The 141,186-nt window shown below is 36.1% G+C and overlaps 19 protein-coding genes and 2 long non-coding RNA genes across 27 annotated transcripts; 15 read left to right on the plus strand and 6 right to left on the minus strand.

The window, feature by feature from the left end:
- Positions 1-5,914: 5,914 nt before the first annotated feature.
- On the minus strand, positions 5,915-17,492 carry LOC117781655 (potassium voltage-gated channel protein Shaw). Of its 6 annotated transcripts, none has more exons than XM_034618450.1 (9): positions 17,100-17,492; positions 14,498-14,841; positions 14,057-14,267; positions 13,875-13,992; positions 13,612-13,806; positions 13,315-13,533; positions 12,092-12,701; positions 10,814-10,942; positions 5,915-7,852 (listed from the first exon to the last, which is right to left on the minus strand). In XM_034618450.1, the coding sequence occupies exons 3-9, from the start codon at positions 14,263-14,265 to the stop codon at positions 7,458-7,460; spliced, it is 1,875 nt and encodes a 624-aa protein (XP_034474341.1). In that variant the 5' UTR covers positions 14,266-14,267; positions 14,498-14,841; positions 17,100-17,492; the 3' UTR covers positions 5,915-7,457. The 6 variants fall into 6 exon arrangements, with proteins under 6 accessions (XP_034474341.1, XP_034474340.1, XP_034474337.1 ...); XM_034618449.1 differs by having other exon boundaries at positions 14,057-14,290; XM_034618446.1 differs by adding an exon at positions 15,260-15,378 and having other exon boundaries at positions 14,057-14,841.
- Positions 17,493-18,251: 759 nt separating this feature from the next.
- Positions 18,252-22,202, minus strand: LOC117781639 (glycerophosphocholine phosphodiesterase GPCPD1). Its single transcript, XM_034618424.1, has 4 exons — positions 20,520-22,202; positions 19,186-19,893; positions 18,989-19,135; positions 18,252-18,833 (listed from the first exon to the last, which is right to left on the minus strand). The coding sequence occupies exons 1-4, from the start codon at positions 21,669-21,671 to the stop codon at positions 18,714-18,716; spliced, it is 2,127 nt and encodes a 708-aa protein (XP_034474315.1). The 5' UTR covers positions 21,672-22,202; the 3' UTR covers positions 18,252-18,713.
- A 284-nt stretch (positions 22,203-22,486) lies between these two features.
- On the plus strand, positions 22,487-28,363 carry LOC117781525 (chromosome transmission fidelity protein 18 homolog). Its single transcript, XM_034618294.1, has 12 exons — positions 22,487-23,414; positions 23,468-24,041; positions 24,100-24,328; positions 24,390-24,506; positions 24,565-24,667; positions 24,841-24,983; positions 25,658-25,892; positions 26,283-26,458; positions 26,946-27,079; positions 27,137-27,378; positions 27,868-27,931; positions 27,994-28,363. Exons 1-12 carry the CDS (start codon positions 22,554-22,556, stop codon positions 28,092-28,094), a joined length of 2,979 nt encoding a protein of 992 aa, XP_034474185.1. The 5' UTR covers positions 22,487-22,553; the 3' UTR covers positions 28,095-28,363.
- A 95-nt stretch (positions 28,364-28,458) lies between these two features.
- On the minus strand, positions 28,459-28,881 carry LOC117781527. Its single transcript, XR_004617176.1, has 2 exons — positions 28,789-28,881; positions 28,459-28,707 (listed from the first exon to the last, which is right to left on the minus strand). It is a non-coding gene; the product is annotated as an uncharacterized LOC117781527 (long non-coding RNA).
- Positions 28,773-29,360, plus strand: LOC117781526 (kunitz-type serine protease inhibitor bitisilin-2). Its single transcript, XM_034618295.1, has 2 exons — positions 28,773-28,933; positions 28,994-29,360. The coding sequence occupies exons 1-2, from the start codon at positions 28,837-28,839 to the stop codon at positions 29,203-29,205; spliced, it is 309 nt and encodes a 102-aa protein (XP_034474186.1). The 5' UTR covers positions 28,773-28,836; the 3' UTR covers positions 29,206-29,360.
- Positions 29,361-30,490: 1,130 nt separating this feature from the next.
- Positions 30,491-31,497, plus strand: LOC117781680. The gene is made up of 2 exons (XM_034618482.1): positions 30,491-31,134; positions 31,205-31,497. The coding sequence occupies exons 1-2, from the start codon at positions 31,047-31,049 to the stop codon at positions 31,420-31,422; spliced, it is 306 nt and encodes a 101-aa protein (XP_034474373.1). The 5' UTR covers positions 30,491-31,046; the 3' UTR covers positions 31,423-31,497.
- Positions 31,463-32,034, minus strand: LOC117781681 (kappaPI-actitoxin-Avd3c-like). Its single transcript, XM_034618483.1, has 2 exons — positions 31,759-32,034; positions 31,463-31,700 (listed from the first exon to the last, which is right to left on the minus strand). The coding sequence occupies exons 1-2, from the start codon at positions 31,823-31,825 to the stop codon at positions 31,528-31,530; spliced, it is 240 nt and encodes a 79-aa protein (XP_034474374.1). The 5' UTR covers positions 31,826-32,034; the 3' UTR covers positions 31,463-31,527.
- Positions 32,035-34,997: 2,963 nt separating this feature from the next.
- LOC117781377 (spleen trypsin inhibitor I) lies at positions 34,998-35,900 on the plus strand. Its single transcript, XM_034618127.1, has 2 exons — positions 34,998-35,260; positions 35,322-35,900. Exons 1-2 carry the CDS (start codon positions 35,062-35,064, stop codon positions 35,495-35,497), a joined length of 375 nt encoding a protein of 124 aa, XP_034474018.1. The 5' UTR covers positions 34,998-35,061; the 3' UTR covers positions 35,498-35,900.
- An 845-nt stretch (positions 35,901-36,745) lies between these two features.
- Positions 36,746-37,462, plus strand: LOC117781376 (protease inhibitor 4). Its single transcript, XM_034618126.1, has one exon. It carries the CDS (start codon positions 36,774-36,776, stop codon positions 37,227-37,229), a length of 456 nt encoding a protein of 151 aa, XP_034474017.1. The 5' UTR covers positions 36,746-36,773; the 3' UTR covers positions 37,230-37,462.
- A 487-nt stretch (positions 37,463-37,949) lies between these two features.
- On the plus strand, positions 37,950-38,407 carry LOC117779954 (male accessory gland serine protease inhibitor-like). Its single transcript, XM_034616311.1, has 2 exons — positions 37,950-38,096; positions 38,161-38,407. Exons 1-2 carry the CDS (start codon positions 38,030-38,032, stop codon positions 38,340-38,342), a joined length of 249 nt encoding a protein of 82 aa, XP_034472202.1. The 5' UTR covers positions 37,950-38,029; the 3' UTR covers positions 38,343-38,407.
- A 2,218-nt stretch (positions 38,408-40,625) lies between these two features.
- On the plus strand, positions 40,626-41,061 carry LOC117780636 (male accessory gland serine protease inhibitor-like). Its single transcript, XM_034617245.1, has 2 exons — positions 40,626-40,742; positions 40,800-41,061. Exons 1-2 carry the CDS (start codon positions 40,670-40,672, stop codon positions 40,994-40,996), a joined length of 270 nt encoding a protein of 89 aa, XP_034473136.1. The 5' UTR covers positions 40,626-40,669; the 3' UTR covers positions 40,997-41,061.
- Positions 41,062-41,681: 620 nt separating this feature from the next.
- On the plus strand, positions 41,682-42,048 carry LOC117780809 (male accessory gland serine protease inhibitor-like). Its single transcript, XM_034617472.1, has 2 exons — positions 41,682-41,777; positions 41,842-42,048. The coding sequence occupies exons 1-2, from the start codon at positions 41,705-41,707 to the stop codon at positions 42,024-42,026; spliced, it is 258 nt and encodes an 85-aa protein (XP_034473363.1). The 5' UTR covers positions 41,682-41,704; the 3' UTR covers positions 42,027-42,048.
- A 274-nt stretch (positions 42,049-42,322) lies between these two features.
- On the plus strand, positions 42,323-42,743 carry LOC117781100 (male accessory gland serine protease inhibitor-like). Its single transcript, XM_034617815.1, has 2 exons — positions 42,323-42,422; positions 42,487-42,743. The coding sequence occupies exons 1-2, from the start codon at positions 42,350-42,352 to the stop codon at positions 42,666-42,668; spliced, it is 255 nt and encodes an 84-aa protein (XP_034473706.1). The 5' UTR covers positions 42,323-42,349; the 3' UTR covers positions 42,669-42,743.
- Positions 42,744-44,707: 1,964 nt separating this feature from the next.
- LOC117781098 (male accessory gland serine protease inhibitor) lies at positions 44,708-45,662 on the plus strand. Of its 2 annotated transcripts, none has more exons than XM_034617813.1 (2): positions 44,708-44,834; positions 45,395-45,662. In XM_034617813.1, exons 1-2 carry the CDS (start codon positions 44,762-44,764, stop codon positions 45,580-45,582), a joined length of 261 nt encoding a protein of 86 aa, XP_034473704.1. In that variant the 5' UTR covers positions 44,708-44,761; the 3' UTR covers positions 45,583-45,662. The 2 variants fall into 2 exon arrangements, with proteins under 2 accessions (XP_034473704.1, XP_034473705.1); XM_034617814.1 differs by lacking the exon at positions 44,708-44,834 and adding an exon at positions 44,902-44,921.
- Positions 45,663-45,837: 175 nt separating this feature from the next.
- On the plus strand, positions 45,838-46,279 carry LOC117781101 (male accessory gland serine protease inhibitor-like). The gene is made up of 2 exons (XM_034617816.1): positions 45,838-45,988; positions 46,052-46,279. The coding sequence occupies exons 1-2, from the start codon at positions 45,919-45,921 to the stop codon at positions 46,219-46,221; spliced, it is 240 nt and encodes a 79-aa protein (XP_034473707.1). The 5' UTR covers positions 45,838-45,918; the 3' UTR covers positions 46,222-46,279.
- A 786-nt stretch (positions 46,280-47,065) lies between these two features.
- Positions 47,066-71,826, minus strand: LOC117781096 (homeobox protein aristaless). The gene is made up of 7 exons (XM_034617811.1): positions 71,730-71,826; positions 64,804-64,895; positions 64,627-64,728; positions 57,207-57,308; positions 56,021-56,544; positions 48,232-48,389; positions 47,066-48,013 (listed from the first exon to the last, which is right to left on the minus strand). The coding sequence occupies exons 1-7, from the start codon at positions 71,824-71,826 to the stop codon at positions 47,319-47,321; spliced, it is 1,770 nt and encodes a 589-aa protein (XP_034473702.1). The 3' UTR covers positions 47,066-47,318.
- A 3,936-nt stretch (positions 71,827-75,762) lies between these two features.
- Positions 75,763-76,253, plus strand: LOC117781097 (trypsin inhibitor-like). Its single transcript, XM_034617812.1, has 2 exons — positions 75,763-75,855; positions 75,910-76,253. Exons 1-2 carry the CDS (start codon positions 75,792-75,794, stop codon positions 76,137-76,139), a joined length of 294 nt encoding a protein of 97 aa, XP_034473703.1. The 5' UTR covers positions 75,763-75,791; the 3' UTR covers positions 76,140-76,253.
- A 17,673-nt stretch (positions 76,254-93,926) lies between these two features.
- LOC117781102 lies at positions 93,927-95,591 on the plus strand. Its single transcript, XR_004617148.1, has 2 exons — positions 93,927-94,115; positions 95,245-95,591. It is a non-coding gene; the product is annotated as an uncharacterized LOC117781102 (long non-coding RNA).
- Positions 95,592-95,639: 48 nt separating this feature from the next.
- On the plus strand, positions 95,640-131,380 carry LOC117781095 (cGMP-dependent protein kinase, isozyme 2 forms cD4/T1/T3A/T3B). The gene is given in 10 exon segments (XM_034617810.1): positions 95,640-95,708; positions 108,725-110,384; positions 116,503-116,669; positions 126,543-126,762; positions 128,406-128,642; positions 128,709-128,855; positions 129,002-129,621; positions 130,057-130,113; positions 130,116-130,245; positions 130,308-131,380. Coding segments are annotated over 9 exon segments (3,342 nt in total). The 5' UTR covers positions 95,640-95,708; positions 108,725-108,786; the 3' UTR covers positions 130,474-131,380.
- A 1,150-nt stretch (positions 131,381-132,530) lies between these two features.
- Positions 132,531-133,099, plus strand: LOC117781121 (protease inhibitor). The gene is made up of 2 exons (XM_034617844.1): positions 132,531-132,733; positions 132,804-133,099. Exons 1-2 carry the CDS (start codon positions 132,628-132,630, stop codon positions 132,977-132,979), a joined length of 282 nt encoding a protein of 93 aa, XP_034473735.1. The 5' UTR covers positions 132,531-132,627; the 3' UTR covers positions 132,980-133,099.
- Positions 133,024-135,150, minus strand: LOC117781120 (UDP-glucuronosyltransferase 2B31). Its single transcript, XM_034617843.1, has 3 exons — positions 134,016-135,150; positions 133,734-133,950; positions 133,024-133,399 (listed from the first exon to the last, which is right to left on the minus strand). Exons 1-3 carry the CDS (start codon positions 135,121-135,123, stop codon positions 133,105-133,107), a joined length of 1,620 nt encoding a protein of 539 aa, XP_034473734.1. The 5' UTR covers positions 135,124-135,150; the 3' UTR covers positions 133,024-133,104.
- Positions 135,151-141,186: the final 6,036 nt, after the last annotated feature.

The following is a 141,186-nucleotide window of genomic DNA, read 5'->3' on the forward strand; positions in this document are numbered from 1 at the left end:
AAAAACTAAAGTGCACATTGAACTTTAATTAAAGTTTAATATGTGCTAAACCTCAATAACACAGTCACAATTTGACTATTTTGGCAGTTCAACCAACTGAAACTAAACCAATTTTCTCTCATTTACATTTATATGATTTTTGTATTCCCATCTTGGTAACCTCACAACGGTATATTTTCAAATGAATGCCACATCCAATTTGAGCAGGGTCCAATCAATAATTTCTTTCTCCCTTCCCGAATCAAAGCATCGTAAGGAGTTTTCCATTTGCTTCTCTTTTCAAATTAAAGTCCACAACTTGTTGACAACAAACAACTAAACCGACGCCTCGATGCTAAGTTATTTTTCTACGAGTCTTGCGACACACACAACAGAATTCTTCACTTCATTCAAATATTCCATATATTTAAATGTATTCCTCCCTAACCACACCTCCTCGTAAAAAATTTGTTCGAAGGGGAGTTTAATTTCAGCCCTCTCAATATAAAAAATGAACTTGTCACTGAAATTGCCTGGAAATTTGAGCAATCAAATTGACAGAAGTAAACCAATTTGAATGGGTATGCTAGACTGTGATATACCCTGTACTCTTCAGAAAATTATGAATTTAAGATTCAATCTACTTCCTTACCTTACAGCAACCGATAATATCAGATACCCTTTATTCTTTGGAAAATGTATATTAGTTAACTCATAGCTTAAACTTTGGAGTCATATTATATTTACTTATTTTAAGGCAGTCTTTTCTAAACTCTTACATAACTATCTGTTATCCGTTTACACCGCACATTGCTCAACTTGTTATGCAGGGTATTTAAATTTGTCATTTGGTGTTTTCGTCTACGTGTAAACATGTGAGTTGTTAGCTGAGGGTTGGCCAATAAAGGTTAAGAATATAACGAATACGATAGAGAAGGGTCCGAGGGGTGGCCAAAAGGCGGCCAAAGAGCGGGTGAAAAGAGTAGCAATTGACAACTCGTTTGATTTTTTGAAAAATTCCCTCAAATTCTCATCCAGTTTTTGCGCTGTTTACACAGCTGTCGAATGTCAACAATGGAAAACAGTGAAAGACACAAACAAAATCAAGCAGTGCTATGCAAAATTTACAACTCGCACACACACACCCTCCCCCTTCCCCATCAGAAGCCACCACACCACAACACGAAGACAAACAAAACGAAATCAACAATTGAAACGTTAATCAACAGTGAGTGAATATTTCTTTTAACTTTGTTTTTAATTTGTTGATCTGTCAATGTGTCGCAATGAATGTAAATTTCATAAATGAAGTACTGAAATTACAGTTTACTCACACAAATAAATGCCATCAATAATAAAATGCAATTACAATTGCGAATGAAACATGGGCAAAAGGTGAACACGTTAGAGACAAACGAACACACAACAAAAAAAAAGGTCACACAAAATTTCATAGTTCAGCAGAGCACATTGAATTACATTTGCAATTGCCGTTAAATTTGCAAATGCAATTTGCAGTTAAAGATACAGACACATATACACTTACGGATACTGATACACTTCAAGATACAATTGCAGTTTCGAGTTGAAATAGAAGATGAATTTAGAGTTGTAGTTACACTAATTGTAGATAAATTCAAGTTTACTGCACTGCGTGTTCTACAAGAGAATTATACCTTGTATTCCGGGCTTATGCTGATTTTGTTTCACTTTAATATAGTTCACATACAAAATATTTAAATTTGTCAACTAACATTAGATTTATTTTTAATGCTAAACTGAGTCTTTTCTATAATAACTTCCTGAGTCTATAATAACTTCCAAGCCTAAATATTCTGGGGATACTTTTAATTTTATTTTCGAATTAGAATCTCAAGGCCTTTTTATCGATTTGTGCTTTAAAATGTCATAGCCATATACTAGGGTATTTTCAGCTGAAAGCACTCACTTCATAAGAATCTAATAAATTATTCAACAAATGTATTAAAAATATTAACTTTCTGATAATTTACGGACTCGTGATGATTCACAAATCTATAATATATAACAAAGATTCCCGTAAACTATGTTATATTATAAATTTCGTACCGCATTCATTTAATGTATAAATCAAACATATTTTCTTCGTCTTTTTGTATTTTTTCGACTACTCGTGGATTAAGATTATCTATGATTGTTTAATGAAGATATAATATTTGCAATTATAAAGTGCATCAAAATCGATTTTCTTCTCAACTACTTTAACTCGATTAATTGGGAAATTCAATACTTTCCCCTTGATCCATTTTCAAAAACTTTAAGCTGTCCTTACTTTGACAAATATTATCCGATTTCCTTGCGGAATGTAAGTTTTATTATTATTTGGCATGTTTTTTAATTCTGTAAAAAAAAAGGAAAATTGAATTTGCTTTCAATTAAACAATGTCAATTTATTTTTACATACGGCCCCTTGACACTTAAATAAAAAGGGGAAAACTCCCCTTTTTGACGTTTCAAATTTTTTAATATGTCGGACAAACAAAATATTGAAAATCTACGGTTAAATTCTTTTAAAAAAATCTTTGTTTAGCATAAATTGCTTCATATAAATTTAACTCCATCATAAGTTAACCAGAAATTTAAGTCTCAATGTTCGTTGAGTGCAATTAAAGGTCACATTAAGTATGACTGCATAATTAATACATTATTCGTCTGGTGAATTCGGAATTTGCTTAACATTGAGCGTAGAAGCCACAAAGTGTCAGTTGACTTAAAGACGACTGCTCTTTGCATACGATGAGAATTAAATCAAATTTGATAAGAATCCAATTTCAGTTAACTGCATGGCAAATCATATTTTATGCTAACTCAGAGAACAGTCTGTTACAGGCTGTCAATCACAGTCCATCTACAACTTTTCGAGATACTTGCAGCTCTCGGTGGCACATTTATAATGCAGCAGATGTTGTGCCACAAATTGATCCCGATGGGGAGACCATTTAGTTGCCACTTGAGCAAACACTGCAGCAGCCACATTTATTTATTTATTAATTTTATTATACTGATTGCGGCAATTAAAATTTCAGCTGCAACATGCGGCTTGCCACAATATTTGTCATGAAATTTTATTAATTTATGTGCTAATACTAAAGATTCCAAAGTTAAAGAGTTGAAAAGCTTCAACGCACATTTAATCTAGTTGAGATGTGCCCCTCGCTCCCTCCAGCCGCCACTTGCCACTTGCTACTTGCTACTTGCTGCTTGCCACTTGCAGTGTCTAGCAGAGTCATTCAGTGGCGCTTATGTTTAATGCATGCCACAGTCAGCGTGGCAGTTTTAAACGTAACCGGGCAACAACTGCGGACTGGTCTTAATCGCAGAGCCAGTCAAGCAAATGTTGAGACCAACGGGGACCTAGAGACGACTTCAAATGTGACTGCGAGTGGGGGAGGAAGGGGTAGCGCCCCTGTGGTTGGGAAAACTGTCGTCCTCGCACTTGGCTTTAATATTCAAATGGCAACCAACCCAAAGCAATTGTTACAAACGCAAAGCGGCAAAAAATGACAAAAAATAATAAGAATCGAAGCGAAACAAAAAAAAAAAAGAAAAGCGCGACGAGCAACAGACGAGATGGAAATGAAGATGGAATTGTAGTTGTTGTTGTAGTTAGAGATGGTAATGGAGACGGTACGTTGACAGCTGGAGCACGACAAACGCGACATACACATACAAACACACACACACACACACACTCGATAGACTCGACTCGACTCGCACAGTTAAAGACGTTGTCCCGGGCTGTTGTCCCAGAGCGACGACGGTGGAGACTACAACGTCGCACAGCCGAAATTACACTGAAAACGTTTGTGAATCTGAACTCCAGACGAGGCAGCAAAGCCGAGCAGAGCCGGGCAGCCGCCGGCAGACAGACGCACAGACAGACAGACATGCAGGCAGGCAGACCGACAACGGGATCATATTAAACGAGCACCTTCAATAGAGTATACCGTATATCTCTTTGGTAACCGAACGAAAAGTCACGAGCAGCGTCAGCAGCTTGTGGCTGAAGGGGCAAGGGGTAAGGCAGCCGCTTTAGGGGAAACGCAATTGTCCATGCAAAATAGCCAAATAGCCAGAGAAATGTATTTTAGGCTAACAGAGCGCCAGAGAGCGCAAGCTTCATTCACAAACTGAAGGAGAGAGAGAGAGAGAGCGGGTGCAGCAAAGAGATACAGAGAGAGCGAGCTTTTTCCAGGCAACTCTCACTGCGCATAGACGGCAAAAAGAAAAACCACATACAACTGCCAACGGAAAAACTGGAAAACTGTTAATGTAAAATGCCTTTCAACTCTCACGCAATGTCGGCAAGTCTTTGCCATGTTATGCTTTCTTTCTAACCATATATCTATCTATCTCTTTTACCTGCTCCCACAACATTCCAGCAAACTGAGAGCAGCCACAACAACAACAACTGTAATGTTTATGACGCTCAAAACTTTGCTGGCTTAGCTACAAACTGTAGTACAACTCACAGATACATAGATACAGGCGTACTCATAGATACATATTGAAATATAGTGCTTGACTCTGGGCTTATGATTTTTGACTTGTAATTGAAATTTCATGCATTATTAGTTTTGCGCTTTGCACTAAAAAAACACAAGCTATTCGTCTAGAATTCCTACACCCTTCCCCGCTTCCACTATCACCCACTTCCCTCTAAGCTTCTCCACTTGTCGTAGAGCAGCCAACTGTTGATTTTGTATTTGAAATGCCTGTGGGAAAAGTGGTTGGCTTAGATACTCACACACTCAAACATTTCCTTTATCAGTTGTGGTTGAGTTTCGGGTTGTGTTGGTTTTTGGATTGAGTTGGGGTCTCTGTTTGTGTGTCATGGGCGATGTAGCTGCTTAATGAAGCGCTTTACTGGTCAATAGCCGCAGGCACCTGGCCAAAAAAGCTCTCCATTTAACGGCTAAGGCCAAGACCGCTGGGGCAAACCATTTTGGCCTTAAGATTCCAACCGTTAACGCTACAAGTAATGTAATAGCTTTCACAATTTAACAATGAAATTCAAGCACTTGAAAGTGTACTTAGTTTCTTTACCGAAATATAAAACCAATTTTTGTAATCAAGAAAACTTGACATAAATAAGACAACTTTAAGAACAATTGAAAAATGCAATAATAAGTGATTCTCAAATTAAAATGTTGTTACTATATTTAAGAAGTTTTGTAAAGGTTTCAAGGTAACTGAAAAACATGTTAATCTACAATTTTGAAAAATTTTCAAGAATTGAGAACATTTTTAAATTTAATACCAAATTATTCGATCCCTCTCAAAAATGTCAAATATATTTAGAAAATTATCCCTTATCATTTTATAAAAGAGATAATACTTTAAGTTCAATTCAATTATTTTGTTATGAAATTGCAGTTGAAAATAAAATATCGATTTTTTGGTGTTCAATAGGTTTGTTTATTGCATTTCAGTTTTGAGTTTCGTATAATTATGTAATTAAGATTATTCTTGTTCATTTATTAATTATTGAGAGAACAGTTTTTCTTTTCGTTTTCTTTTATAGTTTAAATAGTATACAATTTTCTTAGCTATACAATTAAAAATCAGTTATTAATATTTGAAAAAAAAATAACAATATTAAATAAAAAAATCAAACATAAACAAAAACAATGTTCCACACTTTCGAATATATTTTTAAAATGTATTTTTATAGTATGTATGTAATGTTTGTAATGTAATGTAATGTTGTTTGTATGAACTCGGATGTATGTTTTGTATGCTTGTATACTATTATTAATAATTTTTATTATAATGCATTTTCATTGTAAAAACTTAACAAATGTTTTGCAAACTTTATCATTTATCCGTTTGTTTATGTATATGAACTAATTTTGTTGTATTTATTGCAAAGCGATAGAATTTATTTTTATCCTCCTTGTTAATCTTAGAAATAATCGTAAATTGTAATTTATTTATAGTTACAATATATGCATTAGTTAATTATGCAATGTATGAGAGATATTTAAAATGTACAAGAGGCTTCACCTACTATGATATATGTATCGTTAATATGTATGTGTATACTCTGACCCCCTTCCCTAGTCAACCCCCTTCCCCCATTAAGAAGTTAACAACTGCGTATGCTTACTATAACAGAGAGAAAAAGAAAAATATAAACTTTGCCTGACTTTTAACTGGTTTTATGCTTTAGCTAAAAGGAAAATCTTTGCCAGAGATTTTACATGCAAATTTTACTTGCTGTCTGCTGCTTTATTCCTCAAACCCCCAACTTCCCCTCGTCCTGAAGTTGTCGATTTCAGGTTGAAAATAATTAAAGTAAATTTGAGTTCCCTTTGCTTTAGGTATATGCAATTTATAAGTTATCAACTTGCAGCATATGATTGAAGTAAAAGAGGAGGAAGGAAAAGGCATCAGACAGCCTGACTGTTGGCAAATTCATTTATTTATGTTAAGCTGCAGAAAGTTTACACAATGTTTTTCAGTTCATGGCATCAAGTAAGCTCCATGGCTCCTACCTATTAGCTGAAAATTTAACACGTGCCCTTAACAAGCGATTTGGCAGCGTTTGCTTGAATGAATTTTAAGCAGTTGCCAACTTTTTATTAAGTATACGTATCTCGACTGTCTGTAGGAGAACTCTTCTCTCCTGAGCGTGGGTTTTTGGCTAATTAGCTTAAAAGTAAAAAATCAACAAAAAAAAAGGGAATAGTTTGCACAGCACGCACCTAAGTCGAGTTACTTAAGTTGGTTTTTTGAAATGGGAGCATTGAATGCTGCTTCTAAAATGGAAAATGAAAAATGAATTGAAAATTATTTTAGAAAATAAATATATAATATAATGTTAAAGATGTAAAGTTAATGCAATAAAATTTTCCTCACAGGTAGAGAAATACTTCAGGATCACTGACTTAAAATTGTTGATATTATTCGATGTATTATATACATTTTTCTGACTATTTTTGTAAAATGGATCATTAAATTTTAAAACAACTATAAAACTTTTGTTGTATATCTTTAAAATGCAAAACCAGTGAGTGCCGATGCATTATTAAATTTAATAATACTAAATATAGCCCTAGGTAATATGTATGTCATGATATGGCCAAATAATGAGGCGTCTAAATGTATTAGATATTGCGTGTTGTATCCTCTTGCCACTACAAAAACAATTTAATTTGTTCTCTATATTATACCAATTTTTTTTAAATTATTAAGAAGGTAGATTTTTTGGGAATTTATGTGACAAGAGACAACTATTATTAATAAAACCAAAAATAAAACAAAAACATATAAATTCAGAGAAAAAAAGTATTTTTCTTGTAGTGGAAAGAGGGTATTTATAGCTTCATTTAGTTATGAGTACTCGTACTCCTATTCATACGTATGCGAAGATTATGATAGGCTTTTAAATATTGCTTTTATGGGGTTCTTTTTTTTTTTTTGAAGAAAGAATCGTTTTAAAGAAAAGCCTTCTTGGTGGCCTCCAGAGTGGTGCTGGTGGTGGTTGTGGTGCCGGTGCCGGTGCAATCCTTGCCCAGACTGGCGGTGGTTGACACCGCTATACTGGACACCGCTATACTGGGCACCGCTGACAGTGTTCCCGATGTTGCCGCTGCTGTTGCCGTTGCTGTTGCTATTGCTGTGGCAGCTGCCGCTAATGTTACCGGTATTGTGGGCGCCAATGGGGACGTGGTGTTGATGGTGTTGGTAATGTTGCTGGCTGCTAACTGTGTTGGGAAACGTGGCTGAAATGTGGGCTTACCCATGGCCAGTGCCGGATTCAGATCCAACATGGTGCGTGGACTCATCGCAACGATGCTGGCACCCAATGGACCTGTGAAGAGTTGAGCAACTGTTTGGTTTTAGCGCAGTTTGTAGAGGACACAGGGAATGTAGAACAGTAGATAGAGAGAGAGAGATAGAGAGAAGGAGAAAAAGAGAGAGAGAGACAGCGGAAAGAGAATGAAAAAGAGAAAGAGTGGAAAGAGAATAAAAGTATATTATTAATTTATATTCAATTAAATCAATAAACAAAACCAATTTCAATAAGCTTATTTGAAAATTCATAGAGTAGACGCAACGCTATAAGTGTTGGTTAATACTGGGTGCACTTGATACTACTCATTACAGGCTTGTGGGGGAAGACAACAAACAACAAAAACACACACACACACACACACACTAACACGCAGAGACAGTTTGACAGGCATTGTGGGCACATGGATAGTTTATAAGTATGTATACAGAGAAACTTAATGTAATTAACAACTAACTAGGTTTAATGACACTCCAGTGTTGGTAAAGTGGTTCGGAGCCACTGACGGGCAATCATGCAGCATGCAGCATTGAAAACAATAAGCTACTTTTTGATACTTTTGGAGAGGGTTGCTTTTCAAGTTTTGCAAAACTTTTCGAATCAACGCTGGATAGTTTTAGGTGTGAAGGTTACAGTTTTTGGTTACGGTTACGGTTACGGTTTTTGGTTACGATTCGGAATTTGAAGGTTACTACAAACTAGTTTTAGTTTTTATTTGAAAATTTTGTTGTTAGGGAGTTGGTTGCCAGCGCACCTACTCTACATAGAAATGCTTAGGTATCGTTTTAGGATTAGAGTAGAGTACAAGTATAGTTAGAGTTAGATAAATAGAGAAAAATGGTTAACCAACACACCCGCCCAGCTTAATCCGTTACATTTTATTGCATGGCCTGTGAGAGCATGAGAGATGAGCGTTTAACGATAACGATAGCGATTACGATTGCGTTTTAAGTTTTACATTTTTCATTTCCTTCTTTCATTTTTTTTTGTATTCATTTTGATTTATGTTTTGATTTTGAGCTGTTTTTTGTTTCTTGAGTTTCTGTTTTGTCTTTTTGGTGCTTGCATTTGAACTGTGTTTTCTGTTTCGGTACTTTTGTTTTGAATTACAAATTACAAAATATGAACTGGTTCTATTTTTTAGTCGAAACTGAAGGCCATATCTGAAATACAAAAGTTCAAGATAATACATAGGTTCGTCAAAATATGTTTGTTTTTTTTATGTTGTTGTTACGAACTATATAAATTTAAATACATAATCAAGTACATATAACTAATTTTATAAATATTTGGAACGCTTAGAATTTTAATAAAAACATATATAAAATTATATAATATACACACGCACAGACATCACACTCACACACAAAAGATACACATCAAAAGTCAGAGAAGAGAAAATAGAGATAGGGATATATAGTATGTATATTTGTAGAGTACATGTAGATATATGTATGTATATATAGATACTTTGGAACGAACGAACGAACGAGCCAAAACTGATGAACAACACGTAAGTTTACGATGCGCAATATCAATATTATATAGAAGAAAACACGTAGAAAATTACATATATGTATAGTATATAGTATTGTAGTTATACGATCATATATAGTATATATGCGATAGATAGTTGTAGCAGGTGTTGGTAGTAGTAGAGTAGCAGACGCCGCCGAGTTTGGCACGTATATTGTATCATATTATGGACTCCAAGTGGGTCAACGTACCACGATCTCAGTCCAGACAGTTCCATCAACAAAATTCTTTCAATTTATTTGTCAGAATACTGATAAAATGTAATTTTTTTATTAAATGATAATGCTTCCAGTTCCAGTTCCATTAAAAGGCTCAGTTTGCTCATTGCAATTTTTATTTAAATAGGGTTCTTCTTGGGAAAGGGGTTATTTCTGATCTCTCATTCATTGGTTCTGGTCAAAACTTTTTTTTTGTTTTTGTTTTTTGGTGTTCTTTTTTTCGGCTTAGAGCAGCCTGCTCTTTTTGCCATCTCGGGGTTTGCCAATCATTGTTGTATATTCATCTAAGTATTTACATAAGATTTGTGGATTTTGGTTGGGTTTTTATCAAAAATTATAAATTTATTTTGAAGACAAGTATATGTAAAAATAAGTTCGAAATACGCTTAAAATTATTATCACAATATGAATAAATATATAGGATACATTTAAAAAAAAAGAGTCCCCATAGAGTCATAGCTTAGGGGCAATGACTTTAATATACAATTATGTATTTGGATTCTCTTCCAAAAAATAACTAAAAGCGTTTGATTAAAAAAAAAAAACTATTGATGGATAAATAAGTGTTGACCGGAGATCAGTAAGCTCCAGGAGCTTTAATTCAGCAGCTTTGAAGGCTCTGAGAGTATCTCCAACCCACAAATGTATGGTGAGAAAGCTCTGAAATTGAGCTGCGTTAAACGAAAGCTAAGCTTGAACATGAATCGATAATGAGCTTTTAAATGATTTGTGAATAGATCAATGCATTCATTGTAGTTACATAGAATACATATATACATTTCTGGCGTAGGATTGCATCACTCAATGAGCACACCCAAAATTAATCATAATTTATAAATAATATCTTAATTCAATATAATTAGTAAACTGTTTGAGAGAGCTTTTGAGCTTTTGTGTGCGCAAGCTGTTGCAAAAATTTTGAAGCATTGGTTTCGAATAGATTACCCTAGTAGGCCGGGGAATAGGACTGACAGCACAACATCTGCTAGATGATTGAGTTTAAGAACAGAACCCAACGAAGAAATCTTCATCGAGTACTAAGTGCAGTTGTGCAAGCTTTGAGCTTTCGTGAATGCGTTAAAAACTGATGACATATCAGTTTACTTCAAACTTTTTGTTTACTACATTGAAGCGTACGTTAGGTGTACCAGGTGTTTCCCTGTGGAGGGGGAGTGTTGAAGCGCGGCTCAATTGTAACTTTTGTGCTGATGGATGTGAATCGACGACGCAACCAAACACTCACCTGACTTGGGACTGACCAGATCCTTAGTTTTATTGTTCATGCGGCGTGGTCCGGTGCCGCCAGATCCCATTGGACCCGAGTGTGGACCAGAGCCTGGAGTGCCGCAGCCACTGACACCTCCCGGAGCACCTACAAAATGAGATAACATCATTCAATTTGATTCAGGTGAGAGGTCACAACAGGTAACCACACAAAATATTTAATAACAATAGAAAAGATTTTTATCCCATAACTTTATATGGGAACAATATCATAAGAAGAAAAAAAAAATTGCAGAAACTGAAAAACATTTTTAAATTAATGTATTTTGACAGCGAAACAATCTTCTACAAATATTTAAGGTAATCGTAAGTTGAGTTAAAAATATTCTTATAATTATATAATTGTTTTATTAATAAGAGAAACAACTATAACAAAAAAAGAATTAAAAAAAATTAGTAAACAATTTTTAAGTTTTATCTATACATTTAATAAATAATAGAAAGAATGAAGGATGGGCCTCCGCTAACAGACAATTACCAGTATATAAAGTACGTAAATCTATTTTTAAAAATGGGAAGCTCGAAATTGATTTTAGGTTCTTAAATTTAGAACCATGGTTTCTTGTGCAAACCTTCTTAGAATACAAATTGACCCACTCATTCATATGTACATATGAATAGAAATATACATAAATATGGGATCTTCTCCCGACAGCGTGGACTACCGTCAACGGTGATTAGGATGACCAGTGACATTTTCCCTGATAAGCGTCTGTATGTGCCCCTATATAAGAAAAACCTTCAGTGGTTCGGGCTCAGTTGCAATCGACACTTCTATTCTGACAATGAAATACTTTGAATTGCTAATTTTGGTTCTCATTGGGCTCGGCTCTGCTTTGCCCCAATCGAACAGTAAGTCAGGGATCATTTACCTCATTTGCAAATAAAAAATATAGATTTATTTTGAATTTAGGTTCAGAAGAATATGATATCGCTATAGATCATCATCATATAATATATGAATAGACAAATCCGACTTCGCTTTTCGTGTGCATCCTTGAACGACTTGTACTCGATACGCTGAAGATTCAATACCATTGCAGACTACTAAAGATTTGTAAGAAATATGTTAATCTTTAAAAAGGTTGTTAATTAAAAAATCTTTAACAAAAGAAAGGGAAAAACTTGTTCTTGTTTGTTTTTATGATAGTTATATGAAATATTTTGCGATTTCAATATCAACACAAATCATAATAGTGTATACAAATAGTTATAGAGATATGAATGTTCGACTTACGTTCACCTGGCAGTCGCGCTTGTCGGGGCTGTTCGACGGGAAGCACTCGTCTACGCTTCTTTGGCAGTTTTGCCCGAGCCTGCGTATGTGAATAGTACATGGCAAAGTTGCTGACGATAACGGGCACTGGCAGTGCAATGGTTAGCACACCGGCAAGGGCACATAGTGCACCCACAAACATGCCAATGTAGGTCTTGGGCGCCATATCGCCATACCCAACAGTGGTCATGGTGACCAGAGCCCACCACAGGCCCAGCGGTATGCTATTGAAGTCATTGTGCGGATTGGGCTGTATACGCTCGGCGTAATAAACGAGACTGGCAAAGATCACAATGCCCAGCACCAGGAAGAATACCAACAGCGTCAATTCCTTAGCCGACGCCCGGAACGTCTGTATCAGGATCTTCAATCCGGACGAATGTCGCGTCAATTTGAACAGACGCATAATGCGGATGATCGAGAAGAACTCGAGGATGTCAGCGTTCTCCAGATGCGATGCGAATCGCTGAAGCACTAGATCGATATAAAAGCTAAGCGTTGCTATATAATCTATGATGTTAACAGATGACTTTAAGAATTCACACTTGTTCGGTGATGAGATAAAGCGGACCTGTAATGCAACATTTAAATTAGTTCATCAGATTGTTAGTTGTTTTAATAAGTATCGTTTGCTTCCTTTCTTTTAAATATCTATGCATTATTTTTACTTTACACATAAAATACATTTCACCATTCTTATGATGTTATTACCCAATTTTGTTAACATATTTATTATTATCCATATATCTCTCAGTGAAACTTTTTGACTCAAACTATTCTTATATAAATTTTATTAATAATTTGAATTTTATTATATTGAAATTTTATTTCTGATTGAAATTTACAATTTATTTAAAATTCTTATTGATGCTTTCCGTTTAACGTATTTATTCCTTCTTTACCCGCCTGTCCTTATTCAATTGTTTCTAACATTTGTATAATTCTACGAAATTTCTTTTATTGATTATTAATTATTATTTCAACTTGTCTTTCATAATAGCTTCGTTTTTATCCCCAAATTTTATATTTTACTATCAACTATCTAACTATCCTTTCAATTCTATCTAATTATCGCCAGTATAAGAAACAATTCATTTTTCTTTTCTCAGCTCCTTTAAACAAGTTTTAAAATTTATCTTCATGTATCTGCCAGTATCTTTAATCTCTTCCCAGTTGAGACTCACCAGTATCTCAAATGTAAACCAGGCATTGCAAACACATTCAATGTAGAAAAAGGCAATGTGCGCATTCGTCATTGACTTGTCCAGAAACCAAGCGGCGCTTCCATTGGCCGTTTTCACGGTCACATTGTGCACGATGGGCACTCGCATGTCCGGATGGGTTTTCAGGCAGAAGGACAATATCGAGATGCATATGAAGAATACCGAAACAACGCCAATTGTCTGTAAAAACGAATGGGGAGTTTTAAGATATTTGCAATAATTTAATTTAATTTGATTTACAATGGATATAGAACTTACTTTGGCGGCATTGGAACTGTAAGGCTCATCGAATAGCGACCAAATGCGTGGTTTCATTTCCTGCCACCATGATACAGTGCCTTTATAATAATCCTCCTCAAAGCCAAATTTACGCGCCAATTCCTCTTCGGACGGTTTTTCCGTATCCAGATCCAAACGATCGAGTACGGCGAGGGTTTCCTGTGTGTCACGATGCTAAGGTAGGAATAAATAGAAAATATAGGTATTCTATAGTAAATAGATTATGAGAAAAGAACACTCACCTGTGTATAGGTCATCCAGCAGCAGGGCTCCACCTGGTTGGAGTCAAGACCCCAAAATTCCAACTCCTCCTCGAACAGCGGACCGCACACATCTGTGGGATAATGCAGTTTGCCGGTTCTGCAGGAGATAAACACGAATTAAAAATAAACTATAAAGATGTCTGAAAATGTGTGTATATCACCTGTAATAGTTGAGCACTTGTGCGAATACACCTGGATGCCGATCGAAGAAGTATTCATTGAGTATGGGATCATAGTTGGCCAGTGCTTCGGTGAGTCGCGAGAGACGTGTCGCCGGAATCTTCTTCAATGTGGCCTTGTATGTCTCATGCCTAATCCCACCCACATTGAGGACGACTCGGTTTTCCGAGTCCATGTTGATCAGATTCATGGCTGCATGCGTATAGTGTTGCATTCTTTTAGGTATATAAGTCATGATCACAGTAGAGAAGATGAGTATTACAATGAATATCTAAACTGATCAGAGTAGATCAGTAACTAGTGTGTTGTTCTTGTTCTTATTGTTTTTTTTTTGTTGTTGCTGTTGTTGTGGTGCACAATGTTTGTTGTATCTTTGATTGTGACGTGTGAGTGTTTCAAATGGATTTGTGTCAGCCGCAAACCTGAATGTTTATCGTATTCCTTGCCCAAGATTAATTCTGTAGTTGTCGCGTGTCCCGCTCAAAGGGTCACACACACACACACACACACACACCCACGTACACAATCGCAATCCGTCTCCAGTTGTAGGGCAACTGGTCACGCCCACTGATGTCACCCACTCTCTCACTTTGACCACCACTTCCACTTCCTCTTCGTCTGCGAACTCGACTTCCACTCACTTGGACGTGCGTAGCGCGTATGCACTTGATATTTATCTAGATGTTAGCACGACGAAAGCATTTTGGGTGCTTTCGTGTGGCATTGAGGTACTCACTAGGTTGGGGTTTGGTTGAACCACATTGCGCTGAAAGTAAAATGGAAATTTAAGGATGAAAAATTGTGAGTGTATTCATGAGTGTATTCATAAATACAATAAATGTATTCATAAAAACAATGAGTATATTCAAGCATTTAATTTGTATAATTTGGAAATTGAAAAATAAGTTATGTGTATTTATGCTACTAATTTGTCCAATCATTCATCAGATATATTCGAAACATAATTAAGTGCATCCGTAACCTTCTGCTCGAACCATTAGAAAGTTGAATAATAGCACGCATACTCCGACAATATTATATCTTTAATCAATATTTCTTGTTTTTTGTATACAATTCAATAGCAGATTCATATTTTATATCAGTTCAAATGAATCTCACACTTTCACATATCCTCAATTTATTGGGGAAAACAAATGGTTTATTGAACGATTTGTTATGAATACAAATATCTCATGTCCAAAATTCCATATGATTCACTTCAATGTGAATTCAATAGAAATCTAAAACTTTGATAGATGCTTCCTATTTCCCGATGATTCGATAACGATTCCAGGTGATTTTCCTGTGGTATACATACAATAGAATAAAAGAAAACTACCTAAGAACCACAACGAATACAAATAGAAATGTGAGTACTCGTAAACACACACCCATACACTTTAGCAGCAATAATATTTGGTTCAATTGAAATGACCCATTAGCAGCTCGTGAAAAGCATCCCACGAATTTTTGTTTTGCTTTGCCTATCTAAATGACTAAATATAATCGCAGCTAAATACGAGTAGTAGGTAGTGGGTACATTGGGTATATACTATAAATAGGGGAATGAATATCATCGATAGCGTCATTAATTTGCCTTGGGGCCTCAACTGAAGCGGCCGCGAATAAAATCGCTGATTCGTGATTTGCACAAAAGCCAAATATTTGTTCTTAAACAATATTTAGTTTTAACGCTGCATTGTTTACACGCCACGCACACAAGCTCAGGCACGCATTCGCCTTCCATTCGCACAAATACACTCATACTCATACTCACATTCATACTAACACTCTGACACTCACTCACACCCACCACATGCGGCGAATGAATAACAAGCAACAGCCGTTTCATCGAAACAACTGTCTGTCCGTCTGTCTGTCTGTCTGTCTGTCTGTCTGTCTGTCCGTCTGTCTGCCTGTCTGTCCGCCTGTCTGTGCTCTCTTTTGTCTGTCGATTGCCGGCTGTCGAATCGTCTATCTTGACTGTCGATTTTCAATGTTTATTTGCAGCCGGACAGACCAACAGAATAATGAAAAACATGAGCTTTATAAACAAAACAAACAAACGAAACACACGCCGAGGGCAGCCCTCAAAATTTATGATATGCTGGAGAGAGTATCAAGTAAAGATGGCGGAGATGAAGAGTGTCAAGTGTCGAGTTGTGATTTAATATTTGCAATTAATGCAGCCACTCAATTTCACACTCAACTATTATCATTAAAGATTCATGCGCAGTGCTTGTCAAACTGTGCTCCACTGTCTCATCTTATTTGATTATTTATAAACTAACTCGGACTGTGCGTAGAAGACTAGCTAGCTTGTTAATGTGACTGTATATGTATGAGCTATGTTTCCATAATTTATGCACTTTTAATGAGCATAGAAAACTTCACATCACGCACACATACAGTTTACACACACATATTTTAAATGAGTTTTCTGTTTTTCTGGCGTTCTGTTTGCTTTTTATACCAAATTTCCTTCCTTAACACACGCCCACAACATCCTGCGGAACACACACACACTCGCACGCACAGGGGTGAGGCGGATGCAGGCAGTAGGTCAGGAGTGTTGTACGAGTAAAGTAGCCTGTAGTAAGTGCGGCATGTCTCTAAACATTGTTACTTGTTTTTTTTTTCGTCTTTCTCTGCTTCTTCTTTAATTTTTCTCACTTTTTTTTGCTCCGTTTTCTCTCTGTTTTTTGTTGTGGTATGAAGTCGTTGCTGCCTTCTGTTCCCTTGGAGTACACACACACATAGTAGGGGTGCATGTGTATGTGTGTGTGTGTGTGTGTGTGTGTGTGTGGGAACAGGCGCACGCATCGATTTTTCCGTTTGGTGTAACACAAAAACTTCCTGATTGTTTTGTTTCCCCTTGACTTTAAAATGAACGACTTTGTATGCCGTCTTAACATAGATCGAACATTACGCATTCTTCACTTGCTGTAGTTACTCTACGCACACACCCACACTCTCTTACGCACACACAAATACACACTCATCGTGGGGTCATTTCATTCTCACCTATTTGCTGGATTTTTGGATTTTGTGCGCGCTGCCAACAAACATAATCGCATTGATTTGTATTGTAACCAAAACCGAAGAGGATTGCAAACCGATGGAGTAATAAACAAATGACAATAACTTAAAAAGGGATAAACGAAATGAAAAGCCTAGAACTACACTACACTTTTGTGCCGTTAACGTGCCCCGTCTCGACGTTGCTTCACGTTTTCGCTCAGCTCTCAAGTCTATATTGCTTATCTGGTTTTTCTTTTTGGGCTCAGCGCGTTCCGAACGGTCCGATGCGATTCAACAAACTGAAGAAACTCACACACAAATCTGATGGAATTTTTCTTTACCATTTCCTCTCGTTTTCTCACATTGTTTGTTCTCTTCGTGTGCCTCAGTGCCGCATGCGCCTTGTGTCTTTGCCACATTTCTCTTTTCCGCTGTCATTCCGTTTTTGGCATTCGACCTTTGGCGCCCGAATGCAACACTGCGTATACGTGTTCTTTATTTTAAATTTTACTTCAAAAATATTTTTGTTATAGAAGCTTATAATAGATTTTAAAATTAAATTTGTTTTCTTTAATCATAGTTTTATTGCTTTTGAAAATTAAACCAGATTTGATTGACTGAATTGCACTTTGAGAGTCATTGCTGTGAATGGCGCTGCGTATACGTATAAGTGTTTAATTTGATTTTAAAATTTAACATTATTTTTAAAATAACAATAATGTTAAAAGTTAAAATTAAAAGTCTTCTTCGTTTGAAAAACATTATAATTTTGCAATCCTTAATAGGAATAACTCTGCGTATACTTGTTCTCTTTTTTCAATTGAATTTCATAATTCAAAATCATCATAGAATTTTTATTTCGTTTTTATTGTAATAATAAATTAGATTTGTTCTACTAAAGTTTTTAGCTTTAGAATCGTCGCTGCAAATGAAGGTGCGTATTCGTCTTTCTATTTCAAATGAGGACCCAAAACTTAAGTGTATTTTTAAAATATAACGTAAATATATTTCTGTTGAATATTGACCGATTACCATACTGTTTAGATTCGTTTAACTAGCCTTACAGTTTGCAATTGTGGTTGCAAAACGTGTCTTAAGTTTATCTCCAACTTCCACCTGCTCAACAACAAAAACATTTTTTACTCAGGTAGGCCATTTTGGTCATTATTTAAGCACATTTATTTTGCAATAAATTAGATAAAAATTTTGTTTTCATATATCATTATAGAGTAAATAAACTCCATTTATGAACTTCCTTTCTTATTTTAAAAATTTGCAACAATTCGATTGCGGAGGAGTTTTGACCAAGCGAGTAAAGTTTTACTAGCATAGTTTGACAAGCACTGTGGAAAAGTATCATTCGTAGAACAAATTAAAATTGATTTTTAAGCGTTTGTAATAATAACAGAAAACGGGAATTGAAGTACAGAGAGCCAAAAAGAAAACAAAGAGATTGGATGGATACAATAAAAATCTATTCGAATTATGGAAATGAAATTGGCTAGGTGAGAAAATGAAGTAATAGGAGAATAAGAACAGTCTAGACAGTGTGAATATCTTTAAGGCCTGTCTCGAATTTGTGATTTATGCAGAGATAAAACTAAAGCTCATCAAAGTTTAGGCCTGTTGCTCTTCATTGCCGGAGTCAGTGGTGTGCCAGACGTGTCCCGTTTCAAGAGCTTGCAACTTGAGCATCTCCTTTTGACTGTCCTTGGCCTGCAGCAGGAATACACTTTGCTGCAACGGGGGAATAAGAAAAAACCGGAATAAGCAGGAGAACATAATTTTGAATATACAGTATGTCAAGTAATTATCGTTAAAAAAGAAAAAAGTTCACATAGTTGTATTGTTTTTTCTTTAATACTTGACCTACTGTAATTGCAGCTACTCACTTTGACCTCTTTGCTGGTAAGGACATCCATTTTGTCATAGATGATGGCATGCAGACCCAAATCCTTAAGCAGCTTAATGGTGTCTTTGGAGTTGTTGTCATCGCCCCAGCAGAAAAGGACGAGGCCACGTTCCTTAGCCAGATTCACCTAGAACGTCCGTTTAGGTGAAAGTCCACAACGCTAGTTGTTCAGTTTACCTGGCTGGGATCACGCAGTAAATCCTCCGTATGGGCGACAATTCCCAGCAGTTGCATGGCCACCGCATGCCACACGGCCGTCTCCATTGCATTGCCTCGCGGATCCATGTACTTCTGATACTTGGAGCTGCTGCCGATGGTTAAGAACATGACCGGGTATCGATTCTGTTTATAGCGCAGCATGGTGCAGATATCGGGATCAAAGCAGCTGAAAACAACACGTCGACTGCCTGCTTTTCTAAGCACCACATCGAGAATACAATCAATATAGAGATTACGATCGACAACATGCTCAAACTCCTCCTCCATGCTGCCATCCTGCAGACGCTGTGACCACTTGATCTCAATATTGAAACCAATATGCACATCCAGGGCGTCTAGGACATCCGCCAGTTGGGGGAACGGTTGATGTTCCAACAGATCGTCATTGTGAAAGGAGCGCGTCTCTCTCGACAGCCCCTCGGCCGTGTGATACACTTTCAATTTCTTCAGCTGCTCCAGCGTCAATTCACGCACAGGCAGTGCCAGAAAATCATGCTCCTGCATGCTGCACTTGCTCTTTAGAGAGACGTAGATCATGAAATCATGATATACGACAGGCACAAGATCCTTGCTGAGCTGGACATCAAACTCAACCATGTCGGCGCCATGATCTGCGGCATACTTAAGCGAGGTAATTGTGTTCTCCCGTATAACAGCATCCTTGGCCTTAAAAAATATATATAAAAGATGAACGAGTAAGTAGAATTATTCAATTCGAATGCAAGCAAATTAGATACATATGATTATATAAAGTAAAGTAAATGCTTAATTAAAAAGTTCTATTTAATGCTACATATAAGTCAACCTATGACTTCACTGCCAATCTGAAGGAGAAGAACTGATCTACATGTCACCTGGTCACCTTGTCATCTTCCTCACCTCCTCAATCATCAAAAATCAATTGAATAATCTGTTCAAATATACCTCTCATTCATCATACACGTATTTAGCATCATATTGATTCAAACGAACTATCTATAATATTTTTTTTTAATATTTGGAAGAATTGATAAAAGTTTTATCGACATTAATAACTTTCTTAACAACATAAACTTTCTCTTCACTACATAGTTTATGTACTTTAATCTGCGTTATTCTAAAAAGTTGTGATTGCTAAAATTTTTACATTATAATTTGGTCGAGACAATTGCATGACAAACTTTATATAGTTCTTGTCGATGTCAGAACAATTACTTGACATACTGTACATTTGTTGCCTAGACAATGTAGAAAAATGCAGAAAAAGCACATAATCTTTGGCAGTAAAAAGAAGGTATTTTAGAGAAACGAACCTTAAAGCTGGTGCCGGATCCGCGATGTCCGACGTCGAGTCCCGTCCACTTGTTGTTCCAATACCGGGCATAGCTCACACGCATATCCATGTGGGCACTGTGGGAGGACGGTTTCACAATTAGGTAACCCAGTCGCATCATGCCCAGCGGTCGATGACCCTTGGCACAGGTAATTGCCAGCTCCAGATTGCCCTCGGAGCGCTTGAAAAGATTGGGCAACACATAGTGATACCCCAAATGCAATGGAGGACCATCCTCCCTGGCCACCTTGGAGCTATAACTGTATAGGTCCACCAGATACGCTGTATTGTCCAGATCCGCGACCGTCAGATGAAAGATAACCAAATCGGTGGAGCTGCAGGCCGTGCCAAACTGTTCCTGGGCACGCACCTCACACTCATTGGCGCTCAAGGTGACCACCTCGCTGAAGGCGAAGGCAGATCCCTCTCCGCCATTCTCCCGCGTGTCGTGCGTGTCATTCGACAGCGAATCCTCGAGCGGGGAAAGGGGTGTAATCTCAGCGGCGCCATTGCTGGGTATGGTTAGATTCATGGGCGTCACCTTGACGTGCACCAGGCGACGCTTCATGCGCTGCTTCCAGGTGAAGGGCGCATAGAAGAACTTCAACTGGACAAGAGTCTCTTTGGTCAGCCAACCACGATCCACTTTCTCCCTGCCATTGACATAGCCAAATGTGTCCTCGCACTGCCCGGCGGGTTCATCCAATTCGGCGATACGACGTGGCTGCAGTTGCACCTCCCAACGTCGCACCAAGAGCTGCTCCGATGCAGCATCCACACCACACACCATATAACGATACTCGGTGGCACATTGTCGTGGTATATACACCTGCGCCATCCACACATCACCAGAACCAGAGTCAGAACCATCTTGTATATTCTGTGTCTCCTGCCTGCTCATGACAGCCGCCCCACTGTGTTGCCAGTTTCCCAGGGCCTCGCAGCTGCCAACAATCGCCAGCTGCTCGTTGGCTGCCAAATCCTCGTTCATTAGCACACGAAATGTCCACAGACGATTGGCGGTAATGTCGCCATAGATTCGCTGACCAGCGGCCGTTGCGGGGCAGACAGAGGGAGCGGGTGCGGCCATGGCGTCCTCCTCACAAACGTGTGCAGTTAGCCAGCGTTCCATTTTCAATTATTTACTTAATACTTTGCAATAAACTTTTACTTTGTTGTTGTTGTTGTTGCAAGGACAGGGCAAAGTTCTCACTGCTCTTGTTGCTGTTGTTTCTGTTGTTATTTACGTTTGTCAATGTTGTGTGCACATTTTAAAATGTAATTTGAGAAGCGACACACACAAAGAAATTGCAAACTAAGGAAACAACAATGATGGCGAAGACGAAGGCTCAGCTGATTATCCGGTATCAAGCACAACTTGTCGCCGTTTCTTTTATTTATTCTAGTTGTTGTTGTTCTTCTTCTGGCTGCTGTTTGTTATCTGCTATCAACGAGCAGCTGTTATACTATTTGTATTATGAGCGCATGACGCTATATCCGCTGGTGTTTGCAATGCTCCACTTTTATTTTATTAATTATATTAAACACTAAATATATTAACTTTAAAACGAATTAGCGTTGTTAGCGCTTTAATTATTACTGTGAGTTTGCATTGCAAAAATTACATATATAGGCGCACATGGTGAAATAAAAGGAGGATTCGCTCACAAAAGCGCTGAATTGCTTACATTTATAATATAAAAATTTCTAATCATATAAACAAACATGAAAAAGTAAATGCAATCATAAGCAATTAGTAAGAGAGTAAAACATATAAGTTATTGATTAATACACAAACTAAAAATTGTTTTTTGTGACGTCACATCAGCTTTCATTTCGTGTTACCTCGTTTATTTCACTACTCGTAAACTGCCAATTTGAGCAGCGTTGCCACTCTATGACTATTTGTGCACAGCAAGCAGCTTTTGAACGTATGTAAGGTTTTTGGCGGGATTATTTCGCACTTGTTTATTGTTTTGTTATTCCTCGCTGCATTGGCGTACTCGATCTGGAAATGGATCAATATCCCGATGAAAATGAAGAGTTCGAGCTGCAGTATCAAGATGAGCTGGAACTGCTGGAGGATATGCCGCACCAGTACGATGCGTGCGACGATGGACCGAGTACATCCCGTCAAGCGGCAGCTGCACTTGAGAAACAACAACAAATGCAGGGAACTGGAGCAATCAAGGATGTCTCACGTTTATCGAACTCAACGCTGAGCTCCCCACAGCTGTCGCAGATTACATTTGGAGCAAGTCAAATTGAACCAGGCGGAGGAGCAGCCGTGAATCGTCGACTCTTTGGCACGCCCAAGGGCTCGACTGTGGGACGCGGTTGCTCGACGCCGCTGCAGCGGATGCCGCCGATACAGGAAGTGGCCAGTGACATTGGTGGCAATGCAGCCCCGCTGTTAACTGCTGCCGCCGAGCAGCTGCAGGAATTGGGATTGCGTGGCACCAACAAACGTCGCCTGGAACGGGATCTCTTTGGTGACATCGATGACCTGTACCACGAAAGCTATGAGGATCCCATGCTGAAGAAGGCGCGCACCGAGGAGCAGCGCGACAACGAAGCCATTGAACGCATCCTGGAGCTGAGAAGAAAGCTGCGGGAATCGAGTAAAACAGTGCGTCATGATGAAGTGTCCCGGCTGAAGGCATTGCATGACTTCAAGATGAAGAATCTTTCATATGAGTTACCCTCGTGGCCATTTCTGGCCCTGCAACGCAGCGATCTCGAGCGTCTCTATGTGCGCTATCATTCCGAGGACTATGAGCGACGGCAGCTGGAGCAGCTCAGTGCACGGGGTAATCAGATAGGCAGCCTGTTGGGCGAGGCCAAGCAACAGGTGTGGCAGGAAGCCCATGAGCTGGTGAGTCATCAGTCATCTATTGCTATCAGCTCTTTGATTACATCCTTTTCCAGGTGCTGCGTCGCTTGGCACCTGCCACACAGCCGGTGACTCCCCCGCCTGCCACTCCCAGCCCGGAGATGGGACGCCTTTGGGTGGACAAGTACAAGCCTCGTAAATACATTGATTTGCTGTCCGATGAGATGACCAATCGCAGTCTACTCTACTGGCTCAAGATGTGGGACAAGGTGGTCTTTGGCAAGGAATTTCACAGCAAGCAGGAGCAGCAGGCAGTGGTCACAGGAGCTGCTGGTTCCTCCAGCGGACAGCAGCTCAACAGCTTCAACAAGCGAACCGGGAAATTCGAATCCAATGGAGGCTGGCGTCAGCGTAAGGCGCGTCAGGCCTTGAACACCAATGTTGATGAGCTGGGCAGACCCATGCAAAAGGTGGCTCTGCTTTGTGGTCCACCCGGGCTGGGCAAAACCACTTTGGCGCATACAATTGCCCGTCATGCGGGGTACAATGTGCGTGAGATTAATGCCTCGGATGATCGCAGTCCAGAGGCCTTTAAGCTGGCACTCGAGAATGGCACACAAATGTCATCGGTGCTGAATCAGGACAAGCGTCCCAATTGCATTGTGCTGGGTAAGTTGACTCTACAGTCAAAGCTTTTCCTCCGTTACCGTTTCCTTATCTGTTTCAGATGAAATTGATGGCGCTCCACGTCAATCCATTGAGTATCTGGTCAAGTTTGTCAGCGATGGCATCTATAGTCGGGTTAAGGCCAAGGGCGCCAAGGCGGAGCACAATGTGTTGCGTCGTCCCATCATATGCATCTGCAATGACATTTATGATCCCGCTCTGCGTCCACTGCGTCCAATTTCCTTTGTGGTCAACTTTCCGCCCATTGATGCAGCGCGTCTGGCCGAGAGGTGAGCTGCTAGCATTGGCAACAACTAATCTTTCAATAATCCCACCACATTATCCCTTTAGGCTGCTGCAAATATCGCACAAGGAACACTTGAAGACAGACTTTGGTTCGCTTATTGCCTTAGCCGAGAAATCAGGCAACGATGTCCGCAGTTGCATCTCATCCATGCAGTTCTTCAAGTGAGTTCTTCTTAGTTTTTCTGCTAATTCTTCTTTTTAAACTCTTGTATTTCAAAAGCGTTCAGAAACAAAGCTTAACCCTGCAGGATGTTCTGAACAATAATCTTGGTCAAAAGGATCGGCATCAGGGCCTGTTTGATGTCTGGGGAGCTGTTTTTAGAGTGAGTATATATGTTCAATGTGCATACAGATATAAAGATAGATTTAGAAGTGAAGTAAGTAAGGAGAGAGATATATATGTATATATTTAGCCAATAATATATTAAATGTCCTGGAAGCAGATACAATTGTAGTCAATCCTTACATTAATCTACACCCTTCTTTCTTCCTTTAGATCCAACGTCCCAAGAAGCAGCTGCAGCAAGGCAACACCGGCAATGGCGAGGAGACCGTTCAGGTGACCATGACAAACATGTCGGTGGGAACGCGAGTTCGCAATGTGCTCGGTGTGGTGCACTCCAGTGGTGACTACGAGCGGTAAGTAGCACTATAATCTTATCTTTAAGGGAAACAAACCAAAACAAATATCGGTTCCGCTAAGTCCTGAATCAACTATTTCGGTGAAAGGTTCTATTTCGGTTTTGACCTTTTGAATGCGAAATGAATTTATGGGCTAAACCATGATCAAAATGACATTCCGCTGAAAAATCGGTTCAGTTTTGACAAAGTTATGAAAGTTCGAAGTTGTTCAAGCCTTTGTTTTAAGAACTTTACAAGTAATCCTTTTTTTTTCTCAAAATAAAGCAAAATTATATATAGGACATTAGAATGGGTCAATTAGTATGGAGTAAAAAAATGCACAATGCACACTGAAACTTGTCAAAAGTGCTTATGTTTAAAATTCAATTAAAGAAATACTAGTTAATTCGGCCTCTATCTGTTTTTTTTTTTTTTTTCTATGTAAGTTTTACCTACCAGACAGTTTCGCCATACAAAACATATGAAAACCTTCCTCGAAAAAAGTGGATTGATTTTAGACCTATGGTTTCTTGGGCAATTCTTCTTAGAATTCATCGTAGATTACAAATTTCATAACTGCTTTGTCGCGAAAAAATTGACCCACTCTAATATACATACAGAAAATAAATACTGGTTAACTATTATTCCCTGATATTTAATCGTGTATTTTATTTATTTATTTCCCTTTTTAGGCTTGCTCAGGGAGTGTACGAGAACTACTTGCAGCAAAAAATGCCGGATCCGAATTTTACGGGCATCTGTGAGGCGTTGCAATGGTTCTGCTTCTCGGATATGTTGCAACATCAGATCTCAAGGCAGCAGAACTATAGTGTTTATCCATATTTGCAGTATGGCTTTGTGGTATGGCATTTGCTGTTTGCCACATTGGCCTGGCCGAAAATTGCATTTCCCACGCGTGGCTTTGAGGTAAGCAAAGGACACAGATGACGACATGGATGAGGATGAGGATAAGGATGATGATGGCTTCGGGTCGCATCATTTCTTTTCATTTAGCATGTAAGCTGTGGATTTCTTTGAGGCAAGCTCATGTATTATGCAGTCCTCATTAGCTGAGGCAAACAGACCTGGCGAGGGCCACAGAAAAGTGCATAATCAACACAATCAAGCCATGTAATTTCTTGTGCATTATGTGCCTCAAATGCAATCACAAGATTAATGAGAGTTCTCCATAGATTTCACACTGTTTACACTAACCCCCGGTTCATAAACCACCCCCACTATCTCCCTCTCTCTCTCTTTCTCTCGCTTGTAAACCCTTTCTCGTCACTTCTCTTTCTGTTTCTGTTTCTCTTGCAGTTCAATCAGAAGTGCACCAACCAGCGCAACATCTTCCTGTCGCTGCGCAAAGGTGTCACCACATCGGCACAGGGCGTCGGTCAGGGCAACATTCTGCTGCTGGACACGGTGCCGCTGCTAAAACGCATTTTATCGCCACAGTTGCGTTCAGTTGCCGTGCAACTGTTATCACAAAAGTGAGTGCATTGTAAATAAATTGAAGGAGCATCATGGGTTTAAATGGTCTACGTGTAAACATTGAAGACCGCTTTCACGAAAAGCTATAGAAACTAAAGACTATCTAGCCTGTTAAATTTACTTGATATTTTGAGATGTTAAGCAGCACTAACTAATTTATCTATATTCTGTTCTCCATTTTTGATCTCAGCCTGTTCTTGACCAGGTCAGACAAGCCAAAAAACTGCAAACTATATATCCCGAACAGCCCAGTGAATTTATGATGATATATTATTGCAGTACTAAATAATTTAAAAATTATCTGCCAATTCTAAATAAATTTTCTAGAATTCATGAGTCAATTTCTTTCTCATCCAGCGAAAAATATTATTTAGCATTCTTTAAAATCTCACACACTTTATCAGACACAATTCCTGGACAGTTCCAAATATTTACCTAGCAAAACAACTTATATTAATTTCTACATAATTATTTATACTTATCCAGGGAACAATATGATCTGCGACACACGATACAAGTGATGGTCGATTTGGGTGTAACTTTTGTGCAACTCAAATCGGCAGAAGGACATTATGTTTTCCAAACGGAACCCGATTTGGACACGCTCTGTGCATTTCCAGGTACAGTTCATAATTTAAGAAATTAGCTAAATTAAATAATCATTCCATGCTCTTTAGGATTTGCTGGTCTCACGCTGCCTTATTTCAGTCGCCAGCTAATCGCACGTGAGGTGGATTTGGAGCGGATTCGACGAGCGGCGCCCAAAGGCAGCGAAGTGGACGCAACAAAGAAAGCAGCAACAACATCTGGAGACGCCACAAAGAAGAAGGCAGCGTCACCGCGACTGCCGAATCATTTGCAAACATTGAAGCCAAAGAAAATTACGGATTTCAATGGACGCAGTGCACCCAAGCAGCAGGTGCGTCCGTTGAGCATTCTCAATATTTCTATCAATTTGCATGCCTTGCATTTACTTAGCAGCAATTTTGTTGCAAATTTTTCTGCTGTGGCAGCGGCTTATTGAAATTTCGCTTTGCCACAATTTGGGCATACGCTTGAAGTTAGCTTGCCACATTTTACATGCCACCAACCACAAGGAACGAACTTCTGCTTCTCTGTGCAAATCCTGTAAGAGCTAATAACCCATAAGGGGATTCATTGGGGTCGTAATGTGGGATCAAGCCAAACGAACATTTATTGCCACTCTCAAACGAATGCGACAACAAAAAACGACAGGAATGTCCTTTACTCAGAGGGTTGTTACGCAGGTCCTGACACTTTATATAAAGCTTTATTATTATTATTCATTATTTGTTTATTTCTTTTCATTGTAGAACTTTTTTTTCTAAGAACTTAATTTATATATTATTCAGTTAATTCATCTGATTTCATTGTCCTTTTCAAACAGCTCACAAAGGACTTTTTTGGTCGCGTCACTCACAAAACAACAGCCACATCTTCCAAGGAAGAGGGTAAGTGGTTTGTTTGAATTCTTTTAAATTTGGTTATAATATATATCCGTATTTTTCCTCAGCTAAAACTGATGCAATTGTCAAGAGTCCTATATGGTATCGCTATAAGGAAGGATACAACAACGCCGTACGCAAGGATGTTCATCTAAATGAGCTGCTTTAAAAATTAATTAATAAGCCAGTTATTGTTATAATTTAAACTAAGTTTATATTTATTATTTTATATAAAACATGCCAGTATCGGGCTTTGTTCGTATTTTCCTAAGATTATTTATTTTTTAGAATAGCAGCGAAGCATACCATTAGGAATTAATATTGCTTCATAACGATGTGAATTTAAGGTAATATGAGTTTAGTTTAAAATTAACAGTTTTTTTTAGAAAAAAATATCTTAAAATGTAATGGGTAATCACAATTTACAACAGATTTCAATACTAAGAATTCGAAATCCAGTAAACATTTTTTTTGTAACTTTCCAACCGTGGAAATGGATTAGTTAGATAGTTAGAATACAAACTAAAACGTGATCGATTTATGCAAATATATTTTTACTTTCAATTTTTATTGGGCTGAAAATCTGTTTATATATTCTACAATTAAACACTTGGTATTCCATTACATTTGCCTTCTTCCATTCCCTTGGATATTCTGAGATCAATTCCATTCATTGTATGTACTGAATCACATCTTATGGATTTCTGTCCCTCAAGCCCGCAATCATCTAGCTTAAAGCTGACACATGGGTCTGCTTATCGCATCCGTTAGGCTATCGCCAGCTGTGGGTGTTGTTGTTGTTGATGTGATTGTTGCCGTCTTTGAGATTGATATTGATGGTTGCTCGGAACTCGCTCACTTACTCAGTTGCCGTGGTGTGTGGCGTGGTGTTGTGTCTCTGAGTCTGTCAAATGTCAACGTTGAAGATATTTTTGGGTTCAATGTTGCTGTTGCTCGGCTGGTTGGGTGGCAGCAGCATTGAGGCACGCTATGTGCCACAAATGCCACGTGAGTTGCAGCAATTTAGTCCCAGTCTAACTTGCCTCATATAATTGCATTTCATTTCAGATATTTGCAATTTGCCACCGCCACATGCCGATGGCATTTGCACCATTGAGATCGAGGGCTTCTTTTATGATCCTGCCACATTGGACTGCCAGATGTACACTATTGGGGCTTGCCACGTGACTCCTGGCCAGAGTTTTGGCAGCCAGCAGGACTGTATTGACACGTGCATCCACGGCCATCGCCGTCATCCGGATTACTATAGAAATAAATGAACCTGAATCCGATTTCAATTCGATGATCGAATAAACAAACATAAATGAAAACAGTTTACAGTTCTGCGTCTACTATAAATTAAACTGCGTCTAATCTAATTCAATTTGTTGATTTTGTCAATAAAAATCTTTGGCCTGACTGATCTGTTACGTAACTCACTATTTCCACTTGAGATTAAGATGAAGATTGGGATTGAGATGAGACTTTTTAAATGATGGAGATGGGGAAATGTGTTTTATTTTGTCTGTGTGTGGCATGTTCCAAGTCGGAGCTTAATTAATTTGATTACTTAGTTGAACATTGAGCAACCCTTGCGTCAGCTTATTACTACCCTTACCCATTGCGAGTAGCATGATTTGCTCGATCAACTTGGGCGGATGGGTATATGAAAAGTTTGCAAGCGATGGAGGTTGGAGTAAAATGGGCAATATTAAAAGAATGGAATGGTATTTGACTTATTTCAAAAACCAACCGAAATTCTCCCAAAACTCCATACAGTTTTGGAAGATTTTCGGCTAGTTTCGTTTTCTGTGGTACCCCTAATAGCTTGAATTTTATATTTAAAATCTTTTGTATTGTATAGTTACGCAACCCAAAATTAAAATTTGGGCATTTTGAAAGGAGTTATTTTAATTAAATTTTATTATAAATACAGATTTGTTGAGTATTCTTACGATGAGTGAGAAGACATACAAAGATAATTTTGTAACAATGTAAAAAAATGAATTGAAATTACACAAACTTAAAACCGAACAAATTATATATATTTTGTTTTCAATAAAACTGACAGATAAGACTTTATTATAATAACAGTTGAGTCAAAGTAATTAAATATTATGAAAAACATTTTATCACAGAACTTTATAAATGTGGAATACACCAGTTAGAATTTTTAATAATATTCATCTTATTTTTAAAACAGGCAAAAATATTGAAATTCATTTATTCAATCTATAGTTATGAAAGTTAAGGACAGGGTATTTAGTGGTAGTTATGTGAAGGATTCTGCGTTGACAACACTGACGGTGACGGCCTTGTTAAACAGGCGTACGCCAGTTTAAGCCGGAATCTGAGGGAACGTTTACCCAGAGGAGATCGTTTAATGCACTTACATTACATATTATCATGTCGTGAGGCATGTGTGTGAATGTATGTGTGTGTGTGTGTTATCAGTGAACAGCAACGTCAGCGTCAGCGTTGACAGCGGCTATTGTCAGAGCTTAGCCTGATTACGATTGGGTGTTTGGCTTTTGTTCGAGGTTTCGAGTCGAGTTTGCGACAGCTCAAAAGCAGAGCAACAACTTAGCCAGTGACCAAAGTTTTAATTTCAATTAAAATTGGGTTTTATAGTATATTTACGATTTACGAAGTAGAACAGAATTGGGTTCGGAATCAGTCTATAATAATTGTCAATTAATCTACAAGTGTGCCAAAAGGTTCGTCTCGTCTAGTCTCTTGTGGATTTTTTGGGCTGGTCTACGTACTTTGCTGAACTTTTGTCGAGTATAAAGAACTCATAAATTCAAACTGAAGAATACGTTGAGAAGACATATCAACAAATCGGTATATATATTATTGTTTATATAGAGACAGCATCAATCCGCTTCATTTACTATATAAGTGCATATATGTATATGGCAAAAAGCTGCGCATTTTTACACAACTTCGTCGCAGCAATTGTCGACCGTGATTCTATGGAAATACAGACGATATCTGTGACAGCCACAGTACAAAGCTGAACATAGTCCCGAGCAGTCTATATAAGACAAAGGATCTATCACTCGATCAATCAAACCATCAATCAATCCTCCTTTAACCAGATAGTTTTTGTTTAGTCCAAATGAGTCGAGGAATTCAAATCTTAATTATGTGCTTGTTCACGATGATGGCTTTGTGTCCGGATAGGACTTTGATTGCGGCAAGGACACGTAAGTTTTCAGATATATTATTATATCTTAATAAATATATGTGTATATATATATATATTTTTTTTTTCAGGTGATCTATGCCAGGTGCAGCCCAGCACGAGCAGCCTGTGTGTGCCGACCACAGTTGGGATCTACTTCGATGCGGAGACACAGCATTGTCATTTCAAGGGCTGCAGCACAAAGCGGCTCTTCGGTTCCCTCGAGGATTGCGAGAAGATTTGCAATAATAAGCGACATATCAGCAGACGCAACAATGTGCCCAACAAGGCCAATCAAACAACGAATTGAATATAAATCGAATTAAATTAATTTAGTTTTCTAGTATTTAGTCTGTTATTAATCGATTATAGTTAATATTTATCATTTGTCGGCTTATCGTTATCGCTTATCGGCTTAAATATCACGACAGCTGTACTCGCAGTCGGCCTTGCTATCAAAACGATTCTCGTTGCCACCGCAACCGCCATAGATGAAAGCCTCGCAACGACGCTGGAGGGGATTATAGGCATAGCTTTCGACCTGGCCAAAACACCTGCCACTGATCATTGGTTGCAGGCACATTTTCACTGCAACAAAGCAGCACATTTTTATTAACAGCTTGGTTGCATTCCCTCTTCAACTTACCACGTTTGGAGGCACCATTTCCTTTCCCGACCACTAGAAATAGGAGGAGCAGCCATTGCCAAGGCATTTTTATTTTACTTTTATTTTGACGAACTGCCGCGTTCTTTGGCCAACAACTCACTGAACAAACTGTCAATTGTTATTTGTTATTTTCCAAATGTTTCTCTTGTCGCTCTTGCCCGGTTTTAGCATTGACCAAGTTAACTACAAAGTGCTCACAACTATCGGCCATATCGACTGTTGTCTCACCTCACATTCGCACTGTACTTTATGTTGTTGTTTTAAACTTTTAGAATTTAGATCATCAATTAATTTTATATATTTACTTAAGTGAAGATTAGATTTGTTAATGCTGATTCTGCTTAGCTAGGCTCAAAGGTCAAATAATGGGATGGCATTGGAATTGCGCATTAAAATAGTTTTTCTTTTAGAAAGACTTGACAATTATTTAATGATTAAAAGCTACATTTATAAAGAAGATAAATATTTCATTTATATTTTTTATGGGATGTATTTGATGAATATTTTTCAAATTTATATTTCGATTGCAATATTTTTCTCGATCTTCATTCTTTGACATTGAGTTCACGAGCTCATCAGTTGTATAGTTTGTTTTTTGCATTAATCAAACGAAAAATTCAATTTTGTTGACTGAATATTAGTCATATTTAAAAATTCCATAGAAAGATATAGACATTAGAGTGGGTTAAATTGTTTGGAGTAAAAAAAATTCACCAATTATTAGTTTTAAAGATAATCACTTTTGTCAAATTTTGAAAAAGATTCTATAAATAATTTAATCTTGCATTAATTTTAAAATAATTCTTTTATCTAAATTCATCATAAATCGCACTCTATGTATTTGGGCTTTTCATTTTATTTTTATTTTTTGTAGATATATAAAATAGGTGTAGCTTCTCTTTAATAATGGAAAGCTCGATATTGATTTAAGACCCATAGTTTCTCGGTCAAACCTTCTTAGAATTCGTTTTAGATTACGAATTTGACAACCGCTCTGTAGCGAAAAAAAATCACCCACTGTATTAGACAGGTTACTGATATGCCTTACATTTCTGTTGATGGCCTACACTCAAACTTAGCATTAGTTTGATTAGCATAATATTGATATTTGTTAGAAAGGTATTCATCGAAAATATACATTTCATTTCCTTGAATGTGTGAATTATCAATATGCTTCAATTTCCCGCCGATACCCTACACTCAAGTTGAGAATTATTACAAAACCATTTGTTTAATATTGATATTTAAAATCGAACCATTCGCAGAAAATATACTTTTTTTAATTTGAATTTGTGTTGCATCAATATGCCTTAATTTCCCACTGATACCCTATACGCAAAGTGCTTATAACAAACGGCGCGCCGTCGGCATCGACATCGACATCGGTTTCCCAGGAATGACGTAAAAACTTTGCAGTGGCAACAAAAACATGTTCCGCATATCAATGACAACAACAACAGCAGCAGCAAAATCAACAGCAACGAATACAACAACAAAGGCAACAACACTAGCTTGAGAGGCAACAAATTAAAGTTGATGTTGTTCGGGTATTTCCAATACCAGTGCAAAAAAAAGATCTAAAACGTTGTTATTGTTGTTGTTGTTGGAGCTAAATTGAGCGGGCTTTCGATTTCATCTGAAGTTGTTAACATAGCATGCATATGACACAGAGATACAGATACATTTGCAGTTGTAGATACAAAGATAGATCTTGGAACTTTTGTCCGAGCTATGCATATTAAAAGCGCTAAGGGAATTTTTGAGTTAACTCAATTAATTGAATGAACCAATAAGTGTTGAGTGTATTCACTACAGTTTTAGGTGTGCAATCGTTGGGTATTCATTTACTCAACTGGGGACTATGGCTAATTTAGTAATTAAACACACAGTTTTCGGACGACAGACAGACAGAAAGACAGAAGGGGTCGACACAATTATTGTGTCTCGCCTGGGCAGCATTTCAATTATTTCAAGCAAATTAAACAGTTAACTGAATTGTCACCACACACTTTGCACACACACACACACACACACTCTATTTTGGCTATTCAATCAGCCAAATTTGCAAGCCTCCCATTCGTGTATGTGAATGTTTAGCTAATGAATAAATAGCACGACTGTTTGGTTGTACTCATAGTACGACTAATCATCTTCATCGTCTTGGTTAAGTGATAATTCAATTTGACCTGTGCATTAACACCTGCTAACGTTTTTGCCCAGTCTTGGCCACGTCTTTTTGGCCCTTGTAATTTTCGTCTAATTAGCACTTGGCCTGCATCGTCCTGTGATTTGACTTCCTAATGCAATTTTAATGAGTCTGTCAAGCTCAACACATGTCTAGGTAAGAGTACCCGTACTTATTCATACTTACATTTATGCCTTTATACATAGTATTGTCTGTAATGTCCACATTTATTATGCAAATGTTACAAGAAAATTTAGTCCCAAATGCCGATAAATTACTAAATTACTTGGGTATTTTAACTCAAATTAGCGTACTGAATCAATACTCGTATATTTGATTTAACAAATACAAAAAGTTGTACAATTCTACAATATAAAACAATATAAAAAAAAATTTTATTTAAAAAAGTTAAATGTTCTATTTAATGTAATAAATTGTGAAAAGTAATTAAAGAAAACAGATTTAGTTGACTAGATAAAAATTATAGCAAATTAAGATAAGCTTTAGTAAAGTCAACTGTGTACGCACCCTGTACTACTGTTAGAAAAAAAGTTTATATAAAAGAAAATATTTCCTACAAATTAATATAAATGATTGCCAAATCATTATATATTAAAGCACAAATAACAAAAATGTTATAGACCACAATTTTATATATATTGAATACTCATTTATACAATATATACAAAATAAATTATAAAATTTTGTAGTGATCAATCAACATACCAGAGTGCAGGGTATACAGAAGCTCACCTTGAGTGATGATCTCAAAGCACGCCTTGATGTGCTGGCTGTTTGTACAATACACATTTAAATACATATACGTATATAAAGGTATATACATATTTAAATAAGCAGATTTGTTAATTAAGCTTGCTCGCGCTCAACGCGTCGTATGCGCAATTTGCGTTAAACGCCTCGCTTAACAGCAAATACACACATATACATGCATACCTCTCTCACACACACACTCTGTGTATATATTTTTTTTTCGATCTTTTTCAGTAAAGCTCGATAGGCAGTTCAGACAAAAACATAGAAAGATTCAGTTGTTGCTTGCAGTTAATAACGCGCAGTTATCAGCGATCACATTGAGAATGAAGCAATTGACCCACTTACGAATCATGTGGCATGCCGCAATTCTTTTGCTCTGCCTCGCACAGCTGACGGAGGCGTTGACCACGCCCAAGCCCAAAACTCTAGTACAAGCAACACCAGCGACTAGCACCACCAGAGGCAGCACCACCACAGCGAAGCCCAAACAACAAACTCCACAACAACCACAAAAGAAGCAAGGTAAAGTGAAATAGTATTCTTTGTTTTCGTTTAAGTTACATGTTGTTTTTCTTCTTCACAGATGCCAAATGCCTGCAGCCTTTGGAAATAGGACCCTGTCGCATGAGCCTGGGTCGTTATTATTACAATAAGGATAAGAACATCTGCGAATCATTCAAATTCAGCGGCTGCAAAGGCAACGAAAATCGCTGGGGCTTCAAACAGACCTGCGAGGAGGCATGCGTCATCAAGAAATAACTAAGGTTTCGATTGGATCGATCCAGCCATTTTCTAAGAATATTATTTGTGCATATAAGTAATAAGAAATCTAACCATCTATTTGCGACTTATTTCAAGTTAAACATCATCAACAAAATCTATGAATTACAATACATATTTGTTAACGTGACTCAGTCGCAAAACTCAATTTGTTTACATAATTTGATTAATTTGAATAAGTCTGAATACATTTTTGTGAGTTGTTTTTTACTTATTGTGACTAAAATATAATTGGATTTGTAAAGACGTTTCGAACGTCTATTTAGATTTTAGCTTACCGAATTCATTATCAAGATGATCTTAGCCATATTATCTGATTTCCATAGTCATCTTTTGAAATAAAATGTAGCGCTTATTATCTGAAATATATCTTATAAATCAACACACTTTATTATTTGTTAAGGATTTTAACTTGAAATCCAAGGAGGTATGAATTACAGTAGTGTTGTATCTAACCCAGGAATTTATATAAACATAAGAACTAAAATAAAAACTTTTCAAAAAGTAATTTTATATTATGTTCGTAGTGCATGGATAAAATTGTCCAGCTATTGGTAAAATAAAGTATAGAAATTATTAAGAAACTAATTCGATTATTTAAAGAATAATTTGTGATATATAAACAGTTTATGAATCTCTTAATATGATCAGATTTAATTTAATACAAAGATGCTTTTATTTAACATGGGAACAGATTTATTGGAAAACGTGGGATATCCCAAAAAATGTATAAAGGCAACCTACACCTTTTAAGTATTTTATTTAGTTTTTAATCTAACAACAATTCAACAACAATGTAAACTAAGGAAATCATTAAGTTTAATTACTTCCAGCTTAAGATACTGATCGTCATGCCTAAGTTTCGTGATAGTTTTTCGTAATACCAAAAAATACTAGATCGAAGTGAGTTGGGGAAGTATTTGCAGCTGTGCGGAAATAATTGAGTATATGATTTAAACGGGTTAAGGTATATCTACTTATCATAATGCATAGCATTAAAAATGGGGATCGTTGAACTGATATTGAGGCATTGGACGTCACAAAGTGTCAACGAGGCGACGCTGTGCTTTACAAGCGTCGGCGAATGAGTCAAGCAAATACAAACTGACAGAAATGATCAAAATATCAACAACAACAAAATAAGAAAACTATGGATACGTGATGTTTGACTCATTTGGAGGGTAATTGCTTGAGGTATTTAAGCCTGGCTAAGAGCCAGAGCTGATATCATTCGCATCGAAGAAACTAAGCCGAAATGAGCTACAAATCTTGCTTGATAACCCTCAGTGCGCTGAGCTGTATCCTGGCCGTGCTTGGAGCTGCAGTCGATCAATCTGAGCTGCCATCCAAGTCGGAATTGGTGGTGGAGAAACAGGAGGAGGGTCAAGTGCCCATCGATGTGAATGACGTGCCGGAGCAATGTCATCAGCCTAAGGAGACGGGACGCTGCTTTGCACTCTTCTATCGCTATGCTTACAATCTGGACACTCACACCTGTGAGGAGTTCATCTATGGAGGCTGCGCCGGCAACAGCAACAACTTTGATACCAAAGAACAGTGCGAACAGATCTGCCTGACCAAAACAACGCCATCAACAGCAGCACCATCCGAACCCGTAGCTGAATCCGCGACTGAGCAAGTCCCCGAACTGACTACGGAACAACAGAAACCACAATCCACAGACAGCACCACTCAGTCCACATCGGCTTAGTGGGAAGTACCGTCCATTTAGTATATAAGTATATATTATTAAAACACAACTTTTGTTATTGTGAAATGTAAATACTTTCACTACATTATATGTTTACCTCTGTATATTAATATGCCTGTATTTAGCAACAGGGGCGGATTGGGAATGATGCGGGCCCATATATAACAGGCCTACTTAATGTAAAGAAAAAATTAACAGCTAAAGGAATAAACATTGTTTAATATTTATCCAAATTTCAAACACTCTTTTTTAATATTTAAAAATATTCAGTATTTTTTTATTTTTATTTTTAGTACATTTTTATCATAATAACTGATATTTTAGACTGAAAAGCACCTTAATTTTGACAAAAATATACTGAATCGGAAGCGATAAGAGTCTTAGCTAATGGTTTGCAGTCTAGAATATTTAAAAACATGACTTTTATTCTATATTATTGAATTAAAATACTTTTGATTCACGTTTTCAAAAGTTTTAATAGATTTTAGTTTTTATAATTTTTTTTTATAATATTAGTATTTATTTTTTGATGCACCCAATAGACAAATTTATGTCAAATCCGCACCTGTTCATTCCTGTGTATTTACTGAATAAAATAGATTTCACATACTTTTGTTAATGAACTTTAACATGATTTCAACACACATACAAACGCAGCTACACACACGCGCGCATGCACACATTGATAACTTAGCTAAGTACGTGTAATCGTAGAATGGTATAAAACATCGTGCTTCATAGTCTAATCCAGCTAGTCTCTTTACAGTGGCGTTAAAAAATATTGTTTGAAATTATTAAAAATGAAATTCGCAACAGTGATCTTTGTGCTCTGCGCTTTGTTTGGCCTTTCCTTGGGTCTTAAAGATGGTAAGCATTAGGATAATAACCTAAATCGTGGATGAATCCCATTTAATTGTGATCTCATCTTCAGCGGTCTGTGGTCATCCTCCTGCTATCGATGGTAATGGACTGGTGAAGTGCCTCGCCTCCAGGACCAGTTTCAGCTATTATCCTGCCGAGAATGCATGCAAGAGCTTCATGTATGGAGGATGCGGTGGCAATGAAAATCGCTTTGACTCTGAGCACGAATGCTTGGCCAAGTGCAAGGAATAAATTGTAATTGTACTCCTTTTTGATCACAATAAATTGACCAATAACTTGAACTGTGTCATGTTAAATTCACTTTTGTTCATTGTTGTGTATTTAAATAAAATTGATTTCGGAAATATTGTAGACGAACTTTAAGTTGAATTAGTCGCACAGCTACACACATACTCACGCACAAACTGATAACGTATCTGAGTACATGTAGCCCTGGAACGGTATAAAGCTCCGTGGTCAATAGTCTAATTTAGCTAGTTTCTCTACAGTGGCCGTAAAATATAGTTTAAAATTACTCAAAATAAAATTCGCAACAGTGATCTTTGTGCTCTGCGCGTTGTTTGGCCTTTCCTTGGGTCTAAAGAATGGTAATACTAAGAATAATAACCTAAATCGTGAATCAATCTCTTCAATTGTAATCTCATTCTCAGCGGTCTGTGGTCTGCCCCCTGCTTACGAAGGTGAAGGAATTTTAAGTTGCCAAGCCTTTTTTCCCGTTTACACCTATTATCCTGACGAAAATGCATGCAAGGTTCATATATGGAGGATGCGATGGCAATGAAAATCTGTTTGAAACAGAACAGGAATGCTTGGACAAGTGCAAGGAATAGATTGCAATATACAAGTGCTCTTTTGTCTGAATAAAGTTGTTGAATTAAATGAATCTGATGCTATTTGAAACTGACATGTTCTGGTTTTTTCAAAAAATTGAAGCGAAGGGAGGGTGAGCGATAGTCGAGATTTAAAATTATCAGTTTGAAAAGCTTGTGAAATTAAATTTGTTTGCTAGCAATTCTTGTGCGACTGCGACAAGATTATAAGTTCTTTAGTCAAATTTTGATAGCCTGTGATCTATACACAAGAAATAATGGCTAAAATTTGGTTTATATTGTGATTTAATAATGTGTTTTAACGAAGACTTGTAAATTTATGCATATAACATATATATTTTAAATACGATTTGGATTTTCTTAATATGTGCAAAAAACATATAGACGCAAATTTACAGCGCATCAGAGAAAAACCAAATGATCTTAAATCTTTTTTTCCTATCCCTTTACTTAAAGGCAATAATTGCTAATTTATGACTCCATAAGATAGTTGCAATACTAATTTATGGGTTCACTTGCATATGTAATTTAAATAATAAATATATTTATGGACTTGCTCTCTACAGTTTTTTGGAATAATCTGAGTGTGTAAATTATCACACTCATAAATCTGACAAAATATTTAACAAAAATACAACGTTAACTTTTATTTTACAAGTGTTTTATTGTGTACTTTTCAATTTGCAATATAGCAATTAAGTCTACTGAGAAAAACCGAGCAGGCTCTATTTAAAACAGCTGCACTTATAGATATCCTAAGTGTTATAAAAATAAATTCGTTTTAAAGAAAAAGACGGTTTCTAAAAACAAGAATGCTAGCCTGACTTTTCTATTTTTACAAAAAATGTTTTTCAGTGGTATTTGACATTTAAAATGTGTACAAAAAATAAAATATTAGGTCAACTTTAACTGATAACAAATGAATGGATGAAGGTCTAGTGATACATATATATATTTTTTTTTCTAATTTAAAGTTTGTCCCCAGTCAAATTTAAAGTGACCAAATATACAAAATCATGCAGAGACATCAGCTGCTTCATATAGCCTCAAATAACATGCTTACAGGGTATACCCATAGTAAGAAAATATAATTACATATCAATCTTAGGAATACAGAGTATTTAAACTAAATTTGGAACTAGTTAGAGCTTAGTGAACATTGACTAGTGGTTCCTTTAAGTTCTCTATTAAATTTATAAAAGATAGAATATTTACAATGAAATTGTGTTTGTTATTTGTGTTACTTTCTGCATTCGTTGCCAGTTGTTTGTCTCTTAAAAATGGTATACAATAATATCTTAAAATAATTCTTAGATGAACCAATTTAATGGCCTTAATCTACAGATGTTTGCGGTGAACCAATTGACTATATTGGCGTTGCAAGAGCCTATATTACACGCTGGTCCTATGATGCGGATTCCAATCAGTGCATTCTGTTTGGATTTGATGGAGTCACTGGCATAAATAATATCTTTGACTCTAAAGAAGATTGTGTCAACACATGCGTTGAAACATTTGTACTTTATGAATAAAATTTAGCAATGCAAAGATTTAAATTACATGTGCAACACTAAAATTCGATTCAGTTGAAACTTTAATCATAATTTATATACGGCTTGAAGTTTTATAGAGTAGAACAAATGTACACATATTTGAAATATATAAATATAAAAGTAAATACACCAGATTTTAGTTAAAAATTGTCACTTGAGTTTCAGAATCGTAACGATGAGTTTGAAGTTGTTTATATTATTTGTGGTGTTTTTTGCTTTCATTGCCTCTTCTCTGGCTTTTAAAAATCGTATGTTATAAAATATGAAATATGATTTATAATAATTAGCTCATTAATACTCTTTAGCTGAATGCGGGGAGCCACATTCAAAAAATGGTGTCGAGGCCCCCAACGGACGTATCATGGTCTGTATGGCAAAAAGTACACGATGGTCCTACGATGCGGAGGCAAACAAATGTGTCAGCTTTAACTATGGAGGATGCGGTGGAAACAGGAATAGTTTTGGAAGCCTACAACAATGTGAGGCAACTTGCCTAGAATAAATATTTATTTCTATTGCTGTAATAGATATGTTAAATTTGTTAATGTTAATATTGCCAAATGCTAATATTAAAAAATTAAAAATAAGTTTACAGACATTCAAAATTGTACGACCTTTCAGTCTTGATAGGCATGTGTTCCACTCATTCAAATAGATATTCCCAAAACTTTGATTCATTTCTGGCATAAATATTGAAAAATGAGAGACCAGATTAAAGGTAGATTTACTGGGCCCTTATATTTGGCTCACTTTTTTTATAAACATAACTTATAAAGACAATTTACAAATGTTTTTTTTTTTCTTCCATTCTTTTGTTGACCTGTTTATCTATCACCTGGCTGTACATTCCGTTTAAATGAGAAATACTATAAAAACACCTGATTCATCTAGAAGCGATACTAAGCACATAGTATACAAGTTATAAAACGAGTAGTGGGCGGAACCCCCTAGCAGAATATAAATTACAAGTATATTGCAGCATTTTGTGTCAAGAAGAGACTAGAGTAAATATAAACTAGTTTAAATTAAAAAAAAATGACCAGAAAAGCTTTTAGCTTGTTATGGTGCAAAGCTAAATAGCTATAACTAATTATTCAGGCTTGACGCAAGTATTATGCAACACATTAAGGGAAGTTGAAAAAAACAATTTTACATATAAATACACCCATCCTAAGTTGAATATTGTAACTCGAGGTTCTCAACTGTCACGATGAAGTTCAGTTTGTTGGTTCTTTTTACGTGCCTATTCGCTTTCGTAGCCTCTTTTATAACTTTTAAAAATCGTATGTTATGAAATCTGAAATATTATTACTTTACCCGTTATATTATTTGAAACATTTTCTGCAGCGGAATGCGGTGAGCCACATTCAACAAATGGTGCTAACCATACCCCCGTATGTCGGGCGTATTGGCCCAGCTGGAGCTATAATGCAAATACCAAGGAATGCGTGAGTTTTGTCTACGGAGGATGTAATGGTAATGACAATCGCTTCGATTCTAAAGAGACTTGCGAAAAAACTTGCCTGGAATAAATACTTTATGGCTTTGACAATATTATACAATATTTGTAAATTTAATAAAATTATACGTGTAAATTAAATTTCATAGCTAGTTAACTCCTTTCTTTCTTTTATACGGTTAATTCGTCATCGTGTATAGTATTTAAAATTATTTCTTTTTATGTTCTACATAGTTCTTACCAAACCTTAACTTAACATTGGATATCAGAAACAAAAGGTGACTAATTACAAATTAGACTTGGTTTAAAGCATATCCAATACATATAATATAATTATATATATAAACCCACACAACATAAGCTAAGAAATGTCACTTGAGTTTCTGAATTGTAGCGATGAAGTTCAATTTGTTGGTTCTCTTTGTGGTGCTTTCTGCTTTCGTTGGCTCGTCAGTGGCTTTTAAAAATCGTATGTTGTGAAATCTAATATATCCTTTAAATACTCTCTATACAATACTAACCATTCTCTGCAGCGGAATGCGGTGAGCCACATTCGGCAGATGGTTCTAACGGAGCTCACTGTATGGCGTACTTTCCAGGCTGGAGCTATAATGCAGATGCCAAGGAATGCGTTAGTTTTGTCTATGGAGGATGTGGAGGTAACAACAATCGGTTTGGTTCCAAAGAAACTTGCGAGAAAACTTGCGTGGAGTAACTACTATTTGAATTTCACACGAAAAATATTGAAAATATAATGCACAAATAGGTGTAAATAAAATCTCATAGCAAATAAATTCCTTCCTTTTTTTCTACAGATATTTCATTATCGTGTACAGCCTTTAAAACTATTTGTTTTTATCTTCTATAAAGCTCTTCTCAAACCTTAACTATATGATATTTTACAAAAGATATAGAATGATAATAAAAGGCAAAAATTTGATATAAACTTTATAACTAATCAAGGTACAGTTAAAGCAGTAACATAAGTAAACTTGGTATATGTAAACTTGGTATATATGTACTATATATATATTCATTTAGCCACACAACGTAAGCTAAAAACAAACTTAATGATCCCTGTACTTTGTTAAAGTACGGGGTCTAAAAAAGTCATACGAGTTTCTCAATTGTAGCGATAAAGTTCAATTTGTTGTTTCTATTTGTGGTGCTTTCTGCTTTCGTTGCTTCTTCAGTGGCTTTTTAAAATCGTATGGGGGGAAATCTAAAATATCCTTATAAGCTCGTTATATAAAATAAACCATTCTCTGCAGCGGAATGCGGTGATTCACAATCTCAAGTCGGTGTGTGCGACTTATGAACAAGATGCCAAGAAATGCGTGGAGTTTATCTATCTATGGAGGACGCCAAGAGAGCAGGAATAGATTTTTCGATACATCTACTAGTTGGTGATGTCACTCTTAACTAAGTTTTGTACATCTTTTCTTAGAATGTGAACTAAGTTATCTTATACTAACAGATACTAAATTTTCAATGAAATACTAGATGATATTGGTAAGCAGACGTCAAATTTGGATTTCCGAGAATTCATGCGTAGCCCTAAAGCTTACTTAATCGCTTATTACTAGCTATTACTGCAAATATTTACTAATACTATAAGCGATTAAAGCTTTTGAAATTTGTTGTTGTTTAAAGGTTTTGTGGATCTTGAAATGTGATAAGACAGCCAAACAAAGCTCTAAGCATTTGCATACTTACATTTTTACTCGTCATCTAGGCACTTCAGTTCATATTTGACATTGTTCGCTTTGGTACCAAAGAGATTTGCGATACAACATGCGTGGAATAATTACAATTCGGAATTGACAAAAAAATTTGAATAAAAACTAATTAATAAAGTAAAAACTTAAATATATACAGTAAACTTAATTCTAAAACTTCTTTTCTATTAACAAGTATTAATTAACATGAAATATATTAAGTATAAGTTCCTTGGACGACTGGCAATGCAGTACTCAACTTTTATCTAGAACCAATCGATTTGATAAGCTCAGTTACAGATCTTCAGAGCTCCAAGCAACAAGTGTGACATGTAAAATGATTGTTTTTGAACTCGAAAAATATGTAAAGCAAGTAATATAATATAAATACGTAACACTAAGCCCATGTTGACGTTTATGAGATATATTAAAATATGTCTTTGATCAGCTTTTATTTGATAGGAGAACAGTCTCGTATTACTAAAACTAAGAGCTCCATTCAATTTAGTTGGAGATATATCAAAATATGAAACAGATAGTTATAACTTGGAATTTCCTAAAACTTTTTTTATCTTATGACTTTAACTTAGGACTGTCAATTACCACCTCACGTTGACAAGAAGCTCAACTGTCATGAAAAATTCAGGCGATGGTCTTATTTTGTTAATAGAAATGAATGTAAGGATTTCCTTTTCAGTGGCTGTCGTTGAAATAGAAATAATTTCAAATCTGAACGAATTTGTAAACATAATCATAAATTCTAAGAAATAAATTAAATTATTTAATGACAAAATTTGATTTGTCATGTTGATAAGTGAATAGATGTATAAGCTTTTGAATCAGCTGTTTAATAAACTAGTTTGATTCTGTAGTCATTATCTATATACATAGTACATCATCTATAAGAGAGCTGTTATCTGTATGGACTTTCTATTGCGACCTATTGCAACTTGTACCTAAACTGTCGCCTGACACAGCTGATTCGCTGGCTCACAGATAAGCAAAGATTCTTCAGTTTCCTGAGACTATATGTAGAGGGCTTTAAATAGCGTCGAGCTCTCGAGTTAAATTTGCAGTTGCAGTTGCAAATATGTGTTGTAAGTATCTATTGTTTGTGGCAATTGGTCTATTGATGTGCCTCTCCAGCAGTCAAGCCAAGCCAGGTGAGTTTTGATTGACTGACTGATTGATTGATTGACGACAGATTGATAAGCTTACAAAGTGATGGATTGCTTGAATGGTAAACTGAAGTAAGTGTTGATGTTTGATTGAATAATTGACTGATTGATTGTATGCTTGACTAATTAATTGACGGATAAGTTGATTTAATGAGAAATTAACTGACTGATTGATTTAGCTTGACTAACTGACTGCTCGGCTGATTATCATATTAATTGATTGTCTGGCTGATGGATTGAGTGATTGATTGCTTGACTGACAGATTAATTTAATTTATTAACTGTAAGATTGATCGCTTGATTGACTTCTTGACTAACTGCTTGAATGAATAATTGAATTGATTGATTGATTCATTGATTGCTTAACTAACAAATTGCTCGTCTGATTGTCAGATTGACTAAATGATTGATTGACTTAATGACTAACTGACTAAATAATTGTCTGATTGATAGATTGATTAACTGATTGTTGACTGACTGACTGATTAATCGAATACTTGATCGTCATTGACTGATTGATTGATTAATTCCATGTCTTTCCACAGCAAAGTGCAGCGAGAAGCACTCGATGGCGGGCATGCCACAAGACTCTGCCGCCTGCATGGCCTTCATGCCCAGCTGGAGTTACAATGCCGCAAAGAATACTTGTGTGGAGTTCATTTATGGCGGTTGCGGTGGCAATCAAAATCAATTTGGCAGTCGCGATGAATGTGAGAAGGCCTGCAAGGACTAAGTGGCACAAGGGAACCACTTCAAACCGGCTTCAAAAGTGTTGGCAATACCCAAAATACAAAATACAAAATCAAAAGCAAATAATCATATTTATTTAATAACACAAAAAACCGGCACACTTGTTTTTATAAAATACAAATTTTACTATATTTTCAAGGTTTGTTGTTATTGCAAAGAGAGCTCGTCTTGACCCTGGTCAGCTGGGTCCAGATAAGACACAGCCGGTTTCTGCCTATAAAACGGGCACAGCGAGCAGGCTACCAAATCAGTTGCAATAATCGCAGTGTTCAGATCAGAGTTAAATATTTTTCAAAGAAATTTTAACCAGATTTTTAAGATGAAATACTTTGCTGTTTTGTTGCTGCTTTGCACTCTATTGGGTGCTTCGCTTGCCTCGCTCAAGAATCGTAAGTTCTCAAACACACCTCGCCGTCGAAGCAACTCCTAATGCTTACACTCTCTAAATTTAGCGGCTTGTGGTGAGGAATTTGGCGTGATTGGAGCTTGTCGTGGTCAACTGACCAAGTGGACCTATCGCCGGGACACCAATGAGTGCGTCAACTTCAACTACGGTGGATGCCAAGGCAACAACAATCTCTTCGATTCAAAGAGCCAGTGTGAAAGCTCTTGCAAAGTCTAAACAAATGTAATTTTTGTTCATTTTAATAGTATAAATAAATTAACTCTCAATTTCACTTCGTAATTTTTTCATTTATTGTTTTGAATAAACTTGTTAAACTTTTATTAACTGCTTTAATTAGATATTCATCTTGGCTTTACTTATTTAGTTTGTGTAGTTTATTCTCGATCTGTTCATGAACTCAACATCATGATAATATTTTTCTCATAATTCTGCTGTGGTTGTGTGACAATGTACTTATTTCTTATTATAAATATGTTTGTTTTATTATTATTATTATTTTTCTAGGCTGTTTATTGATCTGTTAGCTGACTGAACATACATATTCCATACACTATATAATTTTTTTTCCTTATCATTTTTTCTTGTTTTTATACGCGTTAGCTCAGTAATTGAATATATAATTATATTTATTTAAAAGACCGCTGTCAGCTGATATCTCAACACAAATTGAATTATTTGTTTGTCCAGAACAGTTTTTAATCAGTTATTATTTTTAGAGCACGTTTATGCGATGAAACTTATATCGATTTGTTAAACTAACTAAAGTAAAGTACACTTTATACATTAAATTATTTTTAAAAGTTTATTAATTCCGATTATTTATGAAGTGAAAAAAAAAGTTTTAATAAAATGTGAATATAAAGTAGTTATCAGCACATTTATGGCATAAAAACGACTATATAGTTATTGTTTTAGGCTCATGATAAGCTTATGAAATTCACTTTATATATTTTTCTTTTCTGACATTCTCTAAATTCATTCGCTCTTCTCTATCTTTCGTCAACACTCCTGTGTCCACTACCCACCCTTATGTCTCTTTTTCCTTCTCTCCACTCTTCTCGCTCTCTATTTCTCTCTGAAGGAATCCTCTCCGTGTTGTAGATTATCAGCTGACCGTGTCTAACTAAGTATAATCTATAATATGTTTTTAGATGTGAGTTTTATTGTGTGTGCGTTGCCATCTATTTTAAATGCCTAAGACTAATGCCTAGTTTATACTGTAAATGTTTTATAGAAGTAGATTTATATTAAGATCTAAAGTTAATAAATTGTATTTCTTAATAAATGAATTGCACATGTTGCATGTCTCCAATTTACTCGCTCTTTGTTTGCGTTGTTGCGTTGCCATTGAGCGTTGCAGTTGCAGGCGGCGAATCCTGACGCACTGCAGCCGTCGACAGTTGCTGCTGCTGTTGTTGAGTGGGCGTGGTCGGTGGCGACAATGCCGCAAGATGTTGCTGTTGTTGCTGTTGTTGATGATGATGATATGCTGCCGCAGACTCGGCCAAATCGAGCAGAGCTGCTGAAGTGGAACTTGTGGCAGAAGGCAGAGAGGCAGCTCCACCTGCTCCCAGACCATTCATAGTGCTGGCCGTCATGTCCTGAGCCTCATGCTTCAGGCGCATCGAATTATTGTTCATATTGTTGTTGTTGTTGTTGTGATTGACAGCATGCCCCAGCGCCGGATGATGTGCGAACGAGAGCGGTGGCAAGTGCAGACCGGGAAATGCCAAACCTGCCGCAGCTGCTGCATGCAACGACTGCAACAGCGCTGCCGAATGTTCCTGCGCCTTGCGCCGCAGCTCGGCCACAGAATTGGAGCGTGGATCATGTGCACCACCACCAGCAGCACTACCACCTACCGACTTGGGTGACTCTGGAGAGCTGGCCGCCGAGCTGCTGCTAACTGGCACACTCAAAGGCGCCATCACCGATGCCGATGATGTTGGTGGCATTGGCGGCGGCTTCAGGGAGCAACATGAGCACAGACTCTGGAAGGGCGACACACCTGTAACCGAATTGAAAAACAAAATTTACATCAATTTTTAGATTATTTGTTTAGCTTGATTTTTGATTTTGATGCATTATCTTAGCTGGGAGCAGCTGCCAAGTATAATTTAATAATCAATTGCTTTTGATTTCTTTTTTTTTATCAGCCCTGATTGACAGCCCATCCATAGAGATTATGCCATTAGTCCCCAACCCAGTCCCATCAGTCCCACTCACCTTTCAGACCTGGAAATAGCGGCTGGTGTGAGAACTGTGCCGCCAGATGGGGCGGCAGGAAAAGCGGTGGATGATTGGCGCTGCGTTGTGCCGCTGCTGCGGCTGCTGCTGCTGCCACCGCGCTCTGCTCGCTGAGCACTGGACGAAAGCCGCAATTGCTGCAATGACAAAGAAGCAGATAAACATGTTAACGTAAATTATTAATCAAACAAAAAGATGAAGTAGAGATACATTCTCTAAAATCAAAACATACATTTTTAAATTTATTAATTTAAGAGAAATACACAAAATCCACAAAAATACTTAGAATAACAATCTAAACATTTTTCGTTTTGGTGCCCGACAGATTATTGTCTCAAAACTGAGAAGTTTCTTTTTTTTAAATATTTTACATTTTAAATACTTTAAATTTAGATTTCTGCATTACATAACCGTCATTAAAATTGTTTCGCTTATTTTCTTAGCAATCCTTATGAAATTTCTTGAATTTGAAGAGCACATTCTGAAATACCAACAAGCCCGAAAATAAGAGGTTATCCTTAAAAAAAGTTGGTTTTACGTTAAGTTCAATTTCCTGCGGAGCGCTCCTTTTTAGTCAAACCTGTTCTGATTTCAAGAGTCCTAAAAAGTTATCCAACTAACGATTTTCTGTGTCTCTGCTTCTATCAGAGCTATATCACACCCCCTCCAATTTCTACCATTGAGATCACTTGGCTTCATCTAGCTTACTTTCTTCAACTTTATTATCCAACAGATTCCATTTCTTAGCATGAATCATATCATTGGGGTGACCATGCCGGCAATGGGAAAGTGGTGACCGCTTTGGGCCCCTCTCTTTCTCATTGTTCCACATGCAAAATCCACCCAGAGACTGATGATGAAACCATTTCGTTGGCATATCATAAACACCCAACACAAAACAAACAACAAGCAAATAAAATTTTAATTAACGCTTAATTGAAATAAATTAAAACATTTTTATGCGTAATTGCATTATTATTAATAAACCTACTACTGAATATGTTGTATGTTATATGATGCGACTGTTGTCGTTGTTCCCATTTTAATTGAATGAAATATAACGCTTAGTTCAAATTCCAACACCCTCCATTGGACTTTCCAGTTAATGCAATTTAAAAACTTTAATTGATAAGCGAGCTTAATAACAACAAATGAATGATATAGATAAATTATTTGCCTCACATAATCCATTAATAAATTTATTATCATTTTTATTAGTCATAATTGCTGCCTCCCATCATAGAAGTTCTCGAGTTGTTTGAATATAAAAAAATTCAATTTCCATTTGTTTCCATTCGCGTAAAGCTTTTTAGCGTTTTGACCCCCTTCCTATGACTGGCTTTTGGGCCAGGATGCAAATGTGTCCAAAATTTAATAATTCTTAGTGCGGCCTAACTCGACGGGAAGGCACACAAATCTCTGAATGCTAATCGAGTTGCGTTGTGCGTTGTGGCCAAAACGAGGGCCAGAGCTGAATGTCGCGACCACAGCCATTTGGGCCACAGTCGTCGCGGCTGACGCTTTTAATTCTTTTCACTTTTTTCCCATCTGCACTTGACGTTTTTGGCTTTATCTGCCCTCCATCCATTACGTTCTTGTCCTGCTCCTGTGCCTGCTCTGATTTTTGAGATTTTGGCCGCTTTTCGCGTTTTGTTTCTGCAGGGGAAGGAATGAGAGTTGAGGGTCACTATTTTGGCCGCTTGAAACAGAATTTTGTATGCGACGAATGCGTATTTTTTCTGGCTTTGCCCTCAGTTAATATGGTTTTTTTTACATTTTTTATTCTGTTATAAAGTTGATGAATTTTTAAAGAATTTTAAGCTTTTTACAATGATTGAAAGGGAATTAGATAAGCTAAAAACGCGCTGAGGTCAAGCGAAAAAATGGAAAAAAGAAATATTAATAATGAGCTAAAAAGTAAAAATTTTATCTAAATGGAAGGGAATTGAAATCTTATAAGAAATAACTTAATATATTTTAAAATTTAAAGTTTTTTAATCAATGAAATATACAAATTTTAAGAAAAACAAAGTGAAAGAGAATTTTTGTCCTAACTCACTGACTCACTCACTCACTGATCATTGCACAACCCAAACAAAAAGACATAGTTATATATGTAGAATGTATGTAAAACAGTGGTATTTGATAAATAGATTGAGGATATTATTAATGAAAACTAAAGAAAATTAAAAAAAAAAATGATAGACTTAAAAAAAAAAATGGTGATGAATAAAATGATAGACTTAAAAAAAAAAATGGTGATGAATAAAAGTCCTTATGAGAACTAAAGAAGTGCAGAGGAAATTTCTAAATTGTTTTTCTACATAATAAATAAATAATAAATTTTAGATAACTTCCCTCTATCGATAGCATATAAATCCCCATATATCATAGTTTTTTCTATTCAAAAACTGGAATTATATTTTCTTGTCTGTTTGTGGATTAGTTTCGTATGCAGACATTGCAGCCAATTAGGCCGAAAGCAAAAAGCAAAAGTCCAAGCTCAACGGTGAGTAAGAGTGGGAGAGACAGAGAACGAGTAGGGGGAGAGTGAGTGTGTAAACATGTACAGTCTACAGGAGAAGCAGTTTCATTCGCTGTCTCAGTCGTCCTGCCAACTCGTTGCGAAAAATGCAGGTAAACTTAAATGTTTGCGTATAATTAAGCACTCATCCTTTGGTCGTAATTAAATTTTGCATGTGCACATCCAACAGCTGCTGTCTGTATGTGTGTGTGTGTGTGTGTGTGTGCAATGTCTGAGACTGGCAAAAATTTGCAAGAACATCGCTTGGCCGCAGGGTCTGTCCATGCTGTTTGACAGAACCGCCTCTCTCCTCTTTCCGCCCCGAGTCACTACAGTGACCCGCCCACTTGACTGTCGCCGCCTTAATTGCAACACTCAACAAACGTGCCCAGTCAGAGACTCGCTGCTCTCGCACTCCTAATTAAGACATTCAGCAGCTCGAGTGTTGTCGTTGAGCTCGTTAGTTAGTACATAACTTTTGCTCTGGGCCAAAAGTGCCAAGGCAAAAGGGGAGGGAGATACGAAATGGGGTTGGGGTGATAACAGTGGCACGTTTGTCAATGTCAGACTCACCTTAGCGGCACGAGAAAGTTTTCTTTAAATTTTCGCACTTTTCACAGATTGCCGGTTGCCAACGATAAAGTTTTTAGAACTTGGCTTAATGAATTTTTACACATGTTGCCTTACGCTTCTCCCTCTCTCCTTGGCTTTAAGGGTGGCAGCAACAGCTTCGCATAATTTTTCTGGCAAACATTTTAATGCTTTACGCAATTCTAACAAATTAAACTCGAGCAATCAACACCTCAATGGCTTAACTCCTCCCAGTCTTTCAACCTCTTAATCTCTCTCTCTCTACACACATCCGAGTCAAACCCAATTTCCGCAAAATGTTTGCGCTCCCAAAAGTTTCTTTTTAGCCGTGTACCCTGTGATACGTATAGGTTAAAAAGGGTAGTTTGAAGTTTAGGTAAATATTTAGCAAAAATAGTACATTCGTATATTCGGCTGTAAACTCAAGAAATTCTGAGATAATCAAATCAAATTCAAAATTTTTCATAATTAAATTTCCCAATTACAATCCCATTTTAGAAGATAAAAATTTATTTTTTGTTTTATATCTATTTAAGTTTTATAGCTCTATATTCTAAAAATTTCATAACGATGGGAGACGAATTACATCTTTTCGCAGCCTCTGCTAATGACCTTAAAAGACTTTAAATGCTGAAAATAAAGCTTTAGAAAAAGGTGAAGAAACACCTATGAATGGGCTTTTATTTTAATGGATTTTATTTGAATGCTATAGGGTATTCTTTTCGTCAAGCATTTAAGGCATTTTCGGTTATTTTAGGAGCCACCTATGGCTAAAATTATTTCGTACTTCCGACCCAAGCAGCTAAAATCAACAACGCGAGAGCGAACATTATGAACATTATATGCTTATTATATTAGGCAACTCAATGTTGTTGTTGTTGTTGCTATTGGGTATGAGAGATGCCTCCCATACTCCTCCGTTGGTTGTAGTTGTTGTTGTGCGCGAGGAAGCGGCTTATTTTAATTGCATGATGAATATTAAAATATTTGCCTAATTTATTATTCAAGCATTCGTGCGCGCAAACAGCAACGAGTCGACGAGGCGAGTATAGGTAAATACGTATACTAAGTATGTACGTGATTACATACACTAAGTATATACTAATAAATTAGTATATATATTTAGGTGAGTTGGGTACATCATTTGGTTTTTGGCCCCTGTTGAGGCATGTTTAAGCAGCTCATAATGTTGCATGCCTCCTCATCTGTCTTCCACACATTCTCCTAATTACATATTTAGTTATTTGTGCATACAATATTTGGACAAGTTCTGGCTAACACTTTCGGGTTAGGTAGCTTGCAATACACTGGCATTTAATTAACCTAATTTCCTGTATCCAAACATCCGAGCACATTTTAATTTTGGGCTCTTCTATAAATTTACTGAACTCATTAACTACCATCGTTACTTGAAATGGATTTACTTTCTTCAAAGATAACCACTGAATAGTTGTAAAATCAACTGAGAATAGTTTGTTGATTAACTTAAAATAATGTAATGAATTTTTAGGTTATGTAGAAAGACTATTTATAATAAGTATTCAACTGAATAGCAATCAACAGAAGGTGAGTACTTTAAGTACCTTTCGCCTTCACTTAGTTTACTTAAACTTAACTCAAGTTCAAATAGCAACGTGTTTAGTACTTTTTCATGTTAATTGTTTATGCAAATTGTCGATAAAAAATTGTATTACACACCCACACACTTGATGATAAAGACAATAAAAAATGATTAAATGAAATAAGTGAGTCTCTACAGCTGCCAGCTGAAGTTTTGTTATCATTTATTTACTTTTCGAGTGACTTAAGGTCATTATAACGCACAAATAACAGACTTTATTAATATATTCATTGATAAACTGTTTTGTTTATTTTTACAACCTTCTGTAAAGATTACATTCATTACCCTTTATTTACAAATATGGATTGAAATCGTATTTAAATAGGTAGAGCCTTCAAACTTGTTATAATAACATTTAAGTGTAACATCTTTATATCCAGTAAATTTCATTAGCATTTCTATGCAAAGTATTCAGTAGTCGAGGACTATATAAGCAATTATTTTTGCAAAACTGACGTCAGCATAACTGTACGCTCAGTTCCATTCGAATGATTGAACCGTGAGCTTTTGCATAAAATATACAAAAGTAGCAAAAAGAATTCTGCAGAGCTGGGTAAATAAATAGATTTGAAGATAGCTCTGTAAGTGCATGTCTAATGCGATGATAAATGCTTGCGATGAAACGCTCGAATTGAGATGCTCGAGATAGAATAAAGAAGAAGATGGAAGCAAAAACATAGAGGATATCCGGTTAAAGGAATTTGAATAACAATAAGAAAAGTTATCAAACGATATCAAAGTGCTGAGTGCATACTCATATTAAGGCCATCAGCAATTGGCATTAGCATATAGTAAAAGTCGGAATTGATTTGGTCAACCGTTACAACAACAACAACAACAACAACAACAATAGCGAGAACAACAATAAAAAGTGGGCAATGATTCAGCTGAAATCAGTTGTCCTTCTGCCCAGTGGGTTGTCCTTTCTCCCTCAACCACTTGGATTCTTAGCTACAGCTACTGCTACTGCTGCTGTGCTATTATATCCTGATTCACTTCCTGATCCTTGTTGTTGTTTTTTATTGTGGTGTGACGCTTTGTTGTTGTCTGGGCGCGTTGACATGTGAGCTAAGAGAATCGAGGCCAAGTTTGAGTTTTGGCCGCCCGTCGCCTTTTAGCTGGCTGATGAGACCGCCCATTGATTACCGGCACACTCCACCCCACACCTCATACCCCGCACCCATCTAGTATTCTCACAATGTGGTGGCAAAAAAGAAAAAAAAACTGTGGTGTCTGCCGTCTTTTGTCGGGTGTGGCATATGGTTACATTGCCATCACAACAAAACACGAAACACCCTCATTTACGCCCAATTAAATTTTCAAGTTGCTTTTTATGAACTTCGCTTGAGTATTTCCAATTTTCACTGTTTGTTCAATTGAACAACTGAATTGATGAGATTCATAACATTTATGTGTTTTCAATTTAAACAAAATTATCAAGAACATTGATAACCATATTTTAAATTTATTGAAACATATTATAATGTGCACTCAAAAATTGCATTTCATTAAATATACGCAGTGAAATATTTGCTATAAATATATGTATATATGTTGGATTAAGTTGAGCATAAAAGTATCAAAATAATAAGAAAGCAGTGCCAATTATCAGAATTCATTCATTCATTATTCACTAAATCTTTTGAATGAAATTTTAAAACAAAATTAATGAAATTTAAAAAAACATTTACTGTAAGTTAAATGCCAAATTGAATATTGGGAAATAATAAAACTATTTCAAAATAATTTTATAATAGATTCCATACTTGTGCTATAAATTCAAATTTATCTGACTGAGCCCCAAATCGATTATCCAGCTGATTTATTTACACTCTATAGATAATTCTAAGATTTGTTGGAAGCTAAAGACAATGTTGGAGTTATTCAAGCACTGTTCCGTTGGTGATTAGACACTGGGAGTCCTTAGCACGTGTCGATCCTATCGACGCAGCATCATTAGGAATTGAATGGGGGGCACTCTTAATGTTTCCGCTGGCGCACACGACATCCGTTGACCGGATGTGCGCCAATGGAATTTAAACGTTTTTATCCAAAACATTAACTGAATCGTCTTCCGCTGCGCACGCCTGTTCAATAGCCCGTGCCCATGTCCGTGCCCGTGTCCGTGTCCGGGTTCAAGCCACCGGGCACCACAGGAGTTGCCAGACTTGCCACATCCATTTATCCACCCAAACCATCATAATAACATTACTGCTCTCATTGTGGTCATTACAACTCCCTCATTTACCTTCTTCCCTCTCCTTGCAGTCTTTCTTTCATTCATTCTTTCTTTCTCTCGTAATCAATTGCTAATTTAGTCATCGTCGACAAATTCTTTAAGGGTTGACAGTTGTCCTGCTCGAAATACACACCCCCTTCCCTTACTTCAACATCCCTCCCCCTCTTGCTGGTGCTCAGATTTGTAAATATTTGCTTGGAAAATTGTTCTCCGGGGGTGGCGTTTTGCAATGTTTTCTCTTCATTCTATCCGTTATTTTTTCCTGCCAGTTGTTTTTCTGTTTCATTCGCATTGTTGTTGTCAAATTGACGACAAAATGCGACACTTGCCATAAATTTATTGTTTGTTGTTGCCTAATGCCATTGTAAGTGGAGGCTTAATGACACGCTGGCAATTAGCAGATCATTCACTTTTAATCGCTCTCGTTTTCAACACACACTCACATGAAGGGAAGGACAGTTAGGGGATGACATGTATAAATGGGAGTGTGCCACTTGTATTCGATAATATTCACTATATAAACAATAATATCAAGCGTGTACCAAAATGATATTACCTTGTGCAGAACTTTAATTAATCCAAAAATTACTCAATTCACAAAAATATCTTAGGTAAACCTACAACATGAATGAATTCCTCGATCATTAAAGTAATTTAATTCTAAATGGTGTGACAAATGTAGCAACTATTCTTTAATATCCTACAACGGATTTATCAACAAATTTTAATAATTTCTTTCCAAATATAAAATTACCCAAAACCATTTTTAAATTGATAAATAATTTGTACTTACGTATCGTTGGCAACACTGCCAGCACCGAAGCTGCCAAAGATGTGGCTTCCAAAAGCCGCTGCAGCGGCTGAATGGGGCAGCTGGGCAGCATGTGGTGTTGTTGGTGTTGGGGTGGACGAGGCCGAGTTGTTGGATGACGCAGCCATGCGGGAGCCCGTGGTCAACGACATGGGGCCGCCCACCTCGATGGGTGAGTCGGTGTTGCGGGAATTGGAGGGGCTGCTGGGTCCCAGTCCACCGGCCAGAGGCGTGTGCTCGCGCATGCCCGGCGAGGGGGAACCGGCGCTAATCGAGCCCAGAGATTGGGAGGCGGAGTGCGGTGTGGCAGTCAATTGAGTGGAGGACAGTGGTCGCTCATTATCGCTAGAGTCCAGATGATGGGCGCCAGGGGGACTGCGTGAATGTTGCTGTTCCATGGGTCCATTTGTCAGGGGACTGTGCGAACGCTGTCGCGGCGGCAGCTCATCCATATCATCATCTATCTCGCCGGTAATGTCTGGCGACGATTCGCGTGAGTCATGCAGCTAATTGGGAAAATTGATCAAACAATTACAATTGTTTTATTTAAAAAATAAATAAATGTTAGCTATATTTGGTATATCTGACATCTTTAGATATTTTTAATGTGAACGGTAGCTGTTGTCGTAAGAAAATGTATTAAACATTTTTAATATTTGTCATTTGCTGAATAATTTAATAAAAATCATAATTAATTGTAGTGTTTGGCTTAATTTAAAAAAAATAATATTTGTCATTATTTATTAAAAATTAAGCGAAAAGAGCCAATTTATTTCTTAAATATAATCTTGGGAATTTTATTTTTGCATATAAACAAATGTTAACAAATACAAACAATTTTAATAAGGGATTCAATATTCTAAATGACTAAAATTTTGACACAAAATAAATTTATAGGCCAAATAATGATTAGAAAGATATTCCACATGAAAATCGGTTTAGATTTGGCAACGCTTAGACGTTATGAAAAAATTTCAAAGGGAAATTATGGATATTATCAAAGGGGAATTACAGTGTTGATAAAAAATGAAATTTTGTGTGATTCGAAAATTCAAATTTTAAGCTTCACCTTTTAATAAATTTTCTTTTGTCATAATTAGTATTAATTTAATTCAATTCAACTGTTGTTCCCGATATTTGTATAGAACAAGGTGTTTATCTTTTTTACCTTTTCCAATGAGCTGCTGCTTTCTCCATTTTCCCGCTTGCGTTGCTCATCCTTTAGACGCTCCGCCTTGCGCCATTTGGCGCGTCTATTCTGGAACCAGACCTGCGAAGATTGGGAGAAGAAGAAGCTGAGTTATAAAGTTAGAAAATCGCCCGAGTACTGTTATTTATGCAGTCTTGACTTGGCTGCCAGCCAATTGAAAATTGAAAAACTTTCTAAGCACACACATGCGCTTGGGGGTAGAGTAAAAACAATAAACGAAATTTTCCACCTCAGAAACTTTAACAATTTGCTGGCCCACTTCTCTGCTATTTTCCTTTCTCCCTCTCATTGTATTTATTGTGCCACCTAAGACATAAACAAACAAAATCTGATTTTCAATTTTGCGCAGGCACACAAAACAAATTTGGCCTGTAATCAGCGCCTAAATTGGTAAGAGACATGGCGGTGCTGAGGAGTGAGGAGACAGACACACACATGCCAGTTAAGAAAGATAGAGAGGGAGCATCTTCTCTAATGAGCTTCAATCAAGACAATGCCCAGGCATCCTTCGCATCTACTTCACATCCTCTTTTGCCTGTTTGCTTATGCGCGCGTGTTTCCTCTTTGGCTGCTTTTCCTCATTGTTTTTGCTTTTAGTTCCGGTTACGCTGATTCCATGCTTAGAGCGCCCTCTAATGGGATTTCCAAAATGGGGACGCCATCTTGAAACTCTCTCTCCCTCTCTTTCTCTCTTACAATCGCTCTCTTAACTTGTGTGTGTGTGTGTAAGTAAATTTCCTAATCAAAATTCAAATTAGACATTGTGCAAAAGTTCGCATTGTTGTAATCATAACGCAACATAAAACAATTTCAACATTTTGCGCCTCGAGGCGACTTCCCCCCACTCCCAACACCCCTCTGTTCCCCACTCTTTGCCTTGGCCGCCATGTTGGCAAATATCCAGACACAATGCCCAACCCCCACTTAACCAAACACTAACCGTAGTCAGCTCCAGCTTTCTGAACAATAAATTGCGCACAATCCAACCGCCAAATGGCAGCCAATCCACCCCTCTCCCTCCGTCCTCTTCCCCCATCCCTGCTCAGACCTGGGCGTCTCTAACCCCCAAAGAAATAAAAAAAAAACTGTTGTTGGATATTTTTTAGTGGTGACGCCCACCAGTTACTTAATACAATATTTATGCCATAAGCACATTACCAATAAAATATGGCTGGGTAAACTTTTTTCCAAGTGCACCCCCCCAGGTATTGCAACTGTGGAGTAAGCGAGACAGACAGTGTAGCTCAGTTGTTGCCGTTGCTGTTGCTCGTCTCTCGTCTCTCGTTATTATTATGACAAAAATTCAATAATGAAAAACAATTGTGTGCGTCTGCCTTGACTTTTCCAACCAATTTTCCCTCTACATACACACACACACACACAAACACAAGTATTTATATAGACATATATATATATATATATATATATATATTTGTGTTTTTTCCTTCAATAATAATTTCATGCACAATTTTGCTTTGTTTTATTGTAGCTTACAGGGCTGCCCCCCGCCCCCTGTTCCCATCATGCCTCATTCACTTGACTTGTAACGTGTTTCTTTATTTATTCAATTCGCTTGGTTTAGTTTCTTGATTGCTTGTCGAAGCTCATCTGGAGAAATTGAGAGAACTGAGGGAACTGTGGCCACTCGGTGCTGTAGGGGGTTGAGAGGGCAGGATTTTTGAGTTTCTGGCTTTTGGCAAATTCATTTACAACGTTGCTAATTCATTTCGCCTTTGCATATTTAATTCACGTTCGAAATACATTTTATTTTTCTGTTTTTTTTTTTTTGTATTTTCTGTAAATTTCAACTAGTTGATTTGCCGAAATCAATGCATACTTTTAGGAGCTGCTCTTGAATTGTTAGTTTATCTGGCTTTTATTTAAATCAAAAGGATTACTTCAGATTATTGTATCTTGTTAGTTATTTTATTAAGTATTTAAGTTAGCATTTTATAGAATTCCCGTGATCTCAAATTAAGCCGATAGTTACCAGTTTAAGTCAAATTTCATAAATTAATTCAGTTAAGGTTCGAATTTTATAAATGCAATTTGGTTATTAGTTTTATTAACTTCATTTATAAGTATACAAAAGACTTAAATTTAATTTTATGAGGTAGGTATAAAAAATGTGCTAATTTTGATTAACATTTAAACTTGGAAAGGATAAAGATGCTGAATAAATCAAGATTTCATACGCATAGTTATCAAGAAGACATTATGTTAGAAAAAACTGTTAGTATCATTATTATATTTAGAAGGAAACTGTGATTCCATCAGATAACAACATCCAAATGATATTTTCATACAGGATATCGGTTATTCTTTACTTTGGACTAATTTCAGCAATTAAAATGGAAACCCCTAGGAAAACGTAGGATATTTACTCTTTATCATATAAGCTCCTATATCAAATTATAGGGTATATTTGCAATGTATAACAATTGCCACCAGATTTGTTTCAAACAAAATTTCTTTATTCGCTTCAACTCACATGTCGCAGCATATAAGTAAACCCATTTGAGAACACCTCTCCCTATCGGAAACGTTGCCTCTGAGAAGTCCTACTACATATAATTTATTTACAGCTCTCAAAGAGCCAAAGTGGAAAGGGGAATGCGAAAAGAAACGCCTCAAGGCGGCAAAAGTGCTCATAATTTCGATAACAATGGGAATTGGGCATAAGGTAAACATTGCAAGGACTCGTAACTGTTATCCTGATACTGGTAGAGTTCCGCTCTCATCAAAATTTGCGGTTACAAGTTACAGAAAGCGATTTGCGATGAAAAGAAAAACAAATAAGCAAACAGCGGTAAATAAAACAAAGTTGCAACACAATGTGGCAACAATGCACACAGTGAAGGAAAAAGGTAAACACCACCCAGCAGGACGAATTGCGGCCGGGTAATTACGGCAAGTGCGCACCATTAGCTTCCGCAAACAGTGGCACTCCGGGAGAAACGACAACGGGAACGACGAGGACGATGATGAGGCAGCTCAAGTGGAATGAATGAACAGATGTGTTAATATCAAACGCATTTCGTGAACCCTTTGCAACAAAACAGCCGCAGTCGAACAATAATTGGGCTACCGCAACAGCAACACCCTCTGGTACAGCCCCCCTATACCCTTCACCCTTCTGCCTATACCCTTACTCATTCATCGCCGACGGGCAAGCATATGCAGCATACGAGTCCTGGTTCCATCAACTTGGATCAGCATTAAAGGATTATTGAAGCAAATGCAATTATTTGACAGGCACCGCCAACCCCTTTGGGCACCGTCTTGAGAAGTGGTTTCAGTGGTTGGGTGGTTGGGTGGTTGGGTGGTACGTCTGATTTAGCTTGAGTGCCCGACTAGTTTCTCATTCTCCCCAATTCCCATGCTCTGTGATTATAATAAATTATCAATTATTGGTATTATATGTGTGCTCGTTTTCCTCTCCATTTCGAGGGGATGTTGTCGCCCCCTTTTGTGGGCGTTGTGGGTGTGGCCACAGCAGCATTGTCATGCTACAGACATAATTCTAAACGAATTATATGTGAAATACTTCTGTAATGCGAAACGGAGTAATAATCGCTATGTGACGAGGAATCCCTGAGCAGGTTCACAAATATTTTGTTTCGAATGAATATTAATGATTTTATTATGAATTATAAAAGAGATTGAATATTAGAAAGAATATTGTTAAGGGTGAGATTTGCCATTTAATTATAGTTCCTGAATTATGTCAAATTTCTGGAATTTATATAATGTGTTGTTCGACTATGTGTTAATAGAAAAGAGTAAGAAATTCTATATATATATATATATATATATATATATATATATTTGTATATGTATTGTTACTTAACAATATTATTGTCTTTATAATACATTGAAATAAAGATCGAATATGATTGAGTGAGATTTATGTTTCAATTATGCTATCTGATGATAACTAATTCTTCATGATACATACATATTTATAATATTGATTTGATATTAAAAATGAATATAGAAATTGAATCGAAAATTATGTAAACATAACTTTTTCGAATAAAATCTACAAATAGGTTCTTCTAATTTATATTAATATTTTTATAGGGAATTTTTAAAGATACTTGTGTTAAATTACATATTCCGAATTTGTAATAATATTGCATAAGGTCAATAAAACAAAAACAGAGTTTAGAAATTTAAAAAACAAATTTTAATTAATAACTACCAAATATATTTTGTAATAAATTTTTAACATAACTAATTCTTACGTCGACTCAACTTGTTCTATTCTCTATCAATTCGCATTTAGTCAAATTATTCACATTCATTCACAATTTCCTTCGGCTTGATTACACGATAATTATAGGCAGTTGGCTCTTGGCATTGTGAATTTGTGGTTGAACATTCAAATTTATGGACTTTTCACAAATTTCTGGTTCCGTTTGACAACCTGAGCATGCAAATTGACTCAAAGGTAAAGAGAGAGAGAGAGAGAGGAGAGAGGGAGAAATCTTTGTGAAAATTGCACTTGCTTGTGGAAATTGTAATCATTAGCAATGACAATTTGTGGCACTGTGCGGGGGCAGCCTGGCAATTAGCGGATCTACTTCCACAATTGGAGAAGTACAGCTGAGAACTGTGAACTGAGGGGGGGAGAGGACTCTCTCTCTTGCTCTCTCTATCTCTTAAGATGTGGGTGGCAGGCACTCGAGCACGTTGCCCACGCGACAAGCTGAGAGATTGAGACTGAGCAAATTATGTGGCAGTATAAACTTAATGAGGATGCAACGCTAACTAGACACGTTGCAACTGAGCCACCGCACCACTGAGCTGACTGTCGACCCACACAGGTGGCTATTAAAAACACTTTGGTGGCGTTAGGCGATGACAATGACGCACTCGGTTATTTCCGGCACAATTAGCGTGCCACAGCCACTTGCAACAGCATCCCTGACTCTCTGAGTGGCATGTTCCCAGGCGCAACCTGATACTTTGAATTAAATTTGTACCAAATTTATATGTCAAATGTCCAACAATGGGACACTTGTCGCAAACACGTGTACTTGTCAGCCTAACAAAATTATAAGGCAACCACACGGCCCCACCCAAATCCACCCAATACGAACCAAAACCACCCGCCTGTCAAATGTCTGACTTCTGTCCGAGTTTTGAGCTCAAACTGCTCTTTAAATGTCCAACAAAAAAATTCACAAAAATAAGTAAAAAAGTATATGTTTAGCTGGGAAAACAATTGTACAGACAGAGATGGGAAGAGGGAGGAAAAGGAAGAGAATCGAGTCGAGTATTTTGGAGCAGGCTTAGTCTGGGATTTCGATAATGGAATGAATGCCAAATATTTTGATGAGGGTGCTTTTCCTCGTCGCATTTTCAGCGACCACATTTTGACACATTTTTATCCCAATGCGAAAAATGCGGAAATAAATTTTATAATAAAATTTATTATGTACTTCGTTTGATTCCCGACTGACGCTTCTCCCTCCCCATCCCCACGTCGCGTCGCGTCGCGTCGCTCATTTGCCGCTCACTTGGACTTGGATGTTGGGTTCTATTTGGTAACCTGATATGTTTTTCACTGTCAATTTTTGATGTTCGGCGTCTGTCGTGACGCATTTCATTTATTTAATGCGTATCCGAGAGAGAGATAGAGAGAGAAGTTGATGTATAAGTCTAGACGGGCAACAGATTTTTGGTAAAATACCAATAAGTTGGCTGCTTGACAAAGACAAAGTGCTTTGAAGTTCAGCCAGTTGCTTATAAATGATATTGATTGATAAATTAACTAAGAATACGCATCGATTTGAAAGTAAAGAAAGAGAATAAGTAAATCAACTGAGAAAATATATAATGGATTTAAGATGGAGAGTTGCAACGAGTGATCTGTATTTTGAGTAGAGATGTGAGAAATGTGGGACAAATCAGTAGATATACTCAACCTAAGTTCTATCTACAGATTAGAAGCGTTTTTATATTCTAAAATATTTTTTATGTCATCCTCATGAGATTTATGGGATACAAATATGATAAACTAATATAAAAATGGTAACCCTTTCATCAAAATTTAAAATATTTGGCTTGAAATGTCTAATTGCCTGTCGTTTTTTCTCTCACTTTTTCCTTAGAATCAAAAATATTAGTTTAAAAAAAAAATTATTTAATACATTTTTTGTAAGCTATAAAATTTTAAAATTAACCTTTTTAAAACACGCTGCGCTTTTCAACACAGATGCCTTTTTAGCTGACGCTTTTGTACAGCTTTTATTTGTGCCATGTTAAAATGAAGTTACAAAAAAATTTTTTTGTAGCTGTTTTATCAGGCTATATGAAAACTCGCTTCTAACTGTATATTGAAAAATAAATTTGATTTATTACAAATATTGCCCCAGGAAGTAATCCAACAATTTGGCCAGAAGCCTCCCAAGTTGCCAGCTTTCATAAGAACTTTGCATATTTGCTTCATTCAAAATGTATATAGAATATTTTTAAAGGTCGTTATTGCATTAGGTTGTACATGACCCCAAAGCTAACTCTCTCTGTCTCTATCTTTCTTTCTCTCTTTCTCTCTTTTTCCTTTTTTTTTGCCCTCTCCCTCCCCTTCAAAGACATGCATATGCATTATTAATAGAGAGAAATATTGCTAGGGTTGGGGTAGCTTTGATCAGGCTGCGTGACCGGCCTAGGGTTGCCAACGCGCTCGCTATTCTTGTGAAATTTGATACAATTTATGAACAAAATTTTGTGTTACTTTTAACCTTTTTTTTTTGTTGGGGGCTTTTACATATTTTGCATAATTTCAAAGAGTTGACCCCAGTGAAAAAAATCACAGTTAAAAGTAAAAACAAATGGGAAAGGCTATAGTCGAGATCCCGACCATAGGATACCCATTACTTATTTCAATATATATAAAAGTACTATAAAGAAATTACTACCTAATAAAACTACTGCACACTTTAAGGTGATTGTATTGAAATAATAACTTTATTAATAACTTTGGTTGACTATTACTATCGTTCTACTAATCCGACCTTGCTGCGGTTAAGTGATATTATAGATAATATTAATAGATTACGTTAATTGCGATAAAAACTGAATTATCTTAAAAACTGTAAATGTGGTGGTTTTTCGCGATTTGCAGGGGCGTGTCAAAAATTTAAAACAAACTTGACCTGCATGGGGTGTATAGTAATCTGTGTGCCAAATTTGGTATTTCTATCTCTTATAGTCTCTGAGATCTAGGCGCTCCCACGGACGGACAGACTGACATGGGTTCGGAGATGCCTCCTTCTCCTTGTTACATACAATTCAACGAACACAACATACCCTTTTACTTATTTTTTAAGTAACGGGTTTAATAACAGTCACTGCTATCAGTCACACTCACCTGGACTCGTGCCTCGGTTAAGTTGATTTTCATGGCCAGATCCTCTCGTGTAAATACATCCGGATAATGGGTCTGGGCAAATGCCGTTTCCAACTCCTCCAGCTGTTTTTCCCAATCATTAAAAATTTACAGTTACTCTCTTAGTTTTTCACCATTTTCTTTTCATTTTCCTCTTACCTGTTGCAGTGTAAAGGTTGTGCGATTTCGTCGTTGTTTGCGCCGCACAAAAGTCTCATCGTGTATGGCAGGATGATACGAGTAACTGGTATCTGTAGTGGTAGAAAGAGAAAGCGGAGACAGGTAAGTCAAGGAATTAGCTATACCAAGGTGTTTGCATTAGCTAGCATAATTAAGATAGTTGCAGCTTCCTCTATCTTTCCGCCTATCTCTATTTCTATTGCTGTTGGTGTTGGTGCATAAGCTGAGCGAGCATAAGCGCCAATAAGCTGACTATAGTTTAGCTGAGAGCACAACTAGAGAATTACATGTTTATAATTGTTAATGTGTAAAGTAGAAGATAAATTAATGGAATAATTTAGTACTATATCGTATATTATGCGTAGAAAATAATTTAATCTATTCACACCTCAACTAGCAACTCACATCCTCCTTAAATAGAATATTTTACCATTGAGCTCATTGAACTCAGCAACTACAAAAGCTATAGCTATAAAAATTTGTAATCATACACTTAACTGCCAAAGACAGACAATTTTTTTTTTTCAAATTAAATACATTTTTACTACTGACGACGCAAATACATTAAAAATGCATGGAAAATACAATTATAATGTTATAAAGCTGAAATTTAGTACAGAGCAGTAAAAGCATGTTATACACCTTAGGACAATATTTTATAATTTTACCAGCGCTTTAACACTTTCAAAGTTTGCTTTAAGTTCAACAACTCGTTACTTGAACTCATCAATATGCCACTTAGATAATGCAGAAAGTGTGAGACGAACTTTGAGACTCTGGCAACCTCCGTTTGGTGGCCGGACGTGGCTTTTTGCTGAAAGCCAGCTGTTGCCAAAATTGCAAAATTGCATGCTAATTGAATTTTGTAGCAGCAGCGCCATTTTGTATGCTACAAAATATTTTATAACTGCCTTTGAGCACAGCCAAAAACCAAAGACATTCAAAGAGAGAAAGAGAGAGACAGAAAGAGGGAGTAAGTGAGAGTTGGCTTGTGGCATGTTGACAGCCGCACTTGACCCCAAGCAAAAGGCTGAGAGAAAAAGAGAGGGAGACAGAGAGAGAAAGCCCGGAAAAGGCAAAGTATGAAATGAAAGCCCTGAATGGAGGCCAACAATTTTCGGTCTTTTCGTTGTTGTTGCTTCTGTTGTTTTTGTTGTTGAGCCTTTTTGCCTTGTTGTAAAATTAATTTTCAATTTGATTTTAAATAAATAATTAGCTAGCAAATTGCAAAATTTAATTTTAATTTCTTCTTCTGCTGTCGCACTTAAGCGAGCTTTCTCTACAACAACATCAACACTCGAGCCACCCCCATGGCAGTCAGGAACACCCCCATGCTCCCCAGTTACAGCTGCCGCTGTTGTGTCAACTTTTTTTTTTGTTGTTGGGAGGCTGCTTAATCCGATTAGCTGAAAATGTTGTTAGTACCCGAATAAAGCCAGTCGACGCCCATTTGCGCCATGTTGAAGGTCGACTGTTGCTGTTCCCGGTTCTATCCCTGGGGAGTACATATAATGCGCACTAATGTTGTTTGCTCACAAGTTGACGTTGGCTTTTCGAAGTGTCGCTATGCAGGCATCGCATTTAAGTCTCGATTAATATTTGATAATGAAAATAATTAGAATTCTGCAGGTAAAGCATTAAGTTGCACTTGCCACTGCTAATGAAGCTAGATAGATATTGACGCTAGCCGAAAAGTGCCTGGCTAATCAAATAGTCAATGAGCTGAGTACTTTCCGTTTTCTGGCTTTTTTGACCAACTTGGCTAATCAAATTTTTTGTTGCCAATAATTGCTTAAAATGCAAATGGACGCCTTGCAGCATGTGGCATGTGGCATGTGGCCTGTGGCACGGCAAGGCCTGCTGCCTGTTTTGAGGCCAAAAAGCAAACGGCAATGGCAACGGCAATTAGCACAATTAGGTTGCCAGTGCAAATCCCCAAAGCGTTCACCAGGCTCAATTCTCCATCTCCCTGCCCCTTCCCCACGATCTACTCACTCTTTGCTTCCAATAAGAATTTCATGCTGAAAGCATCGACCTATGTGCTAGTCCAAACATCAAATGTCAGTCAGGCAACAACAACAACTACAACAACAACGACAACAACAACAACTCAACTAACCGCACTTGTCAGGAAGACAGGATTAACAAATCCTTGTTGGCAAATTGATTCAAAAAGTACGCAGAGGGCAACAGAGACAGCAAACACAGACAGCCAATGAATAAGATTGCCAAGGCAATTAAATGCACGACTACTAAAATACCCTGTAGACAAGTCGGAATTGTTTCTTAAAAACAAAATGCATATCTGCAAAAGTATGAATGTATTGGAAATTGTATAACTGTACGAAAAAGTCTTTATTTATAATTGATCTAAAAAATATAGAAAACAATTGCAGACATAGAAGGTATTCATAACGGAAATCATATATCTATATATCTATATCAGATCGGATAAAGGAACACAAAAACTAGATTAAAAATAAGTTAAAAGCAGATATGATGATTAATATATTCAAGATAATTGTTTAAAACAAAACTATATCTTTATCTGATCAATTTAATTCATATTCGATCTATATTAAAACGAACAATTATTATTTTTATGATAATTAATATATTCAAGATAATTGTTTAAAACAAAACTATATCTTTATCTGATCAATTTAATTCTTATTCCATCTATAATAAATACAAATTTTAATTAATTTATAGTATACTTAGAACCAACTTTGCTATTAGTTTTTCCTTTAGTTATACGAACTACAGATATATATACGGATAGATGTACTATATTTCATATTTCTTTAGTTAAACATTTTAATTTTATTACTTAAATCCATTTCTTCGGTAATTGTTTAACTAAAATATTGATAAAATATCAATTTATCCGCAAAGTTTTAAAATAATTATGTGGTCATAATAAATTTCAATTTAACAAACTCGTTTACACGAAACTCAAAGCATTAATTTTCCCTTACAATTATATCTTTGTATCTCTTCGGCTTTATTTGTAGCTGTATCTCTAGCTGTATATGTATCCCACAATGTTGTCGTATCTATAAGATACTTGTCTGCAACTTTTGTCTGTGTCTGCCACTTGATTGGCATGCAGCTTGACTTGACTTTTGCTACGTATCTTGTATCTGTGAGATACACACACACACACACATACACTGGCTGAAAATCAATTTTCATTCGATTGTGAATGTGTGTGTGTGTGTGTGTGTGTGTGTGTGTAGGAGTTTTCTACTTGCGTAATCTCAGACAAATTAACATTTATTATAGTTTTTGGCTGCAAATGAGTTTTGGCCCAGTTTCTGTCTCTCAACCTTGCAAATTGCTTGCGACACTTTTCATATGACTTTTCCTTCAGCATTTTTTCTTGATTTCCCCAATTCCCATTGCATAAGGCTGCCGCACAGCCCTTTTGAGATTCCTTTCTCCCTCCTGTAGTACCATGGTCTCAATTTCAGTTTTCCGAATTCATCTCTCAGTTCTACATTCTCCATTCTCCATTCACCGTTCCCATTTTCTCAGCTCTCAGTTCTCAACGACATCGCACGCGCTCGAAATTTTAAATTAGTTTAGCAATTGAGAAGCGTTCCTCGGTGTCGAGTGGTGGAATCACGAGAATCACGAATTACGAATCACGAAACGAAACTAAATTGAATTAGGAATGCAAATTTTTGAGCTTTTTGATTTGTTTAAAGTGTCGCAGTTGATACCTCAGCTATTTGTGATACTTACCATATATATACATAAACTTGGCTATAGATAGAACTTGACACAAATTGAATTGAGGTTCCTTTTGATGAAACTTGGGAACAGGTAAGTCTCTGTTAAGCTACTTTTAGGTTTATTATGTCGGGTTTTTATTACATTATATATAAGATTTTATATTTAAAAATAATATTTTACTTAAAATGTATGTATGCGTTTATTTATTTATAATATTTCATAACAGACACAAGTGGAGTAGAGAAAAAACAAGGAACAGACTACTTAAATTTTAAATTATTAGCTATGTTAATTTATAATCTCTTCAGTTTTGATAAGATTTTTTTTTTTTATCAACTATCTTAAGTTAAAGGTAAATAAATTTAATAGAATAAAGAAAACACAATTTAAGGTAATTTTTTGGTATAGAAACGGGGGAGAAGTAGGTTATGGGGAATCTGAAGTAGTGTATTTCATTAAATAAAATAAATAATAATCCAAAAAATTCGCAAAATCAATCAATCCACTTTTAAATATAAACTATAATACATATCCAGGATTTTAACAATTTCCCATGTACTTTTATGTAATAAACGCTTTAAGAGCCAATTATATATTTTAGCATTTGACTCATTAGCAGTCAAAGACTTAAGGTGTAGTATTAGCCAAAGTATCTCATAAATTGCATTAGTAACACCTTAGTTCAAATCAAGCAGAGTTGTCCTTGACTAACTGATATCAAAAGCGACAGTTGTATTTGTTAGCTAATAAGCCACAAATATGCGTTGCTTGTTGCCTCATCATGAGCATAAGTTGCAAGTTTCTAAGCCAACATATATGTATCTGTATCTGTATCTATATCTCTAACTGTCTGTCTTGACATGTCATATTGAATAAGTCAACGTCGTGTTTGGCAAATGGAATTTGCACCTTCTGGGCAGCTGATTAGGGACAGAACGTGAGGTAAGTTCAGTACGTGCAGGTTGCTCATGCATTATAGATACAAATATACGTATCCTTCCTGCTTGCTCCCATCAACTACTTTACTCCTCTCCCCTCTTGATGCTTGTGTAATGCGTTTGTAAGTCTTGGGCTAATCCCATTACACTGTAACTTCGCTCAGGCATCCAAAAACTAAATTCAACTTAAATGCACTGCAATTTTCTGCTCTTGTCGGCGCCTTTAATGTTTTATTGCCTCCCCAAAAAAAAAACAAAATAATCATAAAGATTATTATCGATTAGTGCTTTTTCGGCGGCAGGTGGCACCTTTGATTTCGATAAATGTCGCAGTTGACGAAATCGGTTATCGTTGGTTATTAAATCGTATCCCGCGACACTTTCGCACATTCCAAACTCGAGCTACAAAATTTGCATGCCAAAGTAATAATTGCATGATACGAAATCCAAAACCAAACCCAACGAATTCCCCCTCTCTCCACCCATTTCTTGCCACTTTGCAGAGTTGCCACTCCTTTGACTCTGGCTCTGAATATCGATTGAGTTGCCGCCTCGCTTCATTTTTCAAGTGTGATTTTTTTCTGTTTTTTTTTTTTTTTTTTTATTCAATTATAGTTATATGGAAACGATGGGTAGCTCCTCTCTCAATGGTAGGTCTATCTGTATTTGCTCGCAAAGGCAAAGTTTATTATAGTGGATCTGAGGGAGGGGAATAGGAAATCGAATTGCTCTGTGGTTTTCTTTCGACATTTCGACGAGTGGCGTTTAATGGAATTTTTATGCGTTTGCCATTCCGCGAATTGTCAGTAAGTGAGTGTCCTAACTGACTGACTGATTGACAGACTGACTCACTCACTTACTGTTAGAGCACTGAGAGTTATGACAAAAATTATTTGAAGCACTTTTATAGAGTGCAATCAATGCCTGAAGGTAACTGAAGTGCATTACTGAATTGCACTAGTGTTTCGCCATTCCATTCCACTCGTTTCAGCTGAAAGTTCTGCATGTAAAGCTTGTAGGACTTCACAAAAAAAAAAACTTAGAATCTTTTAATATCACAATTTAGATTATTTGTTTCATATTAAAGCTTAGCATTATGGTACAAAATTGATCAAACTGAAATAAGTAACATTAACTAATTAAAAGTATTCCAAACATATTATTCCCTTCGATTCTATACAATATCATCCATATATGTTAATTTAAATGTACGACTGATGTAATTATATTTGGAAAAATCCAACTGAATGTCATTTTGATCCTGGTTTGGCCTCTAAATTCATTCTGTATTGTGTTTTTCGAAAATTCAAAACTCATCATCTCAAGTTTAAACTTTTTAATAAACTTTTTGCATCCTCATTAGTTTAAAATAACAGTTTACCAGCTTACAACGTTTCAAAATTAATTTGTTGGACCGGTATTAATACCGGAACCGATAGCACAAGTCGGAAATAAAAATAGTTGTTTCGGGACATACCGGAACAGATATTTGCTTCGGCTTGATTCCTAGTTTAAGCCATTTTGATTTCTTTAAGTTTAGTTATCTATAAGATATTTCCATTAAGCTAATATGTATATCCCATAGATATATTCCTAAGAGATATTATTGAAATAGTTATGTTATAAAGATTTAGAGATAAGAAATCTCAAGTTCTCAGAGTAATCGATTTCACTAGTTCATTCATTGAACTTCCGAATATTTAATTAGAACCGAAAGTGACTCTCACCAGTCAAACTCCCCTCAGTTGATTCTCATTCCCAAGCTTTCTCTCTCTCTGTCTTACTCTCTCTTTATCAGTGTGTCTCTGTCTTTCTCGCAATGCCATTGGCACTTGTGCACACATTTACCCTCTGACCGATTCGGCACAAAACTTCTGCGCATAATTCATGCAACACAACCCTCGACATGTGCGTCCATGTAATCCGATATGCGACACAATCTCATTCCATGCCCCGTACTGAATGACTACCCCCCTTGTGTTGCACGTACATATAGCGTGCCACTAATAGAATAATTCGTTAATGTAACTACAAGATACAAAGTGCGAGTACAATATAATCCGTTGTCGACGATTATCATTGGCTTTTTATCTAAAATTTAATTCCGTGTCTATTGAGAGTTGCTACTGCACTTTTGTCAGCCTACGAACTGAGCATCTGTTTTGTTGAGAGTTCTCTTATCAGAATGTATCTTGCAGATACAATTATGCATTTGTATTTCATACTCACATGGATGCGTGGCGGCAAACGGATAGTCCAGTGTGGGCAGGCGAGGGGGATGCGGTCCGCAGGGATGCAGGGCGGGCGGGCATTGATAGCAAAACATTCCTCTGCCCGCAGCTGCAGGACCGAGCTGCAATAAGATTCCAAGAAAAAGATACAATGTTACAGATGCATTTATTTCGAAAATTGGTTAAAGATTGTCAGTAATTTTGATTAATTTACTTGCCAATCACGTACGAACATTGAGGCTTGGGGCGCACTTGTAATTTAAATGCAATTCAATTGACGACGACTGCAACGCTGACTGCAGCAGCGACTGCGACTGCGACTGCGACCGCAACGCAATGCGGGCCGACTCTGCGTCGCCTTTAATGTTGTCATATGCACCTCAAACTCAATTCGATTCAATTAAAGACAATTACAGCCTTATGACAAATAATCTACAATCGATTTGTGTTTCATTTGTTGCCCGACTCTTCTCTCTTTTTGCTCCTCTCTCTCTCTCTCTCTCTCTCTCCATCTGCATCCCTGTCGCTTGTCTTTTGCATTTCTTAGTGCATTTCGCTGTCTGCATACAATTAAATTGTCCTCAAACGAATCAATTGATTTAAATTAATTGCATTTGCCGCAAAAGAGTCGCAGCATTCACTCACTTACTCATTCAGTTTGTTAGTCAGTCATTCAGTCAGTTTGTCAATATGTCAAACTGTCATTTTGTTAGTTTGCTTGATGAACTGACTTCAGTTATGAGTGCAATTGCCGCCCAGTTGGCGCCTTTGCATGTTTAGCTCTTAATTAGACCAAGAATTTCTTATCTCTTGGAAAAACGTCAAAGTTCAAGGGGAAAATGTCGAGAGAAAGCAGACAAGCATAAGAAATTTGAAATTAATATGGGAAAGTTGATAGAGATTCCTTTATACAGAATGTAAATGATACTTGTGAGAAACATTCATTGTAGATCTTTTCGCAATGTTTGATGATAACCTTAAGATTTTTACAAATTACTATTAAAATTCTCAATATAGAAAAGGTTTTGAGATGTGTAATAAATACGACAAAATATGAAAATAAAATTTTTTTTACTCTTCATAGGTTAAAGATGTTCAATAAAAGATACATATTCTATTAATTAAACGGAGAGAAGTAACAGCCTTAAATTAATATGGAATAAACGTTCGTAAACGAAAGAAAAGTGAAAGCTGGAAAAAAAAATATCATTGATTTCTTAAGATGTTCCCATAGGTGATTTCTTTATTATTAGAAGGCATGTTCCATGTTATTATTATAAGCCAAGTATATTGCTTTGTGCAAACTAATAAATTAAACAGAGTTATTTCCAAGGCTGCAAACCAGTTCTTAACCGAACCTCGTAAAACCGATTCGGTTTGGGTATTTAAGCTGCCCGAACCGGATCATGAACCGAACTTTTGAAATTATTTACTTTGCGAGCTCGAACCTAAACCGAACCGCTTTCTAAAATAAAAGGTTCGGTTCGAAAATAAAAATAACATAAATATTATGGTTTTCTAATATTACTCAATTATTTGAGATTTCGGATTAAAATAAGTCATATTTAAATCTTTGAATAAATTGAATTATCATCAAAATTTGATTTCTTAAAAAAATGTTGGAAAAAAGGCTAACAATAAAAAAAATTGTTTATATGAAATTGAACCAAGGTTCGAACCCAAACCTTGGGTTCAGGTGGCATATAAACCAATTCGACACCAGACCGATTTCTTGCTCTATGGCTCAAGCCGCCGAACCGAACCTTTAACAAAATTTTGGAGGTTTGCAGCCATGGTTATTTCTGAAATCATGAACTTGTATTTTCTAAATTTAAGTACTTTATATCTTCCCCTATATCTTCGCCGCAACAAATTTTACCAAATTCAACAGCCTTGCTTTCATATCTCCCAATCTAAATTCCTGCCATAAAATGTTTAATTTTTTAAATCTTAATAAATATGCTAGATTACAGCAAATCTCATATCTCCCCACCTCTAATGAACTATTCCCTAGTCTATCCTCCTCTGCAAATAGAGCTATATGACAGTCCCATTAAAATTTCAAAAATCAATTTCAGAAATAGCATTTTGATTTGATTTACATTTAACACCCCGGGGTCAGTCAACATATTCCAGTGTGTGGATACGTATGTATGAATGTTATATATATAAGCAGGTAATATGCATGGCTTGGAACCTTTGGGCCACACCATTAAGCCTGAAATGCTTGGCGGATGTGAGTTCTGGCCCAGGAACAGTGCCCGCAAAATGTGCATGGACTGATGTACGGCTATTTAATACGCCCAAATAATTCAGCATAAATTATTCAGTGGAAATTAATTCACTAACAACAGTGTATAACAGTTACAGGGTAACGGTAACAGCTAACGGCTAACGGCACCTACCATTTCCATCGTTAGGGGGCGCCACTAAAATTTAACACTGTTGGGAGTCAGGCTGAGGCAGAGGCCGCATGTGCAACATTAGACACGAAATGGCAATTTTCCATTTGGCAAATGAGTTTTGCGGTAGACGGACTCCAAATATAACAATTATGCAAAATTACAAATTCTCACAATTCTAATGGAATGCTCTGGTCAGGTTGTTAGCGGGGAAATGGGGAATGGGAAATGGCAAATGGGAAATGGGAGTTGGGATTCTGATCCTGGCCATGGGCTGCAGATGATGTCATGGCTGACTAAATGGAAATTTATTGGCGCCACGTTGTACGCAGCTCGGGGACGCAGCTGGCTGCGTTGGAGCAGAGGCGGAGCTCTAGGGGGAGGATGGTGGAATAAGGGAATTACCGAGAATAACCGCCGCATTCGCATACCCGTCCTCCTGATGCCGTTAAATTATTTTGCGTGTGTAAATTTGGCGGAAATAGTCTGTAACATGATATGCTAACACTTGTGGTCCACAACGGGGCAGCAGCGTGTGGCAGGTGGCATGCCACAAGCAGGGTATAAGAGAGAGAGAGAGAGACGGGGAGAAAGCGTCGTGTGCAGGCCATAAATAAAATTCATAAAGTTTTTTAACAAATTTACTCAAATAAATTAAAATGGCGCAAGGAAGCGGCAACAAAGTGTTGTTGTATTCATGAGTTTTGAATGGATTCGCTGTTTGGGCGCCCAAAATCCATATGAATATGTATGTGTGTGTGTGTGTGTTTGTGTGTGAGTGTGTGTGTCTGGACGACCATCAGCTGTAATGTGTCATGTAGAAGTATGCACACAATTAATTTTAATTGCAATTGAAATTGAAATAAAACTAGAATTGCGAGCACAGGAAATTGCGAATCCAACAGTCTAATGTGAAAGCAAACATTCTGTAATTTTATTCCCAAATGTTTTTCACAAACTATATCATAAATTGATGAGAAACATGTTCAATATACATGTACTAATATTTACATAAAAGGGCATTAAAAGTGCACAATTTTTTGTTTCGTAAATTGATTATCTTTTTAAGTTAACATAACGAGATGTTATAGTGTTTTAATAATATATAAAAGCATCTGTAGGATATGAAAATTTATAGTAGTACGTGAAGCTCTTACTTTCTTAGATATTTGCTTTTACAAATATTTATAAGCCTTACTCAAAATCGTCATCGAACTCAAAACTTGTTCCTAATAAAATTTGATAGCTTGAAAAAATTACTAGAATATTTACAATTTTGGATACAATTCTTAAATTTAAAGTCAATTTGTAAAAATTATGGTATTATTCAGTATATTTGGAAAATAACAAACGACATTGAAAGTTTATATCTAAAGAATAATCTGGAAACTCTCTTCAAAATCTCTTCAACTTGCAATAAGTTTCCATTACAATTTATATACAATTTTTTTATAATATTTTCAATTTGTTTCCCATTAAACTTTTAGTTTGTCAAAATGTGCTAAGAGAGAGTATTTTAACTTTCACCATTCAATTTTATTTTAAAAGCATGGTAAATCAAGTGAAACACTTGGGATTTACAATCATTTAAGGCAACATATTTATCAGTCATTGTTTGTAATTGACTCACTTCAAACTGAAAACCTTCCTGAGTTATAATGAAGTTGTTGGCAGTAGCTTTTCTGGTTCTCAGCATGTTTTATATAAACTTGGCAGCAAGAGGTTGATATAATTAACTAATTTTTACTATTTATATTAAAACTCTTTATTTTAAAGATTACAACTGTAAGCTGACCAATATTGAAAATGGGAATTGTAGTGTTCGATTTGAACGGTGGAGTTATTCAGTATCCGAGAGTAAATGCATGTTTATTAAGGTTGGTGGATGCCACATGACGGTAAATCAATTCAAGACCAAGAAGATGTGCGAAAGGAAGTGTATGCCTCAGAGGAAGAGGACATTGGATACAGATATCAAAGAGACTGTTGGAAACGAAGAAAATTAAAAACTAAAATTATAATTTGTTGTGACTTTTGAAATAAGTGAATTCATCTAGAGCAAAAAACTGTGAAGATTTGCAATTAAAATATGTGACGGTAGATAAAGATATTAGTACTTTTACATATATTATATATAAGCAAATGAATGTTTCAATTGCAATTCTTATAAATTTATGGAGCAAGCAGAAAAACAGAAAAAATGTTATTTTTATAATTTTTAACTTTATTGTGTTCAAACAGAAATTCTTAACAAAGCTGAGATTTTTTCCCAAATCTTAACAATAAAACTATTAAAATAAACTATAAATTTATTGAGCAAGCTTTTATTATTTGTTGCCTTTCTCTGATATTTTGTGCTCCAACAGAAATTCTTAGAATTAATTAAGACAGTTTTCAATGACAGTCTGAAGTTTATAGTAACATATGATGATTTTTTTAATGATTTCAAAATTGTGTAATTTCTTTAAACTTGTGAAAAGTAGAGTTTAGAGTTTGAAATGCAAATGAGGAAAATTAGTAAACTGTTGCCTGCTTCTAGGCTGGCTAAGTAATTACGGCACAACTGTTGTTGCAACACACATGCTGCACTTGCCACAGTCGCTGACAACGGCAAGCCAAATGCAATTATCCAATTGGCTTTTGGGCCTAGGACCAGACAATGCAACACGCTTGCCACGTTGCCACACTGCGAGTGCAACACGCGAAATTCAATTAGCTGCGCACTAAACAGCGCAACGATTTCGATGAGGCAGTGTGGCAAGCGGGGAGGAGCAGGAGATGGAGGAGTAAACGAGGTGCTGCCACAGCAGGAGGTGCAACACTGGGCAAATCTGTGTGCTAAGCTCGGACTCGACATTACAATCGGACCTGCCTTTGTTGTCACTGACGTCTGTGTGCGTGAGTGTGTGAGTGTTCGTGGCATGGGTGTGCACTCTGTTGCAAGTTGAGCAGACGTCCCTAGTTTCTGCCACGAGCCGTCGCCAAAACGGGAAATTCAATCAGAGCTTTAGGATTAGCTCGATGCTGTCCCCTCTGTCTATCCCCAATTGCATTAGGGAAACTGCAGTCGAGTCTCTCGGTTGTCCATTGTCAGTTGTTGTTGTTGTTGCTGTTGTTGTTGTAGTTGCCACAACCACACAGCGTTAATGGAATTAAAAATTTAACAAAATTTTGTGCCTTTTTTTGTATACATTTTTTTTAATGCTTGTTTGTTGTGTGCGCTTTTTATGCCAATTCATTTGGAGTGGCTCCCCCTTTTATCATGCTCCATCTCTCCCTCTTTGTTCCACTCCTCCTCCTCTCTCTCTCTTCTGTCTAGCTGGGTGTCGCTGCTGCTGATTGACTTGTGTTTCATTTTAATTTGGTTAATTCAAATTAATCAAGCGAACTCGACAACTTTTTATCGCTGGACGAGTGCATTTGTTTTTTATACCCGCACCCTAAATTTTAAAGGGGTATATTACAATTAAAATATATTTTACAAAATTTTTCAAATTATTAGTGATGCAGGCAGTTTAAGAACATATTTATTGGCGATCTCTAAAAATACTTGAGCTACAGTGCTAAAATTTAACTGAATTCCTTTTCAATTTTCAAAAATTAAAGAAATGCATAGTACAATATTAAATATTTAAATTATAATAATATTAAATAAATATTATTGAATTAAGTCAGTGTTTTAGCAAATAACTAGTTTAATAATCAAGTTGAGCTACAAAATTTTTCTGTATTAATATAACTGAGGTTCTTTTTGGTATTTTTCTGGAAATATTTAAAATATAGAAGAATATTCATTTTAAGAAACTAAAACGATTTTATTTTAAATTATGTATTATTATTTTATATTAATAAAAAAAAAAGTGGTCCTTTTTTTTATTTTTATAATTATCAAAAAAAAAACCTATCTGAACATATATAATATAGAATTATATATAATTTTAGAAACTCGAATGACTTTATTTAAAAATGTAATAACCATTTGTTCCATTTTTACTTGCTTAAAGTACAGGAATATGTAAGTCGAGCATTGGAAAGGTATTCTGAACAAAGTGCAATGGTCGACATGAATATGCATACTTTGTCTGCTCCAGCCCCAGTTTCAGTTCCAGCTGCAGCCCTGGACAACTGGACAGATGGACGACATTTGTCGCAGACGCATTTCCACTTTGTTGTTTGCTCAATTAATGCAATTGCTCTTGTTGTTGTTGTTGTTGTTGTTATTTTTGTGACATTATTAATTTATATTTATATTACTTTTACTGTTGCTGTTGCTGCTGTTGCATAATGCGCATCAGACATCGCTGCTGCAAATTGCATTACATTTTGATGCGTTTTAATTAATTTTGAGTTAATTTTTATTATATTTTCAGTTTTTTTTTTATTGTTGTTGTTTTGTTTGGTTTGTGTTTTTTTATTGCTGTTGCTTTTTATTTGACAGATACTCAGAGATAATCTCAAAAATTCTAATAGATACAATTCTGTTAGAGATACAATTGGGAATTCATAAACTCAACTATGTTGAGCTTTAAATTAAAGGTTCTTTTGTATTTCAAATTTTTATCAAGTCTAAAGCAAGGAATTTATCTTTATTCACTTTATTTAATAGAATCAAGGAAAAAAGCTATTTTCAAATTTTACTTTAAATTTATATGTTAGAGTTAATTTTTAAGAGTAATGTAATGTAATAATGTAATGTAGTAATGTAATCTTATTGTTTTAAAATTTTATAATTTATTGATTTAATTGTGCAAACCTGTACACATAATATATAAATAAAATGTATATACATTCTTTAATTTAAATAAAGTCCGGTATTTTTACACATAAAGCGTCATCAAAACATCTTAGTATTATCTTTTTTACTGAATTTCCTTATTTCCATAATTAACTGATCTTCCAGACGAATGCTCAACAGATTAATTTAAAGTTTTGTAAGCTAGATGTTTTTTAAACAGCTTTTTAACTGTCAATATTTCTGGGACTTTCTTGCTGCAAAGGAGATCTTAAGTTTTCTTTCGAGAGCTAAATTAATTTAGAGTTTAAAAAAATAATATGATACCAAAGATTATTAGGATCAACAAATCAAATTATAATTAAGAATATTTACTTCAAACAATGTACAAAATTGTAAACGATTTAACACTTTTGATAAATCCACTTATATATTACATTCTGCAGTCTACGGATGACTACTAACCTAGATTTTTAACCCAAAATTTGAACCACTTGTATATCCACTGACTAGCTGCTCCACTAAAGCATCCACTCAACCACCAAGGTCATAGTCACATCCATCTCTCCATTTCTCTCTATGATGCCCTAATGGACTTATCGGGACTACAAAATCTCAGCAAATCGCGACTAAACGAGCTAAAACAACAACAACAACAACAACAATGAGAGACACGTCAAATTTTAGCAGCTGGCATAATTCGAATTGCAGACGGCAAACGGTCGGCGTTGAAAATTGTAGAATGAGAATGAGAGAATCATCATCATCATCATCATCATTCGCTTGCATTGGCCAGAGTTGTATCCACGTGCGAATCGCCTCATCCCGCTTGCATTAGAGCCACTTAAGCGCATTTGCAAAATTGCCTGCCACCCACACAACAACAACAACAGCAACAACCTCAGCCACAACAACAACTGCAGTGTTTTGCTTTTTTTCAGTCTGTGTCTAAAAGCGCGATAATTTTCTAGCTGCAAAGAGGTGTGTGGAAGAATGTGTGGGAGGTGTGTGTGTGTGTATAGAGGTGTGTTTGCGGGAGGTATATCAATGGAGGAAGGGGTATGTGGGGCCTCACAGCTTGTTGATGAGGTTATCACTTTGCGAAAAGTAAAGTGCATCCGTTTTTCGAACTGTCCGTCCGCATAATCAAACTAAACTGGCGCAGAGTTCATGTCACAAGTCCCATGTCCGTCCGTCTGTCCATTTGTCTCTCATGTTGATTGCAGTTTTCGGCTGTGTTTTGTTTTTGCATTTTGTTGCTCGTTGTTTTTGTTGCTGTTGCATTAAGCGCATTTGATTGCGTCAATTGGCTCGCGCCTAGGCTCAAACCACAGGAAAAAAAAAATAAAACATATAAACAAAACAAAAAATATAAATCAAAGTGACGTTGATTTAGAAAAGTATGCTGCACTACAAAATATCCTGTGATCAAAATAAAATAATTTTTAAAATAATTTTTATTGCAGATATTTAGATCCTGTACTATGGGACAGTTTGACCGTATAAATAAATAATATATCATATTTTAACTTGTGACTAAATATGAATCATCAATTTTGATTGAACTAATATTTTTGTATTCCTAAGGAATAAATCAAAAGCTAGATGAAAATTGAATTGCGAGTGTACAAAATTTAATTATATTAACTTTGGAATTTTTATTAAAAATTGACTTTGTCAAATTAAACTATATTTCAGAAAATCTGAAAAATTTTAGAATGATTTAAATCGTACACAAAAATATAAGCTCTGTCTTCCAGAAATAGATATGGAGATTGAGGTTATTGCTATAAATACTGATTTGTATTCTATATTATATATAGAATATATGTATTATATATACTATGATCATACAATTATCACAAATGATTTGCGAATAAGCGGATTATAATTTTATGCAAATTAAAAAAGAATGCTTAAAAAATATATTTTTTTTTTCTTAATTTTTTAACATTTTAAGAATAAAAAAAAAAATAATATCACTATTCAGATTGATTGGCAATATACTGTCGTTAATGACTAGATCTCTGGTTTTTCATATATGATACTCCATTTGATTATTGACATAATTACAGGGTATTTAAATAAAAATCAGCACTATCTAGGGAATCTCTGACAACGAAAATACCACTAAATTGAATTATGCGCCCGGCTGAGCAGCTGTCATTGCACCTCCAGACCGCCCGCTGCAGTTGCGCCGACTGCGATCCGTGTCCAAGTGTCGCCAATTGTGCAACGCAAGGCGAGGAGGTGGTGGGGGCACTGCGGGCAACGGGTGACATTTGACGAAAGCCAACCCTTCAATTTAAATACGTCTTCGGGGCGCCCGCATATAGGAGGTCTACATATACCATAATAATTCATATACGTATATACTACAGATTCTCATACATTTCAATATAAGCTCGTAATATTTCACTCTTGACAATTGCGTGCTTTGTTTTATTATAAATATTTTGATTGAATTTTCTGTTTAATTAAAGCAAATTGCTTTTCTGTGCATTTGCCAAAGGGAAGACATTCGCTTTGTTGTTGTTGTTGTTACGGCCCGGGGCGTCTTTTAGTTGTTTAACAGTCAATTTAAGAGACTAGGGAAAATTATTAATCATAATCAGTTAAGAAAACTTTTCCCATTTTACTATACCTAAAATCAATTTCTCTGCAACTTTTTCAATCATACAAATCTTTTAAACATCATTGCGAGATTCTTGGAATAATTTGAGATCCATCTTCTAGAAGAAACTTATTTTTAAATTAACGAAACCATATTCAATTTAAAATTTTCCCATGAAATATATGTATAAAGCGTAGATCAATCTTGAATTTTAAACGATCTAATATTTTTAAAATGCCCGAAAGTTTTCTTCCATGTACGTGTGGTCGAATTGAATTTGTTCAACTATATTAAATTTCGAAATTAATCAATTCAATAACAAAAAACAATACGATCTTTAGTTTTCTTTAATTATATTCTTTTAATCTTTCTTCGTTTCAAAAATACTTTTAATCAGTTCATTCGGATAATATTCTCCAAATTTTTAAGGATTTAAGTATATTGATTTCTTTTGTGCCATAAATATGTTATTCCAAATTCTCTTAAACAATTCGATCACAATTTTTTATTGGTCGCTTTCTTTATGGGCAGTTGACCAACCGCAGCAATTGCCCCAGTTCAAATTCAAAAAATGTTTTCAATTTCGATATTCAATTCAATCAAGCAATCAATAAACATGGCAACTAACCTCCAAACTATGCCCAATAGCCATTTGTCCGATAATTCTATTTGCTAATTTAAATATGCCAAATTGTATTTTATTTTTGTGTGCAGACAGACAGAGGCAGAGCGAGAGAGAGAGAGAGTGAGAGAGAGCAGCTTATGCATACAAATTTCAATTCCATTTTCGAACTTCCATTCCCTATTCCCGATTTCCCTCTATGCAAACCTCATTCACTAATTGAGTTGAACAAAATGCAAACTGAATCGAAACTTGACGATGACAACAAAATGAAGTGGAAACCAACCGTCAGTCAGTTGCCCACGACTGTTGACCCCTCCCTCAACTGGCAGCCACTCAATTGAGGCAACTCCATCGGAGTTGGAGATTCGAGTCGGAGCTCCATTTTAGCTCATGGCGTTTGCATGGCTGCCAATTAATTTGCGGTTGATCAATTCAATTTGAAGTCATTCTTTTTTTTTTTTTGCCATCTTTACAGTCTATACACTGAAAACAAAAATCCAACTTCTAGAATCAAGAACATTCATCTTTAATATTTGGTTCTTCCAATAAGATTATTTCAAAACCAAATGACTAAAACTAAAATTATCAATCCAAAAAATCTTAATATAAGAATAAAAATCTTAAATTATTTGAAAAGTATATATATGTTATATTTCATAAAAAATAAATTAAGGCCTATCTCTGGCGTTCTGGCTAGAGAAACGGCTCGAACCCCACTCGTAACAAATTAATTTAACATTTATAAAATTACTAAGACAGAATAAAATGTATATAAATCATATTTTAAAAAAATAATAGAATTGTATATGTAAAAAGACATTTTTATTTTTTAATTTTTTGATTTTAATTTTAAGGACATTTATTCTTAAATTAAGAACTTGGTCTTACTTAAAATGTTCTTAAAACCAAGATGTGTACTCTTATTTTAAGAATTTTATGTTCTTAACGCATTTTTTATACCAAAAATCTTAGTTCTGAGACCAAAATCTTGATTTGAGAACATTTTTTTTTATCAGTGTAGTTGAAGTACCACCCAGACTTTAATTTGTTGGCGCGTTTCGGATTCGTTTGGCAAATTATTGGCCATTGATTTTATGCTCCAATCGAACCTCCTCCCAGCACGCGTCTGGACTCCAAAATAAAAAAATACGGTTCATCTTCATGGATATTGTGTACTTTGGAATGATAACCGCAGTGCTCGGCACTCTTTTTAATTACCCTCAATTATTCAAACTGCATTTGGAGTGATCAACTTTGGGTCTGTCCTCAATTAAACAGAGTGTTGAATTGCAATTTGTAGTTGTTGTCAGAGTTGAGGAAATTTCTTGCAGTCTGTCTGTTCCTTCCTTTTACACATTTCCCATTCCACAAATGAAATCCTTTTTTGTCTGAAGTGTTCACAAATTTTGTGCGATTTCTCACAGGAAAGGCATCAACACAAACACTTTTGGTGTGCCTCTTCCTTGAGTGGAGGCACTTAAGCAATTCACACACACACACACACTTGTACACACTCTCAGTATGTGTGTGTGTATGTCTTCAAGTACACTTCTACAAGATTTTTATCACATTTGAACTCATTAAGAAATTTTTAATGCAAATTAAAAGCGTCTAAATAAATTATGCGCCAAATGTTTGTGCCTTGAATGGAATTGAATTAAAACGAATTTATATTGAAAGACATTTGTGGTTTATAAAGTTTGTTCATATGGAGCTTAGAATTGAAAAGCTTCATCTTCTTGTTATCTCAATATCATAAGATCTCCAAGATCAGAATTCTTTTGAAATTCTCTATAGCAAGTTCATAAAAATATATGATAAAAGTGTATAAAAAAGATAGAACAAATTTATATTACAGCTTTTATTTGATGCAGCTTTAAAGATACGATTTTTAAAACTCTATAACTATATTCTATATATCAATTTTTTTGACATCCCTGTAAGACCATATCATACTTGTCTTCTGATTTAACTCAAGAATTGTTAGTTATGTGTCTTTCTCTTTTAAAAAACCTCCAAACTGCAAATTCTATAAGCAATAATTTCAATATTTCCAACCTTTCCATAAATATTCCAAGGAAACCATATGAAATTTATTTTAGATTTTAAATAAATTTTAGTAAAGTTGGCTATACTATAAACAAGACGTCTCAAAATTTGATTTCCCTTACTAAACGTCTTCAGGTATTGCACATTTTCTATTCCAAGTAGTTTCTTCTTTAAACTTACCTTATTACCGTCCGTGAAAATTTTGACAGGAATTCTTCAAGCGTGGCGGAGAAAGAAAATCCTTACGTGAGCTTTGGTTTGAGGCTGTTTTTTTTTTTTTTCGTAGAAACTTCTTGCAACAATGCGAAACTTTCGATAGAGTCTAAAGAGCGTTTCAAAGCACTTGACAGGCAAGTTAGTTTGATGTTCTCTTATTGGGCAGGTGTGAACTCTAACGGTACAACTGGGCTAACTTTCGAGTCACACTCAATCAAAGCTCTAATTTAGCACAAAAGTTTCAAGTTTAACACTCACACCCACACATACATACGCACACACGTGACTTGATTGTCTTGAGTTTATTTAATCTGTTGTGGATTTTGCTGGAGTTTATTTGTAAGTGTCTCTCTCTCTCTTTCGTTCTCCCGACACACCGCAGCCACAGTTGCAATTTGTTTATCGTCGCCTTTAATCGTCACGTAGAATTGCATTGGCTGTTATACTGTTATATTGTTATACTGTTCAACTGTTGTTCAACTATGGGAATTGCTCAGTACCGAACGCGTGCAACGGTTGTTTGCGAATGATCTAACTGCCGACGCAGAGGCTGCGACGTTGTTTCTGTAACTGTTACCGCTGCCGCTGTCGCTGTCGCTGTCGCTGTCACTATCACTGTCGCTGTCGACGTCGCTGCCGTTGGCAACGCATCGTCTAAAGATGGCCGCAACGGGGGTTGAGTTGACTTCGTTTCGAGCTCGTGCCTCGGTTCGCCTCGTACTGTGTGTATGACCCCCTAAGCGCCGCCTTTGCCGCCTTTTCTATAGATTTCCCTTTATTTATTTTGCGCACGCGCTGCGTCGTCAGCTGTCAGCCAGCCAAAGCAGCGCTGCTGTTGTTGTGCTGCTCGCACATCTCTGCGCTCGCTTGCACACATGTAAGACAATTTTCTCATTTTTCGCAGGCCAGCAAGTTGTCTTCTACGCGCATTTTCATTGTGAAATTGAATTTTCGGCATGGGAACGTCCAGGACGTCAACGTTGATGGCGACGGCGACGGCGACGCCAGCGACTGACTTCTAATTTCTGCACACGGCATGGAGGCTACTTTATTTTATTACACTATGTTTTTGTGTGTGTATGTGTGTGTGTAAGAGAGAGAAAGCAGTAGCTGTTTTGTTTCACTCACTAAGGCAGCCTTAAATTGGATTTTCATCGTTATGCTTGCTGTTAAGTGAGCGCGAGGAAGAGAGTGTATGGAAGAGCAAGCGAGTGAGAAAGAGCGGGAGTGTGAGTGTGAGAAGAAGCTTTTATCCATTGTGCTTTGGGTGGTCTGTTATTCTTGTTGTTCTCCCCGTTGTTGTTGCTTTGGCCTGGCTAAAAGCGATTACTCACCGTTGGAATTTATTTGGCATATCATTTTTGACAACTCAATTTATTTTTATTAATTTGCAGCTAAGCAGCGACGCTGACAGCGCTTCTGCTCTTTCTCCCTCTCTGTCTCTTTATCTCTCTCGCACACTCTCTCTCAGGAAAATCCCGTGCACAATTTAAGTGAATTTCAGTTAATTTATTATCATGCATTATTGCCTTTATTGTCTTCTCACTCGCTGCCACTCTCTCCTGTGCTCTCTCTCTTTCTGTAGGCGATTCCCTTAACCATTTATTATTGTTTGCGATTGGGTCGTTGGCCACAATTACGAAATGAATTTGCTGCCTGAGCTCATCCCCACTACCCCCCCCCCCTCCGCACTCTCTCTCCCTCGCTCTCTTTCTCCATTAAGCTCCTAGCTGCCTCCCTCTTGGCATTTTGGGCGTTTTGCTTATCAGAAACTATATTCGCTTGCTATCTTTTTCTCCCGCCACATGAGCTTTGACTCCCATGACTTATTCCTATTCTTCTTCTACCCCCTTCCTTGTTTTCCTTCTCTCCTTCTTCATCTTTTGGGGCCGCCTGTCATCCTCACAAATTGGCGCGCTGATTTATGAGTTTGTCTATTGTAAGTTTCCTTCACATTTTCACCGCTTTTCGTCTCCTTTTCTTCCTTTGTATATGTTCCTGCCATTAGTTTGTGTTTTAGTTCTATTAGTATTTCATTTCATTTTGCTTTGTTTTACTTTATTTCATTTCAAATCATTTTATTGCCAGCTTCATTTTTCTTTAGCTTTTTTTCTTGGTTTTAGTGGAATTACCTGCTTAATAATAAATGTGCCTGGGTTCTTCTCCTTTACTTCTCTCTCTCTCTCTCTCTCTATCTATTTTCTTCTAACTTCCCCTCTCTTTCTATTCTTGACTGCCTTGTGGAATTGCAGTTGCATTTGTTGGGCAAAAAAAGAAGAGGGAGGTGGGGTCTTGACATTTGGATTTCTAGTTGAGAGACTTTCTTGGTAGTGTCAAAAAAAATGTAGTCTTCATCTTGCATATTAATACAACTGGGAATTTGTGCATTCCAATTGGATTTGCCTAATTTTACAACTCTGGCTACAAAGGAACTTCAGAGAATTTGCAAGTTTTTAATTTTCTTATTGTTTCTTCTATCTATAAATGTAATTTTATCTAAGTCTTCTAAAACACGTGGCCTTAATTTATTCTCTAGATATTCTTAAACGTTTTCAATAAACTGTGACTATTTTATTGCATTAAATTTTTTTTTTAAATAATAATGTATTTTTTTCTAAATTAACCCCTATATAAAAATTATTTCATTATTATTTTTCTCTTGAATATTAAAAATATGGGAATTCATTTATTTTTTTCGTTATAAAACACTGAAAATATCTTAAACAGATTCCTAAATTGGGTGTGTTTTAAGGTTTTAAGGGTCAAAAGAAATATATTTTTGATTACACATATCTGGAATTTGATAAGGCTTTCTTATTTTATTACATTTTTATAATTATATTCAAATTTATCAATCTTTGTTTATAAACCTTTTTTCAAATTTCTTTTCCAGTTCAAGTATTCAATAGTTATACAACATTAGCTACAAAAACCTTGAAGACTTTCCTGTATTATCCCAATGTGTAAAACGATTCTCATATATTTCTCTTTTCTGAAATTATTTTCTAATTTTATTTCATTCAATTTAATCTCTTGATTCCCATGTTTCACTCTATTCCATTCTTTATCTTTTTTTTTTCTTTGTCTGAATATTTTTTCATCTTGCAACATCAAATTTTCTACATAAAACTTGGCTTAAAAGTAAAAAGAAAAGCCTCCAAAATATAGGCACAAAATAATGTCGTCATTTCCGTTTCGTTCCCTTGTATTATATGCAGCTTGGGAACAAAATGGAATGGGAACACTACGCAGCCGGCAAATACCGTTTATTAAGCGCATAATGTGAATAATGTTGGGCAGAAAGGAGAATGAGAGATGGAGAGAAGAGAGAAGAGAGAATAAGGACGCGCCTCTTAGCACTCGGTTTGCTTCATTTTCCATTTCCCATTTCCACTTGCACTTTGTGCGGAACTCTGGGTGAAATTTATGTAATTTATATGGGCACTTGACTGTCTAAATTGCCTGCGGAGAGAAGCTTGCCACATGCCACAGCTACCAAGCTTTGCTGCCACTTTTTATATCATCTACTTAGCCTTAATGGCAAATAATTAATTTCGTGCTTCCGCGTTTCGTGTCGCAGACCAGCAGAGAGAGGGGATGGGGGAGAAAAAGGTAGGGACTGGGGGAGGGGGTGAAGCACGTGACTTGCCACGCCCAGCCGCCCATTCGCCCATTGACCAGCAACGCCCCCAACGACCATTTTCAATTTACAAATTGCTTATTTTTCGAAAACCAAATTGTGAGTGCCTTGGACTTGGCCAAGAGCAGGCAGCGACGCCGGCAGAGGGGCAGGCAGAGGCAGAGACGGAGGCTGCAGTCACCAGGGGCAAAGCTTCAGCCTCGTATTAAAAAAAAGGCGACAATTTATTTAAAATGCAACAAATTCTCAAAAACAACATATTTTTAAAAACAACGACAATTTCTTTGAAAACTTATTTAAAATAAAAGTGCAAAAATTTAAAATTTCAAGTAATTAAATTATAATAAAAATATTTTTTTATAATAACTATAATTTATTGAACAAAAAGAGTTACAGCATATAAAAATTAAAACTTACTAAATTTTAAAACAAACTAAAGTTTTATTTTACCATATTTTTAACTAAGATAAATTAATTATTATATATATTTGAACATGTTTAGCAATTCCGTTATACAATGTTTTAACAGATTATTTATTTGCTAAACGATAAGAAATAAGTATTTTAATAATTTAGGGTTAAATAATAAAAAAGAATAAATTATAGTAGTTATTTTTATTGAAACTTAATATGAAAACAAACTATTAATATAAGTATATTTTAGTAAAAAATATAATTTTAGTTTGAAGAGAAAAAAATGGATAGTTAAAAAATTTTTAATTTTCAAAGAAACTAAAGTTTTATTTTACTATTTTTTTTTAACTAAGATTAATCTATTATTATATATTTAAACATGTTTAGCAATTCCGTTATGCAATGTGCTAACAGATATTTTATTTGCTAATCGATAAAAAATAAGTATTTTTGTAATTTAGTGTTAAATAATAAAAATGAATAAATTGAAGTAGTTCATTTTATTGAAACTTTTGCATAAAGTAAATTCCAAATAATTAATGTAAATGTATTTTATTTTAAAAATATTGTATAATAGCTTAAAGAGAAAAAAAAAAGAAAAGAGAGGGACAATTTTCACTCCTTGGCCCCCCCTCTTGTCCCGCACCTGGCTTTCGTCGAGGCAAGTGGCAAGCAACTGACAGTTAATGCATTTTACGTGCCGCCCTGGCCAAGACTGGCTAAAACCAGGGCTGAGTCTCCAACAGTATCTCTGCCACCCGCTTCTTCTTCTTATCTTTCTGCTGCTACTCTTTCTTCTTCTTCTCCTGTGCAGCCTTCTCAATTACGGTTATAAATTTTGGCCCAAGCCAAAATGGCGCAACTGAAAATGAATAGCCTGCCTGCAAGAGCTTTTCTTGCCCTCTCCAATCTTCCCCCCTCTCTCTCTCTCTCTCTCTCCACACACCCCTCCCCCTCTCTCTTACACGCTCTGCGCAAAATGTTATTAACTTCTTTTAGCCAAGTTGAGCCAAATTACATTGCGGTTGCCACTCAGCAGTCACTTTTATTGAGCCTGTCATTAGGCCAGCCCCGCCCACTTTAAGGAGCGCAGGGTTTGTTGAGGGGGGAGGGGGGGTTGCAACTTTATTTATGGCGCGACATTTCAGTGGAATTCGAGGCATGAAAATAAATTTATTGGCACCATCAAATTGTTTTTGGAGCTCCAATGATGTTTACGCCTCTATTGAGACCTGCCTCCTTTCTCCATCCCCTCTCTGCAACCCCTCTCCCTCCACATTGTCAACACTACGTGGTCGATTTCCATAGTCCGTGTCGTTGGCCACTTGGCCTTTTTTTATGGCCAAACGCATAATTTTGTTGAGAGCTCTTTTCCTCTGTTTCTCTCTCTCTCTCTCACACACTCTTTCTTACCCATTCTTTCTCTCTGTCTATGGGGCACTTACTTGCTGAGCCGCCATTTTTATGCGACTGAATGGCCGACGTATAAAACGCATAATAAAATAAATGACTAAACAGAATTACGATAAAGAGCTAAAGGTTAACGTGAAAAATGTAGAAGGAGAAGTAGAAGCAGAAGGAGAAGTTCAGGAAGAAGTATCATGTAAAGCGGCAATTGAAGAACGTGAAACTTGATGTATTTTTGTGTTTATTTCAGAACATCAAGTTATAAATTGCCGAGTTTAATAGACCAATGAAATTTTTAGTAGGTCCAAAAAGGATGATTGCATTTGATATGGAGTTTTTAAAAGCGTAAAGGTATTGAATATTAGTGTTATAAAATATGAAAGCTGTATTCTATCGGCAACTAATAAGACTTTTCTGGTATACTTTTTATTATAACAGACTATAACAGAGTTTTATACATTTTGGGTTAAAAATAAAAATATGATTCCATTTAAATTTTAGTATTAATAAATTTGTTCTTAAAATTTAAATTTAAAAAAAACTGATCGGTAACCAACAAAGTATTTCTGTTATACTTTCTACTATAATTATTATTTTTATTATGCCAATAAAATATTCTAGACAACTTTTAAGATTTGCCTAAAATCTCAAATTGCAAAAGAATTCTATCTCTTTTTCTGTTTTCTATTCTCAAGAAGATGAAATTGACTCTTCATTGGAAACATATTGCTTAATAAATATTAACCTTTCAATTAATGTGAGCTGTGCGCATTTCGAGAATTCAGAAACTATTTTAACATTTTTAAAAAAGCGAACTATATATAAATTTTTACACATAGAATTAAAAATTATGTTAAGTTTAGTTTAGTTTAAAATTAAATAAATTGAAAAAAAAACATTTGTCAAACATCTTTATATTGTTGTTTTTAATCGATAATTTAATAGTTCGAAGTAGTTTGACATGTTATTTATTAAAATAAAATAATGGAAAATTAAAAATGCTTTTTAAATTAGTTTACCTTGAATAATTTTATAAAATAAAGCTTCAAACTGTAATTATTTTAAAAATTTACTTGGAAAGTTTGTATCTATGAAGAATATTTTATAAATTCTACGATCTCCATATAATTTACCTGATCTACCTTCTTTCTCCTACTTTCCCTTAATCTATCTGTCCCACTCTCTCTATATCTGTATATATCTATGTATATCTGTCTTTCTGTCTCTTGTTTTCTCTGTTAATTTCATTTCGTTCATTTGGCTCACAAAATCAATTAAAAGCGCAATTAATTTGTTTGACAGCTAAAGAAAACAGAAGCCAGAGTTTTGCCTGAAAGCTTTCTGCGGGAGAGGGAAGAGCGTAAGGTGATGGGATGCTGGAGTGGGGGGCGAAGAGCGGCAAGCAAATTAAATGGCGCATACATAGACAAATGGAACGCACGAACGAAGAGCGAATAAAGCGCAGCAACAACAACAACGAAAATAACAATAACAATGGCAACAACAAAGAGACAAAAGCTCAGCCGGCTGAGGCAGCTGAGTCGTAATAATAAAAGTAATTTAATTTTAATGAAATTGTTAATACGAAAACAATTTCATTTTGTAAAAAGTTTCACAGCAGAGCAACAACAACAACAGAGAGAGAGAGCGAGAGCGAGAGAAAGCGAGTGAGAGGGAGGGAGGTGGGGGCGTGGCAGGCAGCGTAAATTGCTCGTGACAATGAGTGAGTGCAAAGGAATACAAAAAGCACACACGCACACACACACACATAAAAGTTGCACAAACAGAAAAACAATAAACAAAATCGTACGAAAAAGAGAAAAGCAAAACTTACCGCAGCAACGGGAAACAGAAGAAACAAAAGCAAAAACGAAGCAGAGCAAATGCCGTCGGAGGAGCAGCAAAAACAAATGAGACAACAACAACAACTGCAAAGCAAAACGGAAGCAGAAGAAAATACGAAAAATGAAATGCTGATGCGAAGATTTAATAAATGAAATTGGTGTGTGATTAAAAACACAAAAACCAAACGAAATCCATCTAATCAACTTTTGCTGCCGTCATCGTCCTGTTCTCTTTCCTTTTCCACGTCCCCCCCCCCTCCTCCTATTCCTCTTCGTATCCCCTGAACGACGATAGCTTACAGTCGCCGAGAGCAGCAGCAGCAGCAGCGATTACAAGCAGAGCCGAGCGGCAGCAGAGGCAGCATTGTGGGTGGTAATCCTGGAACGCCTCTTTGCTAGTGTTCCCCGCCTTAAAACACTAGGAAATTATTCTAAATATTGGGAAAACTTATCAAAGAAGATCTTGTCAATAATGAAGCACTAAAAGCCTCAACAAAATTCTTATGTTTTAAGTATTTAAATTACTTTTACACATTTTACTACATTTTTCATTCCAATTTATTGAAAAACAAACAATTAATCATCATTTGCCAACTGATGATACATTTGAGTTGTCCCACTTTTAAATTTCCCCTACAGCTCGCCAGACTCCTCCCCTATTTATGTGCATAAAATGGCTGTAACGCTGCATCTCGCTTACACTTTATCTCTTGCTGCATGAGTTCGAAAGAGCAGCACCTAGGAAAATATAAGGAAATTCCGTAGACAGGCAGCAATTGTCAGTGAGCAAACACTGTTGGGCAATTATTATTTGGGTAATTTGCTTGCACAGCTGAGAGCCAAGCACACCGTGTGCAACAACCAGAGAGGCTCTGTCAATTGGTTTGTGCACACGCTGTAGCAACTGATATTCCTTGTAATAAGCTTCGCTTGTGTCTATCTTTTATTTAAGTAATTAGATAAATCAACTGTTATCTCTTTTGCACAGTGAATAAACACAAAGACAAAATCTGCTCTTGCTTGATGGTTGTCTTGGCTATCACTTAGTGACGCCAAACTAAATATTTTCAAATAAATAAAAAACACATTTCTGGCCCTAGAGGGTATTATAAGGTACATATTCCCGATCAGGATCAAAAGTACATTTTTTTGATTTTTTTTTCTCAGAAGATCATTTTTATAAAAAAGATTTTTTGTGATGGTGATATTAATTTCAAAATGATATTTTTGTTGCGACACCTTTTGTCTTATTTGCAAACTTTATATTTTTGGCGCCATCTCTTGTCTACTTTGCTATTTTTTAATTTTTGACCGTTAAAAATAGCTAGTTTAAAAAAACAAATATAATTCTATTTATATGTTTTTTTCAGAAGCAGAAAAGCACACAAAACACATAGAAAAACTGATTTTAGTGTATTCTTTTTTTTTGCGTTAATAAACTATCAAACCCCTAAAAATAGCTAAATTGGCATCATATAATAATAGAGCTGCTAACTAAGTTCGTAATGTGTTTATTCCAGCTATATATAATTAAAATCGGATTATGTACAAAATTTCTGGATATTTTTGGTTAAAATTAGCTCCTACAGATTCTCTGCTCTAAATGTGAACTTGACCTATTTAGTTGCTGATTTATGTGTGTTGCTGATGTGTGGTGATGTGTGTGTGTTTGTTGATATTAATTGGTTTTAACTAACTTGTTGTTGACTTTGTGCTTAGTTTTACGTATAATTAATATGCAAGATTTATTTAGTTCCACTTCATTGCAGTCTGAAAACTCCCGCCCAGCTTCTAAAAACACACGAACCACAACAACCTATCGCAGCTGCTCACATACTCTCTATATTTCGCTCTCTTCTGCGCTGCTGAAACAATAGCACAGATGCGCTAAGCCTCTCTTGAATTTGAGCATGAATTGAGCAAATTTGTTACTTCACTCATTAATGCCGAATTCACACTGCATCACACTTTTTGATAAAGACATTCACATGACAAAAGTGTTAACATTGAAAAGAATTATTTTCTGTTACAAAGCTTTTATTGTTTACAGTGACTGTGATGCTGTCACACTGAATTGTAAAACTCTGTAGCGCAGTGTGCACCTAGCATAAGCATAGAGCATAAAATGAGTTCTAAGTTTTGGCTGCTCACTAAACGAAATTTACACTGACTAGCGAGCGAGCTTGCACTCTTTCGTTTTGTCTGTTTGTTGCTCTTGCTTGAACGACTTTGTCGCTGCGCTCAGCGCTCAGTTTGTGTCCCGCTTTCGCAGCGTTCGCCTCGTTAAATTTGGAACCGCTCGGACGCAACGTCGTCGTGTGCTCATTTTGTTGCTATTTCCTTTAGTCGTACGATCTAGCGCCTATCGCGCTGTGTGCTCAATTTCTTGTGCCGTAAAATAAAACCACTTAATTTCATATGTGCAATTATTTAACTTAAACGTAAATGATAAACAACACATACATTCATATCAATATTATGTCAAAGCGAAACAATTAAAACACAAATAAATCATTGAATGCTGAAAAATGCACTTGTCAGCCTCGCGATGCATGCGAACATGAGATTAAAATGGAGCGCGCGAAGAGACAGAGAGAGAATGGGAGAGGGAACGCACACGCTCATTTGACATTTTAGTTAGTCGTTTAAAATTAAAAAAACAACAACATCATCGCACGCTGTTTAATTTATAGTGGAAAATTAATAAATTAAACGTTGCTTTTGTTGTTGTTGTTGCTATTCCTAGTATTGCAGCTTAGTGCATTAATTGGAAAAGCGTGTTAAAAAATTGCCAGCAATTTGATTTCTTTGAAGCGTCTTCCATCTCTTTCCGTCTCTCTCTTTCTGTCTCTGTTTTACACATGACGCATGCAGCATTTGCTTTGTGTAATTTAAATCGTTTGTTATTGTAACTCCAACATTAATCAAAGCTTCTAAAACTATTTACAGCTAGTCTAGAAAGTTCTTTGACAATATCAAAAATTTACTTTACTTATCTTTTTTGGATTTTTATATATGTAAAAAAAAAAACAAGTTGAAGTTAATTTCTATTTTGTTAAAACACTTTCTTGACTGACTGTATGTATGTTTGTATCTCTGTAGCTCACACTTATGAGAATAGCTGCCCACGCAGCTGTGGACTTTAAAAATTCTGCGTCGCATTTTCTTTGCAAAAGTTTTTCCATTTTAGCTCCACAGCTGCTTTTCTTCTTCGTTCTACGTCTGTTGTTGTTTTGTAGTTTTCTGTGTTTGCCACACACATTTTTTTTGTTTCCAATTTGCTTCGTTTCTGTCTCGTTTGTTATTTCTGCTCTGGCCGCGCGCTTCTATTTTTAGCAACCATATTGTTGTTGTTGCCTGTCAAGTTAACTACGCTACGACGGTGCGCCGTCGGCGTCGGCAGCACGAGCGAAAAGCAAAAACGAATGCAGACAGAGACCAACTATGCGAGAGAGAACATGTTGCTCAGGTGATAACAAAACAGACAGATCAAGAGAGCGAGAGAGCGTAAGAGCGAGAGAGCAAAGCGGTTTACGATTCTCCACAACTCGTTGCTCTTTCTTTTTATAGCTCCTGTGTTAAGTTGCTAGGCTTAATTTAATACACACACACACACATATAACCACCAAACTTCAAGTTTATAAGAAAAAGAACAAAAGCAAGAGAAATATTGCATTGTGACAAAGTTCCAAGTGCAGCGACGCTGACGTTGACGCTGGCGCTCCGTCGGCTGTATGTGTGTCTTAATTTTGTGCTTCCTGTGGAGAGCAGACAACAACAAACAACAGCAATAAAATATAAAAGCAACAAGTGGAAGCAGCAGCAACTACAACAACCACAACAATAACAACAGCAACAGATTTGTTCAAAAGCCGGCTGCGCAGTGAGAAGAGAGCGCCGCAAAGTAAGGAACCAAAGAGAGAGAGATAGAAAGAGAGGCCAACAGCAGCAACGACAACAACAACAACAACAACAACAACAACAACAAACAATTTGCTCAGTGTCTTTGGGATTTTTCAACAGCTTGTCAAAATGTGAGTATTAATATGCAATTATTGTTTACTGCTGCATGATTTATTATTTTACAAGTACACGCACACAAACACGTACATATGAATGTATGTAGACATGTGTAAATATAAGTTTTTATTTATGGACTACGCCTACGATTTGTGATTGCACAATCGAGTGGAAAGTTGACAAGGCTATCGCCATTTTGAGCGCCCTTAAGCCGCGCCGCTCTTTGCATTTGCATTTACAACTACTAATGTCTGTTTGCGTGTGCTTGCCCTTGTGCCTGCATTGAATACTCAATGAAGAAGCTCTCAAACTCAAAGCTCAATATCTCAAACTTTGAGACTCAAAGTTTCAGCCCTTGCTAATGATGTTGTTTCTGTTATAGTGTGTGGATTTGTTGTTGTTATTGCATTACTTGCATATTCATTTCTCTTTCGTACTTCAAAGACAAAGACAGCGCGTGTGTTGCCGTTCTTGTTGCTTGCCATTTATTTTTAGACTTTTGTCATAAACTTTAGCAAACAACAACTGCAGAAAAATAAAATAAAATAAAATAGCTGACAATTTGTGCCATAAAATTATTCAAGTATTTTGTCGTCGTTGGCGTCGTTTTACAATTGCGCAGCTTTTTAACTAACAACAACCGAAAAGAATTGGAAGAAGAAGAAGACGAAGCACAGCTGGGAATAACAACTGTAACTGTAAACTATCGAATGCTTTTGTAAAATGAAAAACAAGAATGCATAAAAAGAAAGAGAGCGGGAAGAGAGAGAAATGGGGAGAGAAAGAGACAGCCAACCAAATGAAACTGATCAAATACACTGTCTGGAAAGTTTTTCCTTCAACGTTTTCCTTATTACCAATAAACGATCTTCCTTGGCTTTCAACAGACTTAACTTGGCCAAAACTAGTTGATTTGTATGCGGCTTGAATGCTTAGCAGTTTTGTCCATCACATTGAATTGTCATTTGAATTTAATCTATTTTCATGTGACAATAATATTTATTTATACCCTGTACATATAAAAGATTGTTGGAACCGGGTATGCATAATTCGTTTGAATGATATAAAAAGGGTCATCCTCTGAACTAAGCATATAGTTTTAGAAATATCTGCATTCTAAATTTGGTTATTATAGTTTAGTGTTGCCAATTTTGAATGGACACAAAAAATTCTTATTTTCTACCTTAAAAATTACATTTATTTTTTTTACTAAATAAAGTGGAAAAAGCAAAATGCCCTGTTTTTGGATAATTGATTAATTATTCCTTGACAGTTATGGCATCATTACTTTATTCTCCAAAACACCCAACAAAGTACAATTTATTTTTTATTGTATTCATAGGTGGTTTTCCATTTGCTTTATTTGCATTATTCCATAATTTATTAAACGCAGGGTATCTTCTAGTCGATAAATCTCTGCTTCAACACTCTTCCTTTTCTTAGCTATATTTAAACATTTGCATAAGGGGAAGATAAGAAAATACGAACAATTTCCCCGAATACCGAATGAAACTGAAATAAAAAAATATTAAAAGCTTAAATAGTTTTTGTTCAATCACAAATTACGGCCCCAATCTAAATATTATAATTAGAGCCGTAACTTGTTATTCGACGTGACTTTGTGGCCATAAGACATAGGCCATATCGAAACAGTTAATGAATATTCTCGGAGCAGGTTTCAATTTGTATGGCTCAGAGACGAGCCCAAAGTTAAGAGTTTTACAAGGTTAGTTTCGGAGGCTTCTGCCAATTGGAGATTTGTTGGCCAAGACGCGCCCCTCTTTTTTTTGCTATTGGCAAATCATTTTTTCTGTCACTTCAACTGCCTTCTTTTCCAGCTGCCCATTCAAGTTAGTTGCGCTTGTATAAGCTGCATATCAAATTCTTGACGAAATGGCAACTTTTTTTTCCTTTCTTACCAACTCGCAGTTGGCGTCGCTGTCGCAGCGCTGCTAACGCCGCTGCTTGTTTACGTTTACAACTTGCAGGTCGCCTTTCAAAATTGTTCTTCATCTGTGACTTGGCCTTTCGCTCATAGAGAGAGAGAGAGACAGTGAGAGAGCGGGCGAATCGAAGCAGTAAACAAAATGTCAAACCATGCGCTGTGGAATGTGGTCAGATCTTGACAGCAACCAATAACAAAAAGAGAGCGTCAGATATTTAAAAGAGAATTTTTAAGAGAGTATTTACTTTGGCATGCTCTTGGTGCACAGAAACAGCTGTTGTTTTTCAGGCAAGAAAATAGTGTTTATTAATGAAATGGATTCCATTGAGCTCTGCAAATGATTCATGTCTCAAGCATCTTAATATATATACATCAATTTTATGTTACAAGTTGTAAAACTTACAGCATCATTCTTAATCATAATAAAATTCATTTTATTGATGTTTACAAGAGATTTACGCTCTTTTTTTTCTTTTGACAACGTGCCTATCATTTGGCTCAAAGCTTTTGCTGAATAAGCTCGCGTGCCACTGAAGCTCGTTTATCTGTGCTGACAATAAAAGCTTCGCGTCGATATTCAGCAACAGCTAACGGAAAATTGATGCGGCAAAAGCTCCTTAGCAAATAATGGAATTATTTATGTCCGCGATAAGTGAAATTCAAAATAAATAAACAAACAAACAAATGTTTTTATTTATTTTTATATGTATTTATCAATATTTAAAATATTTGTGTTGCATATATAAATTAGACTTTTGTTTAGTATTTTCTACATTTACAACATTTTATCAATTGCCTGGCAACTTATTATTTAATTTTATGACCGAGTAATTTCTGAATGCACAAAAAATAAGCAAAAGCGGCAACATATCGTGTGTTGTTTTAATTATCGTTGCCGCCCAAATAACCTTTCGATTACGTCAATTAAATAAAATATGTATAGTATATTTATAGTATAATTACATAAACTCGCATCGGCTTATCAATGTCGCCAATGCCGTTTAATGCAAACAGACAATAACAAGAGTATCGAAAATTATCAGAGTCATATCTTTCCGACCTAAAACTGTACGATCATTTACCCAACCCGAAATGAACCGAACCGAATCGACCCTCAACTCGAGCTCAGAGTCCGATCAAGTGTACGGCGTGTGCTTCAGAACCGTAATACTCGAAAAGCTTTGCGTGCAGTTCCATTTGCAAATGCAAAAATGTGTAAATAAATAATACTTTCTGATATATTGAAATCACGTCCTACAACAGCGGCAACTTTATAAGCTGATAAGGTCTAAGTGCGAGGGTAAACCTTAAAAACTCAGTCTGTTAATGCGTAAGGGAATTCATATTAAAACCATATTATTTCTGTCAGAAATATAATGAATTGTAAAAATAAACCAAATAACATATATGCTTGGCTTCTTTTTTTCACATTTTAGTATAATAAATATATTACATTATATTATATTACTTTCTTCTCTGTCAACTAAATAATTAAATAACTTAATTCAATTACAAATTGATTTACAAATTATTTGAACACATTTTCATCACTCTATGATTATTCACCAGTTTATGAGCAACCCTCGCTTTGCATTTTTCAGCAACTGGCTTTGTTTACATGCGCGGTAATATTGTTTATAATAAATAAATCACTTTTCCTAAATGCTAGGCACAAAAAACAAGCTTTTGTAATTATGGCACAAAACGAAAATAAAGTAAAGCAAAGCCAAAAGCAAAAGGCAAAAGAATCTACAATTGACTGTGACGAAATTCGCATGAGCTACACGGCGACAAGACTAAATTTAGTATATTGTATATTAGAGTATATATATCAAATATAGTACAGCTATTGATATGATTTATGGGCGTACCGATAATAAATCAGTCTATTAAATTATTGAGAATGCAATCGAAAATGTTGGTAGCGAGATTCAAGAGTTAATTTGAGAGTACTAAAAAAATTAAATAAATTGAAGTAAAAAATAATAGGAAACGTTTAGTGCTTAACGTTGCGTATGCGTGATCTGTTTATTAATAATAAGCAAATGTCATGTTTAGAAAGTAATAAATGAGTTTTAAAACAAACTATGTTCTAGAGATAATTGTATTAATTTTAAAGTTTTCAGTGCGTATACGTGATAGCATTACTAAAAGAGTTGGGATAGGATGAAGTATACGCCAAATTGAACTTAATATTCGGGAAACTTTTTAAACGTTTTACTTTACGTTTTTTATTAAATTCTATCAAGCTTTCCCCTGGGAGCTCGTTCTATGCGTATACACAATTAAGATATTTGCCTCACATCCTCTAAATTACGGGCATGTCAAGTGAAATGTTCTGATCCCCAAGCGACTCATAAATATGCATGGAGTAGGAAATCTCCAAATCAGGTTGACTACAGGTTGGCTACAATGCGTGCCTGGAAGTGTATACCAGTGCCGGTAGATGGTACAGTGGGTATACTCGACTTCTGATTGAGTATATAACAATTCGTAACACATTTATTAAATTTGTTCGACTTATAAGCATATAACTTCTTTAATGACTGCGGAATATTTTAATTTATAACAATAAAAATATAAATTAATTGCTTATCTAAGTAATTTTTACTATTCCCACTGAAACCCAAATGTATGCTTTAAAAATGATAGATTCGAATTTTTCATGTAATCATTAGTTCAGATTTTTCGGATAAAACCTGATAGAAATTTTAATTAATCAAACTGACTTTTAAATATGTTAATGCTGCTTAAATATTTAATTCTAACGAACTTTGCGATAAGCTTTAACAATTATTTATTTTAGTATTGGATTTGATTAAAGTTATTGAACTGGCAACTATATTATTTTAAAAGTAGGGTACTCCTTGGTGTAATATTCAGTTAAAAGAAATATATAAATAAGATTTCGTATCATTATTGATGTGATCGAATGTGTCGTTAATTGTTGAGAAGCTTCAGGGCACGGGTATCACAAAGTCAGTTGAGTCGACGCTAGACTTCCATACTTGTATCAATGTTGTTGTTGTTATAGATGTTGTTGTGGTTGTTGCTGTGTTTGTTGTTGTGGCATGCAAGCGAGCAATTAGATCGCAGCTGTTGTTGTTGCAACCATTCTATTAAAACGAATCGAACTCAACGCACGAATCACAGCAAAGACGCAAAGGCGTCAACAAGTCAGAAACAGTCTGTGTATTGTACTGATCGCACGTGTGTATGTGTGTGTGTGTATTTCTGTGTGAGCGTGTGCGTGCAATCAACTGGTTTCAGCCAAATTCCGAGTTTTAATTTAAACGACGTACAAACGACAATAACAACAACAACAACAATAATAATAACAACAACCACGATGATGGCGACGTCGACGTCGATGTCTCTGCAACGCTTCTGGGGGTTTACTTCGATAACAACTGCGTCAGCTGCGACGTCGGCATCGACTGCGACTTCGACGTCGAATTCAACTACTATCGATAGGCTGTACTCTACGGTCGTCGTTGGCATTCAACTCGCTCTCTCTCTCAGTTCTCGAGCGTCGCTCATTCAATGCGGTACACAAAAAACGTCGTCGCAAAAAAAACACAGAAAATATACAAATCAATCCGTCAGATACATTTCGAGTCGCCAAAATATTTCGGAGCTCTTGTCGCGATCTCTGTCGATCTCCAGACGCGTTTCTCAATTAATCTCTTAACAGTTAAACGGTTAAACGGTTAATTACAAGTTGTCGTTGTTGTTTGTTGTTCATTAAGTGTGCAAATTGTTTGGCCAAGTCCAAGTGCAAAAGTGTCTTTGGAGTCGCCATCAAAAGCCAACCAAGTATCTGAGCATCTGCACAACGCCTCAAAGGTAATGTCCATATTGAGTCTACAGTTCCAGTTTTTCCGTGTCCCAGGCGTGCAATTTCCCGCAGTTTTTCAAGTTGACTTCATGTCCAAATTGGTGTTTTAATTAAATCGCGAATCCGGCTCCTGTTGGACACACAGAGACGATGATGATGGAGGCCACCAACAGAAGCCGCCAGCTGTCAACTTCTAAACGCATTCGATTCATAATCAAAATCATTAGACACGCTTCTAGTTGTGTGGTCACAAGTCGAGATTTAGATCCAGATTCAGATTCAATTCGATCTCATCCAGATCGAAGTCTGTTTCTGGTTCTGTTTCCTGCCCCGATAAATGATAAATGTTGACGGGAAAGTGCTCTACATGTTGCTTTTGATGGCATTTTGATGGGCTGTTTAATGTCTAATGCTTATGACGGAAATTCCACATGACTATCGTTGTGTGTTTGTGTATCTGTGTGTGTAAAAGTGTATCTGTGTGCAACTATAAACAAATAAAATGAGTTAAAGCGTGTTAACCAGCGCTATACATAATGGAAAGTTGAAATCGCTCTATTTGGCAAATATAGAGAAAGACAGAGAGATAAAGTGAGATAGATATAAGGGGAAAGAGATAGAAAATGTTTTTAATTCTCGTATCTATGACGCATGTTTAAACTGGCTTCAAAGTTCTCGTTTGACTATGAAAATGATATCTAGGGAAAGCCTTTCTAATCGGCTTATAGATTATTTATCTATAGGCTCAGTTTGATTTTTCTTTATGTTTGGTTTGGTTTAATTCCCAATTGTCCTGCTTATATCCTGCTAAAATCTGAATACACCTTTGGAACTCTCTGTTCTGACTTTTCTTATTTCTTCACTATTTCAGATAGTGAAGATGAATAGCACCTCTTATGATTTGAAAACTTTTAAGTATACAGACTTTCTGTTGACAAATTCTAGAATATATCAAAATTTCCTTTCACTTATATTTCATTATTTTGTTATCTTCTCATCAATAGCAACTTTAAGTGCATATTAGTTTTCATGATATATTGTTTGCTTTAAATACAATTTTAAGAACCCCTACAAATAGATACATTTGTGCAAACCTTCTGCTTATATTTCACTATGTTATGTAGAAGTGGGTTTTACGATCAACTTACTTTTGTAATAAATGTTTTAGATACATATATAATTTTTATGTATATATAATTTCTTATGCAAAATCGTTATCTTTTGATGAGTTTTCGAGAACTTTTTCAACAACAATTTCACAATCTAGTTATACGATCGTATATATAGTTTACATTTCTCAGACTTCAGCGAGATATTAGCAGACTAGTATATCATCTTACTCACAGTTTTTAAGTTTATATAATTCTTTTGTGACACGATCTTTTTTTATTTTTTAAATTTCTAATACGATTTACCAATAAGCTATCAGCAATCACTTTATTAGCTATTTAGTATCAGTTACTATTTTATTTTTCTTTGTTTTTCCCTCTCTTTCTTCTTGTAAAAAGTAACTAAATAATTCCGCTTTTCGTCCATTATTTTTAATTCTACCCATATTCTAACTCATATTCAGTTGTAGACAACGACCCTTCCTACACTTGATTAACTGACCGTAACCTTGGCATTCCATAGTCATATATTACCTTACTTACGAGTGTTTAAAAAGAGAGAGATATACGTGGAGAGGGAAATTACAGCATGACAACCCCTTGAACCGCCTCAAACCCAGCCGAATCAATCCAATTCCTTACTCGCTTCGCTTCTCTCGATTTTTTGTGTTTTAACTGTTTTTACGACTATTATCGTTTGTCCCGCTGTGCGAAGGTTTTAATTGATCGAACGTGCGCTTCATGCCAATTGCCAATGAGTTGACTTTTCGCCATGAAAATGCCATAGATAGAAGGAGAGGGACAGAGAGAGAAAGAGACGAATTTAGCAAATTGAGCAAATCGAAATGAATTGAAAACGACCAACTAACTAACCAACTAGTTAGTACAGGCTGTCTTTTAAGCGTTATCGGTCGATCAGTTGCCTTCGCGGGACACTGCAATCGATCGATCAGTGAACGTGTCACCGAGACTAATGAGTATTTTTGTAATACCCAACGATAAAAAATGATTTTGGCAACCGTCTTACGACTTCGGTCCGAACATAATTCCCGATTGACGACATTGAAAATACTTTGCCAAACGCTTAAACATAAATTAACAAAGATTCAAGCGTAATTAGTCGGGGGTCAATAGGGAAGTCTGCCAATAAGTCACAGAATTTATGACACTTTATTATACATTTTGTTTAAAAACAAAATTCAGTCGAACTTTCCTAACTCGAATCACCATTATCCAAAGAAAAAGTTCGACTTATGCAGACTTCGAGTTATGGTATTTTTTTTAACTTTATTAAAAGAAACTACAATTCATTCATGTTAAATCTTATCTTTTTAATTTTTTTTTTTTTAGTAGGGCTTACACGCTTACTTAAAAATATAAAAAGTCAGAAACTAGTGACAACAAACGCATATATTCAAATTTCGAGCTGTTACATTTTTTTTATTGTTAAAGTTAAACAAACAAATATTGTAAATTAGTTCCTAAATTCACACACTTATTTAAATTTTATGCACTGTTGTCTAAAACAAAAAGAACCAAAAGTTCTTTAAAATAAAGAAATCATATTGTTTAAAAACCATGAACTGTTTAATTATTAAATTAATCAATCGGTATTTGGTATTTCTAGCTCTTATTGTCCCTGAGATCTAAAATAGACGCAGTTATGTTAAGTTAACTTTTTGATGCTAATCAAAAATATATATACTTTATCGGTTTGAAGTGCCTCCTTTTGCCTCTTACATACACTATCATAAACTTATTAGTACCTTTACCCTTTAGTTACCGGGTCTTAAAGTCCAGCTCATTCTTGTTTTCATTTAATGTTTCTGATGTGAGTATGATATGAGTACAGTTTAAAAGTATTCGAATGGATGCCTTGAGTTGGGGAAGCGCAGACTCGTTGAGTTGACAGACAGTGAGTCCAACACTCGACAATTATTGAAACCTATAATTATAGTATAACATTCTATACTGAGTATAGCACACGAATCGAGATACACGCTCCCGTTATGGTCTCGGCATAACTTTCAATTGATGTCTCAATTCAATCAACTTGATTAGAAAGAGAGAGAAAGAGAGTGTGAGTGAGTGAAAGAGAATGGATAGAGGGGCAGAGAAGAGTCTTACCCCACACACTTCAGATACAACGAGTAGACTCGGCTAACCGCTTAATTATGTTTAAATGATTCGAATGAGCTGCATTTTTAGCATACCGCATTCGTGTATATGTTTAAGTGTGTGTGTTGTGTGTGTGTTTATCTTGTCGCCAACTTGTTGACTGACAGCTGTGGCAGTTGTGGCATACAAATCATGCATGTTGCATGCATTCAGATGTCTTGTGGCATTTTGTTTGCTGTCTCTTTTGATTAGCAAATGATGATTATCATTATCATCATGTTGATGATGATTGCAATCAGGAAGCTTAAATTTGTCAATTGGGAAGTGGAAAGAGAAAAGAGGAACAGAGAAGGACTGGGGAAGCTGCAATTTAATTTTAGAAAAATTCAAAATTGATCATTACTTTGCCTTATAAAGCGTAGAATAATAGATCAATTGTCGTTTGTTAATCTGTTTAGGAAATGTGCGTACCTAATTTAAATTAAATATAATTTCATGGAGACACAAAATTAATAGTTTTCTTGCAGTTTTTAGACAGATTTACATACCTATGTCTGTGGGTATTTTACTTAACAATACTTAATTCGAACATATGTCCTCCAACTTTAGTTAAATCATCGAGAACAATGTAATCTTTTGTGATCTTTTCACCTAGTCTCGAACTATTACTAAATACTTAGTTCCTCGTTTGAAATATTTAGTTTATTTCCTTAGTTAATCGATTTGTTAAGACACTCAACAACAGACTGATCGTTTATGAATCATCCGTATCAATCGCTTAAATCTCAAATGCTTACTCATTAAATAAATGCATTCTGTTTATTTTCCTCCATATTTGTTTATTTAGATTAGATTTAATTAGGTGGCAATACAAACTGAAAGATCAGTTAGCAGATCAATTAAAGAAACAGTGTTATAATGACACAAACACTTAAAGAATCTGAGAATTTTTTAATATCTTTTTCAGTGACAATGAATATTCAAATTTCCAACCAAAACGATGGCGATCACGATCCCAGCAGCTTGTTCAATTTGTAGACATTGCTAATCTCGTCACGCCTGACAGAACTACCCAATATGGTTACGACATGCAGGTCAACAATATATACATACATATACTTAAATATTTCTATATATAACTGAAACGATGATTTTGGGTCTCTCCGTTGTTGTGTTTATTTGTGCGCTTATCAGTGGCATGAATGAACTCACGATCGATTGATGTTAATACCCTCGATTGGGTTGCGTTGACATTCCAAGGCGCCTTCCACATTTTATTGATGGCAGAGGGTAAGAAAAGGGGGGGGAGATTTATATACATATATATTTTTTCGTTATAAATGTTTTCATAATAATAATTAAAGTTAAGAACCTGTTTCGATGGCGTCCATGGCGTTTATAACGTGCCCAGAGTTGCCACACACTCACATCATTTAAATGACAATAAAAGTATAAAATCATTTAAAATATTACGTATACGCCAGCCGGTCCGTGTTTATTATTTATGTGTTCGAGATGAAAACAAATTGTATGCGTAATTGCGCTTAAGTGGCCCAAAGCCACTCTCCCCTACCCTCTCTTTGTCCCTGCTCCTGCCACACTGCCAGAAAAGATCACGAGCACATATTGGGCATATTTGTTGAAAAACCATGTTGACTGTCTGGACGGACATTTCCAATATTTTTGAGTGGACTGTCAATTGATCTATAAATAAAGTAGCAATATCTACGCTTTTGTGTCAATTGTTTTAATTTGTTATTTCTTCTCGTCGATTGTTTGTTTGTTTTATTTTTTTTATTTTCCGTCTATCAAAAACTTTTCTCGTTTTTTTGCGCCCAATTACGCGCTATAATTGCCTGTATTTCTGGGGGAAGGGGCATCCCCAATGCCATTTGCCATTGTTGCTTTGTTTTGTGAATTGTTTATGGAGTGTGTGTGTGTGTGTGTGTGTGTGTGTGTGCAAAAGTGTGTGTATAAATAGCTTGGCATACAAATCGACCATTAATTCGATGTGCGATCATAAATATGCTAATTAACATTTAATACGATCGTTTTGCAAAGTTGATCGATCATTTCTTTTGCATACATTTGATAAAAAGTAGATAATTGTTGAATAAATATATGTCAATAAGTTGAAGATCAACATTGAACATTAGAGATCTAGTTAACTTAATTCTCACACTCACAAATCAACCTGACTAACGATCTTCTTGCACTAACTCTGTTTATGTTATAATAGTCATCAGTAGATCGCCTATCATCTACAATGACTTGTATTTATTTCCGATCACCATGGGGCTTTAAGATCATAGTCTGCAACCTGTGTACAATTCCAAATCAATGCTTTAATTTACACTACATAGAGAATCTTTTATTTTTGCAAGCTGCACTTCAATTCTTCAACTGATCATCAGCTTGTCAAGTGGCAAGCTTTAATGTTTCTACACCTACGTAAAAAAATTTTTATTGAAATCAAGAGATTAATTTAAAAAAATAGTTTAATACAGTGTTTGCTTAGCGATCCCCAAGACTTGTCTAGAGTCCAGGTGTTCTCAGATTAAGCTTCACTTTGCCACTTGTAGATCATAACAATTTTACGTGATGACTGTTGTAGCTTCTTCTTCTTCATCGACACTCTTAGTCTAACCATTGCGATCTTCACAACGTTTCTCAATTGCCAGCCCACTCGGGGTTTCTTCGGCATCTTCAGTCGTAAAACCTGATTGCTAATCGTTTATACGTTTATAGCCCACCTCATATGCCGTGTTTAGTTTTTGGTGTATTTTTAGCTTTTCATTTCATTTCATTTGAATTGAATTATTGTCTAAACGTAGCCAAAAACAACATCACAAAATAAACAACAGGCATAGAAATATGTCAAGAGTTGTCTGTGCCAGTTTCTCCGGTGCGTTCTTGGCATTTGGACTCTTTATATTCATATTATCAGAAATAACATACGCAAAACGAGAATCTAGATATGAAAAAAAAATTTAAAAAATAAATAAATGAAATAAAAAAAACTAGCACTGTTATCGTTGAGGAATTAAGGCGTGGCTGTCGTTTAGGGGAATTAGTCGAGCGGCTCCTCAGGCAATTGATACATTCGAAAAGCCGATAAGTCATGTAATATTTGTAAGTCTATGAATACCCTGTAGCCGAAATATTCAGCAGGGTATTGTAACTTTTTGTAGGAAAGAGACAGCACGTTTTTATTTTTTTAATTACAGTTAATATTTGGTATCTCTTAGTTGATCACTCAATATATAAGACATTTGCTTGACTTTGGTTGCCAGATAATTTCTACTATTGAAAATTAAAAATATTCCGATAAAATAGCTTCTAGTGACTAGAATCTAGTCAATACCACGATTTCTTACGAAATTGACGAAACTAATCAATTTGAAAATTTTAAAGCTACGAACTACAGCGAGTTTCTTATACTTACACTCTTATAGTTCATACATACTTAAGACTTTTGTTATATTTTTAAGGTCGTAATAGAAAATCCGTAGGCATCTTTTAACCAAAGGGTACTATTAAGTCTGTACAAATTGCTTTTTAGGACATTACTTGTTTTTTACAGCCAACAGAAAAAAGCGAATGACGACAAGTAAACTTTTTATTTTGGGGGCCAACTGAAGACTGTTGCTAATTTGTGTGGGACGGCATTTAGCATGTCTAAAGCTTTGGCGATTGCTTTGAATTTGGGTTGGGCTCTGGTTCGGTAAACAGAGATGGAACAGGGAAAGGAGAGTAGGAAGTATGTGTCAATAGCAGAAGCAAAACAATTCAGTTGAATGGAAAGCGATTGAAGAGCATTGCAAGACGTAGTTAAAGGCAACTCAATTAATAACTCCTAAATACTGCATCAACGTTTTTTAAACTAAATTTAGATTTTTTATCCATTATTCTAGCTATATGATATTTTTATTACTATTATTGATTTTCTTTACATCTATTAACAACAATGAATAAAAATAATAATTTGCTTTTTTTTTTTTTGGTTTTTTTCCTTTTTAGGGCTTTGTTTAGTCAACTGAGTGAATTCTACGTGGCGGCAGTTCTAAAAGAAAGCCGCCTGGATGCGTTTTTGCTTTGATAGGCTGTGTTTCGCAACCAAGCGACCAGCCAACAATCCACAAAGCACAAATGAGCCGTGTAGCAGCAATAATATTAACAGTCACTGCAACAGCAGCCCCACAGCAACCACAAATGCACCCACAGCAAGCACAAGTACACTACCACCACCACCACCACCACACGTTACAGTTTATGCCGAATATCAAAAATTGCAACCGGCGATAATCAGACGAGACGACACTGAGGCCAAGCCACCAGACATAATTCTAGCAGAGAGCAAACTAGAACAAACAGAGATAGAGAGAGCCATAGAATCGCCAACGGAATCGGAATCGAAACAAAAATTAGAAGAAGGAGATAGAGGAAAAGAAAGAGAAAGAGAAGACGAGCACCATCAACCCCAATCTCACTCTCATTTCCATTTCCATTCGCATCCATTGCCTTTAGCCGTATTGCGTCGATTTCGTCGTCACAGCAGCGCCGAAGATCGACAACGAACGTATTCGAATTCGAGTTCGAAATTAAATACGTATACGAACTTGCGAAAAGCGATCAGCATGCAGCAGGAACCGAATGCCAACTATCAGTTTCAGCCCGACCTCGGTCTGGTGAACATCGTCAATAATAATAATAATAATAATTTTGGACAACACAACAATAGTAATTTTAACAACAACAATAATAACAACAACAACGGTGGCTACGTAACGCTACCAGCAGCCAATTCCATTGGACTGCTTGGATTGGAGCATACGGCAGCGGGCTTAAGATTAATTCCTGCCCAGGCGCCACCTTGCCACTCGGATGTGTTGACACACACATTAATCTACGGCACACCGCCATCGGGTACACCACAGCAATTGCACACGGATCCACGCAGTCTGTTGCATCAACAGGAGTTGCAACTGCAACAGCGATATCAGCAATTGCAACAGTTGCAGGCACAAACACAGGGTGTCTACACGGCATCAGGGAGTCCCGTTCCCGTGTTGTATCAACCAGCGCAGCTTAGTCAACCGGTCGCCATACCTGGCGCCTGTCATTCACCCACCTCACAGCAACAGCAACAGTTGCTACTGCCACCACAACATCAACAACAGCCGCCGAATTCTTTGGCTTTATCACAACAAATGCAGGGATTACGCATTTCAGGCTGCACGGGGCCGGGCAGCAGCTCGGCAACGCCCTCGCCGGTGGGCATGGTCGATCCCACGCTTATGATGAGCAACAATACTTATGTGGCAGCAACGCAACAGGAGGAGCGCTTTATCCAAATCATTCAGGCCAAGGAGCTCAAGATACAGGAAATGCAACGAGCTCTTCAATTCAAGGATAATGAAATTGCCGAACTGCGATCACATTTGGATAAATTTCAGAGCGTATTTCCCTTCAGTAGGAGTAGTGCTGCAGGTTCCGGTTCCGCTTCAACGAGCACCGGGAATGGAGCTGCAGGTGGTCCGAATAGTGCAACGGGTGCCACTCGTAAATCGGGACAAACGTTTCAACGGCAACGTGCTCAGGGCATCTCCGCAGAGCCTCAAAGTGAATCCTCTGTGCTTCTCGAGAATGTCAGCTTCTCCAAATACGAAAAGGATGAACGGTGAGTAGGAATAAGAATGTTTATTTTGAATTTCCATTGATTTTGTAATGTACTTAATTTCGTATTTGAAACCAGAAGTTTTGTTGTGGCACGAAATGGAATGAAACAAGCTGTGTGTAGCTAGATTTTGTAGAAATTGTACAGTGACTTTTAAACATCCTGAAAATTAAAATTTACTTGAAACTGTATAGAATGGCCAAAGCTTTTTTAATTAAAAACGCATTGAAATGACCAGTTTTTGAAGAATATAGATTAGGTATGCATAAGGTACTAAAGGAATGAAACAGTTCGAAATTTTTTAAAACGTAATTTTTGAGAAAGGGTTTTCCTAAAACCTGAAATACAAATTACCATCAAAATCATAAAAATATTTTATGCGAATAATTGATATTAGATAATTTTTGAACCTTCGAAAAATCTTTTCTAATGAAAGTTATTGAAGAAACTAAATAATAATCATATAGATTCATAGATTCATAACCCGAATTATTCTACGAGTTAATATATTTTATGGAACACTGCCATAGATTTGATTTTCATACAACTTTATGTAAGTTAAACGTATTCTTATTATCATTTTGCAGTAGTTTGCAATCGTTTTATTCCACTCGTTTCAATTCCCAAGAAAACTAAGCGTATTTACTAGTCGCATTATTTGTGATACTGAAATTTGGAACATTGCTGATTACGGCGAGTGAAAGATCAGCTAGCTTTAGATAACCGCCGCATTATGACTATTTTTACATATATTATATATAGCTCTCAAATATATATAACAGTCTATAAATATATAGAAATGCCGATAATGATCATCATGAACGTCAGCGTGACGATCTTAATCAATATCAACAGCGTCTTTCGAGTGTCCCAAAATGCGATTATTAAAATTTCTGCTGACAGTTGCGGGTTCATAGTACCCCCTTTTGGGACCCACAAATAACATATATGGCCTTGGCCAGTGTCATATAAATTTCTATATAGACAGTGCCAAAAAGTGATTTTATTTCTTTATGTGAATATACAAATTCTAATTTTCTTCATTTTACAAAATTTTATCGAATAGTAAATGGGGAAAAAAAAGTGGCACCAAATACGATCCAAGTTTCGTAAATATATTTATAAAATTAAAAATAATGGAAAAATAAAGATGTAATATACACATAGAAATGTTTACTCTTGCTAATTTTTCAAGAATATTATAATTATGTAGATATATTATATGCTTTGATTTATGTATCACGTAAAAGAAAAAGAGATTACCTAACGGTATACGAACTTTTACTCTTCGTTTATGCTTCAGGTAGCAAAGTTCATTGTCTAGTGGTATTACCCTAAACAAGGCTATATAAAAATCTGTGAAAATGCGTGGGTGTATTCGCTTTTTTATAGCTGATCTGAACGTTCTGTCAGGTTTACGCTTTTCACACTTGCCGCTAGTCTGGAAATGTGAGTTTTCTGGATCTCTGCTATTCAGCTCTTCCTCTGTTTGTTTGCCTTCTCTTTCAGCTCTTGTTTGCTGTGGAAACATAAAAAACATAAATATTTATTTATTCTTTGCACTGTTTCCTGCACCATCGCCAGTGGCATTCGAGCAAATCATTTGGAGGCGACACGCGCGCTCAATTGGCTGCCAATGATGGGCTGTCTGCCTCGATATCATATATAGATCGGTAGACTACGAAATTAGCGAGTGGAAAATTGTTAAAATTTTTCAAATTTCACTTAAATTATATATACTTAAATTTGTTGTTATGCTAGGGATTAAAAGATTTAAATTCAAAATAAACCAATTTGACTTAGTAAGCTTTAAAGATCAGAATTTTGTTAGTTTTTTAAAAACAAACTCGTAATAAGCAGGTGATCCTATTACTTGATTATCATTATTGTTGACAGTGTGTTAATAACGAAATTCTTAGAATAGTTAGTTAACATACATATACGTAATCTTGTGGAATTTTTCATTGATTTGAAATGCATAATCTATAACCATAGTTAATATTATTTGTGACAGAAATCGAAATTTTGACTAGAATATTGAAATATTTAATCAAAATTATACTATTCAACTGAAAAGCAACAATCACAATCTGATTAGTTTCCCAATTTGTCGATTGAAACTGCAATTCCATTGAATACAAGAGTATTGAGTAAATAATTCATATTTATTAAGTGTGGAATAGTTAAATGCATTTGCATTCTATTATTCGCAAGTATTTCTTGTGTGTGCCTTTTGACAAATCTGCATATGGCATTAAATAATGCTGCAAATTTGTTAGCTCAACGCAATTTATGCGGCATTTGGCGTATCGCAAGTTGCACGTTGCAAGCCACAAGCCGTTGACACAATCACTGAAAATCGCGGCAAATTGAAAATCCGACTGCGAATGCGTTGTCAACAATTCAGCCTTTTTAATGGTCAAAACCCGATGCAACAGGAGGGGGCGGGACACAGAGTCCAACACTCTATCTATGACTAAAATCTATGCCGCAGTCAGAGTCGCTGCCACAGTTGCTGCCACAGCCGATGGCAACGCGTGTGTGCAACAGGACATTTTTTGACACTTGCATGGCATAAATCAAAAGCGCCGTAGGCACAAGCAGCGTTCCACATGTGGCAGACACATACTTGCAACCCATTCGAGTGGACAAGCTGTGGCTCCACTTGAAGCTTGAAGTGGAGTCTCTTTGGGGGCCATTTACACGCCGTAAATGCCGCATAGTGGCTTTCAGCGGGGCCATCTAATAAATAATGCCAGCAAATTGTGCGAAATTGTGTCGAGACTCGAGTGACAGCGAGTCGCCTGAGAACTTGCTATAAAGCCTAAGTAAAAAGCAAGTTGAAAGCCAGCTAAGCTAAATGCTTAACTAAGTTAGCCAAGTTAACTGCAACGTAAACAGAAATTAAGTCAATTTCAAGTTATATATAAATAAAAGTAAAACTATGGCAATAATTTAAATCAATGTCAGTTTTAAAAATGCCCTTCAATTTGAAATGCTCATCAATCAGATTCATTTTAATTTAAGTTTTTTTCGACTTATAATAGGATTTATAACTAACTTAAAAGCACAATTCCAAATCAACTAAAACCAAAAGCTGAATCATAACTAAAAGCAAAGTTTTTCTGTTTTTGCATTTTGTGATCAATTAGAATGTTTATGGCGTATATTTCGACTGATCTTTATCTAGATTCTAGAATATAGAAGCACTTGCAATTCTTGATGTCCTAAATAAATGTGCTATTTACTTAAATTCATAGTTTTTTTTTAATTACAAAGTCCGACAAGTTTATAAGATACAATTTGTTTTGAATATTATTAAGCAATTTATAGGTTCATTACTCAAGCACCCTGTAGGTATGCTACATTACTTATACTTTGAATTTGTATTTGATATTGACTTTTTAAATGTATCAGCGATGTTCCAGAACTACAAAGCAAATTTTGCCTGGTTTCCGGATGTTTTAAATTTCTGGAACACACCTGAATATGTTTTCGTAAATTAATAATTTTGGATTATCCTCAACATATTTCTACATTAAATAACTACACTACTTTCCAACATAATTGAAGAAGTCTGTAGAGAGAGCAATAAAACTTTGGATATTTGGTATTTAATTAATTTTAAAAAATGTTCGATAGGAAATGTAAAAGACTCATAAGTTAAAAATGGAAATTAAAATAAAATTTGATTATTTTTGGTATTTTGGATGCTTTTAATATATTTCTTAACATTTATTTGCATTGATTGATGGATTTATTTATTTTTTTTTATATTATTTTCCAAAGCAACATTCTTCTCTTCACTCTAACATTCCTCTTTTATCTCGTTAGAAATCTTTATGAATATGACACATCACGTAGCTATTGCTCAATGCGTTTCTCGGCTACGTTTATGGCTCTTTCGACGGTGTCAGCTGGCCAAGTACGAGTTTAGTTTAGTTCAGTTGGCCCAATGTTGTCACTTTGCTTTTAGCTGTCGGTAATAGCCACTTTGCACTTTCAATTGCAACCAGACGCATAATGAAATCAAAACTGAAACCAAGACCAAAAGCCAAAAGCTAAAGTCAAATAAATTTGAGCGCACCCGCAATTCTCATGATCTGCGATCTTTTTAGCCCCAAAGAGGTCTTGGTTCAGTTAAATAGGTGCAGCTCGACTCGATGGCGTCTGCAGGTTGACAAAGGGGAATTTGGAGGGGGAGGAGTGGCGCCTTGGCACACATAAAATCAAATTTACGCACAAATATAGTCATATAAATGGTTATAGCTTCCGACAGACAACTGGAACGCTGCCAGGCTGCCTCGCTGCCTCAGCACACGCCCCGTAGGTCTAATTGAAGCTATTAATTGTTTCGACTTGCCTGCGGTGGCATGACCAGAAAGTGGCACCCTGCCACCATGCACCACCATAGCAGCATGGCACCCAAAACGTTGCATCGCTGCACCGTTGCACCGTGGGTACCACAAATTACACACCACATGCATTTAGTGCGTGGTGGTGCAGCAGTGATAATTAACGCATAACAAATGCCTCAGTTTTGACAGCTATGAATGTCTAAAACAATACCCAGTAAATATGATCTTTTGTGTATGTAATGCAAAATTTAACTTTTTGTTCATTCTTAACTTTAATATCTTCTAGCTATATCTATGGCAATAGCCCATTTATTTCTACAAGAATTTGCATTAAAATCGATTCAATTAAATTGGACGAATAAGTTAAATATAAAATTAAAATTATTTTGCAATATAAATAATTATAAATGCCATATACTTATTTAGAATTGTATCTACGATTATACCTAAAAGTTTTCTCTACTTTTTTTTGAGCTGTATTTTTGTTTTTGATATTTTTATTTATTGATTTTGGATTCATTACATAAACTGAATCTTTTCTTTTTAAGCAATTGCGCATTCCAACCAACAATAATGACAGTTAACTAATATACCCCTTATCTGCCATCGTTTATAGCCAGGGTGTAGTAAATGCAACTTGTGGCGTTGGAATAGCGCCGCGGGTGTTGCACCAACAGCAGTGCCTCACACACCACATGAAACGCTTTAAGTCGAACCCGTTTCGGGGTGACCAAAAAGCTAACAGTTCATGCGGGGCGTTGAAATCTAATACGCATTTTTCTTTCGCAAAAAATAGCCAAAAAAAAAAAAGACGCTTACAGCATGCGAAATTAAATTGGTTGCTTCCTGGGCCTCAGTTTCAATTTCAACTCTACCTCTAACTACAACATCAACATCGATTTTTTTATTTTTTGGCTGCAAGTGCGTATTGGGTAGCTTATCTTTGTTTTTCTTAATTTTTTATTTAAAATACGAAATTTTAATTGTAAGTGTTGTGTGCTAAAAATATGCGAGTAGCTGCCAAACAGGCAACACAAGTGGTGCAGGTGGTTGGGTGGCTAACAACCCAACTAACTCTACTATGCTCTGAGTACGCGTTAAGACTCATCATTGCGCATACGCAACGTTGCCAAAGTTAACAAATTGTCTGGTTACTCTTTTGCCACCCCACCGACGACAGGCGGCATAACGCCCCGAATTGGCTTGTGGAGTTGGCTTTAATTAATCGGCCAAGTCTACAGCTATGGTTGGTCGCTTGGTTGTCAAATTCGCTGACAGATAAAGTCATTTGACATTTACACGCATTGGCAACATGACATGTATCTCCCTCTCTCTCTCCCATTTAGTTTAATCTTTCTCTCTCGCACATTTTAACAAAGCCAAAGCATACAATTTTCAAATTTGTATTAATTTCATATCGATCGAGCATAATAATTTCATTTTTTATTTATTTTATTATTTTTATTTATTTTTTTTGTTGTATCTTTGGACAACGACATGTTGCATGTTGCTTGTAAGCCAAACTGGCGAACCAGATAAAAAACGATTTATATGTGTCAGCCATAAAATTAATTGGCCTTTTGCCTTTGTCGAAGTTCTTGTTAAGTCCACAAATAATCGACTCATGGCTCATTTTAGTGCCTAGCCATTGACAGTTTGCTACCATTTTCAGTATCTGTAACTAATTTGTTGTATCGCTTGCTATAAATATATCTGGCTATGTCTATATTTACTAACTTTTATGTTATGTATTTTGCTTGCAGCTCCCGTGAACTTATCAAAGCGGCCATTTTGGATAATGATTTCATGAAGAACTTGGACTTGGCACAAATACGTGAAATAGTCGACTGCATGTACCCTGTTAAATATCCAGCCAAGAATCTGATTATCAAAGAGGGAGATGTTGGCAGCATCGTTTATGTTATGGAAGGTAAGTAATAGGTTAATGTTAATTGTCCGTATGGTCCTATATAATTATTTAAGGGTTTATTTAAATTTGATACCTGAATCGAGTAAGCTTTTAAGCTGTTGCCGAAGCAATTACTCAACTTATTGAACAATCGGCTTTTTCTAATAGATAATTAGGATTTACATATTTATTTTTATAAGTCCTTTTTCTGATTATTCATTTTATAATTATTTTTCTGTGATAAAAACTTTATTTTTTTTTTGACGTTTTGATCAACAAAATTTTCAATTTAATTTCTAAGAGGATGACTTTGATAGTCAAGTTTCAAACTTTCTGTAATTTATTTTTGCTCTTAAGTATGCAACACTTTTCTTAAAGTGATCTTGTTGCACTTTTCCATTCATCCTAAAAGCATGCAATGATAAGTGCAGCAACCACTTTTGATTGGAGCTGCATTTTTTTTTTTTTGCCACTTTCCCTCTACACTCACACTTCACTCTTGCTCTTCGTTTATTTGCGTCTGTGTCGCCCACGGTTAGTTGTTGCAGTTCCGTCTGCTGATCGTGCAACTCGTTGTGGCAGATAAGTAGCGCTTACTGCTGCTGCACGTGCCCAAAGACACTGAGTTGTGGTTTTAGCTTTGACTTCGAGTTGAATTCTTTGGCTGTGCCCTCCCAGCAATGTGGTTGGGTCGTGGTCGCACCCACACAACTCGTTGAGAGGTTTTGCAGCCAAATGTCAGACAGCTGCTACCAAAACAAAGTTTTACAATTTTCCTTTCATATATTTTTTTTCGTTTTTCTGTTTCTCTGTTTCTCTCTCTGTTCGTGTTCTGGGTGTGCTTGTGTCTAATTGTTGTCTTAAATATTTGCACGACGAAGCATTTGGATTTATTAAGATGGAAATTTGAGCTAAGTCTTTACTTTGTTGTTGCTCTTCGTGCTAATTTAGTGGCCGACTTAATTTACATTTTAATTGCTTCAGCGACCAACTAATTGCATTATGAACTCGTAGTCTTTATAATTACTATAAACTCTACCATGAAGCTGGAATTATTAACCTGGTGAGTTGTGCGCTTCCTCATTAAGACGGAACCCGATGATGATCATGCAACCGTCGACAGTTGCTTCCTTAATCTGTGCAACCTCCGCACTTGAAAGCCGGCTGCATAAAATTCGAGTACTCGTAACCCGGTACGATGAGGTTGAGCCAAAAAAAAAGAAGGAAAACAACAGATGTCACGGTGCAGCTGTTGCAGGCAACAAACCAGTACAGATTCATACCTCACACAGATTCAACGGGAGATCGAGAGAGTGAGAGAGAGAGAGAGAGAGAGAGAGAGAGAGTTGATCCGTACAACAGATGTGCGAAAACTGTGAGTGTCGGCCATGTGAACGTATATAATTCTCTTCTTTGCATACATATACGTGTATGAATGAATATGATTATGATAACCCAATACCTAGTACTCATGACAGGGGAGCTTTATAATGATGCGATAAGGAAAGTACGTGAACGTGTACTTATACGTACGTAAAACATTTTGATAAGGAATTCGTTTACTGAAATCAATTTATACTGATTGTAATAAAAGCCGCCGTCATGTTTGTGGCTGTCTCTGTTAAAGCATCACGAATAATAATACCAAATGATTGGTAAACACTCATAAATATTAAATATAAAAGCTCTTTGGCTTGTGAGCAACAACCAAAGTATGGCATGTGGTCAATCGTTAAGGTATGTGAAGTATTAAAATATAAGCATATAAAGGAGTGCTACAAATATATTATTATTATATAATTTATAATCTATGCTGTTAAATAAGATTCGAGTTAATCTAGAGATATTTTGTCGTCAAATGTGGAGAAGTCAATATCAACTTGAAAAGTATTTATCAAGTTAAAATATTTTGTTTGATACTTTTTATACTTATACGAATATATGTATTAAAAATATTATAAAGACTACCAATTATGCAGTATGTATGTATATCGTTTAACAGATATCAATTAGATCCAATATAACGATACACAGTTGTTTCCCCACAATTGATTTTAGCTGATCCACAAGTCGACCTTGTCTTGTCTACCTAACGCACTTGCTTTCGTTTACGCTTTACCTGTCCACACGTGAGTGTGTTTGTGTGCATCTGTGTGCTCTCACGCGCACATGTTTTTAGTTGTTGTCCAGAATCCTCTCTCACCCGCATACAACAAATCAATGCTCAGCTGTGCTGTCTTTTCTCTCAGTCGCAGTCACACTCGTGCGCTCTCTCGCGCTCCGTCGCCTCTCAGAGGCTGTTTGAATCATAACAGAAAATCATTCGTTAAACAGGCAGCGTAGCGAGTGGACGTGAGAGGCGCATGCGCGCTTGGCTTGCAATTACAATAACAATTGTAATAACAATCGTGTTCGGTTCGTCGTGAGTCGTGAGTTCGTGTTTGTGTCGACTGCAGTTTTTGCATATTGTGTGTATGTTGTACACGCTTCGTCGCGCGTGGAATATTGCAGCAACAACAAGAGCAGAAGGCAAAAGTAAAAGAATAGAAATAAATACTTATGATTAGTGCTCATTGTTGTTGTTGCTGTGCACACACACACTCAGACCGATAAATACAATGCTTATTGCGCTATTTTAAACAAGACAATTACATAAATACCCAAACAATTTCGTGCCTTTTGTGTAGTTGTTCGCATTCCCTCCACTTCTCGCTCTGCCCTCTCGTTCTAGTTGAAACAACAATAATAAATCCCATATGTGTTTACAAAACCAAATCGAAACCCGGCTATAAACCAGAAATTATGTTGAAAATCCAAACAACATGCAATGCGGTTTCTTCGAATTGCTTTTGGCCCGAAGAATTCTTGAAAAGAAACAAAAGTTAAAAACAAAAGCAAAAGTGAAAGTGTATTTTGTAGTCAAGCCAAACTCCTGCCCACTTCGTGGGCGTGTCGTAGATCTGTTAAGCCGAGACTGAGTGGAACCGGAATCGAACAAAGTTACAGTAGATTTGCTTGATTTGTTGTTATTGTTGTTGTGTCGATTGAACGAAAAGATCACTTGAAGAATTCCGGTTTGTGGTTTTTCCACACAATTGTTGTTGCTGCTGCTGCTCCCCCCGTCTACTCGTTCTACCTTCGTCTTGTAATTCGCGCATTTTGTCGGTCATTGGTCCGAAAAAGTGTAGACAAAAAAAAGAAAGAAATACTAATAAAATACTCGAATAAAGGTCTAAACAGAAATGCCAAATGTCGAGTCGTACTGAAGTCCAAGAAAAAATAAAAAACCCGTAACTCGACAAACAATAAAAATTGAAATGTACAATAAATAATGCGAGATATAACAGATAATTTACTGAGTATAGTGTACTGATTATTACCAGAATCGTGCAAGAATGTTAAGAGTGTGTTGAGAAGAAAATCAGAATCTGCAAAAAGAGACAAATTTGCAGAAAGATTTTTATAAAATGTAGAATACGTGGGTAGCATTTCTTACGGAGAACCAAAACCTCAAAATATCAACATTAAATTAGAAATCGTGCGAAAGTCAGAGACAATCAAACTAAAATAGAAGAATTCAAAAAAAGAAAATAACAAAACAAAAAAAAAGTAGATAAAAAACAATAGCAAAGTGTGTTAATGTTGCGCATTTTGTTCCCATTTGACTTCTTCAGTTCACTTGACTTCATCCACAGCTCATTTGCTTCAAGTGATCGTTTAACTGCTGGGCGGAAAGACTAGAAATCCGGTATGCAGGGTCGCCAGGGGCACTCTCACTTTTCTAGTAGCTCTCAGCCATACAAGTTCCCCTCCATCATTAAGCTTTCTGAACTGTGACTCTGCGACATGCTAAATGAGCAAAGCTTTTCTGCTTTTCTATCGAAATGATTGAGTAACATTTTGAATGCTTGAAGCTACGAGCAGGTTGATCGAGCAGTACATAAATATATAATGGGGAAATGAGTTGATCACTTGCAAATGAACAGCAATTTGACTTGGGGCCAAGCTGCAAATGAGTTTATGGAAATTATCATGTTTCCTCCTATATGAACTTTACGTACAACTTGTCTGGGTTGAATTCGATCTGCTGCGACTTTTATATATATCGTTGGAAATACCTGCTACGAGGAAAAAAAATACGCAAGCTTATCACAAATTATGGGTTTTTTTTTTACCAATTCACAAGTAATAAAATAATGTTCAAACTGCATGAAATATATTTATTTATATTTATATACAATTTACATAATTATTTATCAGAGTGAATTTTCAGATGATGAAAATAAATAACTAACTATTTTTTTTTTTTAAATAAATATTCCCCATTTCAAGGAACTGAATACATGTGATAGTAAAAGTAAATATTAAATAATTTTCATATATGAGAAGTTACGTATAGAAATTTAATTGATTTTCGCTTTTACAAAATGAAAATCACGAGCTCAATGTCAACTGTGCTTTCAATTAGCGACAATTTTGCGAAAGTGAAAATTGGAACAGGCAAACAATTCGATTATTCATTGGAATATCCACACCTTAAAGCTATATGATCTTTTTTTTTATCAAAAGTTGTATGACGTTTACTAAACGACACTAATAAAATCATACATAAATACAAGCACGAGAAAACTATTACAAATTGTAAACATTATCTAAGATACGATCGATTGTTAATGATGCCGAATACTCGTTTTTAAAAGATTCAATCTTCTTCTTCAATTCATTGTTGAAATTTGCTAATTTTGTTCACAATGTTGTTGCTAATGAGCTCATGGTGATTCTGGTTTGACTACAATCTAAATTATATACGATCGTCTATAGATCCTAAACACGTCAATCAATTTGAACTTTCTTTATAAGCATAGACAGTCACACAGAAGATAAAGAAGAAGAAGCAGATATTAATATTTGTTATTAAAATTTACAATGCAAAAAAAATCAACAAAAATAATAAATGAAATGCGGTCAGGTTAAAAAAAGGTGACTAACTCAATGGAATTTTTAATGTCAGACAGTGACATGCCTTGAATGAGAAAGAGACAGAGCGACATGTAAAGAGGGGAAATAAAAGAAGAAGCTGTAAAAATGGTATTGTATGTCATGCAAAACCAAAACCATATCCAAGTAAACAAATTATAAAATCTCTTGCCCTTGGCACATAAGCCAACAGCCTGTGACTAACTCTAGTTTAATTGAGACTGGCTTGGGCGTCCGACACCGTTACCGTTACATTTATATATAGCCATGGCAACAGCAAACAGTTAAAAGCTAAAAGTCAAAACGGCTTTTGCAAATTCTTGTCTCAATGCGATTGTATTCAAATCAGAGCCAAAAGAGCTCGAGAGTCCGAGTCCGAGTTCGAGACCGAGAGAGCGATCAGCTTAGCCAACTTGTTGACCTTGCCCAGCAGTTCCATTATAGCCAACACATTCAGCATTGCAAAATCTTTTGGCCAGCTGCAGTTGCTTGTTGCTGTACCCTATATAGACAGGGTGTGCTAGACGTGAGTAGGCAAATTTGAGAAAAGTAATGAAAGTTGATAGCAATCGTTCTTATATATAATTAATATATGAACAGCTTATTTCTTTTTAAAGATCTTACAGTTTGGAATCAGTTTTGATTTCATAAATCTGCCAGGGTATTTTATCTTCGTCAAATCGATCTTTACATTATCTATTTCTGCTTTTTGTTGATTCTTTTTGAAGTTGTTCAACTTTGCATGACGGATTTCCGCATTGATCGAAGCCTTACTGAGGCCGCCAAACTCTTTGAACTATGCACCTCGTTGTCGTTGCCGATGTCGGTGCCTTTCAATTTGCCAACTTGTTTTCCCTTGTCTTGTGTTGTTTAGTTTTTTTTCTTTTTGTTTTTTTGTAAGTACACAAAAAATTTCCATTGATTTGAAAGCTGTTTATAGAGGGAAATTGGCATCGGCAGCTGTCGCTTGTCTCGTTTTGTCTCCCGTTATCAGTTTAAAGCTGCAGCACGACGTTATACATGTTAAACTACTACAACGGCAACAAGTAGAACTCAAAGTAGAACCCGAGCGATACCCAATTGATAAGCATGTCAAGCATTTCCATTCTCACACTCAAATCGCCAATTTATTTTGGGACATGTTACGTAAATGGCTCAACAACAATCATTTCAATTCACTGACCGTTGCGTTGTTACTGTGAATGGACTCTCAATTTTATTCGATTGGAGGTTGAATACTTGAATTGGTTGTCTTATTTGTTTGTTTAGTTTCCAAAAGACTTGTCCAAAGTGACAACAATATTGAGTGGTTTTTTGAGACTTTTATTTTTCATCACTTTGTTTGAAAGTGATCTTCAACTTACAAATTCTTTAAGTAATTAAAGTTAAAAGTTGTGGGATCAAAGCTCATTTAATTGGCGATTAGCTTGAGCTAACTGTTAACTTTAAAGTTTACAAGTATAATAATTCATTATCTGTTTTTGCATTGTAGCAATTTGCAATGCACTGAATCACAATTACTACTCGTATTTACGACCTACTTTTCACACAGCTGTTAATTGTTTATATGTTTTTTATTACATTGAATTTCCGTTTTTAATATTTAACTATCTATAAAAAGATCAGATATATTATTTAATGATCGCTGAATGAAATTTATATTGTCTGCATTATTTATGCTTTACGTATCTGTGGTTTACTTACAGAGTGATCATTATAAGCAGGCGTTTAAGAAGTTATTAAATGTTCTTAAATCATTATTGATCATTATTATTGATCCGCATTTACTGTATTGATTCCTCAGCATTACAACGAACTTCTTTTGTCCATTAATTAAACATTTTAGTGATCAAAGTGATCAATATTGATCAATAAGCCGTAAAATGATCTTTAACTTGTCTACATTTTGATTTTCTATTATTAAATGTTCTTAAATCATTATTGATCATTATTATTGATCCGCATTTACTGTATTGATTCCTCAGCATTACAACGAACTTCTTTTGTCCATTAATTAAACATTTTAGTGATCAAAGTGATCAATATTGATCAATAAGCCGTAAAATGATCTTTAACTTGTCTACATTTTGATATTCTATTATCTTCGATCGCATGTTTTTCACTAGATCGATTTTAATAGTCCGATCTGTTTTCAGCTTAAACGATCATCAAATTATCATTGAAATCTACATAACTAACGATGTAATGCTTTTCAAGAAGCTACATTTGATGTCTTTGATTGATCAGTCACGCTTCAATCGTCGATCAATTGTAGGTTTCATATTAAAATGCGAACATCTATCATCAAAGCTATGTTTTTTCCTAACCCCAACTCTATAATTAGATTTTGCCTACGACTTAATGCTGACATTGTGAATGATCAACGATCAGTCATGCTCTACTTTACGATCAGCTGTTTACCTAATAATTAGCCAGGTCACCCTATATCATACGTCATTCAAAAGTGTTTCCACTTTTTTACAACTCTCTTTGAGGTGTTTATTTTGCTGCTTGCACTCGTACAACACGATTCATTCATTCACACACACATTCAAATTGGCAACAAAATATAATTGTTATTAATTCATTAGGTTTTTGTTAAACATTGTGAAAATTATGACAAGATTCACAAAACAAATTAAGGTGTAAACAGTGCCTGCCAAATATTTAAACAGTTGGTCGAGTTTTAGGTTTTGGTTTTGGGAGTTCGACTCCAGGGTTCGAGGTTTTTACCAAACAAAAAACAGTCTATAAACAAAATTCGCTACGTGAGGCAAGAAAGTTTTCAACATCAGCAACAACAACAATAACAACAAATCGCTGTGGCAATATAAATAATAGAAAACCAAATACAATTAGGTATTGCTGTGACGGCTTCCCTCTGACTCGTCAAAATTCCACACGCGAATTTCATGGAAGGGTTATGCAAAAGTCAACAGCAAATGAATAAAGTAAAGACAAGCCGCCGCCGTCTTTTAGCCAACAAAACAAATCACGTAAACAACAACACTAACAACAAAGTTTGTCATCGTTGGTCAGTGAAATCTGCAGGCCAAAAGTGAAAAAAAAAAACAAAAACCGAGGAAAAAACCCAAAATGAAAATTAAACATTATCCGGGCAAAGCTGTCGATGCGAGTCTCTCTCTGGAGAGCAACAACACGATGGGCGCCCTCTATGAGGCCAACTGGCTCCAAGCCCATCATCAGCATCAATCCTCGCCAGCTTCAACGCCAACTTCAACTCTAACACAGACTCCAAACAAGAACAAGAACAACAACAACAACAAACTGAGTCGTCAGCCCAGCACTGTTGGAAGTAGCTTTCTTCTGGATGGCATCTCAGCATTGAGCAAATATCAGATGACACTGGAGAACATCCGACAGTTGGAGCAGGAACAATTAAAGGATAAACACACTGTGAAAACCATCAAAGAATTAAATGGCTACCGACCTTCAGCATTGCAACATCACAAACAACAGTTGCTCAACGGTTGGGTGGATGAGAATCAGGAGGAGTTGCTAGAGCAAGATCCCAAATTGAATTCAACTCAAACGGAAGTTGCAGCCGTTAATCATTATGTGTTGGATCCAACGGAAAGATCGCGTGCGCCACGTCCACGACAGCAGCTGTCGGTGAAGCCGCCATCGCTGCGACGATCACAGACGATGTTGCAACCACATCCGCATCCAAGTTATGTGACCTTGCGTGCCCCCAAAATCAAAACCGCCCCGCAGAGCAAACAAACTGGCAACAGTAATGCGGGCAGCAACAGTTCCTCCTACGCATATTCCACCTTCTCCTCCGTCGTCGAGAATCAGCGTACGGATCGCGTCATCTGCCAGCAGCCACAGCGTCTAATGCCACCGCCCACAGAGCCACCACCATCGCCACCCAGAAGCAAACGTTCCTTCAAGCCACTAAGCAGATCACAGACGAGCGTTCAACGCTATGCCACAATACGCATGCCACATCATTCCACTTCGTTTTGTCGTACTTCCACAGTGCGGGAGGCGCCGTGTCCTCCCTCCGTGCGACGTCACAGTCTTGAGCAGGCGTTGCAGGGATTGCAGCTGGAGGAGGAGCAGGGGAAGACGCAACGTCATGTGTCGCCCGCTGCCAGTAGCAACGGCAGCTCAAAGGATCTCAATGGTGAGGGCTTCTGCATACCAAGGCCACGCCTAATTGTCCCGGTGCACACATATGCAAGGCGTCGCCGGACAGGGAATCTCAAGGAGCAGTCTTCGACAGCGCAGGAGGAAGAAGAAGTTACCAGTGGTAATGGTAAGAAGAGAGGAAAATTAAAAGATAACAGTTTCAATAAAGAAAAACTGAAGATCTACTTATTTTATTGGGACCGATCATCCATCATTTGCTTAGTCACTAAGCGCTTTTAATTCAATCATACTAAGGAAAATTATGAAAATTGTACTACCAATAGAAAACGTAAGGAAAAAGAAGCTTCGGTAGATGTGGGACTCAAAATTTAACATTTGCTTAAAGAGATCTCATAACTCTTTGTGATTTTATCTTATCCCTAATCTCCTATATATGTAAGTGAATTCTATAATAATTTGTTGTCCGACGGTCATTCCAACTACTGTTAACTCTGTATCTCTGATCTCTAGCTCTTCTATAAGAAAGAGTTCATAAAAGTTAAATGACAAGCGATCATTCAATCTGTCAATCTTATTAAGAACTTCTGTTATGTAGAACAATTGAACATTTTCTCTGCTCCCCCCTTCAGATTGAAGACCATTACAATTGTTTGTTGAGCAATCAATCAAACTTCCCTCATGCAGAATCATTGAAAATGTTAACCCAAATCGATCAACAAATTTCCATCATTTCATTGAATAATTTTTATTTCTTCTTTCGAATTCAATTCAATCTACATTTTTATATGCATCTTCTTTCAGATGGACGAGTGGAGGTTTCACGCGAAGGTAAATATCTGTCAACGCTTTCGGGGGCGAAAGTTCTTGGCGAATTGGCGATACTCTACAATTGTCAGCGCACGGCGACGATCACCGCGATCAGCGAATGCAATTTGTGGGCGATTGAACGTCAATGTTTCCAGACGATTATGATGCGAACTGGACTCATTCGTCAGGCGGAATATACGGACTTCCTCAAGAGGTAAGGGGCAATGATACTCGTACTTGCATCAAATATGTCGGATAAGGTATTTCCTTTTCTCCACTTAACTGGTTCCTTAATGAGTTGCTTGTCATTTGCACTTAATTATATCAATTCCATCGTAGCTTCAACATAAGTGGCAAAAATACAAATCGCTTAACTTAAGGATATTTTTTTTATAGTTGAGTTGAGTTGATTTGACTTGATTTGATTTGGATTTTATTTTTTTGTGGCACACAACTTTCTCCATCAAATGGGCAGACAGCCTCAGACTACGATCTCGTCGTCGTCGTCGTCATCGTCATGGTCATGGGCGTCTATCATATATACGTCTATTGCGCGATGACGTGCAGTGCTCAAAGATGGAAAGACTGAAAGATGGACAGACTCTCGACTATTTCGATCGATTGTGCGGCCAACGAACGCATAGAAATTTTCTTTCTTTCCATCAAATGCACAACCAGTTTATGGCACACTACATTGCACCACCAAACGAGGCAACCACCAACAGTTGCCGCCGTGACTGACCGACAAATTAATCGCATTTAATTGATCGCGTACAGGGAAGCAATGGCGCCTTGAAAACTATTTTGATACTTGTAGTTCCCTCCTCTCCTTTGTTTTTTATGACTATCATTAAATGAAACCCATTCACCATTATTTAAAGCATAAAAATGTAAAAAAAAAAAATACATTACGCCAACTGAAAATGAAAGTGCAAAACGATTGAGATTTAGAGGAGGAGTTGAGTTAAGCATAAAAAGGTTCCATCTTCTATTAATGTGGTCATATAATGACTCAAATTTCATTTAATATCTCAGTCTATCCAAATTGCATTTAAGTTGCCTTATATGGGCAGTAAAACATTGTCACCATCCTTAAAATAGGTTTAAGACTTATCGCAAATGCGTTGGAAAAGTGTCTTTTATTGTGAAAGGGGACAGTTTTACTTTATTATCTTCAGCACTCAGTATAGCGCATCGTTTGAATGGTGTTTTTAATTACCATAGTTGATTAGTTCATTCTCTAAGAAAAGTCATCATTCATTAAAAAATAACTTGGCTTCCTCTCCCTCTCTAATCTCAGCTCAGACCAATGCCAGGGTTCGATCTCTAAATTTAATTTATATTCAAAAAAGTTTTATTTGCAAAAATTATCTTTTTTTGTTCTCTTAACAATTATCTTTACTTTATTTTTTCAAAAAACACTTCCATTGAACTTTTGACATTAATAAGTAAATAAACAACATTTAAAATTTGTCTTTGGAATGTTTTTTGGTTTCTGGATGAATACTATAATGGGAAGACTTACCACATTTCAATCTTTCCTAACTTTGTCAAAAAACATGTTATATATTTATTATTTAAAACATTCTTTAATTGTTCTCAAAAATATTTTTTTTTAATTTAATATTTCGTGCTTTCCAAATTAGTTTTTTGCCACAATGTTTCTTCTTTTATTATCTAATTTTTTGTCTCCTGTTAATGCAATGTAATGATTACATAAAATTGAAAAATCACTTACTAATTATAAAAAGTCATTAATGTCAGTCAGATAAGAAAAAGTTCCATCTCAAAAGAAAAACTACTATCTGTTTCCTTAACATACAACTCTAATAATTTTTTATTTTCGTGTTACTTCAGTGTACCCATATTCAAGGACTTGCCAGAAGATACACTTATCAAAATCTCCGATGTGCTGGAGGAGACGCATTATCAACGTGGGGATTACATTGTGCGACAAGGAGCACGTGGCGACACCTTCTTTATCATATCCAAAGGCAAGGTGCGTGTGACGATCAAGCAACAGGATACGCAGGAGGAGAAATTCATTCGTATGCTGGGCAAGGGTGACTTTTTCGGCGAGAAGGCCTTGCAGGGGTAAGTTTATATTACACTTATCTATCGTTTGTTTAGGAGGATTAATTCTTAATTTCCTAATTTTAGTGATGATCTGCGCACTGCGAATATCATTTGTGAGTCTCCTGAGGGTGTCAGCTGTTTGGTCATCGATCGCGAGACCTTCAATCAGCTGATCTCAAGTCTGGACGAGATCAAGCATCGCTATGACGATGATGCAATTGAGCGCACAAAGTAAGTAGAAATAAAAGATATATTTTAAATATTAAATTGCTTGTGTTTATTTTTAATAGAATTTAAATTTAAATTGTTTTATCGACTGTTCATATTTTATAATAAAAAAAAAATAGAATAATTAATTAAATTCTCAATTCTCTCAGGATCAACGAGGAATTCCGGGACATCAAACTGACAGATCTGCGTGTTATTGCCACACTGGGCGTGGGCGGCTTTGGGCGTGTTGAGCTAGTGCAAACCAATGGAGATAGCTCACGATCCTTTGCTCTCAAGCAGATGAAGAAATCACAGATTGTGGAGACACGACAGCAACAGCACATAATGTCCGAAAAGGAAATTATGGGCGAGGCCAATTGTCAGTTTATTGTCAAGCTATTCAAGACGTTTAAGGATAAGAAATATCTTTACATGCTGATGGAGAGTTGTTTGGGTGGAGAGCTCTGGACAATATTACGGGATAAGGGCAACTTTGATGATGCCACCACAAGATTCTACACAGCTTGCGTTGTGGAGGCCTTTGATTATCTACACTCGCGCAATATTATCTACAGGGATTTGAAACCCGAGAATCTACTGCTCGACGAGAAGGGTTATGTGAAGCTAGTGGACTTTGGTTTCGCCAAGAAACTGCAATCGGGTAGGAAGACATGGACATTCTGCGGCACACCAGAGTATGTGGCACCCGAGGTGATATTGAATCGTGGCCATGACATCAGTGCCGACTATTGGTCGCTGGGCGTGCTCATGTTTGAGCTGCTTACAGGTAAGTGTATCCACAACTATTATATATTATATAAATTAAAAAGCACGAAAAATAAAACTTTAAATAAGGTGAATAATAAAAGGCAGCAAAAATTAGGAAATTCAAATATTAAAATTATTCGCAATACAAAAATAAAAGAAGAAGAAATTAGTTTATTAATATTAGAAAAATATAGCTTTGATTTTATCTGACTCTAATAGTGAGATATTCATATATTTGTATTTTATTGTGTAAATCCTTTTCAATACAATTCAATATATCAATTGATTCCAGGAGCACAATAAAATGTTAAGTTCTGCAGGTATTTTTTAATGTATTAAACTAAAATGTATTTAAATATTAATATTGTTTTTATTTTAAAGTAATATTTTCGATTTTGTTGGTTTTCCAATATATTACTCTAAAGAAATTTATTATAAACTGTTACTCTTGCAGGCACACCTCCGTTCACAGGCTCGGATCCAATGCGTACCTATAATATAATACTTAAGGGATCGATGCCATCGAATTTCCTCGTAATATAACACGTAATGCCAGCAATTTGATTAAGAAACTCTGTCGCGATAATCCCGCCGAACGCTTGGGATATCAACGAGGCGGCATAAGCGAAATACAGAAGCACAAGTAAGTGAAGAATATCTATAAATTCTTATACATTCCATTGACATTCGCTATTTATTATTTAGATGGTTCGATGGATTTTATTGGTGGGGTTTGCAGAATCGCACGTTGGAGCCACCGATAAAACCCGCGGTGAAGAGCGTTGTGGATACGACAAACTTTGATGATTATCCGCCAGATCCAGAGGGACCGCCACCAGATGATGTTAGCGGATGGGATAAGGATTTTTAGTGTAGAATTATGGAAAAGATTTGACACTGCTCTCTAGCTGCAACTTGAATGGAAGATGTTGATGGTTTTGAGGATTTTTAAAGATTCTTAACTAGTGCGCCATTTTGTACGCCAAAGCAATAGTCAGGGTCTGGCTTAAAAATTGTAGAAGAAGCTGTAGATGAGATGACCCCCCGCAATGTAGCAGTCGCAATGGCTACGGTTCTTTTTAGTTAAGCCCATATCATAAAAGAAATGAAAAGAACAGCTCAAGAATGCAGAATATTGTCTCAGATCTGATGATAACATGTGCAACATAATGAATTTATTAACGAGTTTATGTTTATAACTATAACTGTAACTATATATTACTATTATTATGTAAAGTTTGAGAAATACTTTCTAGTTGATTGGAAAATTGATATAAATTGTAAGTAGGCTCGTCTGGCAATGAGGCAAACGCGTTGCAGCTCTGTTCTCTTCCATGTGTAAATTGTTTTCTAACTATGTAAAATTACAATAATAATTGTTAATGTACCAAGTGCAAACATACACAACCACACACACCCCATATACAACACACACGCATACACACACACACACACACACACACCCCATATACAACACACACGCATACACACACACACACACACACATAAATCGGGTTGCCTTATAGTTTTTAAGCTGATTTTTATGCAATTATATGACCAAGACCCTCATGTCCATAACATTTGTTCTCCCTACTCGTACTCTTTTTTACACTGTCATCATGTTAATGTGGATCTACTATAATTATCCCTTTGTCATTAGCATAAGCCATCATTTTCTATATTATATGAATATGTAAATGAATAAATAAACGCCTTTTTAATTGTCTATTATAAGTAAACTGAGATAGAAATTAAACAAATAACAAATTTATGCGCCTCAAATAAATGTTTATTTATTAATTGGAAATAACCGGCATGGGAAGCTAAGCATTATCATAGGGGAGCTGATGACGTCACGCGGCACAAATGCAAGCTCATTTGGTTGGGGCTGAGGCATTGAGTCAACGATCAGAAACAGCAGGCGAACAGAAACGACAGAAAGGTGTATCTTTTGCTCACAGCTTGTAGAACTGCACCGACATCACACACACACAAGCGCACTTGCCAACTAATTGCAAAAGCGCAGTGTGCCTGCAATGACACTCTCTCAATCTCTATGTGATCGCTTCCATTCTAATTGATCGCTTCCTCAAATTATCTCTTGTGAATTTTGTTCGCCTGGTATTTCAGCTGACAGAAATTAAGAAATTGCAGCTCCGGAAGGTTAATTATGTTCAGCTCAATATTGTTGTTCATTAGAGTTTGTCTTGGGAATTTAATTTATAAAGTTTTACATTTTTAAAATTTGTTATTCTAATTTTGAAGAGTAAATAGTTTACTTTTTAATTAAAATTATATATTTATTCAAAATTTTATTGTATCAAAGTTACAAATTATTAAAACTTATCGTTTGAATAGCTTCTGTCTTCGAATACCTTGGTTGGTAGATTTATATTATTCAATTGTACATTTAAATTTGATTCCAAAATACAAAATTATGCAATTGAATTTAACAAACCCATCACAAAAATAATATTATTTGCATTTTTTTTGTCGGATTTATGTAGGCGGTTACTTAAATCTGTTAGCAGGGTGTCTTAAAGTCTACATGCTCGACTGTTGTGAGCTGTGACATCCGCTGAACTCAACTCAACGCTTTCTGCATTGGAGCACTCAAGTTCAGTACCACAAACTTGGCCAAAGCACACGTTTTGACTCAATCGAATGCATTTCGTCAAAAAGAAGAAACCGAATTAAATGAAATGAAATAAAAGTAAAGCAAATGGCTAAATGCAGAATAGAATTAAAAACAAAACTCAGTTACGTGCGCAACGCGACTTTAACAAAAATCCGAAAAAGCAGAGAAAGCTGAGAAAAATCTGTCAAAGTGGTACGATTCACTTTATAGAGAACATTCAATGTGGTTACTTTAAGCGCGTCTGGCAGTTGGAGTTGAAATAAAAAGTGCTTAAAGTAAAATATAATAATAAGTGAATTAAGCTGGAAAAACATCAAGAAAATATATCAAAAATAAATATATTTTTTAATGCACCGACTTAAGGAAATTCTAAATTAAACTCGAAACATGCTTAGCTGGAGTTTACTGTGGCTGCTGCTGGCGCTGGGCATTGCCTTAGGTTTTGGACTACGCCTGGAGAATCAAACGCAAGAGCAGGTGAAGCAGTTGATTGGTATGTTTCAGATTGGATCTTAGAAAAAGGAATTTATTTTGAAAGTGATATAATTTATTTGATACATTAGCTTGCAAACAGCCCAAGGCACCGGGTTTATGTCGGGGAAAGCAACTGCGTTATGCCTACAACAAGGATACGGGCAACTGCGAAAGTTTCTACTACACGGGATGTGCCTCAACGGATAACAATTTTCTGACCTACGAGGAATGCCGACGTGATTGCATGCAACGTGGACGCTATTAACTTATTTTTAGGCTTAACCTTTTTGTTTCAACTATTTATGTTAATGGGACGAAAGTGAAGATTGAATATATTGTAATATATTGTAACATATGTAAAAATATATATCTAAATACATTGTAATATATCTAAGATTTGCGTGGCTTGCGCTTGCGTGGCTGTGATTGCTGCTGTGATTTTCCCTGAGATTGGAACAGAGCCCGCCAGCTCACAATGAGCAACAGCAGCAAAGCCAGCAACAAAACCAAAGTGTCCAGTGAATGGTAAATAAACCAGTTCAGTTCTATGCCCGGCGATTGCAACAGCTCGGCAGCAAAGAGTCCATGTTGCATCACATGCTCCACACTCCAAATGGCTGTCTCCAAAGGCGAACGCTCGCGTTGATTAAAAATCTGCGATATCTTTGAAGCGCGTTCAGCATAACTGAAACAAAAAAATAAAATTAGATTTCTGAATGCTTTAATAGCACGAGCTTAGATGATAAAATATCACTGACAAAAAGCTATTACAGTTTGAAGTTAAGTACAGAAAAATGGAAACCAAACAAAAGAAAAAAACATTTTTCTAAACGAATCAATTTATAGACCGAAAAATGATGAATATGATAATCCGCAAAGTAATGTTGGTTTGAAGTTTTTGGAAAAGTGTCAAGGAGAATGTAAGAAAAAATTGGAGTGTTGATAAAAAAAAAATAACCGGTACCGGTTCGGTATTTTCTCCTGGTTCTTATGCGGTATTTTTTTTTTTTTCTGCTCACCTGGGATCGCTGAGCTGCTGGAGCTTTTCTCGCACTGTTTCCACGTTAATCTGCTCATATTCCAGCAGCAAGCCAATACCACGATCTTGAGCCGCAAGTGAGTTCAGAAACTGATCACCATAAAGAGGTGTCATCAGCAGAGGTTTGCCACAGTGCAACGCCTCGGTGAGTCCCAGTAATCCAGCATGTGCCCAGAACAGCTTGACCTGAGGTTGACCTAGAGATTGAAGAAGAGTCATATGATAAAGGTTTCTTAGCTTGATTGATTGCAAACAAACTCACAGAGCAATGCCAGCTGTGGTGCCCATTTGACGAATAGAAATTTGCTGGCATCCACATGAGGAACTTCATCGGATTCCCATTTCCAAATGACATTCAATGGCTGCTTTTGTAGCACCTTTACCATGGCCTGCATCTTGTCCTCATCCATGCTGGAGGCACGCACCATGGAACCCCAGCTGATGAAGATGACGCCCTGCTTGGATTGCTGCAGAAACTCGACAATTTTCGGAGGCAGCTGCTTCTTGGCATCGCTGGTGATGTGCATGCCGCCCACCTCGAGGAATTGTGGAGTGACTGGTCGACTGCCCAGGTGGGAATAATGCTGGTTGCCCAGTATGAAGGCGGTTTGTCTACGTGCCACTTCATCCACATCGATATCGATGCCCAGGTGATGCTTAATCAGTGCTTTATCCGCACGATTTGAATGTACCTTGTACAAGAACTTCAAGAGCTTGGCCTGCACAAAATTCAGGAGACGGTCACTCCAGTTCAAGGGTTGGGCAAATCCCACAAACTCCGACTGGATATAGGCGGGCGTATCGGGCAGATCGATGCGATCATAGAAGTAGGGCATCAAGGCACAGGTGCTCACGCCTATGATGGGCAGGTGCAGCAGCTTGGCAATGGCCAGCTGACAGTCAGTGCTAAAGTATTCGGTCAGCAGGAGATCGTAGGGCTTCTCCTGGTGTCGCTTAAGTACAGTCTGCACATGTCCACTGGCGTATAGAGTTCCACACGTTTTTTGTCCCTCGCTGAACAGATCGTGGTATTCCTGGAGAAGGGCAATCAAAGATCTTGTCGGCGTGTGCTCCGACAGTGGCACTATATTGATGGTGCTGCTCGTCTGATCTTCGGCTGCATCGGCGGTCAAGAGTTCCTCATAGTTTCCCAAGTGCGCGGCAAGCGGATTCCTCACATAGGAAATCACGGTGACGTGGTGACCACGTTGCGCCAATTCACTAAGTAATGGCTGCACCACCTTAAAGTGACTGAATCCAAAGTGCGGGAACACGGCCAGAATATTGCCAGCGGAGGCGACACCAATTAACATCGACAACGACACCGCCAAACAAAGGCCAATTAATGTCGCCCGATATTGCGTCGTCATCTTTTAACGTTTCTCGAACGAATGTGCATTTTAATTTTTTCATCAATTCCATCATGATGATTACTTAACGCCTCGCTTGATAAGAGTATCGGCGATTGTTAACTTGTTTGTGGTTTGTTTGCTCTGTTGCCCAGTGCCCATTGCGATGTTTATGATTAAATTACAATTGCAATACAGCTGTCAAGTACATGTAAGTCCACAGAGCGAGAGTGATAGAGAGTAAGAGAGAGGAGAGAGAAAGAGAGAGTGTGGAACACAACAGAACGTTTTTTGAACGTCTGGCAGCTTAGAAATGCCTTAGATCATTTTTCATTCAGTTCCTATTTCAAACATTATCTTTTGAGCACTTTTACTACGTTCTTAAACTATCAGGTGTGTTCTAGAAATCTCTAGAGATCTTGAAGAGAAACTGTCAGAGATTTAATATTTTCGAAAATAATTAATTTTTTGCATTTTTATTCAAATTAAAGATATTTTAATTCAGATCAATAAATAATTAATTATGTCAATTCTTTCAAGAATTTTTTAGACATTTCAAAGCAATGGTTTCTTGTTTTCAGGAACACAAATAGTTGCTTTTGGGTTTTATTAGCGCTATTGGAGATTTGTAGAGCACATCTGTATATTTCTGAGCTAAAATGCGATGCCGCAATGCTATTGATGAGAAAAGTTGCATAATTTTAGGGGCTGCACTTATTGTAAGCTGTTAAGCTACAGCGATTCAACCTGAAGGGTTAAAGCATACTCTTAATCGCATTCTTTAATTGCTTCATGCGTTGCACTGTGTAATATCTGTGTAACATAGATGGCGCTGTCAAACATTTTGGCATTTGAAATGAATCAAAAACGTGCACCAACAAATTGTCAGTCACTGAAGCAGTGTTGCCAGCTGAAACTGCGATGCCAAACAGCTAAAATATTAGCAGCATTTTTGTTAACATTTTTGTCAAGTTTTTGACTGGCTAAAATTAACATAAGATTCATAAATTATTTCCCCCCCTTTTTTATATAATTTCGAAATTATATTTTATTTGTTTGTTTTTAACCAAATCGTTGTTGAAAACTAAATTAAATTTAATTTATATTTCCCGCGTTTGCATATGTAATACTTACTGTTAAGTGAGGAGCAAATTTCTAAAAAGGAGTAACGTGGTCTGACGCAAATGTGACACAGATGGCGCTGCGGAGCTAATTTAAATTTTAGGTAGTGTAAGCTGCAAAATGCAATAACTTTGCAATTAATTAATAATTTTATGAACATTTAAAATACGAAACTATATAAAATAAAGGTGAATATTGAATGAAATTTTTAAGTTCGTCGCCCCAAGGGGAAACAAATTGCATATGTAGAAAAATATTAAAAATCTAACAAAAATCACTGAGAAAATTACCTAGGTTATTTGCTAAGTGCAAAAATTTTGCCAAATTCCAAAACAGTGCTGCCAACTTTTTTGTCAAAAAATTTGCTCTTTCCAGCCGGAAAGCATGTAATGTAGTTTTGTGGTCACTTTTGCACTGATTGAAGAATAATATAGTGGGATTCCTGAAACAGATTCGGATTTGTTTTCGATTTCGTTTAAACAAATATGAATCTGTTTCAGGAACGACCCATTTTGCACACTGATTTGATTTTGATTTCGAGAATTAAAAAATGTCGGGAAAACACAAATAGACAAATGAAAGTGTGAAAAATATTTTTCTTAGACTTTTTATTAAAAGTGAACTTGCAGAATAGTATAACTAGAATAATATTATTTGTGTATAATGCGTAAGCTGCAATTTTACGCGTTAACAGATCCATTTCGTCTTTTTAGCCTTTTTTTTTATATTGAATGGCAACAAATGAACGTTTATTAATAATGGAAAAATTTGTTTAACAACGCTGATAAAAGTACATGGTAGAATGTGTAAATAAAAACTAGTATAATGCGTTGTAGCAAAATGCAAAACGTAATAGCAAATAATTTAATAGTATAAAAAATAATTGAATTTCTAAATAAAGAATACTTTAAAAGTATATTAGATTTATTGCATTGAACTTAAAGATTTGCAAGTAAATGTTGATGAAATTATATACATACATACAAACATATAATATACAAAAATTTATATAAAAAAATGTTCTTCATAAGCTCTAAGAATTTCTAAGTTTTGGCCTATTTATAAACTACGTCACAGCCATTACTGATTACTCCACAATTACTCCCTCTGGTAACTAAATTGCTCCAAATTATTGCGCAACACTCAACAAAGCAAATGCCTTGAGATTATTGAATTCATACAATTGAATTCGGAATACGCCCCGAAAACAAGACACATCTATAATGGACAGTAGTAAGCGTTAATTGAACCTCAAGCGATGAACCGATGATAATAATTGTAATTGACTGACAAAATGCATCTACAGCTGCCCCTAAAATGGACAAGTGCACTTTGCAACTGACAGAGATAGGCAAGAGGGGGGGGAAAGGCGGAGGGGAGTACTGAATCAGCCTGGTTGAGCAAAGATTAAAGACTGTTAGATGAAGTGGCCCATTTGGAAACCAATTCCATAGATGACAACTCTTTGCACTGGCAAGTGTACAAGTGGACAAGGGGAACATTGAGAGTGTTGTAGTTGTGATGTTTGTGGGCGTTGTCAACGACCCACTTCCCAGGGCGACGCCGATTGGGCCACACACACAACAACATACAAGATAAGAGCGCCAAACAACTGTTAACCACACTCCTAAGTGTTTTTTATTTCACGATAAAAAAGTGTATGTGTGTGTAAAATTGTATTTAAGCAAACAGAGCAATTAAAAGTGAACAGGCCTAGGTCGCAGTCTCTGAGTGCTCCATGTCGATAAGTTTTTGGTTACCCATGGGAAAAATTATTCCAACTGCTGTTGATTGTTGATTGCTGCCTGTTGGATGTTGGCTGTTGGCTGGTACTCGGTAGTTTCAATGACGCCCCCTATAAATACACTTTCAGATTCTAATCACTAAAATCACATAATGAAATTAAACAAAAACATTTGAAATGTACACACACTCTTTAAATTGCTTCTCACATCTGGAATTTAGTTATTGGTTTTGTGTACACATAATTGAAACGAGGATCAAGGTCTTTTTGACAGACTTCAACTGATTAACTAAGAACTTAGAACTTAGACTATTCTCCGATTATAATTGTAACTTATTGATTACTTCTAAAAAGGAAGCTTATTCTACTTTGCCTGACAAAATTTTTAGCTAAAATGCATAGTAGCTGAATTAAGTTATATTTTTAAATTTAAATTATTTTATATTTATGAGATATTATAATTAATTAGAATCTTGAACTCTATATTTCCACAAAGTGTGATGCATTTTCCAAAACTAATTCATAAGCATTCCATGTGTAAAATAAATATTACATTAAAGTAAGTTGGATAATATTACGTTTTATAGATTTTTGATATTCTGGATTCTAAATTTACATTAAACATTTTTTAATGATTAAAATTATGAAGATGAAAGGAAACAAAATAGATGATAACATTGTCGGTCTGACAGTTTTTTCAATTCCCTACAATAGAGTATAGAATAGAGTAGAAAATAAAATAAATAAATTAAAATTCTAAATTAATTGCAATAAACTAAGATAAAGAAAAGACTTAGCTAGCAAGGACCACTGACGTCAATAGCCAGGTTATTTGAGTTCTAAATCTATAGAAAGGTTGTTTCCACTGACGTCATTTATATTTCCGATTGTATTTCTTCATATGTATGATTTTTCAAATCGTTTCTTCGTAATTCAAATGCTCTTTTTAATTCTTTCACTGACTTCATAAAATTGAGCTCGGAGTTTGTTCAGTTTCATTTTCAGTTTTAATGGATTCGCATTTGATGGGTGCTTGGTCAGTTTTTGTTCCTCTAATGATTTTTGGGCCCATCGTTGTCCTTGTTTAATGTGTCGCCTCGCTGCAGGACTTAATTAGTGCGCTGTTTGTGCAGATTTCGACATTTTGCAGTTATGATCCAATTTGCTGGATTTAAGGACACATACGTTGCTCATTTGTTTGCTCATTTGTCTGGCTGTTTGCATTGATTGTCGCCTGTTGGTTGCTCCACAAACGTCCAAGCACATCGATGACCAGGATTAGCAGGCCATAAAGGACACAGGACACACTATGTACAACATGTGTGCGCAGCAGGCAAACAGATGAGATATAGAGAAGGAGAGCAGGAGAGAAGGAGAAGGGAGGGAGCTAGACAGGCCGTGATCTAATTAAAATCTGGACAAAGGCATATCCCCTCCCTGGGGCTATCAAACTCGTGCCGTTGGACAATGAGGATTTTCGGGTAGCAAAACCCAGTTGCTGAGTGGACGAGTGTCAAAAGATAACAGCACAAAATCCTCGAGTGGATTGGCTGCAGTTCAGCTTACTTCTTCTTCTTCTTCTTCTGTTCTATTCAGTTGGAGCTGCAGTTTCCTGCTTGTCCACTCCACTTGACTTTCTCAAGAGCTACACACGCTACTTGAATTGATTTCACCTGCGTCTACCTCTCGATTGCAGTTTGCTTACAATAATAATGACAATGTCTTCGGTGTCTCCAATGATGCCACTTCAGTTGCAACACTTGGCGCCTGTTTATAGTCAATTACAGCTAGTCATGGATTTATATAGATCTATACTATACCACATACATATTTCGAATGTATGCTGATAACTTATCATGTACACCTGTAATAGTCTCAAGAAGAACTTGAATATATAATGCGCTTACAGATAGCCTACTGATAGTCTCTTGTTAGACAACATATACTTGAGACCTATCAAAATACTTAGATTATTAGAACATGTCTCGTCCAACTTTACTTCTAATACGGGAAGTGGGGGATTATTATAAAAATTGATAAGTTCTAGCAAATCAATTTTCTAGTGCTAAATTTAATTCAGTCGAAGCTTAAAAACTTAGACAGAAAGTCAGAGTGTTTAAGTGACTAGTACTACATATGGAAAAATATTCTTTTTATAAATAATAAATGTTATAATTTAAAATATTATATTTTATATTATTTGGAATATACAGGTGTGTTCTATAAATCTCTAGAGTTTTTGAAGGGATTTGTTTTTTTGAACATATTTTCGAAGACAAAAAAATCGCATTTCTTCCAGTTTCAACAACATTTTTATGTTGAGATTTATTTTATATAATTTACAAAATTATAAAAAATGTATTTTTTGCATTTTTATTCAATTGAAAAATTAATTTAATTTAATTTAATAAATATTTCATTTTGCCAAATCTTCAACAATTTTTAAGACATTTGATGCTTGTTTGTTTTCAGGAACCCCAACAACTGTTTTTGGGTTGCTTTGGCGCTGTTAAAGATTTGTAGAACACCTCTGATAAACAACTTTTTGTCTTGGCATTGCAAAATTGTTATTAGAAATGAGATTAGTTTTCAACGGGGACCATAACTGTTATGAGCAGTAAGCAAAAAAATCACTTTTAATGGTTATTTAAGAATTTTGTTTTATACATAAAAAATATTAATAGTCACTTGTATTTAAAAAAAAACCCATATTAATTATTATTTTTGATCTTTATTTTATTAGTCTTTCATAAGTCTTTCGAGTCTTTTTTGAGAAATAAAATGAAAGCCTGTATGGACTTTTATTTCTGATTTTTAAATTTACAAGTCCCAAAAGACTATTATTTTTAAGGAATAAAATTAAAGTCTAAAGACTTTTTATATTTAAAAACTTTTGAATAAAAGTCATTGTGAATATCTCCGCTCATATTCAAGTTAAAATTTCATAATTGACATTTTGACAAATAACGATTATTTTCAGCCCCTGGTCTTAACTTGTTATTTGTTAATATCCCTTAAATCCTTAAAAGTAAGACTCGAAGTTCTGGTCCGATTGGATGCAAATAGAAACAAGAACGGGTGGCTAATTGATATATAATTTGTTTAAATGTCTGAAATAAAAAGTTACTGTAGTTGCATAGAGTTTTAGAAAATTGTTTCACAGTTTTCTGTGGTTCCTTAATTATTTTCATTTGAGTTGTCTGCCGTTAAGGTGTTTT

Source organism: Drosophila innubila (genome assembly GCF_004354385.1).
Source record: "Drosophila innubila isolate TH190305 chromosome 2L unlocalized genomic scaffold, UK_Dinn_1.0 4_B_2L, whole genome shotgun sequence".
NCBI classification, from domain to species: domain Eukaryota; kingdom Metazoa; phylum Arthropoda; class Insecta; order Diptera; family Drosophilidae; genus Drosophila; species Drosophila innubila.

Bases quoted from the DNA above. Each gene is read 5' to 3' on its own strand.
- LOC117781639 (XM_034618424.1), bottom strand. From the start codon at position 21,671: ATGGAACGCTGGCTAACTGCACACGTTTGTGAGGAGGACGCCATGGCC. The intron at 19,136-19,185 runs GTAAACTGAACA...CGGACGTTCTAG, and splicing joins TACTGCGTGATCCCAGCCAG to GTGAATCTGGCTAAGGAACG. The intron at 18,834-18,988 runs GTGAGTAGCTGC...CCCCCGTTGCAG, and splicing joins TTACCAGCAAAGAGGTCAAA to CAAAGTGTATTCCTGCTGCA.
- LOC117781096 (XM_034617811.1), bottom strand. From the start codon at position 71,826: ATGTTTTGCTATCAATGCCCGCCCGCCCTGCATCCCTGCGGACCGCAT. The intron at 64,896-71,729 runs GTGAGTATGAAA...CTACCACTACAG, and splicing joins GTTTGCCGCCACGCATCCAT to ATACCAGTTACTCGTATCAT. The intron at 57,309-64,626 runs GTGAGTGTGACT...CAATCTTCGCAG, and splicing joins TAACCGAGGCACGAGTCCAG to GTCTGGTTCCAGAATAGACG.
- LOC117781101 (XM_034617816.1), top strand. From the start codon at position 45,919: ATGAAATACTTTGCTGTTTTGTTGCTGCTTTGCACTCTATTGGGTGCT. The intron at 45,989-46,051 runs GTAAGTTCTCAA...CTCTAAATTTAG, and splicing joins GCTTGCCTCGCTCAAGAATC to CGGCTTGTGGTGAGGAATTT.
- LOC117781681 (XM_034618483.1), bottom strand. From the start codon at position 31,825: ATGCCTTGGCAATGGCTGCTCCTCCTATTTCTAGTGGTCGGGAAAGGA. The intron at 31,701-31,758 runs GTAAGTTGAAGA...GCTTTGTTGCAG, and splicing joins AAATGGTGCCTCCAAACGTG to TGAAAATGTGCCTGCAACCA.
- LOC117780636 (XM_034617245.1), top strand. From the start codon at position 40,670: ATGAGTTTGAAGTTGTTTATATTATTTGTGGTGTTTTTTGCTTTCATT. The intron at 40,743-40,799 runs GTATGTTATAAA...AATACTCTTTAG, and splicing joins TTCTCTGGCTTTTAAAAATC to CTGAATGCGGGGAGCCACAT.
- LOC117779954 (XM_034616311.1), top strand. From the start codon at position 38,030: ATGAAATTCGCAACAGTGATCTTTGTGCTCTGCGCTTTGTTTGGCCTT. The intron at 38,097-38,160 runs GTAAGCATTAGG...TCTCATCTTCAG, and splicing joins TTCCTTGGGTCTTAAAGATG to CGGTCTGTGGTCATCCTCCT.
- LOC117781526 (XM_034618295.1), top strand. From the start codon at position 28,837: ATGTCAACGTTGAAGATATTTTTGGGTTCAATGTTGCTGTTGCTCGGC. The intron at 28,934-28,993 runs GTGAGTTGCAGC...ATTTCATTTCAG, and splicing joins CTATGTGCCACAAATGCCAC to ATATTTGCAATTTGCCACCG.
- LOC117781098 (XM_034617813.1), top strand. From the start codon at position 44,762: ATGTGTTGTAAGTATCTATTGTTTGTGGCAATTGGTCTATTGATGTGC. The intron at 44,835-45,394 runs GTGAGTTTTGAT...GTCTTTCCACAG, and splicing joins CAGCAGTCAAGCCAAGCCAG to CAAAGTGCAGCGAGAAGCAC.
- LOC117781100 (XM_034617815.1), top strand. From the start codon at position 42,350: ATGAAGTTCAATTTGTTGGTTCTCTTTGTGGTGCTTTCTGCTTTCGTT. The intron at 42,423-42,486 runs GTATGTTGTGAA...CATTCTCTGCAG, and splicing joins GTCAGTGGCTTTTAAAAATC to CGGAATGCGGTGAGCCACAT.
- LOC117781376 (XM_034618126.1), top strand. From the start codon at position 36,774: ATGAGCTACAAATCTTGCTTGATAACCCTCAGTGCGCTGAGCTGTATC.
- LOC117781120 (XM_034617843.1), bottom strand. From the start codon at position 135,123: ATGACGACGCAATATCGGGCGACATTAATTGGCCTTTGTTTGGCGGTG. The intron at 133,951-134,015 runs GTGAGTTTGTTT...TTCAATCTCTAG, and splicing joins ACCACAGCTGGCATTGCTCT to GTCAACCTCAGGTCAAGCTG. The intron at 133,400-133,733 runs GTGAGCAGAAAA...TTTTTGTTTCAG, and splicing joins CAGCAGCTCAGCGATCCCAG to TTATGCTGAACGCGCTTCAA.
- LOC117781525 (XM_034618294.1), top strand. From the start codon at position 22,554: ATGGATCAATATCCCGATGAAAATGAAGAGTTCGAGCTGCAGTATCAA. The intron at 24,668-24,840 runs GTGAGTATATAT...TTCTTCCTTTAG, and splicing joins TCTGGGGAGCTGTTTTTAGA to ATCCAACGTCCCAAGAAGCA. The intron at 27,932-27,993 runs GTAAGTGGTTTG...ATTTTTCCTCAG, and splicing joins CACATCTTCCAAGGAAGAGG to CTAAAACTGATGCAATTGTC.
- LOC117780809 (XM_034617472.1), top strand. From the start codon at position 41,705: ATGAAGTTCAGTTTGTTGGTTCTTTTTACGTGCCTATTCGCTTTCGTA. The intron at 41,778-41,841 runs GTATGTTATGAA...CATTTTCTGCAG, and splicing joins TTTTATAACTTTTAAAAATC to CGGAATGCGGTGAGCCACAT.
- LOC117781655 (XM_034618445.1), bottom strand. From the start codon at position 14,310: ATGACTTATATACCTAAAAGAATGCAACACTATACGCATGCAGCCATG. The intron at 13,807-13,874 runs GTGAGTGTTCTT...TTCCTACCTTAG, and splicing joins GCTGGATGACCTATACACAG to CATCGTGACACACAGGAAAC. The intron at 10,943-12,091 runs GTAAGTCGAACA...CTCATTTTGTAG, and splicing joins AGCGCGACTGCCAGGTGAAC to GTGCTCCGGGAGGTGTCAGT.
- LOC117781097 (XM_034617812.1), top strand. From the start codon at position 75,792: ATGAAGTTGTTGGCAGTAGCTTTTCTGGTTCTCAGCATGTTTTATATA. The intron at 75,856-75,909 runs GTTGATATAATT...TTTATTTTAAAG, and splicing joins TATAAACTTGGCAGCAAGAG to ATTACAACTGTAAGCTGACC.
- LOC117781377 (XM_034618127.1), top strand. From the start codon at position 35,062: ATGAAGCAATTGACCCACTTACGAATCATGTGGCATGCCGCAATTCTT. The intron at 35,261-35,321 runs GTAAAGTGAAAT...TCTTCTTCACAG, and splicing joins ACAACCACAAAAGAAGCAAG to ATGCCAAATGCCTGCAGCCT.
- LOC117781680 (XM_034618482.1), top strand. From the start codon at position 31,047: ATGAGTCGAGGAATTCAAATCTTAATTATGTGCTTGTTCACGATGATG. The intron at 31,135-31,204 runs GTAAGTTTTCAG...TTTTTTTTTCAG, and splicing joins TTTGATTGCGGCAAGGACAC to GTGATCTATGCCAGGTGCAG.
- LOC117781121 (XM_034617844.1), top strand. From the start codon at position 132,628: ATGCTTAGCTGGAGTTTACTGTGGCTGCTGCTGGCGCTGGGCATTGCC. The intron at 132,734-132,803 runs GTATGTTTCAGA...TTGATACATTAG, and splicing joins GCAGGTGAAGCAGTTGATTG to CTTGCAAACAGCCCAAGGCA.